We start from the raw sequence: 144,179 nt of genomic DNA, 5'->3' as shown, positions 1-144,179 counted from the left end.
TTAAACTCAAAAGTATGATTATGGAAATTAATTGATGGTAATTAGAATCGCGATTTCTCGGAAATGGTGCTTCGTAGAGAAAAAATTATTATAATGATTTTTGTAGACAATGACATTTTGAACTACGACGGCTCTTTTTTTTCACCCTCCGATCGCACAGTATGCAAATAATATAGTAAAACTAGGAGGCATGCTGAATTCTGGAATTTTGCCCAACAAGACACTCGTTTAACCCAACGACCCCTCCAGCACTTTCAGTGGGATATTTTCGAACACCCACCATACCATCCCGACCTACCACCGAGTGTTTTTCATCTTTTGCTTAAACTAAAACAATGATTTTGAGGGCGGCGATTCCGACGACGTCGTACTCAAAGAAACCGCCACAACTCCCAACTATTGGCGGTTAATTTTTCTAAAGGCGGTATTTCAAAGCTTGTTCTTAATCACCAAAGTGGTTATGTAGAAAAATAAGCTGTATATTGTACAGGAAACAAAAACGACTTTTTCACCTCCCCCGGTATTAAATTATTCGATAATCACGCGTAAGCTAAACGAATGGACTATGAAAAGTTTTACTTACCAATAAACGTTATAAATAATATAAAAAAATAACCGATTATCACCCACAGAATTAAAAAAAAAGAAAAAAACTTTTGGAAACGTCGAACGTGTTAATAATGGCGACTCGCTTTTGTCTTTTTATTATCTTTAATTGTTGCGGTATAACTGATTGTTTATAAAAAGCAGTATTGTTAAAATAACAGTTTCCTGTATACGTAAAAGTTTTTAGTAAACTAGGTTATGTCGATAAGCTAAAACATTTACATAATTAACAAAACGTATCATAAACTTTTAAGATTTTGTACACCGAATATATTTATAAAAGTTTACAATTTAGAATTAAATGTAAAGTACAAAAAAATTAATAAATTTTTAGAGATTTACGAGAAAATATTCTGAAAGAAAATTTGTATTCAAGATGCTTTTTAAAAATGGTTCAAAAAGGATTATATTTAATATTTTACTCGTCCCGATCTCACGAAGACCTTAACACTGTTAGTTTTTCACTATTGTTGGGGTCCTGGCAACCTGGGGGCGTCTTGGAGACTCTACGAGGGTTGCTAACAAAGTTTTGGAATTCAAAAATGAAAACGAATATTAAACACGCTTTTTTATGCTTTTGTCGAATCAAGTATAGAACCTCGGTAATCACTAGGCGCCAAACCCGGATTATACGGTGGACGTTACATCAATTCGACGTTTTAACTGTTCAAAAACGTTTTTGTTTGAACTGATGTACGAAAGCTCGAATTGTCGTGGTGGAGAATGAGTAGTTCAAATAAACATCATTAAAAATGTCAAACTTTATGATAGAAATGTCAGATTTGACATATTTCCATCAATTGTCACATAACAACGTGATTTATTCTTCTTCTTTTCGACGAAGCGGAGTTTTCAAATAACAAAAGTAGTTTCACTTAAATGACATGAAATTTGACATATAGGGTACTGTAAAGTGAGGTTATTTCATTATATTTATTTAGGTTAGAGAAATGTCAAAATATATTTCATTTTTACGTACAAATTGGTAATCAAAATCCGTTTGGAATAAACTAAACCCACACAATTGTAAACTCGAAGCAATTGTCGTTGTTTTGATCTAATTTTTGATAAATTTTTCATTATCGCTACAAAATATGTGAAACGATAATGAAATAAACATATTTATTATGTAGAAATGTGAATAAAAACAGTCTTTAAAGATAAACTTGAACTTACTTTTGTTAAATGAATTTTCGTGGGCGCTAACAACAAAAATTTGTTGGTTAGTTTTTGTTGTTCGACACCGGTCGGTAAAACAGGGCGCTGAATGCACGTCTGACGACCTAACCTAACCGAAAAAACAATCGATATTCGCGAATCGTGTACTGTAATGTTCGAAAACAATTTTTTTCAGTGTAATCGGGAATTCGGGCGACACTGATGCATGGAGAATATTTAAATCAGGATTGCAGCTCACTATTACTGGGCTCCTTAGATATTTTAGACGTATTTATTTCTCATTGTTTTTGTCGGTCTTTGTGGTCGGCGGAAATTCTCTATTCCGAACGGTTTCGTTTGTTTTCATTTCGCATTAATTGCAACTAACATGCGTCGCTCTTTTGTGATTCTAGTTGGTAAAAATCGAGTAAAAGACGCCGATGTACCATATAAAGTATTGCATTTGTTTTATCGGTATCACAATTCGCAAATTTTTCGATATTTACCAAAATCTACCGTATTCGCCAGATTTGATTCCCTATGATTTATTCCTCTTTTCGAAACTCAAAAAATATCAAAATTTTGATATACTGAAGACGTAGACTCATAATAAGTTTATGGAAAATTGAAATTATTATATTTGAGGTTAAATTTGATCGCTCGGTATAATATTTTTAATTTGCTGATTAACTTTGTTATTTTTATTGCTGTACCGAAAGCAGCGGCGTGTATTTGTTAATTTTAACGTAATTTAATAATGAAAAATTGATTATTTGACGTTTAGGGTGAGGTTAGATCGACAACAACAAAATGGCTGCTGAAATAATTGAAAAAAAATTACTACCGTTTGGTTTTGTGTTGAAGGCGTGAAAATAATCGATTTTTTGTTTGTTTATTATATAATAATACAGAAAAAGCCGTAAAATTCTATGGATTCAACCCAATGGTCAAGAAATTCTTGGTGAAACCATTCTTTGAGGTTAGGTGCCAAAAATTGTTAGAATTTCGTCTTGATCTGCACTCATATGAAGTTTAAATTGTGCGCAAACTCTCCATGAACCAAATTTTCTTATTAATGTAGTTTCGAACGCGGCAACCTTAAAATTAGTCAAAAATTCATTTTTTTTTTCAATACATAACCTCAATTTCTCAGTTTGCTCAACGTAAACGCAAAAAATCACTTTTAAGTGAAACTGGGCGTTTGCGAAAATTCACTTCAAAAACGTCGTCCATATTTTAGACATAGCCTCAAAATTTGCTAAAAATCCAATTTTTTCAATAAATAACCTCAATATTCAAATTATATCACGTGATCAAGTGACATTCGGTGTTTTCCGCGAAAAATCACGTGAAAAACGACGTCCATCTATAATACTTAACCTCCAAATTTGATAAAACTTGAATTTCTATCAATATATTACCACAATAATTCAAATTATATCATGTGATCGAGCAATATTTGGTTGGTATTTAGATTAACCTCCAAATTTACCAAAAATTCGGTTTTTTCAATAAATAACCTCAATTATTCAAATTATATCACGTGATCAAGTGACACTCGGTGTTTTACGCGAAAAATCACCTGAAAAACGACGTCCATTTTTAATACTTAACCTCCAAATTTGATAAAAACTCAATTTTTCAATGCATAACCTCAATAATTCAAATTATATCACGTGATCAAGTGACACTCGGTTTTTTACTCGAAAAATCACGTGAAAAACGACGTCCATCTTTTATACTTAACCTCCAAATTTGGTAAAACTTAAATTTTCATCAATAAATTACCTCAATATTTTAGATATAACCTCAAAATTTGTTAAAAACTCAATTTTTTCCATAAATAACCTCAATAATTCAAATTATATCACTTGATCAAGTGACACTCGGTTTTTTACGCGAAAAATCACGTGAAAAACGACGTCCATCTTTTATACTTAACCTCCAAATTTGGTAAAACTTAAATTTTCATCAATAAATTACCTCAATATTTTAGATATAACCTCAAAATTTGTTAAAAACTCAATTTTTTCCATAAATAACCTCAATTATTGAAATTATATCACGTGATCAAGTGATAGTCGGCTTTAAGCATAAATTGACTTCAAAAACGACGTCATCTTTTATACTTAACCTCCAAATTTGGTAAAACTTAAATTTTCATCAATAAATTACCTCAATATTTTAGATATAACCTCAAAATTTGTTAAAAACTCAATTTTTTCCATAAATAACCTCAATTATTGAAATTATATCACGTGATCAAGTGATAGTCGGCTTTAAGCATAAATTGACTTCAAAAACGACGTCATCTTTTATACTTAACCTCCAAATTTGGTAAAACTTAAATTTTCATCAATAAATTACCTCAATATTTTAGACATAACCTCAAAATTTGTTAAAAACTCAATTTTTTCAATAAATAACCTCAATTATTGAAATTATATCACGTGATCAAGTGATAGTCGGCTTTAAGCATAAATTGACTTCAAAAACGACGTCATCTTTTATACTTAACCTCCAAATTTGGTAAAACTTAAATTTTCATCAATAAATTACCTCAATATTTTAGATATAACCTCAAAATTTGTTAAAAACTCAATTTTTTCCATAAATAACCTCAATTATTGAAATTATATCACGTGATCAAGTGATAGTCGGCTTTAAGCATAAATTGACTTCAAAAACGACGTCATCTTTTATACTTAACCTCCAAATTTGGTAAAACTTAAATTTTCATCAATAAATTACCTCAATATTTTAGATATAACCTCAAAATTTGTTAAAAACTCAATTTTTTCCATAAATAACCTCAATTATTGAAATTATATCACGTGATCAAGTGATAGTCGGCTTTAAGCATAAATTGACTTCAAAAACGACGTCATCTTTTATACTTAACCTCCAAATTTGGTAAAACTTAAATTTTCATCAATAAATTACCTCAATATTTTAGATATAACCTCAAAATTTGTTAAAAACTCAATTTTTTCCATAAATAACCTCAATTATTGAAATTATATCACGTGATCAAGTGATAGTCGGCTTTAAGCATAAATTGACTTCAAAAACGACGTCATCTTTTATACTTAACCTCCAAATTTGGTAAAACTTAAATTTTCATCAATAAATTACCTCAATATTTTAGATATAACCTCAAAATTTGTTAAAAACTCAATTTTTTCAATAAATAACCTCAATTATTGAAATTATATCACGTGATCAAGTGATAGTCGGCTTTAAGCATAAATTGACTTCAAAAACGACGTCATCTTTTATACTTAACCTCCAAATTTGGTAAAACTTAAATTTTCATCAATAAATTACCTCAATATTTTAGACATAACCTCAAAATTTGTTAAAAACTCAATTTTTTCAATAAATAACCTCAATTATTGAAATTATATCACGTGATCAAGTGATAGTCGGCTTTAAGCATAAATTGACTTCAAAAACGACGTCATCTTTTATACTTAACCTCCAAATTTGGTAAAACTTAAATTTTCATCAATAAATTACCTCAATATTTTAGATATAACCTCAAAATTTGTTAAAAACTCAATTTTTTCCATAAATAACCTCAATTATTGAAATTATATCACGTGATCAAGTGATAGTCGGCTTTAAGCATAAATTGACTTCAAAAACGACGTCATCTTTTATACTTAACCTCCAAATTTGGTAAAACTTAAATTTTCATCAATAAATTACCTCAATATTTTAGATATAACCACAAAATTTGTTAAAAACTCAATTTTTTCCATAAATAACCTCAATTATTGAAATTATATCACGTGATCAAGTGATAGTCGGCTTTAAGCATAAATTGACTTCAAAAACGACGTCATCTTTTATACTTAACCTCCAAATTTGGTAAAACTTAAATTTTCATCAATAAATTACCTCAATATTTTAGATATAACCTCAAAATTTGTTAAAAACTCAATTTTTTCAATAAATAACCTCAATTATTGAAATTATATCACGTGATCAAGTGATAGTCGGCTTTAAGCATAAATTGACTTCAAAAACGACGTCATCTTTTATACTTAACCTCCAAATTTGGTAAAACTTAAATTTTCATCAATAAATTACCTCAATATTTTAGACATAACCTCAAAATTTGTTAAAAACTCAATTTTTTCAATAAATAACCTCAATTATTGAAATTATATCACGTGATCAAGTGATAGTCGGCTTTAAGCATAAATTGACTTCAAAAACGACGTCATCTTTTATACTTAACCTCCAAATTTGGTAAAACTTAAATTTTCATCAATAAATTACCTCAATATTTTAGATATAACCTCAAAATTTGTTAAAAACTCAATTTTTTCCATAAATAACCTCAATTATTGAAATTATATCACGTGATCAAGTGATAGTCGGCTTTAAGCATAAATTGACTTCAAAAACGACGTCATCTTTTATACTTAACCTCCAAATTTGGTAAAACTTAAATTTTCATCAATAAATTACCTCAATATTTTAGATATAACCTCAAAATTTGTTAAAAACTCAATTTTTTCCATAAATAACCTCAATTATTGAAATTATATCACGTGATCAAGTGATAGTCGGCTTTAAGCATAAATTGACTTCAAAAACGTCGTCCATATTTTATACATAACCTCAAAATTTGTTAAAAATTCAATTTTTTCAATGCATAACCTCAATTATTCAAATTATATCACGTGATCAAGTGATACTAAAAAACGACGTCCGTCTTACATACATAACCTCAAAATTAGACGAAAATTCAGTTTGTTTAATACATAACTTTAATTATTCAAATTATATCGCACGAAAAAACACAACAAGCTCCCTCAAAAAATTAATATTTTGAGAAAGATATATACTGATCCTTATTTCTTTCACGGGAATTTAACAGTTGATTGATATTTGGAAAGTCTTCGTATAGAAATGCTTCCGGACCCAATTACGATGAATATATGTATATACGAGGGAGGTTCCAGAAGTACCAGAAGGAAATACCACGAACTATAAGAAAGTACATAATCTATACAGCATATTGCCAGATTTAACCCCTTCGGACTATTTTCTGTTACCAGATTTGAAAAAATCTCGGCTGCTCGGTCAATGATTTTCCGATTCTTATTACAAAAATGTCATCGAACTTATTGAACGTCGCTGGTAAAAGCGTATGGAGCTAAAAAGACGAAACGTCGAAGAATTTTTGCGTTTTCTTTGTTGGTCCGTCCTCGTACTACAATCAGTGAATTAATAAAAATGTACAAAGTCAAAAATATTGTTTACAAAAATAAGAAATGGTGGATTATGTTCGTTGAAGGGGTGTAACGGCCGTCCGAGTTGATGTCATACCATCGGCCACGGACATGTGAGGAACAGGTGCCGAAGGACACCTGTCTCTTAAGGCACCCCAAGAAACTACCAGAGATTCGAAGGAGCTGTTAGTATATAGTTCGGTGGTGGGACACAGAACCGTCTTTAACATAATTAAAAATTTGTCATTAATAATCAAAGTATGTGGCACTCGATGAGTAGAATTTTTTTACGGTTCCGACACCAAAAATTGCCGAAGTGCATCTTCATTCATACCTCCCACTATCTAGACGTTTCCAACAGTAATTTAATCACCAAAAGCTGCTGCAACCGCTCAAGACTTTGCTGTCCACTAAAACCTATTTTGAGAACCTAAATAGAGCAAATTTGAAACACTTTGCAATGCCGGTTAGACCCCCCGTCAGGTGAAAAGTCCGTAGGTGTTGAATCGGGACTGCTTGGAGGCCAACTAATCTCCTGGAAATCAATTTTCTCTCTCATACGGATAATTTAGACCATTCTAGGGATTTCTGATGTTTTGGTTATATTCCAGTAGCAGTAATTTTGATTGTTGACGTGTCCATTGAGATGAAAATGTTAATAAACGTTGGAAGTCGCTAAATCATCTGATTTACGAACGTTTAATGTTCATTTATCGTGACAATTGACATTGACAGTAACGACACATTCTTATTACGCTAGCGCCACGATTGATGAGTGGAAGAACTAAGAAAAATGTTCAGTTATCGTGACAATTGACATTGACAGTAATGACACATTCTTATTACGCTAGCGCCACGAATGGCGAGTGAAAAAACTAAGAAAAATGTTCAGTTATCGTGACAATTGACATTGACAGTAACGACACATTCTTATTACGCTAGCGCCACGATTGATGAGTGGAAGAACTACGAAAAATGTTCATTTATCGTGACAATTGACATTGACAGTAATAACACATTCTTATTACGCTAGCGCCACGATTGGCGAGTGAAAAAACTAAGAAAAATGTTCATTTGTCGTGACAATTGACATTGACAGTAACGACACATTCTTATTACGCTAGCGCCACGATTGATGAGTGGAAGAACTAAGAAAAATGTTCAGTTATCGTGACAATTGACATTGACAGTAACGACACATTCTTATTACGCTAGCGCCACGATTGGTGAGTGGAAGAACTAAGAAAAATGTTCATTTATCGTGACCATTGACATTGACAGTAATGACACATTCTTATTACGCTAGCGCCACGATTGATGAGTGGAAGAACTAAGAAAAATGTTCAGTTATCGTGACAATTGACATTGACAGTAATGACACATTCTTATTACGCTAGCGCCACGAATGGCGAGTGAAAAAACTAAGAAAAATGTTCAGTTATCGTGACAATTGACATTGACAGTAACGACACATTCTTATTACGCTAGCGCCACGATTGATGAGTGGAAGAACTAAGAAAAATGTTCATTTATCGTGACCATTGACATTGACAGTAATGACACATTCTTATTACGCTAGCGCCACGATTGGTGAGTGGAAGAACTAAGAAAAATGTTGATTTATCGTGACAATTGACAATTTTGAGTGAGTCAAAAACCTTCCGACTGATCAATAATCGCATCATCCAACCGAAACAACATTTCGAACATCCCTCGTAACTGCTGGTATCCTGACGAATCTGCGGTTGCCTAACTAACACGAAGACTGTCAAAAATAGCTTGCAGCAGTGTAGCAAGAATTAGTTAAATCACAAAACAATAACATTCTATTTTTTTTTAAATCGGACAATCGTTGTTAGGAAATTATTTTTGGGTCCGGTCCTGTGTTTAAGAAAGCGCGGGTTTACGATAGATCATTTCACCTGCAAGCTACTTTCGGTTAATGCATTTTTAAGGTCATTCCAACGTTTTTTTTAGAACATTTTTCGTACCTACCCAGGTAGAGACCGTATGGAAATTAAAAGTCCCTTCGATTAAGATTAATCGACTGAACAAACCACCACTCGCCACAATTTTCTAAATAGTAATATATAATTATAATATTAAAAAATATTTGAAAAATATATGAAATCTGACAAAGCCCTCGGCAATTGCTTCTTCATTTTACCTCGAATTTCTTACCGGCCACCATTTTTTTATGATCAGTGAATAGCCAGTAGTCACTGAGGGCCAGATCTGGAGTATACGGTGGGTGCGAAATCAATTCGAAGTATATTTGGTCATCGTTGCCATCGACTTGCGATTAGGTGCTTTGTCTTGGTGACCTAGTGGTTAATTTTGAAAAGTTATTTACAAAAATCGCATTTCCAGGTATAGAAATCTGCGTCTGCGCAACACCATGGGCCCACCGCCATCCTGAATCAAGATCTATGACATGACACAATGAAAACAAATCTTCTTCGAGCAGTTTACGAAATTATTATATTGAAGTTCATTAGCTCTAACTTGTAGTCGGTCAAACACCATCAAACTCATAGCTCCCATACTATTTTTATGTTTGCGGCGTTGCCAATTATTACCAAGGGTATTTCTCTGTCTATATGACACATTTTCCCGTCTATATTCGATTTATATTTTTCTCAGTGTATAAATAATGTCTAGAACTGACATAAAACAATAAAAAGAAGCCGTTCGCGAATACGTATTCTGAATGTAGTGTACATTATATTCAAATGTTCGACCACCGTCTGGTTGACGTCACGTATCGATCAAACGCGAAACTAAATAAAAAAGAAGAAAAAGAAGACGATTATTTCGATTGAACAGAAGTGAATGAAAATCTAATCAGATGCGTATCGAACAGAATCTAGACTGGATGATAAATAAACAGGTACAGAGTGTGGTGAGCCGATGGGACGAACGAAAATTAATAAAAAAACGATAGTTCAGTTTTGGAGACATTGGAGACGATGTAATTCGTCTATATAACGGTTAATTGTATACGTTTACTAGTTTTTATACAAGTTTTGATTGAAAAAGCGCGTTTTTATCATTACTAAACGTCAAAAAAAGACATATGTCATTAAACTTCATGTTATTTACCGATAATACATAAAAATGTTAAGTATATTTCCATTTTAGCGCTTTAACTGTTGAAAATTACATAGATATTTATGTTTTTTGTATATAATACGTAATTTTGGAGCTTTGATTGATAATCTACCTTGTAGGAAATAGCAGTAGCTATTTCACAGAACGCTACATCAAATCACGACTATGTTTGACAGTTTGACGTTTGACGTCTATTGATTCTATTCATAAACTTGACGTTGTTTAGATATTTTCGACGATATTATCAATAAATACAGGATTAAAAACAAAATTTACAAGAATATTACGAAAACAAAAAGCAGATAGTGGATAAAAATCTTGTCAGCTATCATTCTGACTGTCAATCTACAGTATTTAAGAGCACAGAATTCGTTCAAAATGCAAAGCGCGTTTTTATCATAACTAAACGTCAAAAAATGACATATGTCATTAAACGTCATGTTATTTACCGATAAAACATAAAAATTTTAAGCATATTTCCATTTTAGTGCCTTAACTGTTAAAAATTACATTGGGACAACCTTTTGCACGTATATTTTTATGTTTTTCTTATATAATACGTAATTTTGGAGTTTTGGATTATAATCTACCCCGTAGGAAATAACAGTAGCTATTTCACAGAACCCTACATCACATCACGACTATGTTTGACAGTAGTTCATATGACGTTTGACGTATAATTGATCCTATTCATAAATTTTGTTATTTTCGACGATATCATCAATAAATACAGGATTAAAAACAAAATTTACATAAATTACGAACGTTTTTTCACTTCTTCTCGGCCGTAACTTCCACCAAGCACTCCCAATTACACCCAGAGCGCTCTGAGTGGAACTGAACGTGAATGGGATACGCTACAGAACGAACCTCGTATTGCAACTTGATCCGCCTCACTACCAAGGAATTTTCAAGTTTTTTGTGCTTTATTTTTTCCCCTGTACATAACCAAAATTCCTGCAACGAAGTTTGACTAATTATGAACTGTCTGGGTAATTTTTTCTTCGACAAAAAACGAGATCAAGATCATAGATCTACGAACATCCTCGATAACTCATTTTTTGATGAACACTGTATATCAAATAATCTATTAACATTAACAACGTAATATGAGACTTAAAAACCCCAATCATCTACGTATCATTGTTAATAAATGAATAACGATACGAAAAAATAATTTTCGATGTTTATATTTAAGTAAATAATATTTCTCGTATTAAAACGAGTGGCGGAAACGGCAACACTGGAAAGTTATTGTAACAACGTGGACAATCAATAATGTTCAGGTATTACCACTAGATCGATTCATCAAACAGTTGAACTATCTCGAAATAAGACATAAGAACAGTACGTATAATGAAACACCGAGCGGGGATCTGGTTTATTTCCAAATGTCACTAGATAGCTATTTTATGACACTGTCCGACTCATAATCTCCACTTCAGTTCTCAGGAGCTGTCAATTCACAGCCGCCTGTTATAAATACGCCTTGAAAATAGAGAAAATAAAGATGGATATTTAATATTCATATTGAGATCGAACGCAGCTGCTTACTGAAATGTATATATTTGAATTTGTAAATTCAATTTAATACATATCGATATATGGAAAGGGAATTAGTTTGAAATGTTGATCGAATGTGGAATACCGCCATTTTCCGGAAACAAATACTCTTGTCAGTTGTCAATCGGGCGATAATTATGGGCGTGGTTGTGTTTATTTAAAACGTGTTACGATTAGTTTGAAATTACCAAAATATAATCAGGATTTTGGTTTTAAAATGGCGTCTTCAAGTTTAAAAGGAGTGGAATTGAATACAGATCGCATGAAAGAAGCTATTTTTTTAAAAGCGGCGAAACATTTCGATTTACCAATGTTTCAACTCGAGTAGAATTTATTTTAACAAGTTTAACGACGAATTATGTTCGTGGAAGCAAAAACTTTGGTCGAAAAGACTTACTAGCACGTTCAGTTTCTTTTTTTGAACGTTTTTTTTTATCTATTTGAATGAATCTTCACTATATTCCGAATCTCACGTATAAAGTTGATGAATCGGGGCCGAGAGTGATTCAAAGCAAGACGACTGTACGTCGTACTCACCCGGTATGTAATGACATAGAATGTCATTGATAAACCATCAATTTTGGTCAATAATTATTATTCATTGATACGATAATAGAAAAAATGTGGTTATGGACACAAGTCATTACTTATCCGTAATAATTAATAGGATTTCTTGACGTAGTGGTCAGAAACGAGATAACCATACCTAGAACTAACTACTACTGTGTGCGTATGCCATTCAAGTCGAAGAGAGTAATAAAAAAAAACAACATTTAAACTAGTTCGGTACCGGTAGCAGCCTTGCTCTCTTTCTAGAAATCGTTAGTACGGTGGATAGTTGCCGGTTATCGTAATTTAGGGGGACAAACCGTGAAATAAGTGGAAGAAGAAGACGTTCTTAACCAAAAAGTGTTGTGTAACTACCAGGAGATCAGCAGACAGACCTCCAAAGGGATAGATCGAACCATGGACATCGATATCCCAAGATCAAGTAAAAATAAACTGGAAAATACTGGAAAAACCGTGAAATAAGTGGAAGAAGAAGACGTTGTTAACCAAAAAGTGTTGTGTAACTACCAGGAGATCAGCAGACAGACCTCCAAAGGGATAGATCGAACCATGGACATCGATATTCCAAGATCAAGTAAAAATAAACTGGAAAATACTGGAAAAACCGTGAAATAAGTGGAAGAAGAAGACGTCGTTAACCAAAAAGTGTTGTGTAACTACCAGGAGATCAGCAGACAGACCCCCAAAGGGATAAATCGAACCATGGACATCGACATCCCAAGATCAAGACAGAATAAACTGGAAAATACTGGAAAAACCGTGAAATAAGTGGAAGAAGAAGACGTTCTTAACCAAAAAGTGTTGTGTAACTACCAGGAGATCAGCAGACAGACCCCCAAAGGGATAAATCGAACCATGGAAATCGACATCCCAAGATCAAGACAGAATAAACTGGAAAATACTGGAAAAACCGTGAAATAAGTGGAAGAAGAAGACGTTGTTAACCAAAAAGTGTTGTGTAACTACCAGGAGATCAGCAGACAGACCCCCAAAGGGATAAATCGAACCATGGACATCGATATCCCAAGATCAAGACAGAATTAACTGGAAAATACTGGAAAAACCGTGAAATAAGTGGAAGAAGAAGACGTTGTTAACCAAAAAGTGTTGTGTAACTACCAGGAGATCAGCAGACAGACCCCCAAAGGGATAGATCGAACCATGGACATCGATATCCCAAGATCAAGTAAAAATAAACTGGAAAATACTGGAAAAACCGTGAAATAAGTGGAAGAAGAAGACGTCGTTAACCAAAAAGTGTTGTGTAACTACCAGGAGATCAGCAGACAGACCCCCAAAGGGATAAATCGAACCATGGACATCGACATCCCAAGATCAAGACAGAATAAACTGGAAAATACTGGAAAAACCGTGAAATAAGTGGAAGAAGAAGACGTTGTTAACCAAAAAGTGTTGTGTAACTACCAGGAGATCAGCAGACAGACCCCCAAAGGGATAGATCGAACCATGGACATCGATATCCCAAGATCAAGTAAAAATAAACTGGAAAATACTGGAAAAACCGTGAAATAAGTGGAAGAAGAAGACGTTCTTAACCAAAAAGTGTTGTGTAACTACCAGGAGATCAGCAGACAGACCCCCAAAGGGATAAATCGAACCATGGAAATCGACATCCCAAGATCAAGACAGAATAAACTGGAAAATACTGGAAAAACCGTGAAATAAGTGGAAGAAGAAGACGTTGTTAACCAAAAAGTGTTGTGTTACTACCAGGAGATCAGCAGACAGACCCCCAAAGGGATAAATCGAACCATGGAAATCGACATCCCAAGATCAAGACAGAATAAACTGGAAAATACTGGAAAAACCGTGAAATAAGTGGAAGAAGAAGACGTTGTTAACCAAAAAGTGTTGTGTAACTACCAGGAGATCAGCAGACAGACCCCCAAAGGGATAAATCGAACCATGGAAATCGACATCCCAAGATCAAGACAGAATAAACTGGAAAATACTGGAAAAACCGTGAAATAAGTGGAAGAAGAAGACGTTGTTAACCAAAAAGTGTTGTGTTACTACCAGGAGATCAGCAGACAGACCCCCAAAGGGATAAATCGAACCATGGAAATCGACATCCCAAGATCAAGACAGAATAAACTGGAAAATACTGGAAAAACCGTGAAATAAGTGGAAGAAGAAGACGTTGTTAACCAAAAAGTGTTGTGTTACTACCAGGAGATCAGCAGACAGACCCCCAAAGGGATAAATCGAACCATGGAAATCGACATCCCAAGATCAAGACAGAATAAACTGGAAAATACTGGAAAAACCGTGAAATAAGTGGAAGAAGAAGACGTTGTTAACCAAAAAGTGTTGTGTTACTACCAGGAGATCAGCAGACAGACCCCCAAAGGGATAAATCGAACCATGGAAATCGACATCCCAAGATCAAGACAGAATAAACTGGAAAATACTGGAAAAACCGTGAAATAAGTGGAAGAAGAAGACGTTGTTAACCAAAAAGTGTTGTGTTACTACCAGGAGATCAGCAGACAGACCCCCAAAGGGATAAATCGAACCATGGAAATCGACATCCCAAGATCAAGACAGAATAAACTGGAAAATACTGGAAAAACCGTGAAATAAGTGGAAGAAGAAGACGTTGTTAACCAAAAAGTGTTGTGTAACTACCAGGAGATCAGCAGACAGACCCCCAAAGGGATAAATCGAACCATGGAAATAGACATCCCAAGATCAAGACAGAATAAACTGGAAAATACTGGAAAAACCGTGAAATAAGTGGAAGAAGAAGACGTTGTTAACCAAAAAGTGTTGTGTAACTACCAGGAGATCAGCAGACAGACCCCCAAAGGGATAAATCGAACCATGGACATCGATATCCCAAGATCAAGTAAAAATAAACTGGAAAAACCGTGAAACGGTGGTTATTTCTTCGACATATCGGATATTTTGAGCACGAAGGGCCTATCTGAAGGCATATGTGCTCAATTGCCTCAACAACCGCCCGCATTTATGAGTTACTGCATCGTTTTTTGTTGATTTTTGCACTCAATATTCCCGTGCGCTTCGAACCTGTTTCACCGACCGCAGTCCATTCAGATGATGATCCTTTCGATTTCGATTGATGTCATAAACGTTTTGACAATGACGGCGCCATCTGTATATCAATCGCACGACTTATTTTAATGACTTGTCGTCAGATACCGGGATTTTTCGATCGAAACATTTGACACCGTACTATATATCGTGTAGGTATTTTTCTACCTGATTGTTTGAGAGGTAATCATCTCGCGTATCTCGCAGCTATATTTTACATCTCTTATCTATTTATTGCTTCGATAGTAGACCATATGTATTAGCGGTAGTTCTTGTTTATATTCTATAAGTTCGGTACGTTTGAACTACCACATTCTTATTATATAGAACTAATAAAGGTACTGGATTCGATCTGCAGCAATTAGTGGGTTTATTACAACAGATTATCGTATAGTTCGATCTCGAGTAATTTTAATGTTAATTGATTTTAAGAAAGCTTTTTTTTATTGAAAATAGAGGGTTTATTATATTTTTTTCTTGTATGAGGATTGTGGGAGATCTAATTTTGGTTTAGATCGACGCCGTAGCCCCAAAACGGCCCGAATATACGCCTAAATGAAAAATATAAAAAATTAGAACGCCACTGAGTTAATCGGGATAATTTCGAGAGAAAAAAAAAAACGAAAAAATACCTCTACGATATATCCGAATTCAATGTCTTGTTTTTGATTGCTTGTTATGTTCTATGGGAGCGCTATGGGTCTTATCTTAACAACTTTATAATTGGGCTGGGTGGTTAGGTAGACCGGTGGTTGTAGACCTTTCATTTTGTTACATTCTTTTTATTCTGATGGCGATTAGTACGAGGGGGACGCCAAATCTTATCTCGCCGTCATAAATTTCGAAAACTTTGTTTAAAAAACGCTCGTTTTTGTAAACAAATCGGTTTAACCGTATGTTTCATAGTGAAAAGTCATCGATTGATTGGAGATATACAGTTTGTCCACGTAAATTGGCGGTATATGGGAAACTTTTTTATTATTAATTTTACGAAAAAAAGTTATTCTTCATAAAATATTCCGAATGGTCCAAAACCTAAAATTCAATCATCAGATGTTGAATTTTTCCAGTCGTATACGAGGTATGTCAAAAGCAAAAATCACATTTTTTGACATACCTCGTATACGACTGAAAAAATTTAACATCTGATGATTGAATTTTAGGTTTTGGACCACGCAGAATATTTTATGAAGAATAACTTTTTTTCGTAAAATTAATAATAAAAAAGTTTTCCATATGGTGCAAATTTACGTGGACACACTGTATAGTAGAAAGTATCGAGGTCTTTCGTCACGTGATTAATACGTTGAGTAACAATATTGATATGAATCAAATCGAAATATTTTTGTTAATTTAGTAAAAATAATCGTTATGACTAATATTCCGAAATTAGGCTTTGGTACGACGTATATTTTGTAGTTGATCTTATTTTTTGTGTAAAGTAAATTTTTGAAAGGTTTCCACTCTGTATATACCGAGATGTGCGTGCAGAGCTACACAGAATTCACTGAAAGACTATCTTGAGTGTGGATGAGTCCCGGACTCACGATGGACAGACATTATTTCTTCTCGATAACACGCAAAAGATGTTAATTAAGAAATGATGCTACCGGGGGCTTAATGAGACAAATTAAGAATAAAAATCGACGAGACATTGGCGTGGAAACGTCCTGTTTTTAATAAATCAAAATAATCTGTTTAATTTGTTCGAAAATTAGCTATAACTTTCTAAATACCCTGTATAACATATTATAATCTTAATTATTGTAGTAAGAAAGTGAAGAAGATTTGAAATTTGAAATAAAATCCAAGGTATTACTTATTAAAACTATAAAAAGTTGTATCTGAGTTTTGTCTCGCCCTGTTTTAGATTAAACAAATTTTTTTTTCGTAAATTAGAGCAATCGTTGATAAACAATCGATACAATCGAGTATTATTATTTTATAAGTCATTTCAATTATACAGAATGTTATGGTTTACGTCGAAAATTGGCTATAACATTCTAAATACCCTGTATATCATATTATAATCGACATTCTTGTAATAAGAAAGTGAAGACGATGTCGAATCGAATTTTCTCTAAACTCGATCATTTCAACGATCATTCGCGGACCAGTTGTACCACGCTTTCAAAAGATCATCGATATATACCGGTGTCACTTACACCATTTTTTTTGCTTAGCAAATAATAATACCCGTGAACGATACACTTCTCAGGGTCCTCAACATTTTAGACTGCGGTCAAGTTAGTCACGATCAAGTGATAGGTGGTTTGAAACGCGATATCGTACATCTCTAGAGTAACATCTGATATTATATAGTTGACAGATGATACTTTTCGCGAATGTTACAAATAAAATAAAGAATAAGTATTGTGTTTGAGGTTAGGAATTAGTCGAGTATGAACAATATCAGTTGAAATTAAACGTATATGTGAATAAATTCGATTATGATATTAATTATAAATACATTTTATACGATAATAATTATACAATAAACTAACTTATAATTGTAAAATTAAATATATTAATGAGTTATTATTGTTTGACGAAGGATTTCTTAAGTGACGACGTAAAGTAATAAACACCGTAATTTAATTATACAAAATGGAGGATTCTTCAGTAGCGCACTTTGGTTGCAGCTACTCGTTATTCATTTGAAGAATATTTTATATCGGTGTGGGTTGATCTAAAATGTCTATATCGTAAAATATATTTTATAAATGATTTGGTAGAGTTGTTTCAACTGGTTCTGGTTTAAATTTAGTTTATTAAAACTTAAGGATCACTAATATATATATACAGGGCGTCGATTTTAAAACGTAACAACCTTTATACGTTGAAATCCAGTTTACAAAGAGTTGAGAGTGAAAAAAATATATACAGGATGTTGATTTATAAAAATATCATCAACTACAGATCTAAATTCTGTTCAATAGAATCTAAGAGTCGAGAAAACTCAATAAAACATATACAGGGTGTCGATTTTAAAACGTATCATCCTTTATACGTTGAAATCCAGTTTACAAAGAGTCAAGAGTGAAAAAAATATATACAGGATGTTGATTTATAAAAATATCATCAACTACAGATCTAAATTCTGTTCAATAGAATCCAAGAGTCGAGGAAACTCAATAAAACATATACAGGGCGTCGATTTTAAAACGTAACATCCTTTATACGTTGAAATCTAGTTTACAAAGAGTTAAGAGTGAAAAAAATATATACAGGATGTTGATTTATAAAAATATCATCAACTACAGATCTAAATTCTGTTCAATAGAATCTAAGAGTCGAGAAAACTCAATAAAACATATACAGGGTGTCGATTTTAAAACGTAACATCCTTTATACGTTGAAATCCAGTTTACAAAGAGTTGAGAGTGAAAAAAATATATACAGGATGTTGATTTATAAAAATATCATCAACTACAGATCTAAAATCTGTTCAATAGAATCTAAGAGTCGAGGAAACTCAATAAAACATATACAGGGTGTAGATTAATCACGTTACATCTTCTAAAGGTACGAAGTTTGTTCATTAAGAGTTAATAGTAGAGAATATTCAATAATATACGAGGTTAGTCGCAAAAGTATTTGACCCAACAAAAATGTTGATAAAAAATATATTTACATTTTAACGCAATCTCCTTTTAGCTTATTGTTGGAAAATTTTCGACCATCGAGGTATTTTTTTCGAGTCTAATAACAAAAAATAATCCGAAGGGGCTAAATCTGGCTAATAGGGCGCATGATGTAGCAATTCAAACTTTAATTGATTAATTTTGAAACAACACTTTTTTCTTAACCAAAAACGAACGTTTTTGCTTGATTTTTCTCTCTCAAATGTTGCATTAAGTTTGCATAATACTCGTCGTCGATGATTTTTTCTATTTCAAGATAGTTAATGAGAATTATCCCACTCGTATCTCAAAAAATCGACACCCGCTCATGAAACGATCATTGTAATACTTTTCGGATAACCCCCGTAGTAGTAACTATTCCGAGTTGTTAAATTATCGAGATAAGTATCGAATTTTAAATCGAAATGAAGTGCAAGTAGCAGACACGTTTATTAAATTCTTAATGTTTTGTTTTTTCTTTCCATTAACTTATAATTGCCCACTGTCTCAATCGCAATTATTATCTATCGGTAGATTCTTTATTAAAACGCTCTCTACGTAGCGATATAGCGATTTACGGCTCATTTGTCGTGTGAATCAACAATGCAAATCATTAGCAAACATTTATCAATAAAAAAATCCACGTGTTTTTAGTAAATATCATTTCAAGTATAATTAAACATATTTTGAAACATTGAAACATACAAAAAACTTCAAATTTCGTTTCAAATCTTTAACACTGAGTTTTGTTGGACGGTGTATACCAATTTGTGCTCGTAAACACGTAACATCGATATGTGATTTGTAGTGCTGATGTACTTGATTCATTTTTATCACCAAAATACCTAAAAATCGTCAGCCATCTTTGAAATATGGAAGTTTTTGTATTTTTTCTTGAAGAAATTTAGAAATTTGTCATATATATACCTTGAAACATCTGGAAAATTCGTCCTTCATCATTTATGTTAAGTTTTCCTCGTACACACGACTCATTCTTCAATGGATTCGCGAATCGCGTGGCTGTAGCACAACGCCGACTGACGCCTGAACGTCAAAAATGTCGGAGCGTGTAGTGCGAGAGCTGCGCAGTCGCCTACGACGCGTGTACGCGTTCTTTTGTCCGTGTAGGGTCTACACGGAGCGATCGGAGGTTGAATAAAAAACGGCCCTCGCAGAATCAACGTTCCTTTCAATATTTTGCGGTGTGACAACGTCGGGAGGTATTGAGATGTAGGATGACGGTCACTTTCAGTCACACGTTTTCTAAATTGACGTCGAACAAAAAGTTTTTCCGAAACGAATGTGTGCAGTGATGTTTTTAGATGATTTGTGTTCGCGTGTAGGTCGAGCTAACGCATGTACCTCAAAAGAGATTAATTCACCTTCCGAAGACGAGACAGATGATGAGATCCAGATCAGAGATAATAAGAGTATGGGAATGGAGCTTCTCATTAATGCAGAGCTTCGGCCACCGCGGCGACCGATTCTTCTAGTAGACGTTTCGATTTTACGATAACTAAGTTTCGTATTGAAACAATAATTTTATTCTATTCATATCGAGTTATGTATTCGTTGTTTAACTACTTTTAATAGTATTTAACGAACGACGCGTGTTACGGGGGGCGTATGAGAAGTTTTAGCGATGTTTCGATCAATATCTACGAAAGAAAGAAGAAAAAAATCGATTTCTCAATGGTCGGTTTGAGAAATGATTATTTCCACCGCAATGACTGTTTATTACACTCAGTCGATTGTGAAAAAATCTTTCAATGTCATGTAAGTTACTTCATATTTAGAAAAAAAAACGGAAATAATTGATATTATGATGTAAAAAGGAATGTAACTTTTAAATACAGTGAATAAATTGATTGATTTGTGTATCAAGGTGTTTGGAATCGATATTGGAATGAGATTTTTTTAAAATAAATCATTTACTGTACATACAGGGCGCGGTAAAACTATTTATCTCAAAACCTTATATCAGAATGGTCTGGCGCAAAAAAGGAAAAACTTTTGGAAAAAAGTGTTTTAAAGTTGTATCCTTCTGGATCCTTATACTTTTACCAGCGATGTTCAATAAGTTCGATACGTTTTTTTTTAATAAAAATCGTTGAGATACTCAAAATAGTCATTAACAATCGACATCATCTCTCAATTGTTGGAAAATCTTTGATCACCCAGCTATTTCACATAAAATGATCCAAAGAGGTTAAATCTGGCGAATAAGGTGCATAAAGTAGCAATTTAAACTTTAATTCGTTAATTTTAGTCATTGCGATAACCCGTGGATGACCTGGTGCCAAATGCGGCCGTTTTTACTCGATGTTTTCGCTCAAAAGTTGCAATAACTTTGCATTAGCTCCCATTTGATAGTTTTTTTCATCAATAATGTTAAATCTGGCGAATAAGGTGCATAAAGTAGCAATTTAAACTTTAATTCGTTAGTTTTAGTCATTGCGATAACCCGTGGATGACCTGGTGCCAAATGCGGCCGTTTTTACTCGATGTTTTCGCTCAAACGTTGCAATAACTTTGCATAAACTCCCCATTGATAGTTTTTTTCATCAATAATGTTAAATCTGGCGAATAAGGTGCATAAAGTAGCAATTTAAACTTTAATTCGTTAGTTTTAGTCATTGCGAAAACCCGTGGATGACCTGGTGCCAAATGCGGCCGTTTTTACTCGATGTTTTCGCTCAAAAGTTGCAATAACTTTGCATTAGCTCCCATTTGATAGTTTTTTTCATCAATAATGTTAAATCTGGCGAATAAGGTGCATAAAGTAGCAATTTAAACTTTAATTCGTTAGTTTTAGTCATTGCGATAACCCGTGGATGACCTGGTGCCAAATGCGGCCGTTTTTACTCGATGTTTTCGCTCAAACGTTGCAATAACTTTGCATTAGCTCCCATTTGATAGTTTTTTTCATCAATAATGTTAAATCTGGCGAATAAGGTGCATAAAGTAGCAATTTAAACTTTAATTCGTTAGTTTTAGTCATTGCGATAACCCGTGGATGACCTGGTGCCAAATGCGGCCGTTTTTACTCGATGTTTTCGCTCAAACGTTGCAATCACTTTGCATTAGCTCCCATTTGATAGTTTTTTTCATCAATAATGTTAAATCTGGCGAATAAGGTGCATAAAGTAGCAATTTAAACTTTAATTCGTTAGTTTTAGTCATTGCGATAACCCGTGGATGACCTGGTGCCAAATGCGGCCGTTTTTACTCGATGTTTTCGCTCAAACGTTGCAATAACTTTCCATTAGCTCCCATTTGATAGTTTTTTTCATCAATAACGTTAAATCTGGCGAATAAGGTGCATAAAGTAGCAATTTAAACTTTAATTCGTTAATTTTAGTCATTGCGATAACCCGTGGATGACCTGGTGCCAAATGCGGCCGTTTTTACTCGATGTTTTCGCTCAAAAGTTGCAATAACTTTGCATTAGCTCCCATTTGATAGTTTTTTTCATCAATAATGTTAAATCTGGCGAATAAGGTGCATAAAGTAGCAATTTAAACTTTAATTCGTTAGTTTTAGTCATTGCGATAACCCGTGGATGACCTGGTGCCAAATGCGGCCGTTTTTACTCGATGTTTTCGCTCAAACGTTGCAATAACTTTGCATAAACTCCCCATTGATAGTTTTTTTCATCAATAATGTTAAATCTGGCGAATAAGGTGCATAAAGTAGCAATTTAAACTTTAATTCGTTAGTTTTAGTCATTGCGATAACCCGTGGATGACCTGGTGCCAAATGCGGCCGTTTTTACTCGATGTTTTCGCTCAAACGTTGCAATAACTTTCCATTAGCTCCCATTTGATAGTTTTTTTCATCAATAACGTTAAATCTGGCGAATAAGGTGCATAAAGTAGCAATTTAAACTTTAATTCGTTAGTTTTAGTCATTGCGATAACCCGTGGATGACCTGGTGCCAAATGCGGCCGTTTTTACTCGATGTTTTCGCTCAAAAGTTGCAATAACTTTGCATTAGCTCCCATTTGATAGTTTTTTTCATCAATAATGTTAAATCTGGCGAATAAGGTGCATAAAGTAGCAATTTAAACTTTAATTCGTTAGTTTTAGTCATTGCGATAACCCGTGGATGACCTGGTGCCAAATGCGGCCGTTTTTACTCGATGTTTTCGCTCAAACGTTGCAATCACTTTGCATTAGCTCCCATTTGATAGTTTTTTTCATCAATAATGTTAAATCTGGCGAATAAGGTGCATAAAGTAGCAATTTAAACTTTAATTCGTTAGTTTTAGTCATTGCGATAACCCGTGGATGACCTGGTGCCAAATGCGGCCGTTTTTACTCGATGTTTTCGCTCAAACGTTGCAATAACTTTGCATAAACTCCCCATTGATAGTTTTTTTCATCAATAATGTTAAATCTGGCGAATAAGGTGCATAAAGTAGCAATTTAAACTTTAATTCGTTAGTTTTAGTCATTGCGATAACCCGTGGATGACCTGGTGCCAAATGCGGCCGTTTTTACTCGATGTTTTCGCTCAAACGTTGCAATAACTTTGCATTAGCTCCCATTTGATAGTTTTTTTCATCAATAATGTTAAATCTGGCGAATAAGGTGCATAAAGTAGCAATTTAAACTTTAATTCGTTAGTTTTAGTCATTGCGATAACCCGTGGATGACCTGGTGCCAAATGCGGCCGTTTTTACTCGATGTTTTCGCTCAAACGTTGCAATCACTTTGCATTAGCTCCCATTTGATAGTTTTTTTCATCAATAATGTTAAATCTGGCGAATAAGGTGCATAAAGTAGCAATTTAAACTTTAATTCGTTAGTTTTAGTCATTGCGATAACCCGTGGATGACCTGGTGCCAAATGCGGCCGTTTTTACTCGATGTTTTCGCTCAAACGTTGCAATAACTTTGCATAAACTCCCCATTGATAGTTTTTTTCATCAATAATGTTAAATCTGGCGAATAAGGTGCATAAAGTAGCAATTTAAACTTTAATTCGTTAGTTTTAGTCATTGCGATAACCCGTGGATGACCTGGTGCCAAATGCGGCCGTTTTTACTCGATGTTTTCGCTCAAACGTTGCAATAACTTTGCATAAACTCCCCATTGATAGTTTTTTTCATCAATAATGTTAAATCTGGCGAATAAGGTGCATAAAGTAGCAATTTAAACTTTAATTCGTTAGTTTTAGTCATTGCGATAACCCGTGGATGACCTGGTGCCAAATGCGGCCGTTTTTACTCGATGTTTTCGCTCAAACGTTGCAATAACTTTGCATAAACTCCCCATTGATAGTTTTTTTCATCAATAATGTTAAATCTGGCGAATAAGGTGCATAAAGTAGCAATTTAAACTTTAATTCGTTAGTTTTAGTCATTGCGATAACCCGTGGATGACCTGGTGCCAAATGCGGCCGTTTTTACTCGATGTTTTCGCTCAAACGTTGCAATCACTTTGCATTAGCTCCCATTTGATAGTTTTTTTCATCAATAATGTTAAATCTGGCGAATAAGGTGCATAAAGTAGCAATTTAAACTTTAATTCGTTAGTTTTAGTCATTGCGATAACCCGTGGATGACCTGGTGCCAAATGCGGCCGTTTTTACTCGATGTTTTCGCTCAAACGTTGCAATAACTTTGCATAAACTCCCCATTGATAGTTTTTTTCATCAATAATGTTAAATCTGGCGAATAAGGTGCATAAAGTAGCAATTTAAACTTTAATTCGTTAGTTTTAGTCATTGCGATAACCCGTGGATGACCTGGTGCCAAATGCGGCCGTTTTTACTCGATGTTTTCGCTCAAACGTTGCAATAACTTTGCATTAGCTCCCATTTGATAGTTTTTTTCATCAATAATGTTAAATCTGGCGAATAAGGTGCATAAAGTAGCAATTTAAACTTTAATTCGTTAGTTTTAGTCATTGCGATAACCCGTGGATGACCTGGTGCCAAATGCGGCCGTTTTTACTCGATGTTTTCGCTCAAACGTTGCAATAACTTTGCATTAGCTCCCATTTGATAGTTTTTTTCATCAATAATGTTAAATCTGGCGAATAAGGTGCATAAAGTAGCAATTTAAACTTTAATTCGTTAGTTTTAGTCATTGCGATAACCCGTGGATGACCTGGTGCCAAATGCGGCCGTTTTTACTCGATGTTTTCGCTCAAACGTTGCAATAACTTTCCATTAGCTCCCATTTGATAGTTTTTTTCATCAATAACGTTAAATCTGGCGAATAAGGTGCATAAAGTAGCAATTTAAACTTTAATTCGTTAATTTTAGTCATTGCGATAACCCGTGGATGACCTGGTGCCAAATGCGGCCGTTTTTACTCGATGTTTTCGCTCAAAAGTTGCAATAACTTTGCATTAGCTCCCATTTGATAGTTTTTTTCATCAATAATGTTAAATCTGGCGAATAAGGTGCATAAAGTAGCAATTTAAACTTTAATTCGTTAGTTTTAGTCATTGCGATAACCCGTGGATGACCTGGTGCCAAATGCGGCCGTTTTTACTCGATGTTTTCGCTCAAACGTTGCAATAACTTTGCATTAGCTCCCATTTGATAGTTTTTTTCATCAATAATGTTAAATCTGGCGAATAAGGTGCATAAAGTAGCAATTTAAACTTTAATTCGTTAGTTTTAGTCATTGCGATAACCCGTGGATGACCTGGTGCCAAATGCGGCCGTTTTTACTCGATGTTTTCGCTCAAACGTTGCAATAACTTTGCATAAACTCCCCATTGATAGTTTTTTTCATCAATAATGTTAAATCTGGCGAATAAGGTGCATAAAGTAGCAATTTAAACTTTAATTCGTTAGTTTTAGTCATTGCGATAACCCGTGGATGACCTGGTGCCAAATGCGGCCGTTTTTACTCGATGTTTTCGCTCAAACGTTGCAATAACTTTGCATTAGCTCCCATTTGATAGTTTTTTTCATCAATAATGTTAAATCTGGCGAATAAGGTGCATAAAGTAGCAATTTAAACTTTAATTCGTTAGTTTTAGTCATTGCGATAACCCGTGGATGACCTGGTGCCAAATGCGGCCGTTTTTACTCGATGTTTTCGCTCAAACGTTGCAATAACTTTGCATAAACTCCCCATTGATAGTTTTTTTCATCAATAATGTTAAATCTGGCGAATAAGGTGCATAAAGTAGCAATTTAAACTTTAATTCGTTAGTTTTAGTCATTGCGATAACCCGTGGATGACCTGGTGCCAAATGCGGCCGTTTTTACTCGATGTTTTCGCTCAAACGTTGCAATAACTTTGCATTAGCTCCCATTTGATAGTTTTTTTCATCAATAATGTTAAATCTGGCGAATAAGGTGCATAAAGTAGCAATTTAAACTTTAATTCGTTAGTTTTAGTCATTGCGATAACCCGTGGATGACCTGGTGCCAAATGCGGCCGTTTTTACTCGATGTTTTCGCTCAAACGTTGCAATAACTTTGCTTAATACTCCCCATTGATAGTTATTTTCATCAAGAAGGTTAAATCTGGAGAATAAGGTGTATAAAGTAGCAATTTAAACTTTAATTCGTTAGTTTTAGTCATTGCGATAACCCGTGGATGACCTGGTGCCAAATGCGGCCGTTTTTACTCGATGTTTTCGCTCAAACGTTGCAATAACTTTGCTTAATACTCCCCATTGATAGTTTTTTTCATCAATAATGTTAAATCTGGCGAATAAGGTGCATAAAGTAGCAATTTAAACTTTAATTCGTTAGTTTTAGTCATTGCGATAACCCGTGGATGACCTGGTGCCAAATGCGGCCGTTTTTACTCGATGTTTTCTCTCAAACGTTGCAATAACTTTGCATTAGCTCCCATTTGATAGTTTTTTTCATCAATAATGTTAAATCTGGCGAATAAGGTGCATAAAGTAGCAATTTAAACTTTAATTCGTTAGTTTTAGTCATTGCGATAACCCGTGGATGACCTGGTGCCAAATGCGGCCGTTTTTACTCGATGTTTTCGCTCAAACGTTGCAATAACTTTGCTTAATACTCCCCATTGATAGTTATTTTCATCAAGAAGGTTAAATCTGGAGAATAAGGTGTATAAAGTAGCAATTTAAACTTTAATTCGTTAGTTTTAGTCATTGCGATAACCCGTGGATGACCTGGTGCCAAATGCGGCCGTTTTTACTCGATGTTTTCGCTCAAACGTTGCAATAACTTTGCTTAATACTCCCCATTGATAGTTTTTTTCATCAATAATGTTAAATCTGGCGAATAAGGTGCATAAAGTAGCAATTTAAACTTTAATTCGTTAGTTTTAGTCATTGCGATAACCCGTGGATGACCTGGTGCCAAATGCGGCCGTTTTTACTCGATGTTTTCTCTCAAACGTTGCAATAACTTTGCATTAGCTCCCATTTGATAGTTTTTTTCATCAATAATGTTAAATCTGGCGAATAAGGTGCATAAAGTAGCAATTTAAACTTTAATTCGTTAGTTTTAGTCATTGCGATAACCCGTGGATGACCTGGTGCCAAATGCGGCCGTTTTTACTCGATGTTTTCGCTCAAACGTTGCAATAACTTTGCATTAGCTCCTATTTGATAGTTTTTTTCATCAATAATGTTAAATCTGGCGAATAAGGTGCATAAAGTAGCAATTTAAACTTCAATTCGTTAATTTCAGTCATTGCGATAACCCGTGGATGACCTGGTGCCAAATGCGGCCGTTTTTACTCGATGTTTTCGCTCAAACGTTGCAATAACTTCGCTTAATATTCCCCATTGATAGTTTTTCCTTTTTCAAGATATTTAAAGCATATTATCCCACGCGCATGCCAAAAAAAACCAACACCTGCAGATAGAACCGATTTTTGACTTCTTTCGGGCAGGTTTTCTCTTTGTAATCCATTGGTGCGGAGTGATGGACTCAATTTTCATCCATTTATATCAAAACACTTTATATATGTGAAAAATTACCAGACATCATGTTCGTTTTTAAGTTTTTACAAGCTTTTGATTGATACGAATATACTTAGTTTGTTATATCGGGACATTCTGTATATATATATATACATATATTTACGATGAAATCCATTTTAATATTTAGTAATTATGCAGGAGCAATATACTTTAACACATCTCATCTCGGCAGCTCTTTACAAACTACTAGTTAAAATTATGCACGAATATGAAATATGAATCGACTTTTAGATAGTACGCGGTATATAACAGATCCCTTGATTCAATTTAAGATAATATTTCATTTATAAACAAGCTTCCAATCCGACAGGTACATTTAATGCGTCTTGTATTTGCCTTTTTTTTATTTAGTTCTTCGCCGATGCACTTTTTTCAAAAACTAATAATTAAAAGGCGTATTTCCATTTTTCGAACGTCCAACTAAAGCTTCTAATCCACTATTACGTGACACTTTTCCAAATTGCCTCAAAACTAACCGTCTCTAAACATACGCCTCTAAATAACCGTGTCTAAGCAACCGTCTCTAAGCAACCGTGTCTAAGCAACCGCCTCTTAACTGCACCAACTCTCGCATGGTTTAATCTATCTGGAGTGCCTCAAGGCTCAGTACTAGGCACTCTAACAGTTTATTGAGCTCTTGGTGAGTCGCATCTCTGATATGCTATTTCTTTTTGGAGTACGAGTTGCGCGACTCAATTTGAGCGGATGGTTTAACTATAAAATAGAGCTGTTGGATATTTACTCACATTAAACATCTTTGTTGAACCGTAATCGTGCAAAATAGCCTTGGAAAGGGAAGCGGGGTGGACTGGATCATTGCCATGAAGTTAGAGTACATCTTGAGCTGATTTTGCAACTCTTCTTTTCTATACATCTTTGGCGCAATTGTCTTGGTGAGTTAGAGTAATCGAATGCTCTAAGAATCTCTCTTAGACATTGAGCTATCAATACCGAGGTATATAGTGGACCGCTGATGGGAATGTGTTGGTGAAATATCCTGGGTTTGTTAACTGGAAGCGGGATCTGCTAGAACAAAGCACTGTTGGACCAAATACTGTAAAAGTTACGCTGAATAAGTTCGAAGAACTTGGTGGTATGGAATTCCTACTACATCTAGTATTTGATCCGGATCTAGCACCTTCAGATTACAATTAATGCAGATTTAGAGGTAAACTGAAGTTTTTCTCAAGTTTTCATCATCTTACTTGTGGTTCCAATTGTATCCAAGTCGCTTCTATATCATCTACAAGTCGAAAAAATTGCTTGTGGTCAAAGATTTGCAAGCAATGAAGAGATTTTGATGACTAGGTACTTCTGGAACCATCCACGTAGCTTCTATATCATCTACAAGTCGAAAAAATGGTTTGTGGTCAAAGATTTGCAAGCGATGAAGAGATTTTGATGACTAGGTACTTCTGGAACCATCCACGTAGCTTCTATATCATCTACAAGTCGAAAAAATTGTTTGTGGTCAAATATTTGCAAGCAATGAAGAGATTTTAATGACAGCAAACAAGCTCATGCATTAATAGAAAAGAAAAATTAGAGAAAGTGTTTATACGAGGTAGATTAAAAAGTAATAAAAGGAAAGTTGCCAATTTTCTAGAACTAGCGCTTTCTATTTATCACAATAATTTTCGTAAAAAACTGGCCTCCACCACTGATCACACCAATGAGCGCCACTAAATCAAAAAGTCGATCGTAAAAATATAAATCTACACATCGAGACTCGTTAGCAACTTCTTTTGGTAGCTAATAAAGAACAGCTTCTTAATTTTGCAATGTCGTTTAAACCACCGATTCCAATGAGAAACGATCGATATAAATTACGAAAAAATACACACAAGATTATTACACATATTTCAACACCGATGTCTTTTATTGTACTCCATCGCATCAGAAACTACTCCGGATAAACGATAGCCGTTCGAATAAGATCGAGAAAGCCGCTGTAGATGGCGCGCCTGTAGATTTTGAGGATCGCGGCCTTATTATGAATTATCCTGGTCCATTACTAACAATATGGCGGCGTCGACCGCCAACCAGAAGTACGCCAGACCCCGAATATCTCGTGCGCGTGTCTTTGAGTAGTTTAAACCCTTTAGTGACCACAATCAACCAAATTGTGCGTGCAGATCCGTCGAATTAGCAAATTTTACACGAGGTATAACACATTGGACCCTGACCAAAAGTTTTTGCATCAACGGGTCTGTGTCGCTAAGTTTATTGCGGCGTTTTCGTAAACTGTCTCGTTATTTAATAGCCAGACCTCGTATATATTGTTTCTCGCAATTCTTGGATAATATGGAAATATGGCAACGTGCATTTAATACATTCTATTCTTTCTTAGAGAATAATTAAAATGTCGTTGAGGACTCGGTAGGCATATTTCACCATGACAAAGAATAATGTTTCGAAATTCTTTGTAGAATTCGAAACATGCTACTGCATTAAATATAATACAGAGCGTTTAATTTGAAAAAAAAGTTTTTCGAATTTTTAATCAGTTGGTATTTTAACTTGTTTCAATCACGCCGAGAATTTTATCAGTGAAAAATTAGCGAATCATCCCTAAAATATTTTACGCATTACTTGGAAACTCACGATAATGATGAAATTTCATTAAATTTTTCACATAAATCGTTAGACGGTGATTATATACCGACGATTCTTCTTCTTACTTGAGTTATAACCCATTTTACCATGAAATATTGTAGCGTTTAGCTGCTCGCTTATAATTATGCTCAAGACTCCCGACGAGACCTCACGAGCGAGTGCTAGATTATGGACAGTGAGCTCTTGTTGCCTCGCCTTTCCTCTCCTCGACTCTTCGCTTCGAATGGGTTTTTCCAGCGCGAATTAAAGGATGGGGATATAGGCGTAGCCAATAATTGATTAAATCGAGAGTGTGGATGGCTAATTAGGGAAATAAGTGCAATTGGCAGCTGTTTAAATCAAAATTTGAGAGAAAAACAAACAGATACTGACCGCGAACAAAGGAAATGTTGAAAAAAGGTCGGAAGACAACTCAAGATTGTCAAAAATTGACTTCGTCGAGTGCTCTGAATGGAAGTACACTTTTTATTATTTTTATTTGCCCCTGTATACAACGACGAACTAAGTAATTCAAGTTGATATTTAAACAGTTATATTCTTCAGGAATTGAGCTATAATTGAAGGAAAAAATTACGAAAATCTACCGAAGGATTCAAGAGAAAATTGACTACAAAGTTCGTTAAGATTTTGTTTTGATTGTTAGATTGCAAGTACGCACACTTTGTATTAACCTTTGTATATAAGAAAACATGCAGTAACTGGATACGATATTGGTACGTATATGTTCTTTAGGAAATGACCTACAATTTAAGAGAAAAATTACGAAAATCTACCGAAAGATTCAAGAGAAAATTGACTGTAAAGTTTGTTGAGATTTTGCTTAGACTTTTAGACTTCAAGTACATACACTTTTTATTAACCCTTGTATATAATAAAACATGAAGTAACTGAATACGATATTAGTACAGATATGTTCTTTAAGAATTGACCTACAATTTAAGAGAAAAATTACGAAAATCTACCGAAAGATTCAAGAGAAAATTGACTGTAAAATTCGTTAAGATTTTGTTTTGATTGTTAGATTGCAAGTACGCACACTTTGTATTAACCTTTGTATATAAGAAAACATGCAGTAACTGGATACGATATTGGTACGTATATGTTCTTTAGGAAATGACCTACAATTTAAGAGAAAAATTACGAAAATCTACCGAAGGATTCAAGAGAAAATTAACTACAAAGGTCGTTGAAATTTTGCTTAGATTATAATGTTTTTATTATTTATTCATACTATTTTTATAGATTTAAAAAACCTGACTCTTACTTATATTATTCAATTTATTTAAACATTAACACTAGATTCAACTTTCATAATAATTAAATATTCATTAATACTAAACTAATATAATTTATTCAAATTGACCGGTTAGTTTTCTATTTCATCCCGTTCACTATGACTATTTATTATAAACTAACTAACTCCGCTAAACAAACTCGTTTATATACCCAAAACGAATTTCTCAAAAATTCTAGAAAATAATTAACAAACAAAACAAATAAATAAAGAAGTCAGCACTAGAAAAAACAATGTACACAAATCGTTGCTGTGATAAGAAATAACGTCAAAGGTGTCGCGAATTTGTTAAATTTTAGAATTCCATTATAATCAAACAGGACCGGTTTCACTGCCTTTGTCGTGGACGAGCTCGTAATGTTCTGTAGGTATTAAGCCATAATTAAAAAACTCAAATAACTAACATCAGCGAAAAAAATCAAGAGGAAATTAACTATAAAGTTTTTTATATTATTCACGTCCAGATTTCATCTTTATTTACATTATAATTGAGACACCATGAACCAGCAATGGTTATCCATACTGTTCGGTGCCCAATTTAAATTTGGTTTATTGTTTCATTATCGACTATGACGTTGCAGAACCCGTATAACTCGAACTGATCAAAGAACGTACGTTTTTTTCTTGTACAAAAATTTCTTCATAAGTTACATTTTAATTAAAAACGAGTCGCGAGGTGGGACAGAAACTTTATAACGGTTGCACTCGTTTCTATGTTCGATAACACAGCCCAAGACAAACATACGACGTCATATGTTTGATAAAAACATTGAGAAGTTGTCTGCTTGAGGATCACGAGGTTATCGTTCACGGCAACGTAGCGCGCGCTGTTATAATACAGTTTTTCAAGTGAATGTACCTTTTATAGGTTAAGTTATCACATAATCACGTTAAAAATTAAAACCATAATGAACTTCCAATACTTTCAAACCGATTTTTTCGTAAATTCGAATTTCTTTGTATCAAAAAAAAACTTTATCGGGTGTTTTAGTCGTAGTATTCATTCATCCTGACACGAAACACAATTTTAGATATAAATCATATGTTCAGTGTTTATTTTATACGTAAGACGTCACGCATTATGGCGGCCTTGATGAAATGTTGAAACTACCTACGAAATTTTTCAATTTCCAGTATTGATCGAAGAATTAAAGAAAATCACAATAAAGATTGCGAAAGGACGAAGGAAAAACTGCGGAATTTTTTAAATATTTGTTGTCTGCTTGAGGATCACGAGGTTATCGTTCACGGCGACGTAGCGCGCGCTGTTATAATGCAGTTTTTCAAGTGAATGTTCCTTTTATAGGTCAAGTTATCACATAATCACGTTAAAAATTAAAACAATAATGAACTTCCAATACTTTTAAACCGATTTGTTCGTAAATTCGAGGTTATCGTTCACGGCGATGTAGCGCGCGCTGTTATAATACAGTTTTTCAAGTGAATGTACCTTTTATAGGTCAAGTTATCACATAATCACGTTAAAAATTAAAACCATAATGAACTTCCAATACTTTCAAACCGATTTTTTCGTAAATTCGAATTTCTTTGTATCAAAAAAAAACTTTATCGGGTGTTTTAGTCGTAGTATTCATTCATCCTGACACGAAACACAATTTTAGATATGAATCATATGTTCAGTGTTTATTTTATACGTAAGACGTCACGCATTATGGCGGCCTTGCTGAAATGTTGAAACTACCTACGAAATTTTTCCATTTCCAGTATTGATCGAAGAATTAAAGAAAATCACAATAAAGATTGCGAAAGGACGAAGGAAAAACTGCGGAATTTTTTAAATATTTGTTGTCTGCTTGAGGATCACGAGGTTATCGTTCACGGCAACGTAGCGCGCGCTGTTATAATACAGTTTTTCAAGTGAATGTACCTTTTATAGGTCAAGTTATCACATAATCACGTTAAAAATTAAAACCATAATGAACTTCCAATATTTTCAATCCGATTTTTTCGTAAATTCGAATTTCTTGGTACCAAAAAAAAACTTTATCGGGTGTTTTAGTCGTAGTATTCATTCATCCTGACACGAAACACAATTTTAGATATGAATCATATGTTCAGTGCTTATTTTATATGTAAGACGTCACGCATTATGGCGGCCTTGCTGAAATGTTGAAACTACCTACGAAATTTTTCCATTTCCAGTATTGATCGAAGAATTAAAGAAAATCACAATAAAGATTGCGAAAGGACGAAGGAAAAACTGCGGAATTTTTTAAATATTTGTTGTCTGCTTGAGGATCACGAGGTTATCGTTCACGGCAACGTAGCGCGCGCTGTTATAATACAGTTTTTCAAGTGAATGTACCTTTTATAGGTCAAGTTATCACATAATCACGTTAAAAATTAAAACCATAATGAACTTCCAATATTTTCAATCCGATTTTTTCGTAAATTCGAATTTCTTGGTACCAAAAAAAAACTTTATCGGGTGTTTTAGTCGTAGTATTCATTCATCCTGACACGAAACACAATTTTAGATATGAATCATATGTTCAGTGTTTATTTTATACGTAAGACGTCACGCATTATGGCGGCCTTGCTGAAATGTTGAAACTACCTACGAAATTTTTCCATTTCCAGTATTGATCGAAGAATTAAAGAAAATCACAATAAAGATTGCGAAAGGACGAAGGAAAAACTGCGGAATTTTTTAAATATTTGTTTTCTGCTTGAGGATCACGAGGTTATCGTTCACGGCGACGTAGCGCGCGCTGTTATAATACAGTTTTTCAAGTGAATGTACCTTTTATAGGTCAAGTTATCACATAATCACGTTAAAAATTAAAACAATAATGAACTTCCAATACTTTTAAACCGATTTTTTCGTAAATTCGAGGTTATCACGAGGTTATCGTTCACGGCGACGTAGCGCGCGCTGTTATAATACAGTTTTTCAAGTGAATGTACCTTTTATAGGTCAAGTTATCACATAATCACGTTAAATATTAAAACAATAATGAACTTCCAATACTTTTAAACCGATTTTTTCGTAAATTCGAGGTTATCACGAGGTTATCGTTCACGGCGACGTAGCGCGCGCTGTTATAATACAGTTTTTCAAGTGAATGTACCTTTTATAGGTCAAGTTATCACATAATCACGTTAAAAATTAAAACCATAATGAACTTCCAATATTTTCAATCCGATTTTTTCGTAAATTCGAATTTCTTGGTACCAAAAAAAAACTTTATCGGGTGTTTTAGTCGTAGTATTCATTCATCCTGACACGAAACACAATTTTAGATATGAATCATATGTTCAGTGTTTATTTTATACGTAAGACGTCACGCATTATGGCGGCCTTGCTGAAATGTTGAAACTACCTACGAAATTTTTCCATTTCCAGTATTGATCGAAGAATTAAAGAAAATCACAATAAAGATTGCGAAAGGACGAAGGAAAAACTGCGGAATTTTTTAAATATTTGTTGTCTGCTTGAGGATCACGAGGTTATCGTTCACGGCAACGTAGCGCGCGCTGTTATAATACAGTTTTTCAAGTGAATGTACCTTTTATAGGTCAAGTTATCACATAATCACGTTAAAAATTAAAACAATAATGAACTTCCAATACTTTTAAACCGATTTTTTCGTAAATTCGAGGTTATCACGAGGTTATCGTTCACGGCGACGTAGCGCGCGCTGTTATAATACAGTTTTTCAAGTGAATGTACCTTTTATAGGTCAAGTTATCACATAATCACGTTAAATATTAAAACAATAATGAACTTCCAATACTTTTAAACCGATTTTTTCGTAAATTCGAGGTTATCACGAGGTTATCGTTCACGGCGACGTAGCGCGCGCTGTTATAATACAGTTTTTCAAGTGAATGTACCTTTTATAGGTCAAGTTATCACATAATCACGTTAAAAATTAAAACCATAATGAACTTCCAATATTTTCAATCCGATTTTTTCGTAAATTCGAATTTCTTGGTACCAAAAAAAAACTTTATCGGGTGTTTTAGTCGTAGTATTCATTCATCCTGACACGAAACACAATTTTAGATATAAATCATATGTTCAGTGTTTATTTTATATGTAAGACGTCACGCATTATGGCGGCCTTGCTGAAATGTTGAAACTACCTACGAAATTTTTCAATTTCCAGTATTTTTATGAAATAATCGAAGGTATATACATGACATTGTACATAACTATAATATATAGAGCGTTGCATTTAAATTGAGAGAATCGTTGCTATTTTTAATAACGAATTTACTCCATTTGGATGTACCACACCGTATATATACAATTCGACTTCGCTTTCAGCACCCAGCGGGTCGCGTATTATATCCCGATAGACAAAAAAAGACATTCGTCAACTTGGACGAACGGTAACGATTCGCTTCGGGTCATTGATTGATTGTCCGCCGGAGTTTACCTACTTAACATGCCGTTCTACACATTATTAGAGACTATCTCTAGGCATCGATGCTCGACTAGGTGGTCCGATCTTTCTTACATTTGTCGGTATATGATTCAACTTCTAATTACTTCAACTACAACGTTTGTATGTAAATTTTTACTTATTGCAACCGAAAAACTTTTGTTCAGTTGTCTTTAAACATAAAACACTTTTTTTAGACGACGTGATTTGAGAGTTGTTCGTCCTGTATTCGTTTACATATCGAAAGTTACGTTTTGAGTGTTCCGTGTAGCGAAATTGACAGTTCCGTGCTGCAAAACACTTTCGGGACGCTCCGGTGTACACAACTTCAATGTTGACAGTTGACAGTTGACAGTTGATAGTAAATTTTATTTAAATCTAATAATGTAAAATGTAATAAATATTGATAATTATTTATTTTCGTTCCTCAGTGTAATTTTTGGATGTTATGCGTCGTCTATTGGTATGATCAAGGTCTTGTTATTCAAGGAAAAAGACATTCATTTCGTGTCCTTACCAGGTAATTCGACACAACTCACTCAGACCTTCGACGTTGCCTTTTTTAGTTCCCATATAGGATGGACCCAATCTAGGCCCAGACTTGGGCCAAGTATGTACACTTCTGGTCCTAGCTTGAAAGCCTTTATTGATCCAGACTCTGGGCGGGACTCTGGGATAACAACTGGGAAGTCCCTCGCTTCGTTCGCTAGCCTGGACCAGGCCTGGTTGTCTAGATGAACCAAAAACTGGTTCTGCAGCCCCAGGTTGCTTGTAAAATTTGATTCCAAGTATATTACTGATAAAATTATGGTTCTATTGGTTTAATAATTGAACATATCAAAAATTGAACCATAAAAATTTCTTACTTTTGATGATATTAGAAGGAAACTTTAGGATAGTCGAGGTCTGGCTACCCAGACTTCAGGGCGGCTTGGGAGACCATAGAATGGCCGTGGTCTGGTTACCCAGAGCTCAGGGCGGCTTGGGCGACCATAGAATGGCCGTGGTCGGGTACTAAGAGCTCAGGGCGGCTTAGGCAACCATAAAATAGCCGTGGTCGGGTTACCTAGACTTCAGGGCGGCTTGGGAGACCATAGAATGGCCGAGGTCTGATTACCCAGAGCTCAGGGCGTCTTGGGCGACCATAGAATGGCCGTGGTCGGGTACTAAGAGCTCAGGGCGGCTTAGGCAACCATAAAATAGCCGTGGTCGGGTTACCTAGACTTCAGGGCGGCTTGGGAGACCATAGAATGGCCGTGGTCTGGTTACCCAGAGCTCAGGGCGGCTTGGGCGACCATAGAATGGCCGTGGTCGGGTACTAAGAGCTCAGGGCGGCTTAGGCAACCATAAAATAGCCGTGGTCGGGTTACCTAGACTTCAGGGCGGCTTGGGAGACCATAGAATGGCCGTGGTCTGGTTACCCAGAGCTCAGGGCGGCTTGGGCGACCATAGAATGGCCGTAGTCGGGTACTAAGAGCTCAGGGCGGCTTAGGCAACCATAAAATAGCCGTGGTCGGGTTACCTAGACTTCAGGGCGGCTTGGGAGACCATAGAATGGCCGAGGTCTGGTTACCCAGAGCTCAGGGCGTCTTGGGCGACCATAGAATGGCCGTGGTCGGGTACTAAGAGCTCAGGGCGGCTTAGGCAACCATAAAATAGCCGTGGTCGGGTTACCTAGACTTCAGGGCGGCTTGGGAGACCATAGAATGGCCGAGGTCTGATTACCCAGAGCTCAGGGCGGCTTGGGCGACCATAGAATGGCCGTGGTCGGGTACTAAGAGCTCAGGGCGGCTTAGGCAACCATAAAATAGCCGTGGTCGGGTTACCTAGACTTCAGGGCGGCTTGGGAGACCATAGAATGGCCGTGGTCTGGATACCCAGACTTCAGGGCGGCTTGGGCGACCATAGAAAGGTCATGGTCGGGTTATGCAGGGTTCAGGGCGACTGTAGGATGGATTTTCCAGCCTCGGGCCAAGCTTAGCCCCGTCGTTCAAGTCCGGGGGCTCCTACATGGGTTGCGAGGAAATATTCTGAAGAAGGCACTGGTTCCAAGACGCCTTGGCGATACCTCGAAGAAAGAAAATGTGATATTTGATCAATAATTCGTAGCTAAAGTCAAAATTTGACAGCCGGTCGATTTCTAATCGCGCAAATCTATTTAAATATAAAATCCATTTCGAATTTCCCGTTATCGGCGGCTCCGATCGTATCCGTCATTATCCGACGAGTCCGCCGGCCCTCGGCACCGCTCCTTCATTTGCCATAACATCAAAATGGTCAGAACTTGTTAAAAAAAATCGCATATAATGCGAAGATTATTTATAACTCGACTAAATTACGAACAACAAGCTGCCGGTTTTTACCGCGATTAAGTACGGCGATTGCGATACGCTCTTGGCTAGTATCTACTCTTTATGTAATTCTCATTTGAGATCCGTATCGGATATTGTTTTTATTTGGATTCGTTCATAACCGTAACCCGCAGGACGTAAAACACTACGTGGTACATCGATGTAAGTCTTTCCGTTGAAAATTGACTAAAAATTCCACGAAATACGATTCCCGAGGTGGTGTAGACACTAGGAACTGACTTATCCGCCTCCTTAATAGTTTATTATGTCCTTGTTGAGTCGCGTCATCGATATATTCCCGCCTGGAGTACGTGTGGCGCTACTAGATTTGAGCAAATTTTCAAATAGTACAGTCAATCAAGCTTAAAATCGACCGGAGCCTCGCAATTTTAAAAACCTTTATCGATGTTCTTGAAAATTTGGAATTTAGTTCATTCTAACCTCCTCTTCAAACGTGACTTTGTCGCGAAGTTTTAAATTTATTTTTAAGGGGTGAAAATCACCCCTTACTCCAATAAATTGAAAACTAATGAATTAAAGCGGTAATGGGGTATAGTTATGTTCAAATATAATAAATTTTGATTGTTTTGTATCGTGACTTTGATATTTCGATATTTCACACCTCACCTACCCTTAAAAACAACCCCTCATACCGAAATTATTTGAAAAATGTGGTAAAAACATGATTTTTTCTAAATTTTCGATCGTAATGGGAGAATTTTTTTTCTTCAAGTATAAGAAAATTCACCCTCAATATTTTTAATAATGCAAACACGAAAAACCACCCCTCAGAATGGAAGAAATTGCAAATTACTGAATGGATGCAGTTGTAGGGCTCAGTATGTTCAAACATGTGAAATTATTGTTATTTTTTTACAATGTAAGTGATATTTCTATTTTTTTCTATGTAACTACCCTTAGAAACTACCCTAATATTTGATATTTATTTAAAAAACGGCTGAAAGTATGAAATCATTTTATTTTCGATTTTGAGTAGAAATTTAATATAATTTAAATATAACAAACTCGATACATAAGTTTTTAATTTAATTCAACCCCTAAAAACTACCCCTTATCACAAAAATTAGGGAAAAATTTTTTGAAAGCCCATAGTAATGGATTTCGTTAATAAAATGTTGCTTCTGATATAATGAAATATTTCTACAATTTTTTACCCCCTATAAATATTAATTAACATGATTTTTTAAAGTATACATCAATAATTTAACTTTAACTTTCTAATTTGTCTATTTCTTCTTCATCAACTTCCTTTTCTTCTTGGTCAACAGGAGGACAATTATACAAAATAGTCCAAAAAATGTATTTGGTTTTTTTAATCATAACTCTGCTTCCATTTAATATTTTTGCATTCATATATACATCATTTTGTAGGGAATTTCATAAGCTACAAAATAATGAGAGTTGGAACCCTTTTAGGCACTTTGTTTCAGAGAATTTTGATGTTAAAGGGTAACTCTCCCTTAGCATTGAAATCGATACTTCAAACGCTTATATCTCGTTTAAATTTCAAGCTACGTAAGTTTAAAAAAAAGCAAAATGTTCAGTAAAATAAAAGCTAAATTTAAGTTTTGAAAAATTTTTTCGTTGATTCAATAGTTTTTGAGATATTTTGAAAAAATAACGTTTTTGTTTTAAAATCGAAAAAAAAATTTCACATTAAACAACTTTTTTCAAAATATACGTGTTCCAAACCATTCAAACTTTTGGAACGTGTTATTAGGGCTTAAACAAAGATAATTTTAGATGGGTTACGATTAATTTTTATTTTGCCGCACGTGGTGTCAGATTTATCAACAATTTTTTTTTGGAAATTCGAGTTACTTAACTTATTTTCGTCATAACTCGCTTAATTTTCAAGCTAGACGGTTTTGTAAAAGCTCATTTTAAAGGTCTGAAAAAGTACTTTAAAAATGTTTATTACAATTTTTTATGAAAAATTGATCGTTTTTCCGTTATTTGAGCTCAAACCTCTGCACCAATTTACAAAAAAGAAAAAATTGACTTTCAGTGACTCGTAAGTTGATGAATATTATTAAAAAAATTCCATTGAAACTGACTAATTTCTTTGTTTTTTTATAAGCTTCAATTTTGATAGGAATAATTTTTTCCATAAAATGCGTAATTTTCGAGTTTTTCGTGAAAATATGTTGAAAAACGTGTTTTTTATTTAAAATTTTTAATCGCGAATAACTCAGAAATTATTGAGTTAAATAAAAAACTTCATTCCACATTTTTTCCTTAAAATTCAATTCTCTATCGATTCCCGGTATTATTTTGAAATTTTAAATTTCCACCCCCGAATAAGGGTGACATTCACCCCTGTGGTAGAAGCACACATTGGCACCAAATCAGGTTATTCGCATCATTTTTGAGCTCCTGTAAAAATTTCAAACTAATCCATGAAGGTCTTTAAAATAGCGACGAGATTCACTGTACTAAAAGACGTTTTTCCAATTTCAGAAAGATAGTTGCACGGCTATACACTTAGGAACGCGGAGCTACCTACTCCACGTTCAGAATTAGTCAATGGCTCAATATTTTACAGTGCGAAAAAATGCACAATCATAAGTCTTAAGACCCAAACTGTAGTTTAACTGTTTTAATCGCCTCCTGTAGTAACCTTCTGTTTTTTTTTGCAACTTCTAAGGAACCAAGTCAATCTTCAATGTCATATTTACACTCATACAACATTTCCAATTCGTTTTTTTATTTAATTTTGTCACTAACTGCATTAATTACTTCTGTATGACTCAAGAACTTAGATCTAATTCAATTGCTAGGTATCCAATTGAAATACGTTTCGTTTTAAAGAAATCTAGTGAGTTTAGGACTTCATTTCGGTCACTAGATCACTAAATCGATGTGTAAGTAGAAAGTAGTTCAGTTTTTAGACCTGGATCTGTGAGTCTAAAGCCCCAAACTGTAGTTTAACTGTTTTAATCACCTCCTGTAGTCACCTTCTGTTTTTTTTGCAACTTCTAAGGAACCAAGTCAATCTTCAATGTCATATTTACACTCATACAACATTTCCAATTCGTTTTTTTCTTTAATTTTGTCACTAACTGCATTAATTACTTCTGTATGACTCAAGAACTTAGATCTGATTCAATTGCTAGGTATCCAATGGAAATACGTTTCGTTTTAAAGAAATCTAGTGAGTTTAGGACTTCATTTTGATCACTAGATCACTAAATCGATGTGTAGGTAGAAAGTAGTTCAGTTTTTAGTCCCGGATCTGTGAGTCTAAAGCCCCAAACTGTAGTTTAACTGTTTTAATCACTTCCTGTAGTCACCTTCTGTTTTTATTGAAACTTCTAAGGAACCAAGTCAATCTTCAATGTCATATTTACACTCATACAACATTTCCAATTCGTTTTTTTCTTTAATTTTGTCACTAACTGCATTAATTACTTCTGTATGACTCAAGAACTTAGATCTGATTCAATTGCTAGGTATCCAATTGAAATACGTTTCGTTTTAAAGAAATCTAGTGAGTTTAGGACTTCATTTCGGTCACTAGATCACTAAATCGATGTGTAAGTAGAAAGTAGTTCAGTTTTTAGACCTGGATCTGTGAGTCTAAAGCCCCAAACTGTAGTTTAACTGTTTTAATCACCTCCTGTAGTCACCTTCTGTTTTTTTTGCAACTTCTAAGGAACCAAGTCAATCTTCAATGTCATATTTACACTCATACAACATTTCCAATTCGTTTTTTTCTTTAATTTTGTCACTAACTGCATTAATTACTTCTGTATGACTCAAGAACTTAGATCTGATTCAATTGCTAGGTATCCAATTGAAATACGTTTCGTAATAAAGAAATCTAGTGAGTTTAGGACTTCATTTTGGTCACTAGATCACTAAATCGATGTGTAGGTAGAAAGTAGTTCAGTTTTTAGTCCCGGATCTGTGAGTCTAAAGCCCCAAACTGTAGTTTAACTGTTTTAATCACTTCCTGTAGTCACCTTCTGTTTTTATTGAAACTTCTAAGGAACCAAGTCAATCTTCAATGTCATATTTACACTCATACAACATTTCCAATTCGTTTTTTTCTTTAATTTTGTCACTAACTGCATTAATTACTTCTGTATGACTCAAGAACTTAGATCTGATTCAATTGCTAGGTATCCAATTGAAATACGTTTCGTTTTAAAGAAATCTAGTGAGTTTAGGACTTCATTTCGGTCACTAGATCACTAAATCGATGTGTAAGTAGAAAGTAGTTCAGTTTTTAGACCTGGATCTGTGAGTCTAAAGCCCCAAACTGTAGTTTAACTGTTTTAATCACCTCCTGTAGTCACCTTCTGTTTTTTTTGCAACTTCTAAGGAACCAAGTCAATCTTCAATGTCATATTTACACTCATACAACATTTCCAATTCGTTTTTTTCTTTAATTTTGTCACTAACTGCATTAATTACTTCTGTATGACTCAAGAGCTTAGATCTGATTCAATTGCTAGGTATCCAATGGAAGTACGTTTCGTTTTAAAGAAATCTAGTGAGTTTAGGACTTCATTTTGGTCACTAGATCACTAAATCGATGTGTAGGTAGAAAGTAGTTCAGTTTTTAGTCCCGGATCTGTGAGTCTAAAGCCCCAAACTGTAGTTTAACTGTTTTAATCACCTCCTGTAGTCACCTTCTGTTTTTTTTTTGCAACTGCTAATGAACCAAGTCAATCTTCAACGTCATATTTACACTCATACAACATTTCCAATTCGTTTTTTTCTTTAATTGTGTCACTAATTACATTAATTACTTCTGTATGACTCAAGAACTTAGATCTGATTCAATTGCTAGGTATCCAGTGGAAATACGTTTCGTTTTAAAGAAATCTAGTGAGTTTAGGACTTCATTTTGATCACTAGATCACTAAATCGATGTGTAGGTAGAAAGTAGTTCAGTTTTTAGTCCCGGATCTGTGAGTCTAAAGCCCCAAACTGTAGTTTAACTGTTTTAATCACTTCCTGTAGTCACCTTCTGTTTTTATTGAAACTTCTAAGGAACCAAGTCAATCTTCAATGTCATATTTACACTCATACAACATTTCCAATTCGTTTTTTTCTTTAATTGTGTCACTAACTGCATTAATTACTTCTGTATGACTCAAGAACTTAGATCTGATTCAATTGCTAGGTATCCAGTGGAAATACGTTTCGTAATAAAGAAATCTAGTGAGTTTAGGACTTCATTTTGGTCACTAGATCACTAAATCGATGTGTAAGTAGAAAGTAGTTCAGTTTTTAGACCTGGATCTGTGAGTCTAAAGCCCCAAACTGTAGTTTAACTGTTTTAATCACCTCCTGTAGTCACCTTCTGTTTTTTTTGCAACTTCTAAGGAACCAAGTCAATCTTCAATAGCGATGCTTGTTTTTTGTAATATTCTTGATACTTAGCAACGCCATTTGCATTCCAGAGTGCTGAGTCATGATTAAATTAGTTATTTGTTTGAGTTAGACTTCGATTTCAGTTTGCGTTTGGTTTATACCTTGTTGTTGTTGAGTCGAAGCGAATAGGTAGTTTTATGATGATGAAAAATTGTTCAAATATAGATTGTACAAGAAAATGGAATTCCTCTGGTTAAATACCCACCTACTTCGAGTTAACAAAGCATGTCGGAAAAAGAAGAAGCGTTATAATAAAAGAAGTAACATCTACCACTATAGTGTTGTATTAATGATATGTTTATGGTTTATGGTCAAATGGTTATGAAGCCAATACCAGCATTGGAGTGTATCAGTATTCGTTATGCTCCATTAGTGACCCACCACAGAATTCCGAAACCCATAAAAAATTCACCTTAAAATATATGGAAAAATAATGATGGGTTAAGCAAGGACGATGATCCCATTGTTTTTATTACTAAATATATATTTGTTTATGGTAAATTTGTCCTGAATTTATTTCGAACGAACTACGAAGTTAATCAAATTAGATAATATACAGTATGGTTCGATAATATGATGTTAACCATATACAAAAATTTTAATTAACCCTGGATACATGCATTGCTTATATCGATAAATAAAAACCTAAAATGTGAAGCGATTTGCATGAAATTTTGGAATTAGGTTCCTCTTACCCTTAACTTCAAAAGTGGAAACTATCTGAGCTCCGCCTATTATTTTTAAGGGGTGTAAACAACCCCTTAATCGAAAAACTAACTTTATCCATTTTATCAGTAGAAAACGTGTTTAATATTGAGGGGTGAAACTGTAAAGTATTTTCTAATACAATTACTACATAATAAAATCATTTACAACCCCTTAAAAAACGTTACAACCCTTGCAAACAACCCCTAAATTGAAAAAATCACTTTAATATGACGTAAAAAGATTTTAGTACAGAGTGAATCATATTTTATGTTATCTATCTTAATTATCGAATGTTTAACCCCCTTTCGACCCTTAAAAACGACCCCTTGATGAAAAATTGTTTTCAGTTTTAGTAGAAAAAAATACGATTAGTTTTTGTACCGTAACTGTGATGGCGTTACCGCGCGCTCTTTAGATAATCATATCTCCGTCAATTTTTGTGTGACAGAAAAAAGAAAGAAACCAAATTTTTTGTCAAAAAAAGATCTACATTTTTGATTCTAATACTTTTATACGTAACTTTCATCGTTTTTGAGATATTATGAAAAAAAGGTGTTTTTTTTTGAAAATTCGAATTTTTTTTTGTTAAAATCGTGATTTTTTGGAAAAATATTTGTCCTAAAGCAGCCAAACTGCTAGATTCCAGCAAATTCTTTATCTTGAAGTTAATTTTAGACGGAATACGATTAATTTTAATTTTGGTGGAAACGGTACTTATGAAACCCATTGATTTAAAAGAAAAACCCTTTTAACAGGGCTTTGATCTTTAATATCTCGCTTAGTATTGCACTTAGAACACTTTATAAAAATTCGATTTGTTCAGTTTTTAACCTTCTACAATTTTTTTATCATAAAATTCTCGTTAAAACGCATATTTTTGAAGATATTTGCAAAAAACCGATGAAAAACGTGAAAAAATTCCGAATTTTCAATTGCCTATTACTTGAAAAGTATTGGGTTTTTTGAAAAACTTTATAAAACATTTTTTTCTTAAAATTAGTCCTTTTATCGATATCCGAGGTTATTTTGAAAAAAAATTACACCACCGAAAAGGGTTGGCAACCACCCCCAGGGTGAGTGCAGAGCTCAAATCATTTTTACTTTTGAAGTTAAGGGTAAGAGGAGCCTATTTCCAAAATTTCATGCAAATTGGTTCACAGTTAAAGAATTCAAAGCAAAAACGCTTCAACGACTACACTATATAAAATAAATTTAAAACAAATAATTTTTTCTATTAAAACGTATATAAAAAATGTGTATGAAGTATATGAAGCTTTATTATTATTTTTTATTAATTAGACATGATGTTAATTTACAAAACAGAGTTTGAAACACGCTGGATAAGCTGCCCTTTAAGTCTGTGATCTACATACAGTTAGTTGTCAAATGTCAAATATCATAGTTGCGTTCTGAAATTTGATTTGTAACAAAACTTACGATTCATCAATCTACATAATATAGTTGGTTGTCAAATGTCAAATATCATAGTTGCGTTCTGAAATTTGATTTGTAACAAAACTTACGATTCATCAATCTACATAATATAGTTGGTTGTCAAATGTCAAATATTATAGTTACGTCCGGAAATTTAATTGGTGACGAAGCATCAAGGAAAAAATGCCTTATTTGACAATGTTCGCATTGTCGAAATCCCTCGCAAATCTAGGAAGCTCGCTTATGAAATATGTTATTAAGAAGGATTTTTTTCTTCGAAAAAAATCCTGCAATTACAATTAAAGCTGCTACTGTAATGAATGTAAAAATCGCCGGATGTACAAATTGAGTTTCATACATACAAAAATGGTAATTGCCACTAAATGGTTGTGTACGGCTACTGGAAACTTGAAACGTATTAAGTAAAATCATGCGCGTGCTTCACAAATCACGCTATCCGCTCTCCATCGATTGACAGCTGTCATTTTTCGTAATAAACTCCGCAATTACTTTTTTTGAATACGTTAACACAAACATTCCTATGTAATTTTAAAAAAAAATCATATTTTTCGCAATAAAAAATAGTAATTTATAATTTGAGTAAATTTTGTGGGTAAAACAATTGGAAAAAAGAGCCGAATGAGTAGATTGACTTCGCGAAAAATAACAAAATGGACGCCTACGTGAGAAGTAAAAAACGTATAAGCGAATTATGACAAATCTAGATCGGTATTCGAGTCAAATAAAAAGAAATAGATATATTTATGAAAGTTATCAACTGAACATCTTAAACCACCAAGTTATCTAAACTACGCGACTCAAATATAAAGCAAAATGATAATAATTAGAGTATAACACTATAAGAAACCCGAGACGCTCCAAAATTGATGATACATCAAAAAGAACGACTACTACTATGTAAAATACCTTTTCATAATCTTCGTATAGCCGCGAGACACAACTTTCGATGCAGTGGCCGATGAATAATGAGTTTTATACCTGGTGAATCAAAAATAAATACTTTATACCACGTAAAGTTATAAAATATAATCAAAAATGAAGTTTGTTCACGTTGGGTAGCCCAAATTCTTACTGAACGACATCCCAGAAACTAAACGGCCACCAATTGAACATCGTACATCGTTTTTTGGCTGGGACTTGTTCCCTCGTCATCTGGAACTTGTTGTTTGGGGTCCTTTTTGACCCAGGGTTAACTGTCAACTGTCTCAAGTCTTCTTCTGACCGTCCAGCCACTCCTCAAGTTTCTCTGGTGGTAAATATGTGGTAAACTACATAACCTATTATAAAGGTTAGTTTGGCAAGGATCAAAATGGTGGATAACATATTTTTGGGCTGTCAGAACGAGAAAAATACAATTTAGAAAGGATAAAAAATGATTAAGTAGTAGTTAATACTAGGAAACACTTAAAAAAGAATTTAACAACACCGTACGTACAATTAAATTTGATTATTTTTCTCACTGTGTACAAAGTACTTCTTGTAGTTCTGATACTACAGATCCTACGCGAAGTTTGTCTTTAATGATATATGTACGGTAAAAGCAGAGGCGGTTGAAATGATGGCGGACAGCCCCTGGCTACCTGACTTGTATATAATATACTGTGGAACTTTATAAAGAATATCTAATTTAACTACATTCATTAGAGAAATATCACGAGTTACTTATTACGCTCCTAACCTCAAATGTTTCCATTAAAAATCGATTTATTTTTCGAAATATCACGTCGTTCAATAAATCGTGTAACTGACACATGTCAAATGTCAAATCTATATGACGTTTACGAAGTACCAACCAATTTTATGACATTTCGATTAGTCTGGAAAAAATGACAGCCATTTATAATCGTAAATACTAGAAGGCAATGTGTTTACGCTTTTTTCAAAATGGCTGCGTCGATATATGACGTTGGATGAAATATGAATCAATCACTTTGCTCCGGAATCAAAACGATCATCATCTGAGTGAACTGCAGTCGGCGAACCACGTCCGAAGACTTAACAGTAATCTGGAAAGGTTATGAATCCAGTATTTTTGGTGGAAAAACGGATGTCGAAGTGTTTAAATAAAAAACAGATTCCATCGTATCAATAAGATTATTTCGCAGCGGCTGAGGCGGTTGGGTGTGGACCGTGGTTTGTAGATGGCGCCACGCAACAATGCGCGGAACGTAAATATTAAGTACTGAGCAAAATATGGCCGCGGTTTGTTGTACACGTAAAGTATTCGTGTAACTTTTGCTAGTTTTTCCAATTATAACCTCTTGTTTCGATATAATAACCTCAGGTTATTATTAAAACTGTAAAAAAAATCTTCGTGATGGAAATAACGGGCCTATTAATGTGAAAGTGCAGTGTACAGTGCTAGAAAATGGCGTATTCCAAGGATTTGTCCTTGACGAAGAAAAATATGTTGCAACTATGGTTAATACATCCATTATATAATCCAGATCTGGCCTTCAGTGACTATTGGTGGCACACTCGACGGTAAGACTTCCACGAAGTGTATTTTTATCAAATTTATCAATTCGAATCCAATTATTTAATATTTATTGTGTTAATTTCTGTATCAAAATCGTTAATTTTATACCGTTCCTTTATTTGGAACGATTTGAGAATCGGGTGCGTGAATTTCGAACAGGTAGCTCGCCCGTTGGCAAGGTACGCAGCACGACTGTAAGGAAAAACGTCTTTTGAAAGCTACAGCCGACAAAACAGACACCCACCGTGACTTCTTCATTGTTAAGTCGATGAATTGAATCATTTAGTTTTCGATAACGATTTTTATGTTCAAGTTTGCTATTATTTCCATATATTTCATCAATATAATTGATCTGAATCGATACGGGTCTCAGTTCGACTTTGAATTGCGCTAAACGGATTTCACAGTAAATACGAGGGTTATCCCAGAAGTGTATGTGGTATCGAATACGAGCTGGTGGATTGTCTTGATGTAACAACACAGTTTTCTTAACCAAATGCGGTCGTTTTTGACGGAAAGGTGCCAAACTTCGATGGAAAGTTTAAGAGAAGAATTTGTACCTCACTTTACCTTGAATTTAAGCTTTATAAGTGGAAATTTAAGCCAGTACGGACTAATGGTATTCAAATATGAAGATACACCAAAGCAGGCGACTTAGCAATCGTCCAAAGGTTCCAAAACAAACCACTGAGGAAAATCGTGGATACCTTTTGCTAAATTCGCCATTAGGATATGGAAAATGGAAATTAGAAAGCTCCATCATCATGTAAATGTCGAGGTTCTCGATAATACTGGTTTGAGTTAAATTTTGGATCTCCAGAACCTGAGGAACTGAACTGAATTGCTCGTTGGTCAGTTTTGACCCTTTTGCGGACATGGTATTTTTGTTAACCGACGAATCAGAGATTTGTTCTCGATTTATCGTTAAAATCTACGACTCTGATGGTAATAATTTGCAATACTACGCTTTTTAATTATATCCATTACATAATTGACAGTATTTGTGATATTTCCATCCAATTTATATAAAATATCATTAAATAAGAAAAAAAACAAGCTTAATAATCATTAACAATTATTAAATATATTGCTGGCGTGAAAAAAAACAACTTATTACAATTAAATTTGTTATTGTTCGATATCCATTACTAATAAATTAATTTCCTTCGAATAATGTAGTCATTTGACCGGTTTTGGTTTATTCGAACCTCTTCAGTATGTTTTATAGAATCGTTCGCTCTAATTTGTATAGAAAAACAACTAATTTTGTGAAAACTATTGATTTTTCTTAAACTACCCATCGTAAGAGCTTTAGAAAATCGTTTATCATTTATCCGATTAAATAAATGCGAACCGGTTTTGGTTTACTTGATCCTCATCAGAACGTAGCTACTTTTTTTAACTAAAAATTGATTTTATTCAATTCCTTCAAGACTAATACGATAATTTCAATGATTCTCTATAATTTCGATGCCGTGCTTGTAGAAGAAGACCAAATCTGGACTATACGGTGGATGAGGGAGTGTAATTTAACCATAGTTGCAACCGATTGCAGTTTGAGTACAATATTTTCCTCATATATAGACAAATAACATAATTTTTGTCCTTATGGGTAATTCTTCTTCTTCACAAGCGTGGATGGAGCAAAATTTTTTGCTCATTTTCGGTCCGAAAGACTGTAGGATGCACCACTACGCTCCTGAGACGAAGAAACGGTCAAAACAAGGCGAATCAGCTGCGCAAAACTTCTTTAACTGTAAATCATGTTTATGATTGTAGTTTAGTCCCAATTTGATTGCAAGAACGTGCTATTTAGACCCAGATATCTTTTTGTGGATTCAGAGTTTTAAAATGACGGATTTTAATGCTTCAGTACGACATTGATTTGTATCGAGTACTGAGAGTGAAGATTCAGCCTTCGAAGTCGCCCGACCTCGACCCGTTTGAGTTGTTTTGGGAAACGGAATGTATGGTAAACGTGGAATAAAACACGACATATATATTAAACTTTTTTTTCCATAGTTATATACAACAATATACATTGATACGTAAATTTATACGTAGTACAAAAAAAAATATATATATCTATATAAATAGAATAATTAATAACAATTTTATAAATAACTCTTAACTAAAATCACTTACAAACTTTCAAATTCATTGAAAATAAGGAAACGGGAGAAAGATTTTTCATCATTTGCGCGTTCCGTTCGGTTTTCCTGTAACAAAGAAATGAAATCTTCAAATGTCGAATTTTTCTATATTTTAAATACTGATTTAAATTCGAAAAAATAAAAAAACTACCGGAAATATGTTTCTAACCTAACAATTAAATGTATACTAAACGCATGAGTCGGGTAATATCGAAAAGTTAGGTTAGGTGAACGAAAATCCCCAGCGGGAGACTATAAAGTTTATAAACACCAGTTTTGATTGAAATAAAAGTGAAAAGAAATAAGAAGAATGTGAAAAAATTATAAATACTTGATCATTTTTATTTTGCACTGATGTTTAATTCATCTTGCCTTAGAAAACTGTATCTTGGATTAATCCAGCTTTATTAAACCATATTTTTCATTTAGTTTTCTTATTAATTTTGATTCAGATTGTGAGATTTTGGGTAGATTTCATCTTAATTAGTTAGATTTTAGGATAATCTTGCCTTAGAAAGCTATATCTTGAATCAAATCAGCTTCAATTGACTGTATTTCTCATTTTTCTTTGGGTAACTGTATTTTCCATCAATTTTGCTTTAGCTGACCATAATTTAGACCCATATCATCTCAATTAGTTAAATTTCGAATTAATCTTGCCTTAGAAAGCTATATCTTGAATTAATTCAGCTTCAATTGACTGTATTTCTCATTTTTCTTTGGGTGGCTGTATTTTCCATCAATTTTGCTTTAGCTGACCATAATTTAGACCCATATCATCTCAATTAGTTAAATTTCGAATTAATCTTGCCTTAGAAAGCTATATCTTAAATCAATTCAGCTTCAATTGACTGTATTTCTCATTTTTCTTTGGGTAACTGTATTTTCCATCAATTTTGCTTTAGCTGACCGTAATTTAGATCAACATCATCTAAATTAGCTAGTTTTTCAATTAATCTTGCCTTAGAAAGCTAAATCTTGAATCAGTTCAGCTTCAATTGACTGTATTTCTCATTTTTCTTTGAGTAACTGTATTTTCCATTAATTTTGCTTTAGCTGACCGTAATTTAGATCAACATCATCTAAATTAGCTAGTTTTTCAATTAATCTTGCCTTAGAAAGCTAAATCTTGAATCAGTTCAGCTTCAATTGACTGTATTTCTTATTTTTCTTTGAGTAACTGTATTTTCCATCAATTTTGCTTTAGCTGACCGTAATTTAGATCAACATCATCTAAATTAGCTAGTTTTTCAATTAATCTTGCCTTAGAAAGCTAAATCTTGAATCAGTTCAGCTTCAATTGACTGTATTTCTTATTTTTCTTTGAGTAACTGTATTTTCCATCAATTTTGCTTTAGCTGACCGTAATTTAGATCAATATCATCTAAATTAGCTAGTTTTTCAATTAATCTTGCCTTAGAAAGCTAAATCTTGAATCAGTTCAGCTTCAATTGACTGTATTTCTTATTTTTCTTTGAGTAACTGTATTTTCCATCAATTTTGCTTTAGCTGACCGTAATTTAGATCAACATCATCTAAATTAGCTAGTTTTTCAATTAATCTTGCCTTAGAAAGCTAAATCTTGAATCAGTTCAGCTTCAATTGACTGTATTTCTCATTTTTCTTTGAGTAACTGTATTTTCCATTAATTTTGCTTTAGCTGACCGTAATTTAGATCAACATCATCTAAATTAGCTAGTTTTTCAATTAATCTTGCCTTAGAAAGCTAAATCTTGAATCAGTTCAGCTTCAATTGACTGTATTTCTTATTTTTCTTTGAGTAACTGTATTTTCCATCAATTTTGCTTTAGCTGACCGTAATTTAGATCAACATCATCTAAATTAGCTAGTTTTTCAATTAATCTTGCCTTAGAAAGCTAAATCTTGAATCAGTTCAGCTTCAATTGACTGTATTTCTTATTTTTCTTTGAGTAACTGTATTTTCCATCAATTTTGCTTTAGCTGACCGTAATTTAGATCAATATCATCTAAATTAGCTAGTTTTTCAATTAATCTTGCCTTAGAAAGCTAAATCTTGAATCAGTTCAGCTTCAATTGACTGTATTTCTTATTTTTCTTTGAGTAACTGTATTTTCCATCAATTTTGCTTTAGCTGACCGTAATTTAGATCAACATCATCTAAATTAGCTAGTTTTTCAATTAATCTTGCCTTAGAAAGCTAAATCTTGAATCAGTTCAGCTTCAATTGACTGTATTTCTTATTTTTCTTTGAGTAACTGTATTTTCCATCAATTTTGCTTTAGCTGACCGTAATTTAGATCAACATCATCTAAATTAGCTAGTTTTTCAATTAATCTTGCCTTAGAAAGCTAAATCTTGAATCAGTTCAGTTTCAATTGACTGTATTTCTTATTTTTCTTTGAGTAACTGTATTTTCCATCAATTTTGCTTTAGCTGACCATAATTTAGACCCATATCATCTCAATTAGTTAAATTTCGAATTAATCTTGCCTTAGAAAGCTATATCTTGAATTAATTCAGCTTCAATTGACTGTATTTCTCATTTTTCTTTGGGTGGCTGTATTTTCCATCAATTTTGCTTTAGCTGACCATAATTTAGACCCATATCATCTCAATTAGTTAAATTTCGAATTAATCTTGCCTTAGAAAGCTATATCTTAAATCAATTCAGCTTCAATTGACTGTATTTCTCATTTTTCTTTGGGTAACTGTATTTTCCATCAATTTTGCTTTAGCTGACCGTAATTTAGATCAACATCATCTAAATTAGCTAGTTTTTCAATTAATCTTGCCTTAGAAAGCTAAATCTTGAATCAGTTCAGCTTCAATTGACTGTATTTCTCATTTTTCTTTGAGTAACTGTATTTTCCATTAATTTTGCTTTAGCTGACCGTAATTTAGATCAACATCATCTAAATTAGCTAGTTTTTCAATTAATCTTGCCTTAGAAAGCTAAATCTTGAATCAGTTCAGCTTCAATTGACTAGCATCGTCTCCATTAACCTCAACCATATCAAATCGATTCGACGTCGCGTCGATTCCAATGACAACAAGAAAAAAACAAATTTAATGATGTATATAATGATCGAGTTAACTACGATCTCACTTACCAAGATAGGAAAATTACAAATGAACAAAAAGTGAGATACAATAATTAGAATGTAGCGGCGGTCTCGTCCCTTGGGGTAAGTCTAATCGTACGCCCGTGATATGTAATTTGCTGGACGAATTAAAATTCTGAAGTAGCCAAAATACGATATATATATATATAAGAAAAAAAAGAAGAAAGAAAAAATAGACGATCGGGGGCTGTGTAAGATTGGATGCTGTCCGGGTGCTGTGTAATTACAATCAGTAGTTCGATTGCCGGGCGGGTAATCATATAATCACGGTATTCTAGATCGGCCCGAGGACGTGCTCTCCTCTGCTACCGTTCGTCTTATGTATGCATGAGACCAATTAATAGGTATTTGCGATGTTGTCGGCTCTAGACAAATGAGACACATTTAAAACGTATCCGTAACCGCCGCCGTATATTATTTTATCACAAAAGAGATGTAAAATCGTAATTTCAATTCGATCATTTGCACTCAATCGGCTCAAACTGTTTGCGTCTTCCTAAACCCACTCCCGAATTCATTTCCTCGCCTTTCTGACAAAAATAAAGGCCTAAACACACTAGCAACACGCTACGCCACGCCTCTCCACGCCACATCACGCCCCGATTCTCCAGTTCGACTATTTGGGTCTTCTTAAAGCCACTTTCGAACTTATTCCTTCGTCTTTCTGACAAAAATAAAGGCCTAAACACACTAGCAACACGCCACGCCTCTCCACGCCACGCCACGATTCTCCAGTTCGACTATTTGGGTATTTTTAAAGCCACTTTCGAACTTATTCCTTCGTCTTTCTGACAAAAATAAAGGCCTAAACACACTAGCAACACGCTACGCCACGCCTCTCCACGCCACATCACGCCCCGATTCTCCAGTTCGACTATTTGGGACTTCTTAAACCCACTCCCGAATTCATTTCCTCGCCTTTCTGACAAAAATAAAGGCCTAAACACACTAGCAACACGCTACGCCACGCCTCTCCACGCCACGCCACGATTCTCCAGTTCGACTATTTGGATCTTCTTAAAGCCACTTTCGAACTTATTCCTTCGTCTTTCTGACAAAAATAAAGGCCTAAACACACTAGCAACACGCCACGCCTCTCCACGCCACGCCACTATTCTCCAGTTCGACTATTTGGATCTTCTTAAAGCCACTTTCGAATTTATTCCCTCGTCTTTCTGACAAAAATAAAGGCCTAAACACACTAGCAACACGCCACGCCACGATTCTCCAGTTCGACTATTTGGGTCTTTTTAAAGCCACTTTCGAATTTATTCCCTCGTCTTTCTGACAAAAATAAAGGCCTAAGCACACTAGCAACACGCCACGCCTCTCCACGCCACGCCACTATTCTCCAGTTCGACTATTTGGGTCTTTTTAAAGCCACTTTCGAATTTATTCCCTCGTCTTTCTGACAAAAATAAAGGCCTAAGCACACTAGCAACACGCCACGCCTCTCCACGCCACGCCACGATTCTCCAGTTCGACTATTTGGGTCTTTTTAAAGCCACTTTCGAATTTATTCCCTCGTCTTTCTGACAAAAATAAAGGCCTAAGCACACTAGCAACACGCCACGCCACGCCTCTCCACGCCACGATTCTCCAGTTCGACTATTTGGGTCTTCTTTCTTAAAGCCACTCCCGAATTCATTTCCTCGCCTTTCTGACAAAAATAAAGGCCTAAACACACTAGCAACACGCCACGCCTCTCCACGCCACGCAGAAATACTGAAAATAAAACGCCCGTTATAAAAAAAAGTTCTAAAAGGACACATCAAAGCCGCTTCCGCTGTAAAAAATGTTAAAAACGCAGCGCGAATTCGCAGAATTTTAAAATTCCATTGTAGCTGGACAGGACCGGCTCGAGGACGAATTTCGCGACCTAGTTCGTAACAGGACTTTCTATCCCCACACCCTTGGACATAAAATCCCGTCCACGAAACGTTGTAAGGAACTTAGGAGATCAAAAAATTAAAAAAAAAACACAATATAAACGGGAGGGTGGGGGGTTGTTAAGTAATTTATCACGAATTAAGGGTTTTATTCATCGAAATAAATAATAGTCGCTTAGCGCTAAATCGGGAATATAAGGAGGTTGTTCCAGTGGTTCCCAACCCAAATCGTTCAACGTTTCCATCGAATTGTTTTGAGGTTACTATACAGGATGTCCCAAAAGCAAGTAAACATGTTAAACACAAGATTTTTTCAAAACGGAATCGCTTTTTATTTAATTCTACATGGATCCAATTCTATTTAGATTTCTAGGTTAAAAAGTGGAATAAGAAGAAGAGAATTTCTTCTTTATAAGACCTTGGGACCTTTGAGACCTTGGCGAAACCAATTCTTCGAGGTTAAATCCAAAAAAATTGTAGCAAATGTTTATATTAATTATGAGATACACTGTATATTAATACCAAGGGATTATATTTGGCAACATGGCCGTTATAAACTTGCTACCGGTATATTTTCTACATAAAATTAATAGCCTTTCATTTGGCTTGCTGCAACATGAAAAAAATTATATATAATAAGCCTGGATTATCGATATACGAATACCAGACATAATTCAGGTAGACATAAGATCTATAGATTCAGATATGGACTAATAATTTCGAAAAATAGAGTGAAATAAACACGTTGACTGCCGCGCTGCATCCACTCAAACAATCCAATTGAAACTTGTCGAGTTTCGTAAAATAAACTTCCCAACGGATTTTCATAATTAAAAATACGTTTATTGGTATCGAATGATACATGTTTGGAAAGCTCAAACTTTCCTCTATCTTTCGATATAACCGTTGTTTGAATCAATATATTTTCGCAAGCGGTAAATCATTTTTTTTACGCGCGAGTCGTAGCTGTGTAGAATTCCCATTAATTTGTTCAAACTTTTATTCTGTGATCCGTATTTTTGTTGTATCCTGTATGAAATATACACCTGTTGAGGCGTTTTACCTTTTTGTGTAAGCGTCTATTCATCTAAATCATTCCAACGACACGTAATCTCGAAAAATATGTTTTTTTTTTTCAATTGATGACGATGACGGTTTTTTTTTTTTAAATTTTTATTATAAAAAGGTTTTTAAAGCCTTTTTTATACACACGATTAATTCTATTCAGTTCGAAATAAATTGAGGGTGGAAAAAATTTATTCAAAATTTCTATTTATACAGGGTGGTATTGTAAAATACAAGAATTTTTTAAATAATTTATTTTTTTGTTTTTTCAAAGTGGAAAACGTGGAAAAAATTGATTTAAAAATTTGTATAGGGAAATAATAATTAACAAAGAACTCAAATATTGTTTAAAATTGATACAGGGAAACCAAAAACTTGACGCTTGACTCAACAAAACATGAGTTTAAATATTGGGGTAACCTACAGCTGATTGGTTAAAACATGTTGCTAGTCATAGTTCATAACTCCTAAATATGGAAACCATTAAAAATCCATTATTTTCGATGGTGAATTAAGAAAATTTTCGGCAAAATGTGAAAAAAAAACAGTAAAAAACCGTTTAATTACACCCAGTCGTACACTTAATGTTGGAGGGATAATTTTGTCATAGTTTTGGTCTGACGCAAACGGTTTCTGTTTAAAAACCCGGGCGAGGCGTTTGGAATCGAGGAGAAATCTGGTTCGAGCTAGATCAGATCTTGAACGACGAAATTTCAGCGAAATTGGGATCGTTCCGAGACTTCTGACTTTAACTTTTGAATTTTATCCGAAAGAACCTCAAAATAGTTTTAATTTTGGTCTGTAGCAAACGGTTTACGTTTAGAAACTCGGGCGAGGCGTTTGGAATCGAGGAGAAATCTGTTTCAAGCTAGATCAGATCTTGAACGACGAAATTTCATCGAAATTGGCATCGTTCCGAGACTTCTGAGTTTAACTTTTGAATTTTATCCGAAAGAACCTCAAAATAGTTTTAATTTTGGTCTGTAGCAAACGGTTTACGTTTAGAAACTCGGGCGAGGCGTTTGGAATCGAGGAGAAATCTGTTTCAAGCTAGATCAGATCTTGAACGACGAAATTTCATCGAAATTGGCATCGTTCCGAGACTTCTGACTTTAACTTTTGAATTTTATCCGAAAGAACCTCAAAATAGTTTTAATTTTGGTCTGTAGCAAACGGTTTACGTTTAGAAACTCGGGCGAGGCGTTTGGAATCGAGGAGAAATCTGGTTCGAGCTAGATCAGATCTTGAACGACGAAATTTCAGCGAAATTGGCATCGTTCCGAGACTTCTGACTTTAACTTTTGAATTTTATCCGAAAGAACCTCAAAATAGTTTTAATTTTGGTCTGTAGCAAACGGTTTACGTTTAGAAACTCGGGCGAGGCGTTTGGAATCGAGGAGAAATCTGTTTCAAGCTAGATGAGATCTTGAACGACGAAATTTCATCGAAATTGGCATCGTTCCGAGACTTCTGACTTTAACTTTTGAATTTTATCCGAAAGAACCTCAAAATAGTTTTAATTTTGGTCTGTAGCAAACGGTTTACGTTTAGAAACTCGGGCGAGGCGTTTGGAATCGAGGAGAAATCTGTTTCAAGCTAGATCAGATCTTGAACGACGAAATTTCATCGAAATTGGCATCGTTCCGAGACTTCTGAGTTTAACTTTTGAATTTATCCGAAAGAACCTCAAAATAGTGATAATTTTGGTCTGACGCAAACGGTTTCTGTTTAAAAACCCGGGCGAGGCGTTTGGAATCGAGGAGAAATCTGGTTCGAGCTAGATCAGATCTTGAACGACGAAATTTCATCGAAATTGGGATCGTTCCGAGACTTCTGACTTTAACTTTTGAATTTTATCCGAAAGAACCTCAAAATAGTGAAAATTTTGCGGATATTGTTGCGGATACCGTTCGTCGACAACAGAGCCCGTTTTAACAATTTCCCGTACGTCTTCCAGTTCGGTATACATAGACGCAAATGTCTTAAACACGTAAATTCTTTGTGGATTGTTTGAATATGTTAATTTACTAAATTTATGAATTAATGTACACGCTCAAATGCTAAAAATTCAAAAAAAACATAGTATCTCGTGCTGTTGAGCGTAGGTTTGACTATAACAAGTCAAAAGTAAACATTCTCACGTTCGCGTTGGCGCACACGCTCGAGTTGTCGTTCGCGCTGGCGCTCACGCTCGAGTTGACGTTCGCGTTGTCGTTTGCGCTCGCGTTGGAGTTAGCGCTGACTCGAGTCGAAATAAGACTTTTATGGTTAATCGTACGTTTTTTTTTTAAAAACTGCCCGTACGTTTTGAATTGCTACCCATAAACTACTATGTTTAATAAGAATAATTAATAAAACACCACCGATGATTATATACCCTATATTCGAACCACGTTTTTGTTATTATAGTTAATTTAGGGTTACGCGACGTAAAATCAAGACGACTTCTTGATTCTACTACCATATAATTTGTATGATTAAAATTCAAATTTTTTTTTTTTTTTTTGAAACTGCTTCTCTCTCCTTCGAAATCAAATCCTTCTTATATGTAAGCGTGTTAATAGGATTTACTTTTTATTTGATCTGTTTTTTTAGTTTAATTATTTACAGATTGTCCCACGAAAATCCTGTATATATACAGGGTGATTCATCGATGCCTCCTTTATCGTTCGAAATATCAAAATTTTCACATTTCAAAATTATTCTCAATCACGCAGTATATTCCAAAATGTTATGATATATCATCTTTTTAAATGAAACACCCTATATATAATCACGTATTTGGATACAGCTACAATAATACAGGGTTGTACGGGGTATTTAAAAAGTAATAATCAAAATTTCCAGCTCGAAATTAATTATTAAATGATAAATTCATTATTTTGTACAAAAAAATCAAAATATCTCGAAAACTGTTAATTTTGGGTACAGGGATTGCTTGATTATTCACAGATTGTCCCACGAAAATCGACTTTAAATACAGTGGAACATTACACACGTTCCTGTATATATACAGGGTGATTCATCGATGCCTACTTTATCGTTCGAAATATCAAAATTTTCACGTTTCAAAATTATTCTCAATCACGCAGTATATTCCAAAATGTTATGATATATCATCTTTTTAAATGAAACACCCTATATATAATCACGTATTTGGATACAGCTACAATAATACAGGGTTGTACGGGGTATTTAAAAAGTAATAATCAAAATTTCCAGCTCGAAATTAATTATTAAATGATAAATTCATTATTTTGTACAAAAAAATCAAAATATCTCGAAAACTGTTAATTTTGGGTACAGGGATTGCTTGATTATTCACAGATTGTCCCACGAAAATCGACTTTAAATACAGTGGAACATTACACACGTTCCTGTATATATACAGGGTGATTCATCGATGCCTACTTTATCGTTCGAAATATCAAAATTTTCACGTTTCAAAATTATTCTCAATCACGCAGTATATTCCAAAATGTTATGATATATCATCTTTTTAAATGAAACACCCTATATATAATCACGTATTTGGATACAGCTACAATAATACAGGGTTGTACGGGGTATTTAAAAAGTAATAATCAAAATTTCCAGCTCGAAATTAATTATTAAATGATAAATTCATTATTTTGTACAAAAAAATCAAAATATCTCGAAAACTGTTAATTTTGGGTACAGGGATTGCTTGATTATTCACAGATTGTCCCACGAAAATCGACTTTAAATACAGTGGAACATTACACACGTTCCTGTATATATACAGGGTGATTCATCGATGCCTACTTTATCGTTCGAAATATCAAAATTTTCACGTTTCAAAATTATTCTCAATCACGCAGTATATTCCAAAATGTTATGATATATCATCTTTTTAAATGAAACACCCTATATATAATCACGTATTTGGATACAGCTACAATAATACAGGGTTGTACGGGGTATTTAAAAAGTAATAATCAAAATTTCCAGCTCGAAATTAATTATTAAATGATAAATTCATTATTTTGTACAAAAAAATCAAAATATCTCGAAAACTGTTAATTTTGGGTACAGGGATTGCTTGATTATTCACAGATTGTCCCACGAAAATCGACTTTAAATACAGTGGAACATTACACACGTTCCTGTATATATACAGGGTGATTCATCGATGCCTACTTTATCGTTCGAAATATCAAAATTTTCACGTTTCAAAATTATTCTCAATCACGCAGTATATTCCAAAATGTTATGATATATCATCTTTTTAAATGAAACACCCTATATATAATCACGTATTTGGATACAGCTACAATAATACAGGGTTGTACGGGGTATTTAAAAAGTAATAATCAAAATTTCCAGCTCGAAATTAATTATTAAATGATAAATTCATTATTTTGTACAAAAAAATCAAAATATCTCGAAAACTGTTAATTTTGGGTACAGGGATTGCTTGATTATTCACAGATTGTCCCACGAAAATCGACTTTAAATACAGTGGAACATTACACACGTTCCTGTATATATACAGGGTGATTCATCGATGCCTACTTTATCGTTCGAAATATCAAAATTTTCACATTTCAAAATTATTCACAATCACGCAGTATATTCCAAAATGTTATGATATATCATCTTTTTAAATGAAACACCCTATATATAATCACGTATTTGGATACAGATACAATAATACAGGGTTGTACGGGGTATTTAAAAAGTAATAATCAAAATTTCCAGCTCGAAATTAATTGTTAAATGATAAAATCATTATTTTGTACAAAAAAATCAAAATATCTCGAAAAATAACGATTTTAGGTAAAGAAAATCTTGATTAAAAAATGATGGTGATAGTATTTTTTGTTACTCACAAAAACTACAGGGTGATTCGTGTGAAAAAAACCGAGAAAATAATGTATCAGTATTTTGATTCACCCTGTATCAGATACAATAAATATTAACGAAATAAATAATTTTCCAGTATTTTTACTACTATTCGAATGTTTTAGCCGTAACAGATTTTCATTATTGGATTTCTTTTACATTGTACAGGGTGTTAAACTTTTTACGTAAAACTGGATATAACTTTTTAAATACCCTGTAGAATACATCACAACCTTATATTAATGTAATCAGGAAGACGAATGGGTTCCAAATATGCAATTAAATATAAGATTTGAATAATTTTGAAATGTGGAGATTAATTATGACTATAAATTCCCAAATACAGGTGACTGTAGAAAATTTTCCATTTTTACCACTTGCTTAGGGGTGTGGGGTGAAAATATAAACAGTTTTTGTTATAAAAATGAGAAATTACTAGTGAGGAACCTCAAAGTACCCGTCAGTTCTATAAATTTAAATTTCAGTGAAAGTTCTAGCGGTTCCGGCGGTTTTACCGGACCGTGTATGCTACGCCTAAGTTTATTATGTTGTTTTAACTCACCTGTGTGTAAAAATAGATGATTTTTCAAATTCGTATGTTTGGAAAATCCTCTGGAACAGATGTGGCATTTGAAAGGCCAGCTCCCCGAATGGACGTACATGTGAGATCGCAGATCTCCTGGCGTGGGGAAGGACTTGCTGCACAAGTTGCATTTGTGGGGCTTATCCTGAAACAAAATACGATATCGGGTACGATATTGTTTATTATTTGGTACAAGGTTGATGTTTTTATTGACCAATCGTTGGATATCTATGGAAAATACAAGATGGGGCACTTTTCGCCCCTTTGGAGGAGAACGCTCCTTTGGGAACAAACAATTTCACGACTTTTTGTCGAATAGGAAAGGCACGAAACAAAATTTTAGATTCCGTAGTAGGGCAAATCCTTTGAACATCAAAAACCTATCCATTGGTATATAAAAACACTAAATTTCCTCCTGGACGTTTTTTTTCTCACGAATTGCATTAATCTAGATCTAACGTACTTTTTTTCACATAATTTGGCGGTTGCGGGAGTCCCAAAAGGACGAATGTATCCTGAACAACACATAACAAAACTTTCGAGTCAAAATTTTTGAAATTTACTTACTTACTCGCCTTTCTGATTATAATAAAGACCGAAATACGCTAACGACACGCCACGCCACACACACTCAACCTACCACACGCCACGCCACGCCTCGTCATCCCAATTCAAACGCCATCTCACTTTGAACGATTCCAAATTCTCGGATCTAAATGATAAATGAAAAAACACAAGTACGCATATTCGACGCGTGGCGTGGCGTGTAGGGACTTGTCCCGGAGTGGCGTGGCGTGTCGGGGCTTGTCTTGGAGTGGCGTGGCGTGTCGGGGCTTGTCGCGGAGCGACGTGGCGTGTCTGTTAGCGGTATAAACGTCGTCTAGAGTAATTTCCAGACCGGACGAAAACTTTTTGCCAATTTGACTTCGATTTTGGTTCGTTTGTTGTATATTCAGACTATTTGGGTGTCGTTTTTCGAACTACATCGAAACAAAAGCGTGACGCTTCCCATTAATTCGCGATAATTACGTGGAATCGCCACGTTTTGATGTACAGCGTAAAATCGTGACTCGCATTCTTCGAGTAAGCAAAAAAATTAAGTTAAATAGAATAATTTCTACAAGACGAAACGTGTTTTCAAAGGGAATTTCACGTCTTGCGTAACACAGTCAATCAAACATCAGATAAAATGTGAATTACGAAGCAGCTCGACGGGCATTTAGTGAGTGTGACGCGTCCATTTGGAAGGAAACGTCAACGATCAATCAAATCCCGTTAGGACGCCGAGAAGATTGACCAGTGACGTACATCGAAAGGGGATATCCGAAATCGTTAATCGTAACGCACATACTAGACTTTAAGTCGTTTACGCCGCGTGACAAGCGTTTCGATAACCGATTTATCGTCTTCAGAGATACGCACTTCAATTTCAATCGTTTGCCCGCGCAGTTCGTCCCAAGGGGGGATTATTCCAAGCACGTGTACCCCCTAAATAATAAATTAACGTCGAAACTTAGTTCGTGAGTTTTTTTTCTATTTTTTTTTTTAAATACAAAGTACGTGTCAATCAGAAATAACACCCGTCAAAAGTTACGCCTCGGATTCGATCTGATGATGCCAGAATTAAATTCATATTGTAATTAGGGTGAAGATTATTTAATTGAATCATTAAGCGGCTCGAACTAGAAGATAATATCTATGAATATATTTGTAATTCAGACGTTTAGCCATGGTCATTTACTTAATAAAAGTTTACGAATATTTAAAGTGGTTTTTACAATTGAATGAAATGTTTTTTTCGATATTTCGTAGTTTTTAATTCGTTTTTATTCTGTTTTATCGTTTCGATGAACATTTAGTCTATTTTCCAATTACTCGGATGTTTGTCCTACGTAGACGGCGCGATCTAATACGCGAAAAAGCGAATTTAAAAAACGAAAAAGTTAAAAATGATTAAAAAGACATTATTTTACTCTATAATTTCATAATTATGCTTCACAGAAGTTTATTATAACCTATAAAATAAGGGTGTATTTGCAAAATGAAAGTTTACGAATATTTATAGTGGTTTTTACAATTAAATGAAATGTTTTTTTCGATATTACGTAGTTTTTAATTCGTTTTTATTCCGTTTTATCGTATCGATGAACATTTAGTCTATTTTCTAATTACTCGGATGTTTGTCCTACGTAGACGGCGCGATCTAATACGCGAAAAAGAGAATTTAAAAAACGAAAAAGTTAAAAATGATTAAAAACACACGATTTAACTTTATAATTTCATAATTATGCTTCACAGACGTTTATTATAACCTGTAAAATAAGGGTGTATTTGCAAAATAAAAATTTACGAATATTTAAAGTGGTTTTTACAATTGAATGAAATGTTTTTTTCGATATTTCGTAGTTTTTAATTCGTTTTTATTCCGTTTTATCGTATCGATGAACATTTAGTCTATTTTCTAATTACTCGGATGTTTGTCCTACGTACACGGCGCGATCTAATACGCGAAAAAGCGAATTTAAAAAACGAAAAAGTTAAAAATGATTAAAAAGACACGATTTTACTCTATAATTTCATAATTATGCTTCACAGAAGTTTATTATAACCTATAAAATAAGGGTGTATTTGCAAAATGAAAGTTCACGAATATTTATAGTGGTTTTTACAATTGAATGAAATGTTTTTTTCGATATTACGTAGTTTTTAATTCGTTTTTATTCCGTTTTATCGTATCGATGAACATTTAGTCTATTTTCTAATTACTCGGATGTTTGTCCTACGTACACGGCGCGATCTAATACGCGAAAAAGAGAATTTAAAAAACGAAAAAGTTAAAAATGATTAAAAAGACACGATTTTACTCTATAATTTCATAATTATGCTTCACAGAAGTTTATTATAACCTATAAAATAAGGGTGTATTTGCAAAATGAAAGTTTACGAATATTTATAGTGGTTTTTACAATTAAATGAAATGTTTTTTTCGATATTACGTAGTTTTTAATTCGTTTTTATTCCGTTTTATCGTATCGATGAACATTTAGTCTATTTTCTAATTACTCGTATGTTTGTCCTACGTACACGGCGCGATCTAATACGCGAAAAAGAGAATTTAAAAAACGAAAAAGTTAAAAATGATTAAAAAGACACGATTTTACTCTATAATTTCATAATTATGCTTCACAGAAGTTTATTATAACCTGTAAAATAAGGGTGTATGGGAACTAGTTCCACCCGATTTTTCCGTTACGGACACGCAAGAATAAGACATCCGGTTCCTATCTCTTATTCCATCGATATAATTTGCGACTGTTTCCGAACTGAAACTCATCCATATCGTCTATTTTAAACGCTCGATAATCTATTAAATAAATTACGCGAAGAATTATATTTCTTTTTGCTTAAAGATCGTTTACTAGTTGGAAACGTCCGACGTATTGGATATATACGAGAAACATCGGTACCGCCACCTCGTTTAGTCTCGCCTTTTAAGTCCATGTCTCCCAATCAAAGAAAAGAAGAAGTATTTGTCGTGTTTTAACTGTTTCTAAAGAGTGACAAGTGACAGAATGAGTGACGTTAGCAAGAAAAGCCGCTCACTTCTTTCGAACGGATTACATACAAAAAGAATGACGGACGAGAGATAAAAAAAACTATGTCAAACTAGTGTTTAAGTTCGGTTTACAGAAATAAGGAAATCGTAGCGAAAAATCGATTTAGCTCGATGACAAACTGTGTCAAATAGAGAATATCTACACTGAGAAAAGTTATAAATTAATCAACACGAGTTTTGTTCACAAATTCGTCGAAAATGTTCACTATTTATAGCTACCTAACAAATAATAAACCACGTCTTCAAATTTCGAACATATACTGTATAAATTGTGTACTTTCTCTAGGTCAGGTTAATTACTTTTGGAACCATCATGGTACATTATAACCGAAATTTCGAAAACACCTGGTATAACAGCGTTACATCTTCCCCCCCCCCAATAGAACTAATATGTTAAATTTAATTGCATATTATATTATTTTATAAACTCCTTATCATCGCTTAGTACGACTCTGTACAAGTAACTTCGTCTTACAGATCACGTGAACTACACATGAGCACTTGGATAGCCCTCGTAGTATATAAAATGAAATCATTTCGCCTCACATGGACAAGATTTAATATACCCACAAATATTTTGACCGCTGTAACTAAAATCCCACAAAAATCGTATCGTTTTTGTGAATTTTGTGAAACCATTTAATTATTTTTTTTGAAATTTGAATATCAAGCTGAGCCGTAACTGATATCGTTTAGATTCAGAACGAGAAAGGCGTAAAGGAATGCAACGACACTATATTTTTTGTGAAATAACCGTGCATAAAAACAGATTATTTAAAATAATATTTATTGTTTTATATCTGATCTATCAAAATATATTGAACGTATATAATACATTATAGGTTATACATATTTGGCATTTAATCACGTGATCGAAGTATGTGCGTTCCATTTTCAAGAGATATACTTAGACAACGATATAATTTGTATCGAACAAGAAGTTATTCGAGAAAATTCTTCGATGATGAATGTATTATAAAATATTTTGTTTATTTCCAGTTTACTTCCAACTGGATATTTCGTGAAAAAACTTTTTGTAGTTATATAAAAAAAATTCGCGTCGTGGAACTTCGCATCATGGAACTGTCAATTTAATTTACTCTAAACAGGTCCGTATTAAGAATCGATTGTAACAAAAATGAAATAATTTAGAAAAAAAAATTTTTTTCTATTATCTATTGATATTATTAATAGATAATATACAATAAAGTATACAGGATGTCCTTATTTAAAAATATGACGTCATTATTTATGACTATTAATTATAAAGAGTGTAAAATTGTACATTGTCGTCAATTATACGATTCGATAATTTCTCTCGCACAAAAAAGGAGTCCAATGGATTGAGATCTGGTAATATCGGTGGCTAATAGATATTTGAATATTAATAAAATATAAAAAGTATTAAAAATGAAACTTTTTATTGAGTTCAAGATTAAAATAAGGTCTATAAAGTTGTTTGGTATTTTTACGTGCTAAAAAACATTAGGATATACTATTATTTGAAACTTTTAACAATGTACCAAATAAATCTTCGGTAATACAACATCTGAACGTCTGAAAACGATGTCAGTTTTAGTTTCTATCACTCTTAACGGCGCTGATATACATTTTAAACGCTCCAATCGCTTGCTTACGTCACTAGCGCCGATCGAGCTTCGCCCAAGATCCACACCAAGTTTTGTTGTGGCGTTTTCAAGCAACTACTGCCATTTTTAGGTTAGGTGGTATCATCGTCGTATACATCCTTGGCAATTAAAGTTATTTAGTGATTATATGGGGCAGTGGTGATCGTCTTAACGCTCGTTGACATCCGTGTGAAAAAACCAAATATTTCCACTCGGGTACACACGAGACCTTGCGATACCCCTTTTTACCTTTGACTTTAGTTGTTTACTTCGTTACACGTGAATTACCACAATGTTTTTCATTAGATTTTTTCCTTTCTTTAATGTCGAAACGGTTAATACGAAAGATCGCGTCATTATACAATTACGTAATTCAGTAATACGAGTGAGTTTCACTATTTATTTATTTTTGACTAACGAAATATTTCCGAAAGAGTTGGTCGTAGGTAATTTTCGAATATTCGAAACCCCGATTCGATCCTTTCTCGACTGAACCGCAGCAGGTGCTTCCTTATGACCGCGCTTAACATATATACCATGTGCTAAGTCATAATTACTGTAATATAAGTTTTTTTTACCAGCCCACGGGAACATATGGGAGAGCCGAGACATATTTCATAAGAAAAAAGTCATTGTTAGTCGGTGAAAAGGTTAAATTAGTCCCGATTCTTGTGGAATTAACGCAAATCAGATTTGTCGGATGAGGAGCAGGTAGACATTTTGACGAGACGGCGGATATAGTTGTCAAATTTAGAACGAAAAGAACCTAATCGAGTTTTTCGGTAGAGATTAATATCAAGTGTTGATGATTGTGTTGAGATTATTGGGATTTTGGACCCTACGTCAAATTTGAGGTTGAATAAATACAGATGGAACGTTGAATAATTATTATATATACGATAATCTCATATGACGGTGACTGTAGAGATTTTAGTAACAAGACCAAATAAAAAAGAAGAAATTATTAATCAACTATTAGGAAATAAACAGCTGATTTATATCAAAATGACGGCCGTGGGGTAAACAATAGATTTTATGGTACGTGTTTGTTTTTTCGATAATGAGAATTGTTTTGTTTTTGTTTTAACGACTCCGTAGATACTTTTTGATTTGTTTTAGTGAAATTAACACATCAAAAATTGAGTATTTTTGTAGTTTTTTGAAGATATAGTCAAAAACCTTTTAATTTTTTACAAATTTCAAATATTCTTGATATTCAAAACATATTTACTGTTTATCTACATTAACCACGACACTTTATAGTCTAAAAAAACCAACAAAACCTCGTTTTCGAAAGGAAATTTCGCTCTTATTTAAACAATAACTATTCAAGAAAAAATTTCATGATAGAATTTTATACAATAAGGTCTAAAATCCAATAAATAACCTCACAAATCATAAAGAAACTTGACAGAAACGATGACTGTCAAAATATCAGTAACAAGACCAAATAAAAAAGAAGAAATTATGGTTTAACTATTGGGAAATCTACAGGTGATTTATATCAAAATGACGGCCGTGGGGTAAACAATAGATTTTATGGTACGTGTTTGTTTTTTCGATAATGAGAATTGTTTTGTTTTTGTTTTAACGACTCCGTAGATACTTTTTGATCTGTTTTAGTGAAATTAACACATCAAAAATTGAGTATTTTTGAAGTTTTTTAAAGATTTGGTCAAAATCCTTTTAATTTTTTACAAGTTTCAAATATTCTTGATATTCAAAACATATTTACTGTTTACCTACATTAACCACGACACTTTATAGTCTAAAAAAACCAACAACACCTCGTTTTCGAAAGAAAATTTCGCTCTTATTTAAACAATAACTATTCAAGAAAAAATTTCATGATAGAATTTTGTACAATAAGGTCTAAAATCCAATACATAACCTCAAAAATCATACAGAAACTTGACAGAAACGATGACTGTCAAAATATCAGTAACAAGACGCGATAAAAAAGAAGAAATTATGGTTTAACTATTGGGAAATCTACAGGTGATTTATATCAAAATGACGGCCGTGGGGTAAACAAACATTTTGTCGTATGTTTTAGCTTTTTTTTGTGTGTTTTTCCAATAATGAGAGTTGTTTTGTTTTGTTTTTGTTTTAACGACTCCAACTTTGCTCTTATTCAAACAAATCTTCAAAAAGAAATTTCGTAATAGAACTGGGTATAATAAGGTCTAAAATCCAACAAATAACTTCATAAATCATGCAGAAGCGATGACTGTCAAGATTTCAGTAACAAGACGCGATAAAAAAGAAGAAATTATGGTTTAACTATTGGAAAATCTACAGCTGATTTACATCAAAATGGCGTCCGTGGGGTAAACGATCAATTTTTTCGTATATATGTCGTGTTAATTTATCTTGATTGCTTTTCTAGTTATTTGAGTTGTTTTTTTTTTGGTTTTATCGACTCCAACTTTGCTCTTATTCATACAACAACTCTCCAAGAAGAAATTTTTTTATAGAACTGGGTGTAATAAGGTCTAAAATCCAATAAATCGCTTCATAAATCATAAAGAAACTCGCGCATAAACATTTGTTTACCCCACGGCGGCTATTCTTAAATAGATTATGTCAATTTGTCGAAAACAATGGCGGCCGTGGGGTAAACAATCAATTTTTTCGTATATATCCGTGTTAATTTATCTTGATTGCTTTTCTAGTTATTTGAGTTGTTTTTTTTTTGGTTTTATCGACTCCAACTTTGCTCTTATTCAAACAACTCTCCAAGAAGAAATTTTTTTATAGAACTGGGTGTAATAAGGTCTAAAATCCAATAAATCGCTTCACAAATCATAAAGAAACTCGCGGATAAACATTTGTTTACCCCACGGCGGCCATTCTTAAATAGATTATGTCAATTTGTCGAAAACAATAGCGGCCGTGGGGTAAACAATCAATTTTTTCGTATATATCCGTGTTAATTTATCTTTATTGCTTTTCTAGTTATTTGAGTTGTTTTTTTTTTGGTTTTATCGACTCCAACTTTGCTCTTATTCAAACAACAACTCTCCAAGAAGAAATTTTTTTATAGAACTGGGTGTAATAAGGTCTAAAATCCAATAAATCGCTTCACAAATCATACAGAAACTCGCGGATAAACATTTGTTTACCCCACGGCGGCCATTCTTAAATAGATTATGTCAATTTGTCGAAAACAATAGCGGCCGTGGGGTAAACAATCAATTTTTTCGTATATATCCGTGTTAATTTATCTTTATTGCTTTTCTAGTTATTTGAGTTGTTTTTTTTTTTTGGTTTTATCGACTCCAACTTTGCTCTTATTCAAACAACAACTCTCCAAGAAGAAATTTTTTTATAGAACTGGGTGTAATAAGGTCTAAAATCCAATAAATCGCTTCACAAATCATACAGAAACTCGCGGATAAACATTTGTTTACCCCACGGCCGCCATTCCTAAATAGATTATGTCAATTTGTCGAAAACAATGGCGGCCGTGGGGTAAACAATCAATTTTTTCGTATATATCCGTGTTAATTTATCTTGATTGCTTTTCTAGTTATTTGAGTTGTTTTTTTTTTTGGTTTTATCGACTCCAACTTTGCTCTTATTCAAACAACAACTCTCCAAGAAGAAATTTTTTTATAGAACTGGGTGTAATAAGGTCTAAAATCCAATAAATCGCTTCACAAATCATACAGAAACTCGCGTATAAACATTTGTTTACCCCACGGCGGCCATTCCTAAATAGATTATGTCAATTTGTCAAAAGCTTTCCGGAATGGCGCCGATGTAGATGAAGAGTATGGTATTAATGTAGAAATTGTAATATGAAGTATAGAAAAATCAAAAATTTCATTTTCTGTTCAACAGAAGCAATTTAATATTGAAAATTTCAATGATCCGAATTTAGTACATTTCGACAAACAATTTGGACATACAGAAATCCTCTTCCTTTTCTTTTCCCCCTCGTAGATTTATCGCAATTTACATATGACAATAATATTTTATTTATGTTTCTAAATGTTCTGATTTTAGGTATTTTAAGTATTTTCCGAGTTAAAATTAGTTTTTTCAAACAATTTTTCTATATACAGATGAAAATTTGGTTAAAGTTTGTCAGGCCAAATACTTTTGGAACCATCCTCGTAAACTTACAAGAATATCAAGTTGACACTCGTATTCATATCTCGATTTAACCGGTAACAAAACAGGACCGGCTTTCATCAGGCCAAATACTTTCGGAACCATCCTCGTAAACCTCGTAAACAGGACCGGCTTTCAAATTCGTTTTTAAAAATATCCCGATTTATCTGTGGGAAATAATCATCGGGGAATCACCGATACAACCTAAAGATCCGAAGACGTTTCTAATATACATGACAAAGCGAAAAATAAAAATTCCAAGCCGAGCGGATCGAAGCGTGCAATATATTGTTTCTGATTTACAAAAATGTTAATCGTGTGAAAAAAACGTCTAGCCCACCTTGATACGTGTCGCGCGATGCCGGCGGAGGTTACAGGAGGCCGTGAACCGTTGCGTAACAACAAAGAACTCGAGGAGAAACTTCTCATGGAACTTTACGAGCCGGAAAACAAAATGGCGCCAACGATCAATGCGAAAATGTCACGATTTAAACGGAAAATTCATTTGTACTCACTTTGATGTGCGTCATTCGGTGGTAGTATAAGTTAGAGGAGGCGGTGAACCTTTTGAGACACACCGGACACTGATGGGGCTTCTCCCCGCTGTGTATCCTCCGATGCGTGTTCAAAGAGGAAGACGTGCTGAATCCTTTACCGCACACCATGCACACGTGGGGTTTTTCGCCTATAATCGAATTTGTAAGCGTAAGAGGAAAGTGCGGCGGAAATATTTTTGTTACTGACCTGTATGGGTCCTCATGTGTCTTTTGAGTAGTGACGGTCTGTCGAAAGCTTTGTTGCAAACGCCGCACGGTAGGAGCGTTCGTTCTCTAGGTCGCGTTCTGGGTGTTGGTACCGCGGTTTCGGGTAGATCGCCTTGGGAACTGGCCGCCGAACTATCTCCGGATACGGATTTTCTTTCGTCTTCGGCGGACGGCGGCGAACTTATCAACGCCCGTGATAGTAAAGACATCGAGAGATCGAGAGGCGAATCTGCAACAAGTAATTCGAAATAATCAAATATGCGATATTTGAGTTGATTTTGGCAACACTGACGCTAATATGTCAAATGTCATTATAGAGTTTGACGTTTTTAATGGTGAACGTATTCAGAACGTGTTGTCTTCGTCGTGCGATGATTTTCGACGTGTATATCAAAATTGAAAGCATTTAAAGTGATTTTTTTTGGAAAATCTTGTTGAAAACCGAAAAAACACCAACCATAGAAACTGGACATAGCGTGATTGTAATTGTTCTAATAGAAGAAGAAGTAGTGACATTTGGCTGTCAAAAAGTTCGTGTCGAAAACTTCTAAGCTCCATTTTGCACTTTTGAGGGTCGAATTTACCAAAATATTTCTCAAAAATCGCTTAAATCAAACTAAGAACGTTTCTTTTTGGACAATTTTGTGGCAATTCCGTTTTGAAAACAAACGATATCGAAAAAATACAAAAATTCGCCCACGAGTTTGAAATTTCTTCACGTTTCGAGATTGGGCCGAAAAGTCTCGCGTGTTATCTTTAAGAAGCCACCGACTTGTAAGGAAAAAAATAGAATCCCGACTATGTGGTAGAATATGTCTCTATCATCTGTTCTTAATTGCATTAATTACAAGTTTTGGAGTAAGGTTAAATACCTTTTGTTCCGAGAGAAATTTCGAATTTTTTTCAATGCTCGCCGTTTGTATACACTGAGAAACAAAGTTTTGCACACAGATCGGATCGAATCGGTGAAATTCAAAACCGTAAATTTTGAAAATGAATGGAATGTCTACGACTCTTTTGAATCGTGACAAACCAGTATAGCCGTTGTCTTCTTTTGTATGGAAGCTGAAAAACCTTATTCAATCGGGAAATGTCATTTTTTGACAGATACGGATTTGACAGTGTCATTTTCTTAGTCAACTTGATCAGAAAATGTCATTTTTGACAGATATATACTCGAAAAAGCCGTAATTTTATCTGATTTAATCTTTAAATGTCATTTTTGACAAATATGAACATAGAAGACGTCAGATTTTGACAAATATTAACTTAATAAAGACAATTTTGATCTAATCTTATAAGAAAATGTCTTTTTTTGACAATTATGACTTTAAACGGGCCATTTTTCATTCAATTTCATCAGAAAATGGCAATTTTGAAAAATATAAAGTTGAAGGAGCCATCGTTCGATCAAATTTATTCACGAAATGTAATTGTTGACAAATATTAACTTGAGAAAGACAATTTTGAGCTAATCTGTCATCTAATGTCATTTTTGACAGATATATACTCGAAAAAGCCATAGTTTGATCTGATTTAATCTTTAAATGTCATTTTTGACAAATATAAACTTAAAAGAACCATTTCTTGATTCAATTTGTTCGAGAAATGTCATTTTTGACAGGTATGTATATGAAAAAGCCGTAGTTTGATCTGATTTAATCTTTAAATGTCATTTTTGACAAATATGAACATAGAAGACGTCAGATTTTGACAAATATTAACTTAATAAAGACAATTTTGATCTAATCTTATAAGAAAATGTCATTTTTTGACAATTATGACTTTAAACGGGCCATTTTTCATTCAATTTCATCAGAAAATGGCAATTTTGAAAAATATAAAGTTGAAGGAGCCATCGTTCGATCAAATTTATTCACGAAATGTAATTGTTGACAAATATTAACTTGAGAAAGACAATTTTGAGCTAATCTGTCATCTAATGTCATTTTTGACAGATATATACTCGAAAAAGCCATAGTTTGATCTAATTTGATCTTGAAATGTCATTTTTGACAAATATAAACTTAAAAGAACCATTTCTTGATTCAATTTGTTCGAGAAATGTCATTTTTGACAGATATATACTCGAAAAAGCCGTAGTTTGATCTGATTTGATCTTGAAATGTCATTTTTGACAAATATGAACATAGAAGACGTCGGATTTTGACAAATATTAACTTAATAAAGACAATTTTGATCTAATCTTATAAGAAAATGTCTTTTTTTGACAATTATGACTTTAAACGGGCCATTTTTCATTTAATTTCATCAGAAAATGGCAATTTTGAAAAATATAAAGTTGAAGGAGCCATCGTTCGATCAAATTTATTCACGAAATGTAATTGTTGACAAATATTAACTTGAGAAAGACAATTTTGAGCTAATCTGTCATCTAATGTCATTTTTGACAGATATATACTCGAAAAAGCCATAGTTTGATCTAATTTGATCTTGAAATGTCATTTTTGACAAATATAAACTTAAAAGAACCATTTCTTGATTCAATTTGTTCGAGAAATGTCATTTTTGACAGGTATGAACATAGAAGACGTCGGATTTTGACAAATATTAACTTAATAAAGACAATTTTGATCTAATCTTATAAGAAAATGTCATTTTTTGACAATTATGACTTTAAACGGGCCATTTTTCATTCAATTTCATCAGAAAATGGCAATTTTGAAAAATATAAAGTTGAAGGAGCCATCGTTCGATCAAATTTATTCACGAAATGTCATTTTTGACAAATATTAACTTAATAAAGGCATCAATCAGATAAAAAAAAAACATTTTTTGATCTGAATGCAATAGACTATCAGCAATAACATAAAAGCGGAAAAATGAAAACAAAAAATGTTCTCGCCAAGTTAATAAAACTTCGAAGCAACAAATTCCTCATTTTTATATTTAATTTTACTAAAATTATATTCGCTTTTTTTATTAAATACGACCCTGTACTATTCTCAATAGTTTCACTGTTTGTTGACCGCCATTTTCAATCATTTTCTGCCAATTCTGAAATCATACGAATATTCATTCTTCGCCCATTGTTTATAACGAAAAAATTGACGTCGTCCAATGTAGATTTTACTCGAATCGCCGGAGCAATTATTTATTTCAATAATATATTATTTTTAGTGTTGGTATCGAGCCCTTTTTCTCGTACGTATTAAAGACAATAAAAATGTTAACTTGTGCAAAGCAGACCCGTAAATCTGTCAGTCTCGGTGTGCGTTGCAAGCCAAACTGGCTATTGTTTCATAGCGAGCGAGTTTCAAGATGGACCCCGTCTCGAAATTTTTTTCTAGAATCGTCAAATTAAATAATTAATTTTATTTATTACCTCAAAATCACAATGGGGATCGTCTTCGAGGACTGGAACCGTTCGGGCAAATATTTACGTACGTGTTAGTGAAAAAAAAAATTTTTCAGTTTGATTCATAGAAATATTTATTTGAAAAAATGTTTGTTTCGAACGAAATTAATAAAATTTGTGAAATTCTCGTCAATTCGAGCGACGGATTTGACGTTTCTGTAAACGTACAACGAAATGATTTAAAATATTCCACCAAAAATTAAAAGTACCGTATAATGTCGCGTCAACCGTCATTTTAGTTCGTTTATGGGGTTTTTTGATAGTTCTAGAAAGAGTGAATCATTAAAATCGTCAGTTGTTCGTTGTTTAGCATACTAAATCATGAAATAGTGTTATAGCAACCGCTTTAAGCTCTGTTCTTTCTATATGTAATTTTTTGGACAAATGTTAGGTTAGAAAAACAATTTTTTGACTTGTTTCACCTAATAAATGTCATTTTTGACATATATTAACTTGATCTAACCACGAAATCTGACTTTTGACTTATATATACTCGAAATAATCATTCTCCTAGCGGATTTAACTGAAAAATGTCATTTTCGACAGATATTAAACCAAAATATTACCGGTTTTCGATTAGATTAGATTAGAAAACATAATTTTTGACAGATATAAACTTAATCGAACCGATTTTTGATTTGATTTAACAAGAAAATGTATATTTTGACAACAATGAAAATGAATACGCCATTTTTGATCTGATTTAAGTGAAAATGTCATTTTTTTCACAAATACAAACTTTTTAGACTGAATTCAGCTTAATAACTTCATTTTTTGACAGATATTAACTTGAAAAAGACATAATTCAATCTTATTTTATCTTGAAATGTCATTTTTGACAAATTTGAACTTAAAAAGATAAATTTGATCTAATCTGATTGGAAAATGTAATTTTTTGAAAAATATGGACTAAAAAGGGCCATTTCTTAACTAATTTGATGAGAAAATGTCATTTTTTGACAAATATGAAAAATATCAACTCAAAAAAGACAATTTTCATCTAATCTGATCGGAAAATGTCATTTTTTGACAAATATAAACTTAAAAGGACCATTTCTTGATTCCATTTGTTCGAGAAATGTCATTTTTGACAGATATATACTCAAAAAAGCCGTAGTTTGATCTGATTTAATCTTGAAATATCATTTTTGACAAATATGAACTCAGCAAACGTCGGATTTTGACAAATATTAACTTAATAAAGACAAACTTGATCTAATTTGATGAGAAAATGTCATTTTTTGACAAATATCAACTTGAAAAAGTCAATTTTGCCTAGATTTGTTAGAAAAATATCATTTTCTGACAAATATGAAAGATATAAACTCAAAAAAAACATTGTTTGATCTGATTTAATCGTGAAATGTGATTTTTGACAACTATTAGCTCAAAAAAGACGTTTTTTGATAAATACGGACTTGAAAGGGACATTTCTTAATTCAATTTGTACGAGAAATGTCATTTTTGACAGAATTATACTCGAAAAACCCATAGTTTGATCTGATTTAATCTTTAAATGTCATTTTTGACAAATATGAACTTAGCAAACATCGGATTTTGACAAATATTAACTTAATAAAGACAATCTGGATTTAATTTGATGAGAAAATGTCATTTTTTGACAAAATTTAAGCTTAAACGGTCCATTTTTTATTCAATTTCATCAGAAAATGTCATTTTTGACAAATATGAAATATATCAACTCAAAAAAGACAATTTTGATCTAATCTGATCGGAAAATGTCATTTTTTGACAAGTATAGACTTAAAAGGACCATTTCTTAATTCAATTTGTACGAGAAATGTCATTTTTGACAGAATTATACTCTAAAAAGCCGTATTTTGATCTGATTTAATCTTTAAATGTCATTTTTGACAAATATGAACTTAATAAAGTTCATAATAAAGCAATCAGATGAAAAAAACCATTTTTTGATCGTGAATTGTCATTTTTGACAATTATAAATTTGAAAAATGTCATTTTCTGACACATATGAACTTTAAAGAGTTAATTACGCTCAGATTTAATCAATAAATGTTATTTTTTGACAAATATGGATTTAAAACGGCCATTTTCTTATTCAACCTAATCAGAAAATGTCATTTTTGACATATATGAACGAAAAAAGCCAGTTTTTGTCGTAATTTAACTAAGAAATATCATTTTCGAGTAATATAAACTGAAGAAAGCTTGATTTAAACAAGAATTGTTAGTTTTTGACGAATTCAGATATGAATAAGCCATTTTTGACCTGATTTAATCAAGAAACTTAATTTTTTGACATAACCTCAAAAACCATCGATGTTTCTACAAAACTAAGATCAGACAAATCCCGATATCATTTCTCAAGCTTCACCCTACGTAAATATAAACAAAACTCACCCTCTAATATGGAATCCATGGTCTGTCTATACAAAGACGCCCTCATTCTGACAAAAAACAATTCTTCAGGTCGTTCAGGTAAATAGTAAACCAACAATTCCGTATCTGGTGCTATCGGCTTAACAGCTTCATATACGGGTTCTCCTCTAACTTTAGTAGCTACGAAATTAACTCCCGGATTAAAAGCATTAGCCACCCTAACGAATCGTACCCAGTTACAATGCCGAACCTTTCGTGACCCAGTCACAGATATTTCATCGTAACAACCGAATCGATGCCTAATCTGAAACAAAAATAATTCATTATAATAATAATAATAAATTTTCATCTTGAATAAAACGTTACTAAAAGTTTTGGATCCTACCCTGTACTATTACCAGTAAACCTTCATCGACCATAGAACTAATTATAACTTTCATTCGAAATAGTGTACAAACTGTCAATACAAATTGTAATAAGAGTTGTAAGTGTCACTTAATGACATTTAAATGTTACGGAACGTATCTGTCAAGTATGTTTCTTCATATAGTATGAGTCATGAGGAACTTTTTACCACATGTAATCTGTCAAGTCTTCTTCTTTATTAATTTACAGGGTCATTTATGAAATTGGCCAGCCAAGAATTCGACTAAACTTAAAAATTTCAGGGCCTTTTTGATTCTTTTACCACATGTAAACTGTCAAGTCTTCTTCTTTATTAATTTACACGGCTCATTTGATTTTTCAAATTCCAGGACAGGCTTTAGAAAAATTAATTTAAATTTTAATTGTTTAGTGAACGGTCAAATCTTATCAAACATCAAACAGCCGTAGTTACGTATAATTACTAGTTTTCTAGTGCGTCTCTGTATCCATATACGTGAACGTTTGTTTCTGTGGGCGTTAATTTTTTTTTTAACGGTCACTCAAAAACTGATACACGAAGTGACTTTGAATTTATTAAGCAGTTGATGAATCTGGGAAGCTTAAATACGTGAGAAAATTATGTAAAACATAAGTAGTAGGATTAAGTCGTCATTACGGATAGGTTTATAGAACAAATGTATACCAGGTGTGTCAATAGTTTGCGAATTTTATATTCTAAAGTATTACATGGGCCTGTCAATGAAATAATACGTATTTTATGATAAATATATGGAATAAATCGTATAATATATGGAAAAGACTTGTTTCATGATGAAATATCTTCGAGTTTTCATAAATTTGTTATTACTTTTTGATATGTATAGGTGCTATTCTTCTTTCAGCTTTCACCCCGTATAATTGTGACAAATAAGAAATTGAGAAAAACAAATGTGGTCAAATATCTAAATTAATTTTTCCTCTTTCGATTAGCTTAAAAAATATATTCACATTTTCCGTAGTTTAGTAGTTATTTCAATTTATACAGGAGCATGTCAAATTTTGTTTATCAATTTTGGAATGAAAAGTCAAAATTAACAGATAATTTATTTGAAAAATCATTAATAAATAGGTTTTTTGTGATAAAATAAGTTTTATTTTCAACGAGATAATATACTGATACTTCTTTAAACGAAATCAAAGCAATTTCATGAATTTCAGTTGAAAATTTTGAAACTTCAACTTTGATGCCTTATATATCAATTTGTATTACCCCTGTAGATTCCGTTTAATTTTTTTATAATAGTTTGAATATTAATCTTTGGATTTCTATATATTTCGTAATTTCTTTTACATAAACTTAAACGTTACAATTTTTTTATAAAAACTTGCCACAAAAATTATACTTTCTGTTTTCACCCCGTATAAATAGGATAAATAGGTAATTCATATAACTGAATATGATCAAAAATCAATATTCGTTCTTACTCTTTTAATTAATGTATGAAAAAAATTCATACTTTCTTTAGTTTAGAAGTTATTTCAATTTATACAGGAGCATGTCAAATTTTATTTATCAATTTTGGAATGAAAAGTCAAAATTAATAGATAATTTATTTGAAAAATCGTTAATAAATAGATTTTTTGTAATAAAATAAGTTTTATTTTCAACGAGATAATATACTGATACTTCTTTAAACGAAATCAAAGCAATTTCATGAATTTCAGTTGAAAATTTTGAAACTTCAACTTTGATGCCTTATATATCAATTTGTATTACCCCTGTAGATTCCGTTTAATTTTTTTATAATATTTTGAATATTAATCTTTCGATTTCTGTATATTTAATAATTTGTTTTACATAAACTTAAACGTTACAATTTTTTTATAAAAACTTGCCACAAAAATTATACTTTTTGTTTTCACCCCGTATAAATAGGATAAATAGGTAATTCATAAAATTGAATATGATCAAAAATCAATATTCATTCTTACTCTTTTAATTAATGTATGAAAAAAATTCATACTTTCTTTAGTTTAGAAGTTATTTCAATTTATACAGGAGCATGTCAAATTTTATTTATCAATTTTGGAATGAAAAGTCAAAATTAATAGATAATTTATTTGAAAAATCGTTAATAAATAGATTTTTTGTAATAAAATAAGTTTTATTTTCAACGACATAATATACTGATACTTCTTTAAACGAAATCAAAGCAATTTCATGAATTTCGGTTGAAAATTTTGAAACTTCAACTTTGATGCCTTATATATCAATTTGTATTGCCCCTGAAGATTCCGTTTAATTTTTTTATAATAGTTTGAATATTAATCTTTCGATTTCTGTATATTTAATAATTTGTTTTACATAAACTTAAACGTTACAATTTTTTTATAAAAACTTGCCACAAAAATTATACTTTCTGTTTTCACCCCGTATAAATAGGATAAATAGGTAATTCATAACACTGAATATGATCAAAAATCAATATTCGTTCGTACTCTTTTAATTAGTGTATGAAAAAAATTCATACTTTCCGTAGTTTAGAAGTTATTTAAATTTATATAGGGGCATGTCAAAAGGTTTTGGAAAATTATGTAGTTTTTAACTGAAAAATCAAAATTATCAGTAAATTTATTGAAAAAATTATGCTTAAAAACGTTTTTTGCGTTGGATAGATAGCAGTTTTCAGTTATACAATATTTTTAAATCTCATTAAATTGAATTAAAACCAATATTTATTAATTTATATTGAAAAAATTCAAAATTTCAACTTTAGAGCCTTATACTTCGCTTTGTATTACCTGTAAACAGTTCGTTGAATTTTTTTAAACTGGTAAGGACATTAATTTTTCGATTCGTGCTTATTTTCTATTTTTTTCCCCCATAAATTCAGATGATTAAATTTTTTTATAAAAATATGTCACAAAAATGATTCTTTCCACTTTCACCCTGTAGAATTTTGACAAAAAAAAAGTGAAAAAGCCAATCATAGTGATTAATCTCGATTTATCCATCCTTTTTCAAATAGCATTGGATTCAAGTCTTCATCTTCTATAGTTTCAGTATATAGGGGCATGTCAAAAAGTTAATTTGAAAAAATTGTAATTTTCATTGGAAAAATAATTTTTTGTTATGGAGAAACGAAAAAAATGTTATTTTTTTTCAATTTTATTATATAGTTATCTCAAAAATCTCGATTTTTTTTAAAATTATTTAAATATATGGAAACCTGTCAAAATATTTGCAAATAATTCAATCATTTGACTTAGGGAGGCTCTATAATGAGTGTTTTTTTTTATTATACATAAAATTTATGCTTTATCATTGTTTTAAACCTTATTTTAGTTAATAAATATACAAATATACTTTTTAATCACCTTTAAACCGCATAAATTTAAAGAAGAATGCTAAATGAACTTTATTAATAGTAAGATATTTCATTTTAGATAACAATCGTAAACAAGATGGGTAAAGAAAGAAATTGAACGCAATGAAATCTTAATTAGAGCCATAATTCCACATATAAACAGCATTGCAGAATTTATTAGTTCATAATATGAAGAAAAACACGTTCCCTCGTTGTCGTTAACAATAATTAAATTCTGGTTTATATACTTCAGAGTTAATGAGATATTTATTGGATAGATAATTAGCGAAAATGTCAAACAAACGAATTTTTCGAGAAAATCAAATTTTCAAACAGAAAATCAAGCGAAAAAAAGACTTACCTACACAAGACGAGCTCTGCTATATAAACTCGCCATCTAGAGGATTAAAATGATCTCTTTTTGTCATTAGAAACACTTTATTCACGTTATTAATCAAATTTAGATCAAAGCTATACGTAATATAATGTAGATAATTTTGGTCCACCCTGTACGTACCCAAATGACAATAGATGAAAAAATGTAACACATCATAACATAATATCCTGCTTTTGAACGAAAAAAAACTCGTTTTTCACGACGTGACAAAGAAATAATTATCGAAAGACAGGAAATTATACCTGTTGTACGAGAAAAAACCGTCTGGAATCTAATCACTGCATCTTTTTCTATCTAACTGGTAGTCAGTATTTCGTATCTACACCTGCATGGCGCCTTTTTCTTACGATACCACCTATAATTGACCTTAGAGAGTCTTCATTAAAAACTGTTACACGTGATTTACTTCTTTGCTACACCTGGGAATTCTAAGGAAGTCACTGCCATTGTATTTCTTAATTGGTGTAACAGATGAATGAATGGAGAGATTCGTGTTCGGATGTATTCGGTTTTTACGTTCGAGAGAAAAATAAAACTTCAAATATTATGAAAAATGTTTTCCGATTATCACACTTTATATAAAGATAAAATAAAACTAAAATAGGTTAGGCATAATGGCGGACAAGATTGGTATGTATCACGTCAGAAGTTGGTATTTAAAAATTTATTATAACAATAGCGAAATAACGATAGGATATAATACAAAAACATATGAACCAATCTCAAAAATAAAAAAAATACACCTAATAAACACACGAATTAAAGAATATTGTATATTTTTTATTTAATTACGTTATATAATAATTGAGAAGTATCGTTCAAATCAAACGGACGGAACACTGAACGTACAAAATTGAAAGTGAAACATATTTAATATAAAATGTTAAATTAATTAATTATCTCTAATTAACTTGTGAATTAGTATATTCTATAATTGATTAACTAGTGTTTTCAACAGTACTAAGTATGCAAAATATCAATCCGATATATCAAACATGAAATTAGCGTTTTATTGATTAGTACCGTACAAACAGACAGAGGGAGTGAGTATAGTTTTGTTTACATTTAATTTTTGCAAATCCCACACATTTCACCTGGCGTCCAATCAATTCTAGCAAAACGTTTTTTACGGAGATGTAAGAATGAGATAAAAGTAAAAAAAAAAGTCCATCGGATGCTTATAAACAGTAGCAATTGTAGATAAGCGAAAGCGGCAAGTTGAAAGGCAGCGGGTCCTGTATACCCGCACGCAACTATGTATACAATGGTCGGCATAAACGCCCGCGGATTTTTTTTTATATTCGAATAATCTCATTGAAACTAAGAAATTTATTAAAATAAGTTAAATTAGATTAAAGGATCGATGTTGGTGCTTACATCTATTAAATAATAATCAACATACAGGGTGTACCAGTTTTACTAAATGATATTTTAACAAAAATGACTGTATATATTTTTGTATATATGTATACAGGGTGTGGCAAGTTTTCATTAAAAGTAATGGCGGAGCTCGAATAGAACGTTGACGTGAATGTGGCACTTCCGGTTATACCGGAAGTAGACGCCAACTTTGCTATTTTGAATGGGACTTAATATTTTTTATTCTATTTTCGAATTCTTCATAAAATTTGTGTACAATGTACCAAAAATGACGTATTTTCTAGAAAATTAAAAAAGAAAATTTCGATTTTCTCAAAATTTTGTCCACATTAAAATCCACTATTAATAACGAAGCCAATGACGTAAAATTGTAACCAATAAACAACGAACGCTTCACCATTAACTCCATAAATCTAATTCATTGATATATCATACAGGGTGCTTCAAAATTGGCCGCCAATATGCACGATTTAATTAATTTATAAATTGCTCACTTTAAATAGAACACTCTGTATTTTATTACATTTTTTTTAAACTAACCAAATGATTATATAATAATTCTTTCATAATTCAATTCTTATTGTTATAATGTTATAATTGAAAATAAGTACGGCCCTGTATTATTATAAAAACATTTAGTCAATGAGTGATTGAATATAAGTAATGCCACCCAAGTTATAGGAATTTAGTAATCTCACTAAAATGGTTACCACAACAAACTATCGATGATTCGGTTGGGTTTTTGTTAACAACCAAGATAATTGTATTTATTCAATGACAACTATATCAATAAAAAAAATTTAATCGTGTTGGTTTCTTTATATTACAAATATTGTAAGTTAAGTTTTTCATATAAATGTAGAAAAAATATGCAACACTCATTTCACTTTATCTGAAAAACATAAAAAGAAAGTAAACTAACTAGTATATTTAATTATTGTTATGAATATTAATAGAGAAAGTAATTATCAAGTTTTTTAAATAAACTAGTCGTCTGAAGAAAACAGTATTAGATTTCTATTAGAAGTGTAAGAATTTTAATTACTTTCCCGCGAGGTAGGCAACTCAAACAACAAGCCAGTATTCGTGGTTGCCTGTATTCTGACGTTTATAATATTAAACAAACTGATTATTTTGTCATATTGAACTAAATTTGGAATACTTATTAAGTTAGTTCGTCAATAAATATTTGCAAAATTTGTTGTTGGACTTATTAAGTAGTGAATATTTGCAAAATTTGTTGTTGATTTGACGTTGGCTCAATAAAAAATCTCAATAAATTTTTGTTGTTTTTGCTACAGTAGAGAATTACTTTTTTTCAAACAGGGCTGGACTCTGAGAAATTTAAATCGAGAATAATTTATTTTCAACCTATTCGGTGGGAGACTGTATAATAATAATTATAATTGTATTAACAAATATTGTGAAATAATCAACAACACCTGTTCGATTAATCTGATTATTTCACCTGTTTGACATTAATCTAATAATTAATAATTTCAACCTTGAAAATGGTCGATGATGGTACTTTTTCAAAGTTTCACTAGCCCATATTTTAAAATTCTTGTCAATCTTTTATTAAATTGTAACAGAAGATTTAAACGTTGGTGTCTGTTCGACATCTGTTGTTTTAAAAATAATGCGGGTTAGTTTTTTCGAAAACTGAAATTTCGAAAAAATATCGAACCAATCAGTGACTGACCTTGATTAGTATTACTGCGTTTTAATTAAATACCAGTTGTTGAACGAAACTTGTTACCCAAGAAAAAAATAATGGAACAAACGCAAGACAAACTGGGTTTGTATGATTGATTGACAATCAAAATGGTTCGATTTCGAAAAATTACTATCCTAGGACCGAATTCAATGTATAAAAGATATAATAGCAATTTAAGCAGCCCTCGTATAGTGTTGATCGTGTGGTTGATACATAGATGGCGCTGCAATTGTCAAATTCGTATGACGTTTATGAAGTACCAACTTCTAAAAGATTATGTGTCAAATTTTATGACATTTGGATTAGTCTGAAGAAAATGACAGCCATTTAAATGAAGTTAGTTTTGTTATTATCCAAACAAAACAATTCAAAAAAAAAAGAAGAAGTAAATTGACGGATAGAATCGATGTTTTGGTAAAAAAATGTGTTTATTAATTAATAATTACTTATCGTTATATTCATGAGAAATGTTTAATTATTTCAGAATGAATTTTTATAAAATTTCAAACGATTTTCCTGGTGCTGCGCGTGTTATTTAAATCACGCCACAAATTGTATAAATTATAATTAATAATTGATAAATGGAATCAACAAATGATCGGATTGCAAAACAACTCGATTAAAATAACTTACAAAAAGTATACTAGACCAGTTATTTCGATTAAACTATTCATTTATTCAAGTATTTATTCATTATACATGAAACACATCATCTAACGATAACTTTTGAAAGATTATTTACATAATCGTGTATGTGACTGTATAATATCCATCTCGAATCAAGCTTTCGAAGTTCCACTGAAGCTACGACAGCTTGAGGTCCCCTGGATTGGGTAAAACATGAAGAAACTCTAAGAAGAATTGAAAAAAATGATGTAAATCATCTAGAACTCGCAAACTTGAGTACTAGATCAGACTTTCGACTGATTTAGAGCTTCTTTGGTGAGACCAGAGTGCACCACGTGCAGTTGAGGTCTTGGACCTTGATCGAAGATACGAGTGAACAATTCGGAAGCTTTCTAGATGCTTGAGATCCTCTGGATTGGGTAAAAAATGAAGAAACACTCAGAATAATCGAAAAAAATGATGATAATCATCAAGAACTCGCAAACTTGAGTACTAGATTGGATATTCGACTGATTTAGAGCTTCTTTGGTAAGACCAGAGTGCACCACGTGCAGATGAGGTCTTGGACCTTGATCGAAGATACGAGTGAACAATTCGGAAGCTTTCTAGATACTTGAGATCCTCTGGATTGGGTAAACAATGAAGAAACACTCAGAATAATTGAAAAAATGTTGATAATCATCAAGAACTCGCAAACTTGAGTACTAGATTGGATATTCGACTGATTTAGAGCTTCTTTGGTAAGACCAGAGTGCACCACGTGCAGATGAGTGTCTTGGACCTTGAACCAAGATACGAGTGAACAATTCGGAAGCTTTCTAGATGCTTGAGATCCTCTGGATTGGGTAAAAAATGAAGAAACACTCAGAATAATTGAAAAAATGTTGATAATCATCAAGAACTCGCAAACTTGAGTACTAGATCAGACATTCGACTGATTTAGAGCTTCTTTGGTGAGACCAGAGTGCACCACGTGCAGGTGAGGTCTTGGACCTTGATCGAAGATACGAGTGAACAATTCGGAAGCTTTCTAGATGCTTGAGATCCTCTGGATTGGGTAAAAAATGAAGAAACACTCAGAATAATTGAAAAAAATGATGATAATCATCAAGAACTCGCAAACTTGAGTACTAGATCAGACATTCGACTGATTTAGAGCTTCTTTGGTGAGACCAGAGTGCACCACGTGCAGGTGAGGTCTTGGACCTTGATCGAAGATACGAGTGAACAATTCGGAAGCTTTCTAGATGCTTGAGATCCTCTGGATTGGGTAAACAATGAAGAAACACTCAGAATAATTGAAAAAATGTTGATAATCGTAAAAATTTGCAAACTTGAGTACTAGAATGGATATTCGACTGATTTAGAGCTTCTTTGGTAAGACCAGAGTGCACCACGTGCAGGTGAGGTCTTGGACCTTGAACCAAGATACGAGTGAACAATTCGGAAACTTTCTAGATGCTTGAGGTCCTCTGGATTGGGTAAAAAATGAAGAAACACTCAGAATAATTGAAAAAATGTTGATAATCGTAAAAATTTGCAAACTTGAGTACTAGAATGGATATTCGACTGATTTAGAGCTTCTTTGGTGAGACCAGAGTGCACCACGTGCAGGTGAGTGTCTTGGACCTTGAACCAAGATACGAGTGAACAATTCGGAAGCTTTCTAGATGCTTGAGGTCCTCTGGATTGGGTAAAAAATGAAGAAACACTCAGAATAATTGAAAAAAATGATGATAATCGTAAAAATTTGCAAACTAGCTGCATAATGCGACACGAATCCTGATATAAATTGATCTAAAACATCCTGCAAGGCAAAACATTTGCAAATAGATGTCTAGGAAGTCGATGTACATCCTGGATTGAAAATTTGGTTCAATAAAACCGTCCTTGTTGATGGCCAGGATTTGTTACGTACAGGCGCGATATTTTATTTAAAAAAAAAAGAAGAAAATCAATCTGTCTAAGCTCCACAGAAGCTACAACAGTCTTCCAGATCTATAAAAATGTATAGATCAGATATTCGACTGGTATAATTGAATTGTCTTCGAATGTCACCGCAAATTGTCCAAAAAGTATCTGTCCTGATCTATTTCACGAAATTTTCGTGGTTTCTTTGTTGGGGGAGGTACTTTTAGTACCATCCCCGTATCCTATGCGTAATTATCCAATTTTTGTGATAAAAATCCCGCTTTCAAAACTAGAATAGACAAAATGCAGTTTTAGCATTCAGTTTCTTAAATATTTCATACGTATAATAATTAATGATGAATCACTAGATTGCTATAAATCAATCAAACGTCAATTATCAAGAATTCCACCATTAACTGATTACATAATGAGTTTCTAAAACCAATCGTTCAAATGATATTTGAATTTTTTTTGTACAAATCAAAACTGAGCAAATAAATAATCATTATATTAATCACTCAATCTCCACACTTTCTAATTGTAATTGATAATAATTTAATGGGGATCAAACCCCGTGAAAAACTGCCCAACAAACCATGACACCCCATATCACATCGTCCATCCATGTAAATGGTTAACAAGTGTAAATGCGATGTAACTAGCCAGACCATAGCGAAGATAAACAACATTTCGACGATTTAATACGAGGTACGACGATAAAAATCGACTAATTCATCTTCATTGGCGGAAAATCTTCGACCTCCGAGCTCAAACGCTACCACCGCGATCCCGGTCATCGTTCAAACTCTGCTACCCGATATTTTACTGTCGATAACGAAGAAACAGTCTCTCCAATCTAGTTCAGCTTTCAGACATCTGCCAAGTCCTCTGGGATTCACCTAGACCACCTTGGTGTATCCCTGATCTACTGGATGCAACAAAATGAACTGGATTACAACACCAGAAGACTCGAGAAGATCGGGAGTATCCTACGACAACTGGTTGAGCGAAAACAACAAGGAAAGAGATGGAAAAACAGGTGGTGGAGCCATTTTCGAGCTTCGGACAGCCCGGATCTAATTCCTAGCGATTTTCATCTCTTCTAACACCTTGGTGGTTATCATATGGTCAAAAAAGCAGACGGCAACCTTCTATGAACAACTACAGTTATTTTTTTGAGTTAAACCGCTTTATGAGGCTCATTCACGAAAGTTTTTGGGGCTAAATGATAATCAAACTCGACACCCAACGCGAAAACAGTTTAAACTTGGATAATTCTGCGACGGCCATGTTTGAAATCAATTGCCTAACCTTTCACTGTCATAAATGACGTTGACTTGACGTATTGCCCTTCAAAAAACTAAACATTTTATGACAGCTATAATTATTTTTTTATATAAACAATTAACGGTTAGTCTAACCTAATTTGGAGTTACAGTTTGTGACAAAAAAATGTCAGACCGTCCAATATTTGCGATATAACCGGATAGAAATCTGTTAAATCGGCATCAAAATGTATTTTTTTCCATGTGAGTCGGCTCGAGAGAAAGGCTTGGGAATAGAGGCCATTATGAGCTTCCCGCCGCCGAATGTAAAACACTCGGTATAGAGACAATGCTGGCCGAAATGGAATAAATCAGGTTCGCTAACAGGACGAGTCCGTGATGGGTCAGACAGCATAATGCCCTTCGGTATAATGAAATACCGGATTTAAATTGTATCGGACGGCGGCATACAAAGGTACACTTATAAACGCGTATGCAGGGTACGTCATTCATGGTGATTTTCGGTTGGTTTTTCAATCGATTGTCTGATGTTGATCACTGATTTTTAATCTTCTTTTTTATCGCATTAAACCATCGAACTCGTTTCTAATACACAACTCATAACCTCCAATTTACGTTAGTTAATTGAATCAATCGTAATGTGCATATGAATACGAGGTTCAATTAAAAAGAAATTCAGAAATTTGTAGCAGTAAAATGTGAAAATATAATTTGTTTTTAAAGTTGTTATGAAAACGAACGAAATGACGTGTTATATTTTAGTTTTGAAATTAATCAAATAACAGTTACGTTTTGACAGTTACAGTGTTGTATTTATACAGGGTATAAAGAAACGTTCTAAGGAAAAACATGACAAATTGTAATTATTTATTGAAAATACAGGGGATGTTGATTCATAGGATTTTCCGAGATTAGCTTCTTTACTCCTTTTACATCCAGGAAGTGCATGCCAAGGACGTGGAGGAGCGCCTGCATCAGTACCGGAATATCCTATATGCGGGAAATTCGAAATTCAAGTCGATCAAGTTGAAAATCATCAAAATGAGTTGAATTAATTTCAGGATAACATTTCTATGTAGTTTCTCACTTTTTTTAATAAAAATCTTTATTAAAACTCAAATTTCTTTTATTATTAACAGTTTTCTTTATATTCTATTGTCAGATTTACTTGAAATTTTGACAGATGACGTCTTGAAGTTGGAAATCATCGAAATGATTTGGAGCAATTTTAGGATAACATTTTTTGTAGTTTCTCGCTTTTTTTAATATTAATCTTTATTAATACTCAATTTTCTTTTAATATTAACAGTTTTCTTTATATTCTATTGTCAGATTCACGTGAAATTTTGACAGATGACATCTTGAAGTTGGAAATCATCGAAATGATTTGGAGCAATTTCAGGATAACATTTCTATGTAGTCTCTCGATTTTTCTTAACAAAAATCTTCATTAATACTCAATTTTCTTCTAATATTAACAGTTTTCATTATATTATATTATATTATCAGATCCGCGTAAAATTTTGACAGATGACATCAACAACATGGCGGAAATTGATAACATAATAATCGTGTTGTCAAATCGCCTTCGTATTTTATATTTTTGATTAATATAAAATAAATTTCAACATCAAACTATAAACGAAAAAAAGCCGCGCTACTTTTTTTCATCGATACAATGTAGGTAGTCCAGCCAACGCCTTTTGCTTTACATCTATATATAATGCACCTGCTTGGATTCTTTATGGTCCAACATATAAAAAAAAAACTATAATCATAGTATGGCGTGTTAGATTGAAACATTAATTTAATTTATTTAAGTGTAAGACGATATAAATCTAATAAAAATTACTTCTCGGCCTCGTTTCAATAATTCATTATCAATTTTTTTTTAGTACGACTTGGATAAAATAATGAAAATACGGATACCGTTCAACAATATTCGATGATAAAAAAATTTAAATTTAAATTAATTATTTGTAATTATATCTTCAAAAATACTAAATAAATAATAGCAGACACAAATCGGTTTACACCTTATGTCCAATAAACATAATTCAAGGTTAAGGTTAATCCCATCAACTCTCTGTTCGACTCGGAGCGCTCTGCGTGTAACCTGGCGTCACCATAGAGCTCTGTGTGATTGAGGAACAGCGCATTAACATCAAGTTTATTGCAAAACTAACCAAGAATGGCCGTGAGATTTTAAAGTGTTCAAAACGAGTTCTCTGAAGTAACCAATCGCGAAATAGTGGCTACAAACTTCACGGAAGACCGAGAAGAAGTGAAATGATAGTTCAAAAGTACCTGACCTGATTTAGAGACGGCGGTAGTCGCTTAAAAAAATACCCCGATCTATACAGCACATGTTTTAAGTTTAATCTACCAAATACTCTATAAATGTTGAAGAAAATCCACGAATAGGTACTCGAACTCACTCAGTAGTACTTCCAACAACAGTTTCCCCTTCCATTTTCTTAATTAGCTCGAAATTACTTATGATAAGATGGACGGTATTACCGATATTTTCTAATTTAAATAATAAAATCTCGTACGCCACTGATTCGAGCAGTAGCTGTTCCCTAAGGCGTCGAGAAGCTCCACACCCATATTTTTACTACAAAAAAACAACAACAAAGAAATCGGAGCAAAAACAAGTGAACGTACATATCGTGGTTCGATTGTTGTATCCCCGGGCATCTTCTAATCGCTATAAAATGGAAGTGCATGCTACTGACCATTAAGAAATTATACAAACACGTTATAATGTGAATGTAGTAGATTCTACACGTATATTTATATAAGGGAAATATGGCGTCGTTGTCAGATTGTGATATACGAGGACGGTTCCAGAAATACTTAACCTAACCTAGAGATGGCGGTAGTTATTTGAATAAACACTATATTAGAAAGTACACAATCTACACAGCATTTGAGAATATTTCGAAAAAACACTCAAAACTTCAATAACAATCCTTAGAAAATGTAGTCATTCGTTATAATTCACGATTCACCCTGTACAATGTACCACCCTGTAAATGATATAAAAAACATTTCTAATCACAATACGGCATCTAAACTACTTGATTCCATATATCCACGTGTTCAACAAGAAACTAGAACATCATCATAGTCTATCAAGAGAAAGACAATAAATAAAAAAATCGAATGGCAAGTGAAGCAAATCGTAGAGATCGCGAAGATCACGATTATTTAACAATCGTGGTTCGCGTGTTCTGAAATCTCACAAGGCACGTGCACAATAACACTTATACTGTTACTTTGTATTGTATTTTTGTTTAGCTACTAGAAAGCTGTAAGGACGAGATAAAAGGAAACGAAAAGATGAAGAATCTGGAGTATAGATAAAGAAATTGAATAGAGAGAAAAAGAAGAAGACTTGTGACAGCTTTGAGACTATATCTTGTGAAAATTCGAACGAATCCACTACTTTATTTTATTTACATATTATAAATACAGTAGACGTTCGTTACATTTTTAACGTGACTATTTTTAAATCCTAAGAAAGCTTCTTTTTTGGTCGTAAAAGATATAATTAGTGACATTTTATTAATGTCTTAAAATCAATTATAACTACCAACTGTCATTATAGCGAGATCGCCGTAAAAGGAAAACATCCATTCGATTTTAATCGATATTCGGACGCTATCGATGCTTCGGAATATTTTATGACGTGACCGGTTACTGTAGCTTTACCAATTTTAGCAAAATTAAAATAAAATCGTGTTCATGGGAACTTATAAGTTATTTATTTTTAATTGATACCGTCGTTTTAGTGAAATAGAAATATAAAAAAAAACAAGCGGATATGATAAACTGAAAAGTGAATATCTATTGAATAACTAATAATCGAAAAAAACAAGAAATCGAACGGTTGTTTATTTAGGCGAAAAGTGATACACGTGATGAACGATTTCGACATTTAAATCTTCGATGTAGATCTATACTAACTGTAATGATTAATAATGAACCAAAATTAAATAGACAGACGCTAATCATTGTAACCCAGCGTGTGTTCTACTAGAGTATATCGTTGGTAAACTAAAAAACCTCGTTAATGATAAGTATGAGCTTCTTATTTTAGGTTATCTAATCATCATTATTTATTTTCATTCTCGTACTGCGATTTTATAGACCGATCAAATTAGACGTTGTTGAATTTGACAAACTGTTTAATCTTTTACAAATTAACAGAAACTATTTTTGATTTGTTTATACAGGGTGTATCGCATTAGAATCAACTTATAGCGGAAGATCTGTCAAGAGGTTTCTAGTTTCTAGTTTGGCATCTTCTAAAGCAATATCTTTGAGATTTTAACACGTCGTTGGTTTCTGAAGTTTCTTAAGAACACAATAAACGCATTCATTCAGTTTTATAACAATTATTATCCAATTTATAACACTAAACACCAAGACAATACACCGGTTCATTCAGCGATGTATTCCAAGGGATTTTAATCAAGTTTGGCGTGTTCTAAGGCACTATATTAGAACTGTGAATACATTTTTGGTTTCTGAAGTTTCTTTGGAACACCTTTAACGTATTCACTCAGTATAAAATCGATACAATACAGAAGTATGCAAGAAATAATTACGTTGGAATTGAACGCGGTAAGTCAGTATTCGAGTTGATATAATATAATCTGTTGCACATATTTCTCTGGTACTAACCTATGATTATGTCTTTACACATGAACGAGTACTTCCCGGATACAGCATCTTTATTATTATCATTATTGGTTGCTTTTGAATTTCAGAAGAAGCGATTAGTATGCATCACAGCACGCTCGGATTTTGAATCATTATTTTTCAAAATGTGATCGAAAAATGAATTACGGGTGGAATCGAATAAATTGAATCTTTTAGGAAATAACGCAGATACGGCTTTGTGTATACGAGGATACTACGAATGTTTGAAATGGTTCTTTAATGATACAAAAAATACAGATCTCTGCTTCACGAAACTGCTTCAATTTACATCGAGGTTTTTACTTCACCTCATAAATCTAAATATCAGCGAATTTAAAGTAGAAAACGTCATATAAAGTTTTTACGTCATATCAATAGTTTTTGAGTTATTCGTAATTGAAAAGTACGTTTTTGAGTATAACTCTGTAATGATGCATTTTATCGAAAAAAGTGTATAAAACAAAAATGAAGCTTATAAAAAAACAAAGAAATTAAGTTATATTTTAAATCTTAATGTTTTACCTAAAACAAGTTATAGATACTTGAATAGTTTTTGTTTTACGTAATTGAGCATTTAACCTCAAATAACGGGAAAAGGGTTAATTTTACAACAAAAAGTCATGAAACACTTTTTAAAGAGCTTAAAAAGACCTTTCAAACGACTACTGATAAAAGTTGTTTCAACTGAAATTTCAGTGAGATATGATGTAAAATAGTTAAAGCTAAAAAAAATTGTACTGAAACTAATACCATTTCATTGAAAATCAAAATTAAACTTATTCCTTGTACTAAATACTTTATTTGGATGTTATTTACGACATCTGAAAGTTTGGTTGAATAGAAATGAATAATTTTGGAAAAAATTAGCATTAAATAATACTTTTTTTTTATTTTTAAAAAAAATTTTTTTTGCGAATTTTTTTCTCAATAACTATAAGAGATACAAAAACAAATAAACAGTCAAATTAAAGCATTTTTTATGACGATTATTTTGCTTTTTTTATTTTTTTTGTACCATAAAAATTGACGGAGCTATAACTAAATTAATCTGTCACTATAGTGCAAGGATTGCTTATCCACAGCCCTTTGACCCTTTATTAATAAAATTTGGAGGGTCTCAAACCCTTCTAACAAACATAGGCTTGTAGCCTTGAAAATTACCTTTAAAATGGTTTTTTGTAGAATGTGATAGCTTCAAAATTAATGGAATTACAAAAAAAATAAGAATTTGAATTTTTTTTTGAATTATAGGTTATGAAAAAGTTTCAAATTTTGGCGCACGGATTTTTCTGTTGATGCTAAGTTGTTTTTAGGTACATTTGAGAGTACCAAAAGATGATATACTCATAATCTTGATAAAGGGGTGGTTCTTAAGGGGGGTTATGGTGTAGAAAATAAAAAATCACTTCGTGTTTGGAAAATACACTTGAATACCGAAATAAATCAAAATCAAAACATTTAGTCATTAAAATTGTTTTTATTTTTCATCAAAGGGGTGGTTCTTAAGGGTAAAGACAATTGAAAATTACTTCGAGTAGAGACAAGAAACTTTAATACCAAAAAAAATGGAAAATCTAAAAGTTGACAGTCATTAGATTCATTTTTATTTCATCACCTGCAAAGGGGTAGGTTTTAAGGGTTGAATTAATTAATACCCAATTAAATTTTATTAAAATGCTATGAATTTTTCACAATAAAAATGAAATTGCAACGTTTTAAATCGTTAAAAGTTTTTTTCCCAGATTATTTTCATCGGAAGGGTAGTTTTTAAGGGTTGATACTTCAAAATATATAAATTTTCTATTATACAACACGTTAAGATATTTATGCTGCATAAAGGAAAAACTTTTGAACTAAAACAAAGTGGGAAAAACTAAAATATTGTTATTTTTCGATAAGGGGCGGTTTTCGTCCCTTAAAAACAATTAGCACACCTTGCCACCATGCAGATCTTGATATGGAGTTTAAAATTAACATAATTCTGAAATTGTACTTAATTAAATATATCGTGGAACCGAATTGTTGAGAAAAACATTAATTCGAATTTCGCGCTCTAGAAAGGGTAATTTGAGAGGTTAGGTTGGTAACACCGATCGAGACTTGCGTCAGACAGATGTAAACACAATAAAAATAAAGATCTTTTTGAAAAAGTTTTTTTTTTAAATCATTCTGGCCATTCAAAAAAGAAGTTTACAAATTTGCCAGTCTTTGGTTGGGTTTTTAATTTATGGTTATGACGCAATTCCATGGGATATCAGAACCGTCTATTTGAAGTTGAAGTATGAACCATAAACCCATTTGTATTTGGGCGATTAACCGACCGTGGACACGGTTCGACTACCCGCTACGATCTATACTAGAAGTCACGAAAATCTTTCTAATTAATTTTTCGTTGGCCAGGTGCATACCTCCTCCCAAGCAAGAAGTAACTGGCGATCAGAATTATTGCTTTGTTGGAATTGTGTACTGTCAAATTCTCTATCTATAGATCATACATAATATGGCGGACAGGGGTAGAAAATGGAATGGAAAGTTTGTATACAAAAAAATTATTTTTAGTACAGTGAATCACGTCGCAATTTTAAATACTTTAATGAATTAGATTGAAATTTCGAGGGAAGCTTAAAAATGACGCGAATAACAAATTTTATTTGATGGGAATGTATGATTCTACCTCAGGGGTGAATGCCACCCTTATTCGGGGGTGGAAATTTAAAATTTCGAAATAATACCGGGAATCGATAGAGAATTGAATTTTATGAAGAAAATGTGGAATGAAGTTTTTTATTTAACTCGATAGTTTCTGAGTTATTCGCGATTGAAAATTTAAATAAAAAACGTTTTTCAACATTTTTTTAAGAAAAACTCGAAAATTACGCATTTTATGGAAAAAATTATTCCTATCAAAATTGAAGCTTATAAAAAAACAAAGAAATTAGTCGGTTTAAATTGAATTTTTTAAATAATATTCAGCAAGTTATGAGTCAACGAAAGTAAATTTTTTCTTTTTCGTAAATTGATGCAGATGTTTGAGCTCAAATAACGGAAAAACTATCAATTTTTCGTAAAAATATGTGATAAACATTTTGAAAGTACTTTTTCAGACCTTTAAAATGAACTTTTATAAAACCGTCCATCTTAAAAATTAAGCGAGTTATGACGAGAATAAGTTAAGTAATTCGAATTCCAAAAAAAAAAGTCAGTAAATCTGACACCACGTGCAGCAAAATAAAAATTAATCGTAACCCATGTAAAATTAACTTTGTTTAAACCCTAACAACACGTTCCGAAAGTTTGAATGGTTTGGAACACGTATATTTTGAAAAAAAGTTGTTTAATGTGGAATTTAAAAAAAAAACTTATTTTTTCAAAATATCTCAAAAACCGGAAACCGACTACTCTAAATGTCATGAAATTTCACCTATTTTTTTTGAAAGTTGGTACTTCTTAAACGTCATATGAATTTGACAATGGCAACGCCATCTTTGTGTCAATCACACGACTTATAAAACAATTTTCTGGTTTCTCATTTCTTTTATAAGTAATTTTGTATCCATACTACAATATCGATTTTTTTATGGGCATGAATCAAGAATACAGTTTCCCCATTTTGTATCGGTAAGATAAAAAAAGTGGGAGCCAGAAACTGGCTGCTGCCTAATTTAATTCGAGCCCGTTCTTCTTTTTTTTAATCCGAATGCAAATGTAAATATTGGTTTACATATCTAATTAAATATACCAACAACTATTAAGAACGATATTTAATCTCAATCCCCATCTCACATTATGTATGAAAATGTATTCAAAATCAATTTACGTTGAATCTGAATCTTTTTTTTTTTTTGACAAATCGCCGTCATTTATCTAGTGTAGACGAGTGCAGAGCTTACATTCGACCCACTCGCAATTAGGAATAAATTAGAAATTTATTTAATTATTACTAAAGAACAGATAGTGAGGAAATTTAATATTTGGATATCGAGAATTTTAGATTTTTTTTAACAAATAAACAATAAATACAGTCCATCAAATTAATATTTCTCTTTATGTAATACATGAAAATGTAAGAAAAACAGAACGAAGGGATACAAATTGTAGCTTGGAATTTGATATAGAACATAATAAAATACTAATTTTCTCAATACAACTGAGGCTTCTAAAAGGATGTAATTAAAAAAATTCATCTTGTGACGTCAACGGAAGCATTTATTCGATCGAGTGCAGATTATCAAATTTGACAGTTTTGAACAAAATACGCTTTGTTTTTGAAAAGAACAGACTCTTATCGACAAATGACAATTGAAAAAAAAACTAATGATAAATGTTGGTTTGTTTTGAAAATATACAAACTCTAAAGGCAAATGACAGTTTATTTTTTATAACGACAGTCATTAAAAAGAAATGTTTTGTTATTTTCAAAAAATACAGTCCCTAACGACAAATGACAGTTTATTTTCGATACAGACAGTTATTAAAGACACAAGATGCTTTTTTCTTGAAAAAGTCAGTCTCTAATGACAATTGACAGCCTCTAATGACAATTGACACCTTAGTTTTCAATAAAACCAGTCATTAAAGGAAAATTATCGATTTGTTTTTCAAAAAAGTGTCTCTAAGAACAAATGATGGTTCTCTAAAGAAAAATGACAGTTTATTTTCGATACAAACTGTTATTAAAGATACAAGATGCTTTTTTCTTGAAAAAGTCAGTCTCTAATGACAATTGACAGCCTCTCATGACAATTGGCAGATTAGTTTTCAATAAAAACAGTCATTAAAGAAAAATTATCCATTTGTTTTTCAAAAAGGAGTCTCTAAGGACAAATAATAGTTTTCTAAAGACAAATGACAGTTTATTTTCGATACAGACAGTTATTGAAGACGCAAGATGCTTTTTTCTTGAAAAAGTCAGTCTCTAATGACAATTGACAGCCTCTCATGACAATTGGCAGATTAGTTTTCAATAAAAACAGTCATTAAAGAAATATTATCGATTTGTTTTTCAAAAAGGAGTCTCTAAGGACAAATAATAGTTTTCTAAAGACAAATGACAGTTTAGTTTCGATACAGACTGATATTAAAGACACAAGATGCTTTTTTCTTGAAAAAGGCAGTCTCTAATGACAATTGACAGCCTCTAATGACAATTGACAGCTTAGTTTTCAATAAAAACAATCATTAAAGAAAAATTATCGATTTGTTTTTCAAAAAAGAGTCTCTAAGAACAAATTTTGGTTCTCTAAAGACAAATGACTGTTTATTTTCAATACAGACTGTTATTAAAGACACAAGATGCTTTTTTCTTGAAAAAGACAGTCTCTAATGACAATTGACAGCCTCTAATGACAATTGACAGCTTAGTTTTCAATAAAAACAGTCATTAAAGAAAAATTATCAATTTGTTTTTCAAAAAAGAGTCTCTAAAGTCAAATGATGGTCCTCTAAAGACAAATGACAGTTTATTTTCGATACGTACTGTTATTAAAGACCAATACCGTTATTTTTTCGTTTGAAACGATCTGTAAATAAAAGTTCCGCTTCCTTTTTGATGATGACAATCTCTAATATAATAACAAAAACTGTGGTTTTAACTACATGAAAGTAATAAGAGTTTTTCAACCTAATTTTTTTATCGCTTCATAAATTCGAGCGTTCGCTTTTTCTTATAGATATATCAACATATACCAATTTCCTTTATTAGATTGAATTGAAGTCCACGGCCAACAACCTTGCTCCAATTCCTCGCCGTTTTCATCAATTATGCGCCTGGGGCAAATAGAACGAAGTGTGCTTATATATATTTTTTTCTGATATACGTCTCGATCTCGTTCCTAGAGATGGATACTTCCATTATCAATAACGGTTCTCGAATGTCATTATTCGTAAAATAATTACAACAAAAACACTTTTCAGAACGTCCGACTGAATTTTTTTGACGTAACTGTCTCAATATGTCAGATCAATACGATTGTGTCAAAATAATACAATCGCAGCCTACTTTTTAAAACAATTGACAGATGAAAAACTTCTGTGAAGTTTTGAAGTTGAGTCACCTAAAAGACAGTGTCGTACAGCGTGCCGAATTTGGTATTTCTAATTCAAAATATGGTAGAGAGATTAATTAAATTTGTGGCTCTACTTTGATTTACTGTTTTTACGTGGCACACCCCGTATATGAAATATCTTCAGCTTGTATCTAACACAAAATCACTCATGCGGTATAAATTCGAAAAATTTACCCGTTAGAAGGATATCGTGTTCATGATACAAGGTGTATTTTTATTTTTTTTTAGTTTTGAAATCTGATTCTTTTTTTCGTCATCTTCGAAACCGTCAATAAAATCATCGTGCTTCAAGAACTTGTTAATCGACTCGAGAAAATATTTTATTAATTTGATTATGTAAGCGTTGACAGATTTATACCTGCTTTATAGACCGACGATATTTTCGAATTGATGTTTATAAATGTAAAATTAATATTAAAAAATCTAAAATTACACATTTAGAACAATTTATTTGTTCCATATACTATACGAGGATTGCTCCAAAAGTATCTAAGTTGACCTAGAGATGGCGGTTATTTATACAACGTATATTTCAAGTTAGAAGACGCCATCTTGTTTAATATTCGTTTGACAGCCATTAATTTATACCTGCTTTATAGATCGATGATATTTTCGAATTGACGTTTATAAATATAAAATTAATATTAAAAAATCTAAAATTAAACATTTAGAACAATTTATATGTTCCATATACTATACGAGGATTGTTCCAAAAGTATCTAGTCTGACCTATAGATGGCGGTTATTTATACAACGTATATTTCAAGTTAGAAGACGCCATCTTGTTTAATATTCGTTTGACAGCCATTAATTTATACCTGCTTTATAGATCGATGATATTTTCGAATTGACGTTTATAAATGTAAAATTAATATTAAAAAATCTAAAATTACACATTTAGAACAATTTATATGTTCCATATACTATACGAGGATTGTTCCAAAAGTATCTAGTCTGACCTATAGATGGCGGTTATTTATACAACGTATATTTCAAGTTAGAAGACGCCATCTTGTTTAATATTCGTTTGACAGCCATTAATTTATACCTGCTTTATAGATCGATGATATTTTCGAATTGACGTTTATAAATGTAAAATTAATATTAAAAAATCTAAAATTACATATTTAATAGTACATTACGTAACAAGAATTGTAATTAACGAAGTGAAAAAAGCGTGTCCTGTTTTTAAAGAAATTGCATAATGTGTTGCCTACATTTAGGAGCATCACTGTTCGAATCCTAAATATATCTCGCTAATGCTAAAAGTTTTCATATTTTTCAAATAACTAAAATAAAAATTTAATTGTACTTTAAATAAACCAAGAAATTCAAGTTTTCTTATCAAAACGCACGTGTAGATTACGAGATCTCATTAAGTGCATGTTATTGTTAAATGTCATTGACAAGGAATGTTGACAGGGCGATTTTTGACGCCATCTTGTTTAGCATATGTTTGACAGCCAATAATAGTGAACGATTTCATTTAATTGGTTAGGTTATGTGAATACAATTCTAATTAAAAATCACGATTACAAACAATACGATTATAATTATTAACTTATTTCGACGGCGTCAAATGTCAAATATCTAAAAATACCGGAAATCATAGTTGCACTCCTGATTGCGGGTCGCATCTCTGCGGTAGTCCGTATATCCACACACCTCACGGTCTACATTTCACAGGTATAAATACCCACGTATTATTTTATGGCTACAACTTGTTTATTGCCCCACAAGATAAACGGTGTTTAGATGAAGAAATTTATGATTCCTCTAAGCGTACAGTTTCATTTTAAACGATTTGATTTCTTCCTGTGGTATTCGACAACGTTCGAACCGTCAGGATATTCGAATTTTATACCAGGACCGTCCCAAAAGTACTTGGCGCAACTTAATTTTTCAACGTAATCTTCTTTTACCAGCGACGCTCGATAAGTTCGAACACTTTTTATGACCATCGAACTAATTTTTTATGTTTGGGAATAGAAAATAATACGAGGGTGATGAATCTGGTCAATATGGTGGATAAGTTTTAACTTTAAACTAGTTTTTGGATGAAACAACAGTTTCTTCTTGTCCAAATGCGGGTGGTTTTGCTTGATTTCTTCGCTGAAACTCATTTTTACAGATAATCGATGAAAATTACCCCTCGCGAATCGAAAAAACGGCGCCATGACCTCGCCTGCAGTTGCAACGATCTATGTCTTCTTTGGAACCGGTTTTTACCTTTTCAACCCTTTATTTTGATTGTTCCTTTGTTGAGGATGTGAAATGATTATAAAACGTCGTAAAAATTCTGTGAAACAATGCCAAAACCTCGATGGAAACATCTTCACGACGCTGCATTTTCGCGCTGCTGGTATTCGCAGATCGTACAGTCTCGTCTAAACTTTGCTATCCAATATATTATAAAAATATGCGATATACGAGGGTACTTTACAGAGTAGTTACTACTCTTTCGGGCCCATCGCTTTTTACCTTTAAAAATGCACTTTTCCCATCGGGTTTCAATGAATTATGTACGTTAATCTTCTTTTTCTGTCGAGTTTCGTTTCAAAAGTGAAGGGAAGCGAGTGCGTGTCAAGAAGCTCTTAAACTTTTATATATTAAAACGAATGACATAAATTCCTTATGCAAAAACGGTCGATAGGTGTCAGATCGACTGCACGGGGCGTAGGCCTATTCCAGATGATAATTCTTTTCGCGATAAATCCCCTACTCAATAAGTTTAGATCGATAATTGCGATGTTGATGGCTTGTTTATCGCCCTTAGAACTGGTATACGCGATTTGAATAAGATGTCGTTTATCGTTCATTTTCATACCAGCAGACAGACGGAGATTGCTTTAAATAAATATATTCACGATAAAAAACAATCTTTCTATCGAAAACATCACGGTATTATCCTTATTTAAACGGAAGACGTCCGGAATCCATCACGTTAATCGTTTTTAAAATTCGTATTTTGATATATGGCAACACTGATGTGGATATGTCAAATCTGTCATAATAAAATTTGACTGCCATTTTGTAGTTTCGTGGTTTTCTCGTTTTTTGGTTCTAGGAAATCGAAAAATCGTCCGATTTCGATGAATTTTTTTTTAAAATGTTCGTTTTTATAGCGGATTTACGGAAAAAAACACGGGAAACATATCAACTGGAGATTTCATATAGTTTTGTGGCTTTAAACGCATTTTTTCGAATATAATCGTTCATAACTTTTTTGCAAAGCATTAAACGCGGTTTATATAATTTTTTTGTTAATCTACACAAAAAAACGAACATTTTGGAAAAAAAATAATCGAAAAATGTTTGTTTATTCATATTTTTATCTTTAACCTAACCTAACTTTAGTAAGATACCATTTTTTTAATGTCAATGGTCAATTTTTCAAAGTTAACCTTTAATATTTAACACTTGATTATAATAAGTGATTTTAAGAATGTTTTTTTTCATATAACTTCGATAATTAGTTAATAAAAAGGGTACAAACAAGTTAAAAAAAAATTGTTTCTATTTTTAATTGTAAAAACGTGATAAATCAACATTTTTGTATAATTTTTTTTTCAATTCGTTCGTTTTTTTGTGTAGATTACGAAAAAAAAAATACAACAACTCCATTTGATTATTTGGAAAAAAGTTATCGACAATTATACGTGAACGAGTGCATTTTCATACCAGCAGACAGAAGGAGATTTGTTTAAATAAATATATTCACGATAAAAAACAATCTTTCTATCAAAAACATCACGGTATTATCCTTATTTAACAATTCGTACGAACTATTTTGAGGTATGGCAACACTGATGGGGATATGTCAAATCTGTCATAATAAAATTTGACTGCCATTTTGTAGTTTCGTGGTTTTCTCGGTTTTTGGTTCTAGGAAATCGAAAAATCGTCCGATTTCGATGAATTTTTTTTTAAAATGTTCGTTTTTATAGCGGATTTACGGAAAAAAACACGGGAAATATATCAACTGGAGATTTCATATAGTTTTGTGGCTTTAAACGCATTTTTTCGAATATAATCGTTCATAACTTTTTTGCAAAGCATTAAACGCGGTTTATATAATTTTTTTGTTAATCTACACAAAAAAACGAACATTTTGGAAAAAAAATAATCGAAAAATGTTTGTTTATTCATATTTTTATCTTTAACCTAACCTAACTTTAGTAAGATACCATTTTTTTAATGTCAATTGTCAATTTTTCAAAGTTAACCTTTAATATTTAACACTTGATTATAATAAGTGATTTTAAGAATGTTTTTTTCCATATAACTTCGATAATTAGTTAATAAAAAGGGTACAAACAAGTTAAAAAAAAATTGTTTTTATTTTTAATTGTAAAAACGTGATAAATCAACATTTTTGTATAATTTTTTTTTCAATTCGTTCGTTTTTTTGTGTAGATTACGAAAAAAAATACAACAACTCCATTTGATTATTTAGAAAAAAGTTATCGACAATTATACGTGACCGAGTGCATTTCCATCAACATTTAAAGCCCTAAAACCAATATAAATTCTCATTTTTTTCCATTCCCATAATTTTTTTCATAAATCCGACTCAAAAACGAACATTTTAAAAAAAAATTCATCCAAATCGGACGATTTTTCGATTATCTATAACCAAACAACGAGGGGACCGCCAAAATATAAAATTACCACTCGTTGAATACATGATACGTTGTTATAAATACGAATCACGTGACACCGACATGTACATACACATTTTTTCAATGTATATTCTGATGCTAATGGTAATATAATTATATATTTATCACGATATGCCACTCCGATGGAATGTACCGTCGTAATATGATTTGCGTTCTTAGTATTTGCATTACTAGATCGATTTAATGAAAAAAAAAAAATGTAATTAGTGATTCTGATGCGAATGAATAATTTTTAGACGAGTATGACTCATTGTTGTACGATAGAATCGTCTGGGTTATTTATTATCAATCAATTTCGATAGCTAATCAAGTGTTTAGTGTCCCCCGGGTGGTCAAAATGTCGTCCATACATGAAATCAGTCGCTGACGGGTCGATAAGTCACTAGAGTTGATTTCTGCCATTGAAATACTTCATTTACATGATCAAATATGGAATAGATGAAGCGATTCACCAATTTTTTTTTGGAATCATTCAGATTCAAGCTTCGACGAGGTGTTTGGCTGTTTCCGTTGACTTCTTGCGTAGATGACAGAAACTTTTAGGAGTTTTCTCAACCGTCCTTCGAACGACAATCAAAAACCCACTGGAAACACGCCACGCCGCGCCACTTCATCCCACATGGGTCAAAATTTCTGAAATTTCATCGCATCAGGTTTATATTAATTTTTCCGAAAAGTCACTACATGAAATCCTAGAACTTTCGCATGACGTGGGGTGGCGTGGCGTGTAGGTGGGTTTAGATCTCAATTCCACCGATTTCGTCTTATTTTCCCACTTTTTTATGATTATAACTAAATATCTTTCTGGAAAACTTATAAAAAGTTGTGGTCCTATGAAAGGAATTCTTCTCCAGGTGATTAGCTCTTCATTGTCGTGCATTCTAGTATGGCTATTTGCTACCAGTGGGTTAAAAGACTGAGTGCAACCTCACACCAACACTAATAAAGACACAAGATGCTTTTTTCTTGAAAGAGACAGTCTATAAAGACAATTGACAGTTTATTTTCAATAAAAACAGTCTCTAAACAAAAATTATCGATTTGTTTTTTAAAAAGTGTCTCTAATGACTAATGATGGTTCTCTAAAGACAATTGACAGTTTATTTTCAATAAAAACAGTCTCTAATGACAATTGACAGCTTAGTTTTCTATAAAAACAGTCATTAAAGAAAAATTCTCGATTTGTTTTTTAAAAAAGAGTCTCTAAGGACAAATGATGGTTCTCTAAAGTCAAATGACAGTTTATTTTCGATACAGACTGATATTGAAGACACAAGATGCTTTTTTCTTGAAAAAGACAGTCTCTAATGACAATTGACACCTTAGTTTTCAATAAAAACAGTCATTAAAGAAAAATTATCGATTTGTTTTTCAAAAAAGAGTCTCTAAAGTCAAATGATGGTCCTCTAAAGACAAATGACAGTTTATTTTCGATACAGACTGTTATTAAAGACACAAGATGCTTTTTTCTGGAAAAAGACAGTCTCTAATGACAATTGACAGCCTCTAATGACAATTGACAGCTTAGTTTTCAATAAAAACAGTCATTAAAGAAAAATTATCGATTTGTTTTTCAAAAAAGAGTCTCTAAAGTCAAATGATGGTCCTCTAAAGACAAATGACAGTTTATTTTCAATACAGACTGTTATTAAAGACACAAGATGCTTTTTTCTTGAAAAAGACAGTCTCTAATGACAATTGACACCTTAGTTTTCAATAAAAACAGTCATTAAAGAAAAATTATCGATTTGTTTTTCAAAAAAGAGTCTCTAAAGTCAAATGATGGTCCTCTAAAGACAAATGACAGTTTATTTTCGATACAGACTGTTATTAAAGACACAAGATGCTTTTTTCTGGAAAAAGACAGTCTCTAATGACAATTGACAGCTTAGTTTTCAATAAAAACAGTCATTAAAGAAAAATTATCGATTTGTTTTTCAAAAAAGAGTCTCTAAAGTCAAATGATGGTCCTCTAAAGACAAATGACAGTTTATTTTCGATACAGACTGTTATTAAAGACACAAGATGCTTTTTTCTGGAAAAAGACAGTCTCTAATGACAATTGACAGCCTCTAATGACAATTGACAGCTTAGTTTTCAATAAAAACAGTCATTAAAGAAAAATTATCAATTTGTTTTTCAAAAAAGAGTCTCTAAAGTCAAATGATGGTCCTCTAAAGACAAATGACAGTTTATTTTCGATACAGACTGTTATTAAAGACACAAGATGCTTTTTTCTGGAAAAAGACAGTCTCTAATGACAATTGACAGCTTAGTTTTCAATAAAAACAGTCATTAAAGAAAAATTATCGATTTGTTTTTCAAAAAAGAGTCTCTAAAGTCAAATGATGGTCCTCTAAAGACAAATGACAGTTTATTTTCGATACAGACTGTTATTAAAGACACAAGATGCTTTTTTCTGGAAAAAGACAGTCTCTAATGACAATTGACAGCTTAGTTTTCAATAAAAACAGTCATTAAAGAAAAATTATCAATTTGTTTTTCAAAAAAGAGTCTCTAAAGTCAAATGATGGTCCTCTAAAGACAAATGACAGTTTATTTTCGATACAGACTGTTATTAAAGACACAAGATGCTTTTTTCTGGAAAAAGACAGTCTCTAATGACAATTGACAGCCTCTAATGACAATTGACAGCTTAGTTTTCAATAAAAACAGTCATTAAAGAAAAATTATCGATTTGTTTTTCAAAAAAGAGTCTCTAAGGAAAAATTTTGGTTCTCTAAAGACAAATGACGGTTTATTTTCAATACAGACTGTTATTAAAGACACAAGATGCTTTTTTCTTGAAAAAGACAGCCTCTAATGACAATTGACAGCTTAGTTTTCAATAAAATCAGTCATTAAAGAAAAATTATCGATTTGTTTTCTAAAAAAGTGTCTCTAAGGACAAATTTTGGTTCTCTAAAGACAAATGACGGTTTATTTTCGATACGTACTGTTATTAAAGACACAAGATGCTTTTTTCTTGAAAAAGACAGTCTCTAATGACAATTGACAGCCTCTAATGACAATTGACAGCTTAGTTTTCAATAAAAACAGTCATTAAAGAAAAATTATCGATTTGTTTTTCAAAAAAGAGTCTCTAAGGACAAATGATGGTTTTCTAAAGACAAATGAGGGCTGCTCTATCATCTGTTCAAATGAATATGCATCTAGATGTTATCTGCCTCGAAAATAGAAGGTTCCGAGACCATCGGGCTAGCGAGCTTAATTTTCGAATCATCTTTCCTCACCAATGAATCTATCGGTAACATAATTCAGTTGGCTTGGTGGTTACTTTTAACATACAAAATAAATTGAATCACAAAGTACATATCGTCATACTCGTATACGGTTATTTGTAACTTCGCATCTTCTGCTAATGACTCCGAGGCATTTATTTATATCAATTTAAATACCATCTCATCGAACGGTTCTTCTAAACGTTCAAAAATACTTTACAAGAATCTGTCTTCGAGTTACGATCAGGAACGAAATCGAAATTTATTTTTTTCCCGACAGTTAAGTCTAATAATAAACCGTCCTCAATTCATACAGGGTGTTTCGAAAACAAAAGTGATCGGAATCGGTAATTTGGTCTCGTAGAGGGCGCTAGTTACAGCGCTGTCGATCAACAACCATAAAAAAACTTACCCAACATTCACCGTTATCGTGAGTCCATCTCTGGTTATTTTCTTTATCAATAAATAATGAATTAGCCGCGTTTTCGTGAATGGATAGCAGAATTAGTATTTTAAAGTGTTGTAGAACGTTCTTTTATGAAATGGGAGCAGAAACCATCGCCTCCGGGCTTAGGAACGGCTTAATGATCAAAACACTCGAGGCGATTAATAAATGCACCAGTTCTTAGATAAACAAGTTCGATGGTGTGTTCTGTATTTTGAAGTTTCTAATCCAAAACGCTACGTATTTACAATCAACTCGTTTTACCGATCTACAACGTAACAACAGACCTGAAAGGCTGGATACCAACCGAATCTAGAGCGAGATCTCAATGATTAGAGGCAATAGTTGATACGTGGATTCCATTGAGCCAAAATTCAGCAGGAATCGAAGAAAAACCGATTGGGAAACATCCAATACAAATCTACAAGTAACTCGATGCGATTCCAGACCTGAAAGGCTGGATACCAACCGAATCTAGAGCGAGATCTCAATGATTAGAGGCAATAGTTGATACGTGGATTCCATTGAGCCAAAATTCAGCAGGAATCGAAGAAAAACCGATTGGGAAACATCCAATACAAATCTACAAGTAACTCGATGCGATTCCAGACCTGAAAGGCTGGATACCAACCGAATCTAGAGCGAGATCTCAATGATTAGAGGCAATAGTTGATACGTGGATTCCATTGAGCCAAAATTCAGCAGGAATCGAAGAAAAACCGATTGGGAAACATCCAATACAAATCTACAAGTAACTCGATGCGATTCCAGACCTGAAAGGCTGGATACCAACCGAATCTAGAGCGAGATCTCAATGATTAGAGGCAATAGTTGATGCGTAGATTCCATTGAGCTAAAACTCAGCAGGAATCGAAGAAAAACCGATTGGGAAACATCCAATACAAATCTACAAGTAACTTGACGCGATTCCAGACCTGAAAGGCTGGATACCAACCGAATCTAGAGCGAGATCTCAATGATTAGAGGCAATAGTTGATACGTGGATTCCATTGAGCCAAAATTCAGCAGGAATCGAAGAAAAACCGATTGGGAAACATCCAATACAAATCTACAAGTAACTCGATGCGATTCCAGACCTGAAAGGCTGGATACCAACCGAATCTAGAGCGAGATCTCAATGATTAGAGGCAATAGTTGATGCGTAGATTCCATTGAGCTAAAACTCAGCAGGAATCGAAGAAAAACCGATTGGGAAACATCCAATACAAATCTACAAGTAACTCGATGCGATTCCAGACCTGAAAGGCTGGATACCAACCGAATCTAGAGCGAGATCTCAATGATTAGAGGCAATAGTTGATACGTGGATTCCATTGAGCCAAAATTCAGCAGGAATCGAAGAAAAACCGATTGGGAAACATCCAATACAAATCTACAAGTAACTCGATGCGATTCCAGACCTGAAAGGCTGGATACCAACCGAATCTAGAGCGAGATCTCAATGATTAGAGGCAATAGTTGATGCGTAGATTCCATTGAGCTAAAACTCAGCAGGAATCGAAGAAAAACCGATTGGGAAACATCCAATACAAATCTACAAGTAACTCGATGCGATTCCAGACCTGAAAGGATGGATACCAACCGAATCTATATACCGACTCAACTATACATAGAGTCGGTGTCGATTGGAGGAGCCACCCAATTTCGTTCGGAAACTTAACCTCAACAAAGAGGAAATGTCTGGGACTCATACTAGACAGTAAACAAACGCGGAAAAACAGAAATTTCGCTCATGGAGGAATTGGGGTTGTATCCTTAAGATTGTAATTGTAATTGTGACCTAAATCATCGCATATGGGGCAGAGGCTAAGAGGCTACACGTCGCAGATAATGGCAACGGCTGGAAACTGAAGACGCGGATCTCTAGTGCCATCTAGAGTTTTTAAATGGAGTCGTGGATCAGCAGGATGGAAAACTAATTTGAAATTAGTGAAGTTTGTTTTTTCGGATTCGTTTATAGTCGTGATTATTAGGGAAAGATCGTTTAGGTGAGAATCCGTTGAGATGCCAATTAAAACGTAATTTAATCACTTTCCGGCATCCACTGTATAATTCATTTAACTGCGGATGCCGGTTAACTTTAATTAGCTTTTGTCGAAAAAAAAAATGAAATAGTGAAGTAATCATTTAAAGAGCACCTTTAAATGAATCGTTAAATGTTGTTTTTACTCAAATTTATTACTACGAATAAAACAAAACGAAAATAATCACGAAAGTTTTACAAGAATTTAAATAGTTAGAGTACAATTAATCTCTGAATATCTTAACCGTTAAAAAAGCGTTTGGTGCTGTCAAATTGGTTAAAATAAATCAAAAATCAAATTATAAACATTCGTAACAACCCTCGTACTGTGTGACGTAGTCGAATACGAGTCCAATTGTAGGAAATGTCCGGAAAGTTCAAAAAAAAACACAATTTTTTAAAATTTTGACAGGTACCTGTCTGGAACACTCCCGCTGTCGTCCATTTTGGTTCAGTAGCACCAACTACCTAATCTAAAAATACCTACTAACGATAACCGGTCAAAAATGATTGTCAAAGGGATTAATTGAGTTTAGACGGTTCTAATCGAGACTAAACGATTTATTCCAACCTTGTAGGGGTTTTTTAACCAAAATTCCGAAGTATACAATAAGAAATTTGTGAATATTGACGAACTTAATCGTGATCTAAACGAAACCGCGCGTGCCGTGTCTCTAGGAGCAGCGTAACTCCTCTGTTTTGAAACAGGACGAATTTCTACTCGATTAGGACAATAAGGACAAGGACAAACAGCCTGAAGTATGGTTAACTTATGGTTTAGGTATATCGGAACGTATTAACTTGAAAACGGTTTAGTGCAATAATAAATTTTCATTTAACATTTCGTAAAACATATTTTGATCAAGATATACGAAGGGAAGGGAATATATCGATTCAAAGTTGTACGGGGGAAGTACCAATTGATGGAATAGTTGTAATTGAGGACTGGGAGGAATATTTTGAAAAATTTTTGTCTCCCAGGAAAAATGGAGGAATTTTTAATAATTACTTACATCGTCGTCGTCCAATTGGCCGTACACGTCGAGTTTATCGATTCTAATAGTCCCTTGAAAAGGATAACAAACAGTCCCTTGAGATATCTCGGTATTAGACCAAACGGACACCTCGGGTTCCCTTCTATTCCCCAATCCGGCACTTCGAACGCACAAGCTAAACTCCTGAGGAATCAAAACGCACGTTTCCATATCGAAAAAAAAATCTAACACATAATAAAAGTCGCCGAAAACAATTTTTTTTTTTTTTTTTAATTTTTTGTCTCGTGATTTTTTTCGCGATTTATTTGATTATAATCGCGGCCGTAGCCTTGCATCAATGGCACTGAACTAGGCACTAAACTTGACCCTCAGATCTTGAGTCTAGCTGATCCCCCACCTTCTTATATATACACGTGGTTCTACAGGTACACTCTCCTTCTGATGGCAGGTGCTCGCAGAACCTCGCCGTGAACGCTACGATACATTACATTATTTTATATCGCCGGATATCATTAAAAAAAACGTTTCGTTTTAGTTATTTGTAATAAAGAATTAATTCTAATTAAATATAAATAAGTACAGCCCTGTAATATACGGAAATGTCAATACGTGGCTAGGAAAGTAACCCGAAGCGCAGCCGCCATATTTTTAAATATTTTCTCTTTCTATAACGTCAAAATGTGACGTTTAAATTTTTATCTGTCGTTGACCCCGCCTATAACAAATTTATTTAACATTACTAACAAATTAAATCAATGAAAATCTAACTACGCATTTCGATACGAAATCTCGTAGTAAGTAAACTGTTTTGCACCTGCCTATCCTCGGGCAACAAGTAGGCGGATCCGCTCGTAACCGAACCGCCTTCCGCCAATAAAAAACGTCGTACAAGTACGAGTCTACCAATAGATTAACGCGGTTCCGTTATCGGATGGGGAGGATATGTAAAACTATGTAGATTGCTATGCAGAATGTAAGTAAGCAAAATAAGAAAAAAAAATTGTTTTCAGTTAATATGGGTACTATTAATATGTAGTGGGCATTGAATTTTTTGTAAAGCTTGAATATTTAGTACCAGGTGTTGCGGTGGTAGATTAATATACAGGGTGGTTGGATTTATATGAAAAAAATATCGAGTTTCTTCATCACTAACAGCTAGACGCCAGCAGCAAGTTGATTTAGTGTATTTTCCCAAAACTTTGACTCATTCTATGTCTTCCACTTCTCTCTTTATCATTTAATCTCTCTCAGCTTCACTTCTCCTTGTTCTATCCACTTTTTCTGTCATCCATTCACTCAATACCTTCCAGAATCTCAATTTTTCTCTCCCCTATTTATTCTGCGTCTCCCACTCGTTTTTCTCTGTTCCTATAGCACTCAATTTCTCTTTATTTTTGTCTCCTACTCTTTTTATAGCTCCTACTTTGTCACTATTCCTTTCTCTTTCATTCCCACTCCTTTCACGACTCCCACTCACTCTCAATCACTCCCTCTCTACCAGTAGCTCCGCCTCTTTTCCACCTCCTCTCTCTGTCTCAATTTAGTTCTGTCCCCGAATCACTTCTTCTTTCTCTTTCTCTATCCTAATCACTATTCAAATCTATGTCCCATTCACTCTCTCCTATACAATATCTCTCTTTTTTTGACTCTCTGTGATACTCTCTCTTTGTCTTTGTTAAACACCTCTTCAATATCTCTCTCTCTCACTAGCTCCTCCTCTTCTCCGCCCACTTCGTGCTTCGTTCTGTCCCTGATTCACTATCTTAGTTCAACTCATTATATGTCTCTCTCTCCTTGTTGTGTGTGTTTCTCACTCTTTTTCAGTCTCCAAATCACTCCTTCTCTGTCCTATCCAATATCTCTTTCTCTAGTGTTCCATTTATTTTTCTCTTTGTCTGACGTTCTTTTCCTAGCACCTTCTCTCCTAATCTCTCTTTATCTCTATCTCCCATTTTCTATTTCTCTCCCTCTACCACTCAATTTTCCTCTCGCTGTACTTCCTATTCACTATCTCTCTCCTTTTTTCGCCACCTTTTCTTTCTAACAATCAATTTTCCCTCTCTCTCATACATTCACTTTCTCGATTCTTCTCTGTCTTTCTCGTGATATCTTTCTCCCTCTCTCTCTAACAGTCGATTTCTCACACTACTAAACATTCTTTCTGTCTCTCTCTGTGACTTTATACACTCTCTCCTTCTAAAAATCAATTTCCTTCTCTCCCAAACGTTTTCTTTCTCTATTTGTGCCTCTCCTCACTCTCTCTCACTAAAAATCAATTTCTCTCTCTCTCTCTCTGTGCCTCCCCTCACTCTCTTTCTCCTCTTCTCGACTCATTATCTCTCTCTACGTAACAATCAACTTCACTCTTTCTCTCTCTCTTTCTATTTTCTTCAAAGCACTATCTGTCTCCTGCTCTAACTAAATATGATGTATTATCCCCTTCTATCACTGACTTCCCTTCTCTCTCTGACCCATTATATTTCAGTTTTTCTCTCCCTCCCTCTCTCTTTGACACTGAATAAAACTCATTTATTGTAAAATATCATTTATTAAAAAATTTGTTGTACTTAATCAAAATCAGCACATAATATACAATTAAAATATTATTTTTTTTATAAAACGAAATTTATTACAAAAATCTATAATCACTTAAAAATATCTTTGGCTAAAATGACTTCTTTTTTTTTCTTGTTCTTCTTTGTTCACTTTACATATAACCTATAAATATATCTTTGACACTCATTAAAAAATATTAACGGTAATAATATCTTTGGTATTTGTAAAATCTATTACAAAAAAATGTTTCCATTGATTAATAATCGATTGTGAGGCGTTCCCATTGAGTTTTATTGAAAAATTAACCTCAAAAAAACACCTCACAATCGTCACAAATTATAATAAATAAAAAAATACATCACAAGTTGTTGATTATTTTCAATCACTTACTGAACTGTGATAATTAATCGTAGAATTATGTCTAGTTTTTCTACAACCCTCTTCTACCGTCATATTAGGGTTTATTGACTGTGATAAAGCCGTGGTTTTTTGAAAATCGATCGTTACGTATTTCTCCTTTATACTGGGACCTTCCGGAACTACCTGATAATTAAATAAACATAGGTAAACAAACAATATAACCACAATGTCAAATGTCAATAGTTTTGTTCGCGTGACGAGCTATCGATTCTTCATTACGTATAGATACAGGAGTATGTTATTTCTATGATCTTGAACAACCTAGTACTGTTAGAATATTATGTCGTTTATTGAATATTCTAAAATCGAATTTATAATCTACAAAAATTGTACAACCACCAGAAACGATGTGACTCGCCATCACGGAGCTGTAAATATTCATAGTCTCGAACACGTACGATGAGTTCCGAATTAGACTCACTAACAAAGCTAATATTTCAAGTTTCATCCAGTTGTTTGAATTTTTTTTAAAATGATGGACATTATTTATATCTTAAAAAATTTTTTTTGAAAAATAATATATCATTAGTGCCGAAAACGTTAATTGTAACTCAATAAATAGTGATATTGAATTTTTTTATTAAATAATGAAATGAATGGAAATGACTCGCCACCACGGAACTATGTACAAATTCATAACTGGAATAACAACAAACGTACACGATTAGTTCCGAATTAGACCCGCAAACAAATATAATGTTTCAAGTTTTATCCAGTTTATATTTGAAGTGATGGACATTCTTTATGGTGTAAAAAGTTTATTTTTTCAAAATAATGTATAATTAGTGCCGAAAACGTCAATTCTAATGAATTAAATTGTAAAATCGGATTTTTTTATTAAATAAAGTGAATATAACAACCTAATGTCAATAACCACAAATTCAAAATCGAGAAGGTACATTTTTTAATATATTTATATACATAGTGTCAAAAATATAAAAAGTAGCTATTTAATTCGTGTTGAAATAATTAAGAACCCAAGAATATATACGAATTTTAAAGTTTTTTTATTAAATAACAAATTAAATTGTTACCTAACCTCAATTATCACAATGACTGGAAGGAACTTTTAATATTTTCATTGTTTTTGTTGTTGATATTCATTTAAAAACTTTTTTAATAAAAAATAATAAAAATAACGATTTGTAATGCTCAATGCTCAATTTATATAAAAATTCATTAATTATTTATTTGTTTAAACTTGGAAATATAAATGTATGAAACATTCAAATAAATCATAAATTTCAAACATTAGAAGTTGAAAAACTATTTTGAATTGAAAATAAACACCCAATATATAAATAAATTTACAATTAAAAATATAAAAAAATATCATTGTATCATAAAAATAGTAAAAAAACTTACAGTTGGTACATTGGAGTTTCTATCTCCATCACCATTCAAATCTAACTCTGCATAATTCACTTCTACTACATTAGGATCAACACTAACATAAGGTATTAAAGTCGTATCTGGCAGTCTTGCAACTTCTAAATCTTCAGTATCAATATTAGCGTAACAATGACGTTCTTCTGGTTCTTCCGGCATATCAACGTTCATATACAAACGAGAAGGACCGCTGATAATACAAAAATAAATACAATTTGAACCAAAAATAACAAAAACATCATCATACCTCACTTCTGTAACTTCTGAGCTGCCCATATTTATATACTGTGGTAACATCAAACTACTATCTAATACTAGGCTATTTGTATACGTAGGCTCAGGTACTAAGCTGCCTCTTTTGTTATTATTATGTTCTGTAGGAGTTTCAACTTGCGGAGGAGGAGATAACGTAGGGCTTAAAGGACCGTTACTCCCCACAGAACCCGGCCGGCTATTACCGACGATCGGTCTCGAAACCGGAGGTACAGATATCGGATTCAAATAACCCTCAGTTTGAACTTGAAATATATTGTTCAAATTTGGTCTCCTCGTTACTAAAAGTTGACCGTTAGCGAGCGAATCGTTGGGGTTTGATTCATCCGCGAGATTTCCTTTAAACAACACATATTATTACAGTAAATTTTATTTTTTTTTTATTTTATTTTTTAATACCTGTTATATATTGTTGCACAATGTTAAATAACAGTTCCGCTTTTTTACATTTAAAAGCGTAAATACCGTGTCCTGTAGGACATCTTCTGCCGCATTCGAAACTGAAAATATCCGTATCACATCCATATTTCCTGAGAGCCCTTAACGGCCATTTCGTTGGTTTTTTTCCTCTTTGGTAAAAAATCAAATCTGTCTCGGTTACTTGTAATTTTCCGGGTTTTATCTTTTTACCTTGATCGTCAACGTTTGTTACTTGAAATATATTGGGGTGTCTGTCATTTATATCACTTTTACTACTCACACACCCCATTTTCATACTAACAACACAATAAAAATCATAATATTTACGAAAAAAAAACGAGTTCATAAAAAAATTACTTGAAGTTATTTGTTATCTATTTTTGTATCACTACTGTTCTGATTAAATGAAATTTTGTTTTCGTAAAACTAATTCACAGATAATAAATTAGCATTATCAATAACACTAATAATAATGTCATTAATACTTGACATGTTCTTGTTAAGGTATTTATTTGATAAATAAGTTGAACTGTATACAATTTAATGTTTTGTTTTATCGTTCGAATCACTAATTTAAAAATATTTCAACGTGAATAGTATTGTCACTATTTATTTTTATATAGACGCCCTTATTTATAAACAAAAGCTAAGGTTAATTCAATTGGAACTCACCTAACTAATGGGTTTTAATTAACCGATTCCAACAAAAAGCATTTAATCATCTTTGGTTTAGTGTTAACTGTTAAATTATTTAAATTCTTCTTGGAAAAATTATAAAAAAAATACATAATGACATGATTAGTTGACAACTTAATGTCAATACAAGAAACTGATCATAGATAAATTGAAAATTATTAGGAAGCGGTTAGTTAATGGGGGCGCTGTTTTGACCATCGAACTCGATAAATATTTATCTCTATCTCTATCTGCACTATTCTAATTTGATAGCCAAAACGATGAATTAGCGAGTAATAGGAACGGCAAATGTGGAGATTCTATCATAGAGATATTACAGGTAATATCTCTATGGATTCTATTGATGAGTAGAGGGAGATAGAGAGTAGTAAGCCGATGCTCTTTCTTCCAATAGTACAATTCCACTCACATGTTACTCTCTCAATCTTTAATATTGACTGTATGCTTTAGTTGCATCAGCGTTAACTCTTTTAACTATCTATGTACGGGAAGAAATTGTGTACTTGTCAGCTGTTCCTGTCACACGTCATTTCGAAATTCACTCAACAACAAACATATTTATATTTTGTAGTAAATTTTCTGATATTTTGTCGTTTGTTTAGATTCTTGAAGGAAAAGTTTCAATTTCATTTTTTGTATATATACGATATTATTTTCAATTTTTTAGAACTAACTAACTATATTTTGATGGTTCACGGCAATAGTTCTGAGTAAAAAAGCGTCATCTAGATGTGTGAATTCTAATTTGACAGCGTATTCTATTTTGGGAAATTTAATTTTGATATTGACAAGTAATTGGAATGTGTCACGCAGTATTGACGCAAATTTATTAGTTTTTACTTATTTTCTGTAAATTAGATTTCAATTTAGTGTTGCAGATCCATCTAGGGATCTATACGGGAAATAAAAAATTGACTTAACCTTGTGTCATATATATGAACCGTCTATGGAATAGGTTAGTTTGTGGTGGGAATTATGAATAGGAACGTTGTGCTGTGTATATTACATTTTTATAAATGAAACTTTTAATACTATTTATATTAGGAATAGGAGTCGTTTGCGATGAAAAGGAGGAAAATAACGAACCGTTTATACCTACAAAAGAATGGCAAACGGTAAAGAAAGGTAATTTTCAGCAGCACTAAAAAACTAGGTTAGAATTCGTTTAATACGAAACAAACCTTATAATTTAATATTGTAGATCAAAAAGTACCAAGCGGATTACATTACCGAATAAACGTGAATACAGGACTCGTAGAAGCCAAATTATTAGAAGAAAAAAACGAAAAAACCGATGTACTAGAAGTCCCATCACAACCAAAAGATGAAGATCTCAATTTAGAAGATTTAAAGAAAATGTTGAAGCAAATGAAACATGAAGAAACGGTATCGAAGCAACCAGTTTATCGCACGTACGACGAAATAAAAAAAGAACTAGGAAGTTTGAATCTAATTTCAAAAATAGACGCCGAGGTTTTGGAAGATCTTTTAAAACAACATAAAAATGAAATGGATAAAAAAGAACCTAATGTCGATAACATAATAACCATCCTGGACGATTTTGATTTCTTAGGTCACCAATTTGATAATGGATTAGAATTCGTCAGGCAAAATGGGTTTAGAGATGTTGTATATAAAAACTTAAACTCGTCTAATGATGTTATAAAACAAAAAACTTTGAAATTATTCGGTTCTCTTGTTCAAAACAACGCCAGGGTTCAAATACACGCACTGGAAACTGGAAGTATCCCCGTTCTATTAAGGATTTTAGACACAAATTCCTTGGAGGATATTTTGGGTCATACTGTATATGCTATTGGTTGCCTTTTAAGGAGGTTTCCTTTAGCACAGAAGAAGTTTGTAGAAAACGGCGGGGTTTTTATAATAACCCAAGTTTTCGAGAAATCTTCAATAAAAATCCAGTTGAAAATAGTTACTTTAATGACGGATTTGTTTATAGAAAAAAGAGAAGCTTTAGAAAACTCAAACGCTTTAGCTCTAAATCAGTATCACAACATTCCTTTAGAGAAGGAATTAATTAATCAAAATTGGTGTTATCACATTAACAAACTTTTGAATGGAATATTTAAAAATTATGAAGATGATCACGATTCGATTGAAAAGTGTTTGGTTTCCATGGATGTAGTGAGTGAACAGTGTAAGGATCATTTCAATAAAAGCGTTTTGTTGCTTCTACAAGAGAAATATAGAAGATTAGTAGAGAAGGATACGGGTGAAGATGAATTTTTCCATAACGTAGTAAAACTTTGCGGAAAGATTTTGAACCGCATTAAAGAAAAAACCGAATTATAATTTAAATTATTTTTGTAATATATTTAAAGTGAAATTTGTTGTTTTCAAGTTTTCACCAAAATAACTAATTGTTTAAACTTAATATCGACAAGAAAAATTTTGGAAAATTAGGGAGTATAGAGGAAAAAAAGAAGTCTGGGGATCTTATATGCAATCGAAAATTCAAAGTAATAATCAAAAAAGGTACAGAAATAATAGAGAATAAAGGTGGAATTATTACCGAGACTAAATATAACACCAGAAGAGGAAAGAAGATAAAAGAAATAAGATATAATGTATAAGAAGTACAGACCAAGAAAGACCTGGACAGTGATATAAGAGTACTGGATATTGTAGAATACCAAAATATGATACAGGAATGTAAAAATATTTTCAAAATTTATCTATCTCGATAGAAAAGCCTACAAACCATCAATTAGAAACTGACTATAGTCAAGAAGAAAGTGTAGACTGAGAAAGATCTGGAGGAACGATATTGAAGATGTTATTGGAAGTATTGATGATAGTAGAAGCAAAAAATGAGATGCCAGGATATGGAAATATATTCAAGGAAGACCTGGAGATATGATATTTGGAGTACTAAGGATTGTAGAAGCAAAATCTAGATGACGGAATGTAAAAATGTTCTTAGATTTGATTAATCCCAAAAGAGAACCCTTAAAATGATTAACAGAAACAAGGTATAGACAGAGGAAGACTTGGAAGAACATTATTGAAGGAAGACCTGAAGGAATGATGTGGAAGTACCAGGAAATGTGGAAGCAAAAACCAGATGCCCAAATGTTCTTAGATTTTACAAAAGAAAATCCCAAAAATTCTCAAACCTATTACAAATAAACTATAGTGATTAATGAAGACATGGAGGAACAAGATTGGGAACAGTGGGAATACTAGGAATTATAGGAGAGATAATAAGATACCAGAATGTTGTAATGTAGTAGAAAGAAGGATAAACTGAATAAAATAAATGAAATAAAGTTTGATCCATTCTAAATTAACAGTTTAATGAAGTTAATATCCAGTTGTTGGTATCTAATTTGGTTTTTTCTTCTGGAAGCAACTCTTATTTTATAGGAATTTTGGAAAAATAAATATCACACTTTCAGTAAATTAAAGTTTTGTATATTAAATTGATAAACGACAACATTAGATTATAATTCTACATTCAATATTATTTCCTTGCTGTAATCATTTTTGTTATCTTTTCATAAGATTTTTCAACTGCTGCGACCTGAAATTTCAAATTTTTTTGCACTATTTATTAAATTATTTGAAATTAAATATTTCAATTTTTAACTTACCTCTGAATCATAATCTTTCATTTTAGATAAAATATTGTCTCTACTTTTCTTATTAGTCGCTTCTATTTTCAAACAGTTACTTAACACTTTTTGTGACCACAATTTCCACCTTTCACTATCCCTCTACAAGTATTTTTATTAAAAAAAAATAACAATACAATTTATTATTATTAAATCATAAACGATAAAAAGAAAAATGAAGATATCGAACTTACCTGACTATTTGACTGTATTTCTTTTATCAAAGTTGTATAACTCGCATCTTTCTGTTGAATAAGTTGTTTAAATTCGTTATTTTGACCCTGGAATTGTCTCAATTGCTTAATCAAATCTTGATTACCTTCTTCGTACTCTTTAATTTTTTGAGTACATTCTCTCAACACCATCGCTAAATGTTCCCTGAATTTATTTTCTTGTATTCTTAATTTCTCTTCTTGTTCTTTACGAACGTCTTTACTAGATCTGTATAATTTTTGGTATTTTTCTTCGACATCTTTCAGCCTTTTGAAATACTCTTCTTGAATTTCTTCTCGTAGTTTTATTTCTATTGATAAAATATCGGCTTCTACAAAGGGTTAACGATGACAATTTTGGAAGTTCTGTTCCAAATCGTACGAAACGACAAAGTGATTTCATCATTATATGCCGAATAAGAGAGGATGTATGAATATTGTAGAAATTGGAAATGTAAACAAAACCGAACCGGCAACGTTTTATAAACGTATACAAAATAGCAGAGTATTAAATCTGTCAAATGTCAATCAATTGTCATAGAATTTTAATCAGAACTATGGACATAGTGATAATTATTGTTTTATCTATGATCCAAATAAAAGAAATTAATATTGAATAAAAAATAATTGAAAAGAACAAACTATTTATATCTTGGAATAAAGAAAACGAACAGATGATGGTAATGTTGTAGCTATTTTTCTACGTAAAAGTTATTGTAATGTTCAAAATAGTACAAAACGACAAGTGATTTTATAATTATTTTAAGATTTTACCCCGAATTTAGAGAATATGCTAGAAGAAATTGGAAATATGAACAAAAACGCACTGACAAACATAAAATGTAAGAGTACTAAATCTGTCAAATGTCAAATAATTATCATAGATTTTTAATTGGAACCATAGATATAATAATTATTACGAGATCGGAGTAAACTAAATGCAGAATATGAAAATTGACTTACACTTTATATAACTAAACGAGCAAACAATTCAGATCTATTTCGGGGTATGTGAAACGAACAGATGATAGTGGTATTGTACCAACGATGCCAGTTCGGAAAAGTTATTTTCTAAAAATATTTTCATTAAATTAAATTAAATACGACCTGTAGAATCGTTTAAAATGAAAAAAATAGATCTGTAAATATTTTTTTCACTATAAATTTCATTTTTTCGTGATTTCAAGTCTTTTATATAGAAAATCAGTTTAAAATAACAGGTAAAAACAAAAATTTTTATACAAACCTTTATGTTTTTCCAATTCTTCTTCCTCTATCGCTTTCAATTCTGCTGCAAAATCTGTTTTAACTGCATTTTCGTTATCAACTGTATCTACTTCGTCCCCTAGATTTTCTTCAATTTTGTCTTCCCTTGAATTTTTCAATTTTTCTTCTAAACTTTCTACCACTTCATTCAAACGTTCTATAATTTGTTCTTTGGTTTTAATTTCTTCGCTCATATGTTTTAATTGAATTTTCATCTTTCTACCAACATCGATTTCTTCTTTCAACTCCTTAACCGTTTCTTGTAAATTTTTTATCGAATCTTCTTTCGCCTTCAATTTCATCACAACGTCTTCCAATTCCGTTTCGAGTCGTTCTACATAATTCTGACAATTTTCCAACTGCTGTTTATAACTTTTATTTTCAAATTCGAAAGTGCACCGTTCGCCTTCGGCGATAGTTTTCAAATTGGTCAATTCGTCGACGGTTTCCTGCAACAACCTCAACTGTTCTTGGGCGTTTTGAAGGGCTTCCACTGATTGCAGATAGTGATCTTCGGATTTAACTGAAGATTTCAGTTGGACGTTTTCGTTAACCAATTCGTCTGCGTACCGTTTCAAATTCTTCAATTCCTCAGAAGATATTTCCAATTCTTGTTTCAATTTATTTATTTCGTTTTTGAGGTTCGTCCTCTCTTTATCGACGGTTTGTTTTAGTGTCTCGAGCTCATTTTTTAATTCACTTTCTTTGTTATCTTCGGCTTGTTTCAGTTTTTCTTCTAAATATGCAATTTTGTATTCGGAAGCTTTCAAATCTTCCGCCATTTTTTCCAATTGGGGTAAACTGTATTTGCTGGAGAAATTCTTGATGTCGTTTCGAGTTTGGGATAGAGTTTCTTCCATTTTAGCCAAAAGGTCTTTGTTGGTGCTGTTCAAATTGAGGATTTGTTGGTTTTTGTCTTCGATCATTCTTTTATAATTTCGTAGATCGTTTTGCATCAAAATCAAATTTTTCGTGTGATCTTCATTATCTATAAAAAGTGATATTCAAATATAATACAATGAAAATAAATGGAATATCATTTACCGCATTGTTTGAATTCTTTTTGGTAAGAATCCGATTTCAATTTTCTGTATTCCAATAATTCTTTCATATTTTCTTCGTAATTTCTAAAAATATAAACGAAAAAATTACCACAGAAATATGGAATAGTATTAAACTTTACTATTTACGAGATACGAGGCGCTAAAAATTTTGTTTTCCTAATTTGCACTATCACAACTTTCTTTACAGCCCCCTGTAGTAAAATTTAGATTTTTCTATCATATATCCATTATTTGAGAGTAAATAAAAATATATGAGCTACAAATTTTATGTATTTTGATGAAAGTGATTTTTTTCAGCCTAAAAAATCTATAGGGTTTCACAGAAATCCAAAATTGGAGTCTTAAATTGCATCCGAATGAGGAAAAAATTACCGAGAGCCATGAAAACTATATTTTCATGATATTGATACACAAATTTAACTATTGTCTTTTTGGCAATCATTTCATTCCCAAATATGCAATCTAACAACTTTCTTATCAACCCCTTTAGTAAAATATAGATTTTTCTGTCATATAACCATCTTTTGAGAGCAATTCCAAGTAAATGAGCTGCATATTTGAAAATTTTTGATATATATGAGATTTTTTAGTACAAAAATATATATAAGGTGTTCCAAAAATCTAAAATTGGAGCAACATTCAATTCCACGACTTTCTCATCGTTCCCTGTAGTGAAATATAGATTTTTCTATCATATATCCATTTTTTGAGTGAATAAAAATATATCGGCTACAAATCTGCCATATTTTGAAGAATGTTACATAAATCTATAGGGTTTCCCAGAAATCCAGAACAAAAACCTTAAATTCCCAAAAAAAAATTAAGAAAAAACACTAAGATCCTTAAAAACTCATTATTTTATATTTTCAGATGATTGAAAACTTTCGTACGTCGATAATTTCTGTAGCACGTAAAAAGATATTTTAACAAATTCAAAATTACCTCAATTTAGCATGCAAACTATTGATTTGAAACGACTTATCCACTAAAAGTTTCTTCAATTTATCTTTGTTTGGTGTTAAATTGTTATTGTCCTGAAAATAATGAACAAATTAATTCTTTCACATATTTTATTATATAAAAATAACTTACCAAAGGAAGTTTTTCATTACCAGATGTATTATAAATATTTGTTAATCTTTCTAAAAAAATAAACAAATATTTAACAAATTTCACATTTAAACAGGATATTTTGATAAAAAAAATTGGGAACTCACCCTCCAAATGTTTATTTTCATTACTTAAAGTTTCCACTACATCAATTAATTCCTCGCACTGCTGCTGAGCACTTTCAAAATTTTTCGTCAAAGCCTTCATTAAATTTGCGTCATTGTTTTTGGACGAAATCAATTTTGTTAATTCATCTTTGAGTGTAATATTTTCTTTTTCCTGTTAAATATTTGAAAAAAAAATTAATTTATTCAATACATCAGTAGTAATAACTCACCAATAGTTTGACTGTTTTTGTTTCTTCTTCTAATAAAGCTTCCAATTTCCCAACTTTTTCTTGAACGGCCGTTTTATATTCCTCGCTGTTAAATTGTTTATTTGCATTACTAAACGGATTCCTATCCCCTTGTAATTTCAAATGTAGGTCATTTATAGTCGACCTGTATGTAGAAATTTCTAAATTCATCTGTAAAAATATATATTTTAAGATATTATTGGTAAAATGATAATTGATACATACATTATCGATAAGTTTTTTGTATTCTTCAATTTGATTTTCCTTACTTTCTAATACTGATGTTAATTCTTTAAGAGCACCAGTTTTTTCAACTAAAATGACACAACACTGATATAATCATTATTTAAACACAATCACAATATTACCTAATAAACATTCACTATTTTTATACGAGATTTTAAGTTGATTTAATTCAGCTTCTGTGAGTATCAATTTCTTTTTCATAGCATCCATATTAATAGTCATATTTTCAACAGTTTCCTTATGTTCTTCCTTTAAAGCTTGCAATTCCCTGAGTCTTATATCATACAATAATTGTAATTGTTCTTGGTGATTATTGGCGTTTAAATATTTTTTTTGCGTCTCATCGTATGAAATCGTCGAAACTATTGAAGAATTTACTGTGCTTTCATCGTAACTGAAATCGTCTAATTTTGTCCTCACTAAATTTTGTAACTAAAATTTATTTCACCTTTATTTTTTTATGAAAATTTTGTTGAAAGTAGTACGAAACATATTTCGAATTACCTCTTCATTTCTTCGCTTCTGATCCTCCAAATCCTCTTCTTCCTCTTCATTTCTAGAGTTGTTCAAATTTATTTCCGTATTTTGAAATAAACTATTACCTGGATTATCCATTTTTACGGTTCACCTTTACAAACCATTAATAATCAATGTTAAAACGAAATTAATATCCACTTTTTCTTGTCCGTTAATATAAACATTAACTAAATTAAGGTTAAGTTTTTGTTTATATTTTTTGTTGGCTGTGACTATTCGCACGCTCTCGTGAAAACAAGGACACACAAATGGACCCACTTTAAGTTTCTTCTTTCATATCTCGAGAACTAATTAGAGATAAGTTGTTCGTTTTGGTCTAAAAACCGTCATTAAATCAAGTTTTTTCATTTCATATATAATATGAGTGAATTGGTTGAGTCTGAGGAGAGTTGAACGCGGACATCCAACATGATGGCTGATTTAACTGTACCCCGATACTTTTTGTATCCCTTTTACGACATAAGTATTGACTGATTTTATGACGAAGCTATAATTATCCACATAGTGGTCGCTACTAAAAAACACGGTCTCATTTATAATGAAAATACTATTCAAATCTGTAATCGAATTGTATAATTAAAATTGACTTGAATTTATAACATCAGTCATGTATACTATTGTGCATAACCTAATTTTTCAATTTAAATAGCATAAATTACAACGAGTTTTTGTAAATTAATATGGATTATTCTATCCGTGTTTTGTATTTACACGGGAACGTGCGAATAGTCACGGCCTTTTTGTTGACATATGGGTGCACACCACACTCAAAATATGACAGTTGTAGTCATTGATTTGCGAAGTCAACGTTACATATGACGTCATCACTTTTAATCAGAACGGTTCACCCAATAAGATATTGAAATAAAAGTTGAAAAATTTGATACAATTTTACAAAATTTCAGGTGACGCTGGAAAAAATTAATGGAATTATAAGAGAAAATCGGTAGTTGTAAATTATATGTTTATTCGATTACTCCCTTATTTTTAGGGGTAACTCACTGAAAACAGTGCAATGACGTAATAATTAGCCCAATTACTCAATAATAGATGGCAATAGTGTTTGTAGAAAAAAAATATCTCATTATCAAGGTTAACAACCAAAATAGTTACTTGACAAAATTTTATTGGAATTGTCTGTTGTAAACTTAGAGAAATATTCTTAACAATATGTCAAACGTTGTAGATACTTTAATGGAAATGGGTTTCAGTAAACAACGAGTGTAAGTATAAACCTGTATTTAAAACATAACCTACATTTTGAATTACAAAATTAGAGAACAAGCAGTAAAAGCAACTGGTTGTAATGATGTACAAAATGTTATGGAATGGTTACTGGCTAATGAGGAAGAAGTAACAGGATCTGAAGAACCTGTTAAAGAGGAACAAGTTAACCCAGAGGCTGCTGGTGAAAATAGTGCGAGTCCCCAAACCCAACCAGAATCGGGGAATATCGAAGAAACTCCGGCTGTAGCAAAATCAATTAAATGCGATGATTGTGGAAAATTGTTTGATACTAATGAAGCTGTAGAATTTCATGCTACAAAAACAGGTAAATTTCATATTTATCTGTACAATTTTCAGATCATACCATAAAACTGTTTGATACGATTTTCATTGAAAATTCGGGAAAATTCCGAGCAAATTTCCAAATTATAATGTAAAAATATGGTTACTAGAATATTTTAATAAAAAATTAACCAAACTACTTGTTTTGTGTGTTAAAAATAAGATGTTTAACCAGGATATGGAAAGAAATCAGTATTTCAATTAGTGGGTTAAACTTTGCGCGAATTAGTCTAAATTTAAGATATTCTGCGAGCGTTGAAAATTCGTTTGATGCAATATTTATAGGTCATCAGAGCTTTTCTGAATCAACAGAGGAAAAAAGACCTTTAACGGATGAAGAGAAAAGAGAACAATTAGCCAAAATAGAGGCTAAATTGAAGGCTCGCCGATTAGAAAGGGAAGCAAAAGAGAAAGAAGAAGCATTGCTCAGGGAAAAAAATAGGATCAAATCCGGGAAAGAATTACTGGAAGCTAAAAAGAAGCACGAAGAACTTGAAATGAAAAAAATTATTGATCAAAGAAAAAAAGAAAAAGAAGAAGAAAGGCTAGCTAGGCAAAGAATTAAAGAACAAATTGAACAGGTAACAATTAATTAGTCGACTGTAACCTCATTGTAAATATGAAATTTCTTGCTGTGTAGGATAAATTAGCTCGTAAAGCAAAATTCGGTAATCAATCTGAACCACCAACGCCTGCTCCAACACCGGCAGCTGCTCCAGTTGCTATTAGACCACAAACAAGTTATTCTGAAGTGAAATTACAGATCCGGTTGCCTGATGGTTCATCAGTTACTCAAAGTTTCGGTGCTAAAGAACCATTATCGGCTGTTCGTCTCTTTATAGAAATGAAAAGAAACAATACTCAAGAACCTTTCAATCTTATGACAAATTTTCCAAAAAAAGTGTTTCAATCTGATGATTACGACAAACCTTTGGAATCGCTGGGTAAGTTACTTGTAGTATATTATTTATATTTCTTCTTCTAATTGTGGTATTTTACTTTTCAGACTTGGCTCCAACCGCCGTTTTAATAGTTAAGAAAATTTGAAACTAGTCGTTGTTTAACTGAATTTTTAACTCAATTTATTACATAAAAAATTTTTTTTATATAACATTATTCGCTAATTATACAGACAAAAAATAAAACGCTACAATTCTAAGTTCATTTTGGTGTAATATTCGTTTTTACTTACCTCAAATGAACATTAGAGACTTTTTAGTACCATAACTTTTTGATACATAATCCTATTAGTATGGGAACTGGATTTTAACATAATTTTTTTTTTTCATCAATTACAGTAATTATCTTCAGTATATTGTCTACTACATGATAAACTGTTGAAAAATTCTCCAAATTACCTAAACATTCAGGAATTGGTGTATTTTGAAATATATCATCCAATACCAAAGATTCTCGATGGGGGACTGTTTTTAGAATGTTTCAAAGCAGAATTGTCCATTTCCTGCTACCATTATGCTTCAGATTCTATTATGTAGCAGTTTTTGATACAAATCCATCATCTGTTAGTTAAATTTCATTATTGAATGTTTGTAATTCATTTTGTACTTATCGGTATCAATAAAAGGGACACGCTTAACTTCTTGCGAAGATGTACGGTTCCAGATCACCACATATACCGGTTTTAAAGCCATTTTGTCCATAAAAATTTGTTTCTTTTACAAAAAGTTTGCAATGTTCAGATATTTTATAGGACTTATCGATGAAAAGAACCTTATACAGGCTTTTTTTCAATCCGAAACCAATTCTAGTGGAAAATCTGTATCTGAACAACTATTTCGGTAATTTTCTAAGCACCATCAAGCTGGATAATGAAACCTAGGGGCCTAAATTTGTAACGAGTAACTGCTAGTTTGAACAAATCCAAATTTCGACCACAAGAATAATTTTTATTTGATAAAAGTGTTAATGAAACCAATAATTATAACTTTTATTATATACCATTTATTATAAATAAAAAAAAATTACAGCGTATCATTAGCAATGTTACCGGATAAATATACAAATATAAAAGTATGCTGGAAGTTTTCTGTACAAATTTAATGTTACGAAGTTGGAATTTATGGAACTGTGACATACTGTACACTACACTAACACTAATTAACTGAACTAGATGTTTATGGAATCCTTGAAGGACTAGACAGTGTAGTAAATAGTGTTAAGTAGGATACAGAAATAGAACACAATGATTCTAATCTCGTTTCTAAGTATTTTCTACTTAATATAAAGTTTTTTTATGTTTAAATAGCTTCCAATTAATAAGGATGGAATTATTATGGCTTATTTATTAAAAAATATTATAACAATTAGTTCTGATACAATTCTAAGATTTTCTGAAAATAATAAATATATAAATATATAACAAATAATTGGTATAAATGTGCCCTAATGTACAGATAAACCAATTTTTCATAAATTTTAGTGAACTAATGTAAATTTCCCTTGATGTTCCCGATGCTTACATCCTTTCGAACACCAGAAGTTAAATATATCAATAAGAAATTATTTAATGATGTCTAGTTCTTCAATACAAGAACAAACTGGTTTCCTGGGTGAAATAATTGAAAATATATGAAAAATTGGGCCAAAAAATTGTTTTTTTTTTTAGATTTATCCAATTAAAAACTTGACCGAAATTTAAAAAATACTCTATGTAGAGTTAAAAGCAGTAATTTTGAGAAAATGTCTGAACTATAATGAAAAAATGTCATTTTTTTGTTAAAACTTTGATAAAATATATATTCTGAATTAAATAATGAGTACAAATGTTCCCTAATGAAGAATTAAACCATTGTTCTTTACTAGAACAACAAAATTTACTCTAAGTTTAAAATAAATGAAAAATTAGACAAAAAAAATAATTTTTTAAGAATTATCTACAACCTTATAACCCTGTAATACCCTTAAATTATTATAAAAACCTTTGCATTTATTCAACCTAATTTCAATCGGCTTTAAAGTGATTTCGAATGAAAAAACTTTAAGTCAAATTTCTGTAGAAAAAAAAATAATTTATAACTTCACCCTATACAAAAAATAATTTAAATAGTAATCCAAATAAGAAATTTCAATAATTCATAAAATTCCATGTAGAATGACGTTCTAATCATCTCCTCCTCCATATATTCATCAATATAATCCATCTGGTATGATACTAATTTATTAGGAACCTCAGCTAAATACATAACTGGTTTCTTTTCACCACAATTCGTTATCACCGATTTCAATTTATTATTAACAGGATTCGTCGGATCACAATCTATTAGTTCAAATGATTTATTAAGACATATCCTAATTTCGCTTATCATCGATAACTTAGTATGCGGATCTACAACACACTGGATCATCGGGTCGTACTTTGTAATTGATTTAATTGCACCGGCTACTTCTTCTACAGAATAACCGTTACTACTTGGAACTATGTTACTTTGTGCTAACATATTGGTAAGATTATATAATTTGTTCCATTCCAAACCTAAGAAAAAATATTAACCGGTAGTTCAAATGTACCCTAAAGCGAAACTTACATTAACCCCACAAATTATCAAATTAACGTGAAGATAATTTAATAATAGAAGTGGATGATCAAATAGAAGTAATATAAGTTTAACCATTAACTTCCGAAATACTACCAGGGTTAACGAAATTTAGTGTCAATGAACAAAATATGAAATTTCCACAAATAAATCAAAAGTTTATATTTTGAAATAAAATTATGAATGAATAATGACTAACCTTTCATAAAAAAATTTGGAATACTATCCAGCAGTGGTAATGTCACGGAACAAGTCCCATGTTTGTCCCATTCGTGTTTCCAAAACGAATAAGGTTTTGTATTCCCTTCTATATTAGTCCAATGTTCCTTGAGATCATCTAAAAGAGGATCCAGAAGATCGGGGTCGAAGTGTATAGCAGAAGGGCAAAATAAAGGACCTTCTGTCCCTATTTTCGTAGGCCATATTCCGTGGACCTCCCATTGGTCTTTATTTGACGGCATGGTACAATTATTGTCTGGTTTGGCTGCTTGCCATTCGGCACACGATGTTATAGCCCATCGTTGAGAGAACATCAAATAATCCCAATCGTGGTAAGGGGTTGGTGACGGTTTGGTTTTATGTTGTATTTGATAAGTACTATGAAAAGTGATAACATCATATTTTTTATTAAAAATATACAATTATCCTTATAAAAAGGGATAAATTCGACAGAATATAAGGTTAAAACCATTTAGAAGCATAAATTTAATATAAACGAAATTTTTTTTTAATTGATACGACGTATAAAACCCGCCCTGTTATAAAAATAATTATTTTTTTGTAAAACATAAATAGACAGTTTACAAATTTATTCAACAACCTTTTTTATCTTTCATAAACACGATAATTTTGTTATAACTAAATAAGTATTTACAAATCAGCTGAGTTACACAATGTAAATGTTCGTATAATAGGATAAAGAAAAATCATTTCTTTGCATTTATTGAGTCCAAAACAAACTTACCTGACATATTTAGAAATAAACGTGAAAAACAGTAGAACAAATGAAAACTCCGATTTCAAAATCATTTTAGAAATAATTAGAACGTTTTAATAAATTTTGCCATCGTATGTTTATCTATCATTTTATTACTATTTATGTGACCAACGATAGACTGGTTAGATTCTTATTTGCGTAATTACAATGTTGCCAATAATATAATATGTTAGGTTACTTCCGGAAAAAAATTATCACGTGGAAATTTCGTGAAAAAATTAAAATCAATATAAATAAAAGAAATACTATAAACAAACATTTTAATATAAAGAAAATGAATAAATTTAACAAATAGCTAATAGACAAATACTAAATTAAATAACTAGCTACTAGATTTTTTCTCGTGTAATAGGTTTTCTAAAAAACCGTTTAGGAATGCACCTCGAGATAAAGTGATATCATCAACTCGAAACATTTTATCAAAACCTATATTTGATATGTCCGGACTTACATCCTATCGAACATCTTTGGAATGAACTTATCCTGCACCTGCTACAAAATCTTGTCGAATGTTTTACACATAACTGAATATATCGAAAATTTTATTTTAATATAAAACAATTAGACGGTTACGTTTTGTTTGATTTGATTTCAAACTTGTGGACCGTAAATAAATGTATAGTTTGATAAATATACCCAACCGCATCCATTATTAAAATATTTTGATGATTCGGTAATCTCGAATGCAATTTACTGGCATATGTATATGGAGGGTGAAATGTAAATTTAATACAATAAAACCCTATCTAATTGCACAGTTGGATAAATTAAACAATTTTATGAATGTTTAAAAATGATATCAGAATATTTTATCTCTTTTTCAAGTTGAAAGTCTGATAGAAAGAATGATTTTTTTCACGATTTATTAATAACATCGAGTATGACTCATTACTTAAATAAGTAAAAATACGTTTGTAGAAATATAAATAAATAAATAGATATAGAAAAAGTACTTACCATAAAATTCTTACAAATTGTGATTTATTTCAGTATGATGAAATAATATTGAGTCACAAATAAGAAATAAGTGTGATTCCCTGAATTTCACAAAATTGCCAACTATCACAATAATTCAAAACATGACAGCATCTAATCTACGACAATTTTCGCGATTTCTAAAATGTTTTTAACCCTCCACACCCGATTCTTTTTTTGCTTTTTGTTGTACGTAATTAACGTATCGTAATTTATTTAGTTCTTTATAATCTTTCGGAAACTAAACCCAAAGATTATATACACTGAACTTAAACAAAATGCGAAGTAAGTAATTCCAGTAATTCTCTACCTTGGCAACAAAGTGCATGGTATGAATGTTTACTATTTTATCGATTGAACTTAGAGAACTGTAAACGTATCTTTAACGTTAGGTAATTCCGCGATAGATGTCGCCGTATATTTCGGAAATATTTTCAAATAAAAGATTAAAATTTGAAATTGCACTTTAGAACCATAAAACCGATGCGATTCATATAAATAAAACGAAGTTTAGAATTTATTATACTATTACGTATTATCAAAAGCATTCACGGCTACCATCTTCATTTATTTTACATTGGGTTGTTTAATTACGGTTATATTTTTTTCATATCGTTTTATTGATTTTCATTTTCTAGTACATTTTAGACCCACCCATAATCAAGCTAAGACGTAAAATTCATGAACCTAAATTATGTAAAATATATTTACATAGTTGTCAGATGTATCGAAATATACCACTTTTATGTATCAAATCCACCCTAAATGCTAATGCAACAATTATAAATTGTTTGTTATTGAGTCATATGAGATTGAAAGAATCATAATAATGTGTGAAGAAGTCAACAATAAACGTTCAATATATTTAATTAAATGGTAAAATCTATTGTGTAAAATAAAATTTTGACATTAGAAAATTCTTGTTTGTCAAAGTAATTTACATGGAAACCGTTGACATATGTCAAAATGTTGAATGCTTTTTAAAATATATCATAGAAATCCGAAAATATTGACAGATTTAATTATGTCAAAGTGAAATAATCGATTAGGGATTGTGTTATTGTTTTAAAGATTGTGCATTATAATGGCAAGTACTTTTAATATTATAATGAAATAAAAAAAAACTACTAAATTTTTTTTGTCCTATTAAATTTTATATTTAGAAAATAACTTTATAAAAACAATCTTTTTATATATTTCCATTGTGAAATATTCGTACATTTCGCTCTCGTAGCATTTTTGATATACGATTTTTGATATGACCTTCAATTCTACCAAGTCGTGAAAAAAAATGTATCCTTTATCTGTATGTCTCACATTTCATTCTTATAAATTTGTATTGATAAAATGTCTGATACTATGGTAGTATTACATTGATGTCAAATTTTTATTTATTCTGAAAATATTGGGAATTTTTTATTCTAAACAAATTACCTGCCCTGTACTTTTCTTATTAAAATAAAATAGTAAATTTAAATACGCAAGACCCTTTGAATTTCTGTATGCGCATGCTCATTCTTTGAGTTACTTCTTTCATAACTGTTAAGTTTAAATAATTTTGAAACGGATGGTTTCGCCAGGAAAACGAAAGATCTGACAACGATGTATTTGCGTCATAATAGATGTTATGATGATAACCAAAACTCTTATGAAAAAGTAGTTTTTAAAACAAAAATATTATAAAAATAATGATGGAAAGGAAAAATAAAATAAAGTGTTTATCCAAACATTTTCTCTTACTTGTTTTTTATAATAAAACAATTATATTTCAATCGAGTACCACGAAGTTAGCTGCGAAATAAATGATCAATTTTTAATATCGTCCTTGTTTGACAGATGGCGATATAAATAAGAATAATAAATAAGAATTCGTTTTTTGTAGACCTCTTAATAAAATTTTCTTTTCGGTGTAATTTCCGTAATTATTTTGTATTTTAGCCTAGAACGTATACCTGTTGCGTTCCATCTTGCGGTGTCAAATTGAAAATCGACGAATTTTTCTATTTTCCGACCAACCCAGATACACGTCGATCTTGGATAGCTGCTATACCAGATTTGTATACAGCTATAGGTCAGAAATCTGTAATTTGCAAGGTACATTTTGGTGTACAAGGGCAATTAGGATTTCACGGTAAGACGTTTTCAATATTTATAATAAAAATTAATAACAATATGGCCGCCATATTCTTTGACTCGCACATTAATAGAAATATTATCTACGTCGTAAAATGGACGAAACTTTTTACGAATAGAATCATTATTTTGATAAAACATTCTAACAATTTGTAAGCGTTGTTCTGATGTAAGTTAATCCACAAACAAACGTGAAATCAAAATAAAAAATAGCTATCAGCTGTTAAATGGGTTGTCAATTAAAGCAGTGTTGCCAACTCTATAAGTTGTAAACGTACAAACGCTTTCTACAAATTTCAAAAGAAGTTTACGTTTCCTGACCTAGTAATAAGAAAAAATTACTTTTCATTCGAATATTTCATTTAAAACTATGATGTACCAAAAATTATGGTTGTGATAATACCCAATATCAAGGTGGAAATAGGTTAAATACGTTTCGAAGTAAATATAAACAAAAAAATTATTGAATTGTAACTGGTGAACAATCAACAATGGCCGTCGGCCATTTTTCAGGAACGGCGTAGCCTAGAGGGCGTATTTGAAAATATATAATTAAAAAAGTGAAATTTTTTAAAATTTACCATATCAACTTGTACTTTATATACTAAAATCAAATTCTTCATCAAATAGAGATGGGGGAGAGTGGGAACCTGTAAATCCGATTCCGCAATCTTTATGTTGTTTTAGATATTGTGATTCCTCTGGATAAATTTGAATAGAAGCAAAAAAGTTTGAGCAGGTTTTTCAAGATTTGACTAAATTAACATCAAAAATGCGAAATTGAAGGCCGATATATTTTTTCTGACACGAGATATCTTAATGAATGTCTAATCGGATACGTAACAGGTGTATACTATTTAGTGACGTCATTCGCCGCTGATTGGTTCACCTTCTATTTCCGATCACGTGATTTTTTTATCACAATTATTGTTTCCAAGATAAAATGTTTGTTTTGGGAGTTTAAGGGACAAATAAAAATCAAAATAAATTTATTTTTAATCACTGTCAATCACACGATCAATGCATTTACAAAATTTAAATGAAAATATTGATACTACATAACCTAGAAGACATATCTTGAAACATTTATTGTTTATAGAGTTGAATCCACCTCATATATTCCCATCGCCGAAACCACGTGTCTATTTTCCGAAATATATGTTTATGTTACCATCCAGAGATGTTGTACCGGAAACTTTTGCGGATTGTGATGGAATTAATATTGCGGATTTTATTTTGGATTTTAGCTTGATAAGATTGAAATATAAACAAAAGCTGGGCGTTTTAGTGCGACAATGGCAGGTATAAATAACTAATTTTTGTAAAATAGTATTATAAAATTTTATTCAAATTATTCCTGGATCCGTCCCTGTCACAATTAACTTCGAGTACTACGCACTGGGTTCGAACGAAAACGATATTTTAAAATATTTTCGTATCAGTTCCCCGAATTTAAGTGCATCACTTCAAGATAACAATTAATTTGTTTTTAAAAATAATTTGAATAATAATTTTGTAGCGAACATATATTTTTTTTGCACTCTACTACATTATACGAGGGTATTTATATACATCACAAACATTTTTTAAATTGTTTTTTTATAAGAAAACTTTGTTTTGAGATACCTTGTATATGCACCGAAATCGATTACTGGTACTACAATCAACCGTTCCATCATAAAATATTTGTTCACCTCTATTAATAAGCTTTCTCTGTCTCTTTTCGTTTCGCGCATTTGCCAAGTGTCGAATTAAGGCGGTAAATTTGTAATTATTAAATCCAGCGGCGTGTAAAAACATGGTCGACTTCGAATATTGCAAGAAGCCGTAAACGGTTTACATTTTAGACGATATTAATGTCGAGGAATAAATTCCCAGAATATTTTTTTATATATCACAAACATTTTTCCAATAAACTCTTTTTATTGAATTGTTTTTTTCTAAGAGAACTTTCTTTAGAGATACCTTGTACTGGTACTGCAATCAACCGTTCCGTCATAAAATATTTGTCCACCTCTATTAACCTCTGTCTCTTCGTTTCGCGCATTTGCCAAGTGTCGAATTAAGGCGGTAAATTTGTAATTATCAAATCCAGCGGCGTGCAAAGGAATACGAAACAGGGCCGGCTTAGGATTTCAATAATTTAAAAATATTTTTAGGTTATAAATTCTCCGAATACAATTACTTTTTATAAAATGAAACAAGAAACGATAGCAAAAATAAAATGCAGTGTTCGAATTAACTCACAGTTGCAAGTAGAAGTCATACTCGGTGGTAAAAAAATGGATCCGTTGGATTTGACTTGGGTTCTTCCGCCGTATTCGAAAATTACCAGATGGTCCCAATTGAAATTGTTACTTTATGAATTTAGTACTAGCAATGAAACTATAGTGTATGAAGTTAATATTGTATAATATATTTATGAAATAAGACATTTGTTGATTTCTTTCTTCCGACAACCTCCATTTTTGTAGAATTACGTTACATAGTTGGTGCACTCCAACAGGTGTCGGGAAACTTAACATACCAGAGCACCTGATGAAGTACAATAGACATGTAACAAACGAAATCCTCTCTTAGTTAAACGGCGACATCTTATTTAGCAACAGGCGGTTACACTAGCCGTTGCGCGCGCTACTTCAGGTACCTGACTAGTAGATAATACAGCCTAGGCACCGAGGTAGCGCTCGCAAAAACCAGTAAATTATCCATTTCTTCTCATCGAACATCAAGGTCATCGTAATTGGTTTCTTCTATGTACAAAAACGCGGCGCGTCGACAACAGAGCCCCTTCAAGAATTTTTGGCACACTATCGTACGATTCGGTAGCGGCGAGTTCGGAAATTATCTACTCGTGTTATCGTGGCACAGACGCAACTGTCTGAAGCACTTTTTCGACGGTGTTGCCAGACTTATGCCGATTTTTATTAATCTCTGTAATTATTTATTCATAGCACCTCGTATACGTGAACAAAAAGTCAAGTAGTGAAGATCGGAATTTCGGGTTACAATTTTTTTTCAAAAGTATTTTGACCAATAAAGATACTCACCAACATAGTAACCAAAATATCCTGTTTTTTTTTTAAATAATTACGCAAATTTTTGGTAAAAAATGAGTATTGGAATGTATAAAAAAAAATACAAAACATCCAGACAAAGCTCGGTGGACCTAACCTGAAGAGAAACACTTTTTTTTAAACTTTGGTAACATGAAATAGTCACTAGGTACAAAATCAGGACTGTATACGAGGGTCGTAAGAAAATTTTTCTACTCAACGATGAATCAAGACATTTTTATAATCATAATCACCCTTATTAGCAACAGCACATTTTTTTTAATTTATAAATATATATAATCTTTCCAAATAATTCTCCAGATCTGTTGAATACGGTGGCAGGTCGACCAAAAATGCGATTCACATCAAATATTAATATAGTTTTAATTAAAATAAAAATGATTTAACTGAATTTCAAATGTACATACTTTTTTTTTCAATAAAAATACGATATATTACTAGTCGAAACCAATTTTTCACCATCTTGTAACTAAAATCATACCGAACCGTCAAAAAACTTTTACCACACACCCCGTACATTATGAAATGTAACGCCAAGTATTTTCTTCAATTGTTACGATTTTTAAATCGTTCGTATTATCCAATCAGATGTAGAAATTGTTTTTTCCAAAAAATTGAATCGATTTATACAATCAATATACGAGGGGTGTATCCAAATTCCAATAGACGTAACGGTCTAAATCAATGGATTGACTTAACTTTATAAGTATCAAATAATGACTAATTCAGACGGTTTTTTATATAAATTATTCTAATCCAATTTCAAAAAAAAACGAAATTGGATGAAATTTGAGTATAAAAATGTCAGCAACTATATCTAATAACACAATCCAGCATATCGTCATAATGGAAATTGATTTTAGACTTATAGCCTGTTCACACGATACGGTAAATTTACCGCAACGCAAATTTAATCGAGTAGGTACAATCCAAATGAATAATCACGATTATAATCATTGGATTTGGTTTTTTCAAAAAAAAAAAAAAAAAATCTTCAGACAGTTTCAATAACGTTTGTCTTTTACTCTTGTTTAGTACCATCTGTCACTGTCAATTGGTGACATTCGACGTTTCACTTTAGGATACTGTCACTAGATGTCTGTTACTGTCAGTTGATCTCTATTACTGTCATTTTATGCCCTACTTTCGGCTACTGTCGCCCGATGTGTACATTTCGGAACCGCTGAATGAACTGATTCATTTTTCTCAATAACTTTCATAAAAAATGATTGATTTGTATCATAAAACGATTATAACAGCGTCCAACAGTTTTTAAACAATCAAAAACTTTCGTATTAACCTCAAAATACTGATGAAGCAAGAATCTAATCATTATTCTTGTGTCGTTAAGGACAACTCCTCGGATATGTTTCTACAATAATACAAAAGGTTTTTTATTTCATTTAAATTTTTTCTCGAACTAATAGGAATTTAACACGTGGCATTTAGTCCTGTTACTTTTAAACGACTGTTCCCATCTCTATACCGACGACAAAAAGTGTTGTTTTACACAAATTGATACAGGACAGGACTCTAAGCAATTGTTTAGATATAAATTATGCTTTGTTTTTGAAAAACGCCATCTCTAAAGAGAAATGACGGTTTGTTTTTCGAAAATGACACTTTCCAACGACAAATGATGATCTATTTCTGTAAAACAACTTCGTAAAGCATAAAATAGTTTTGTTTTTGGATTCCCTTTCCATTCGCTCATAATCAGAGACTTTCCTAAATATTCTAGACTCAAGCATTAATGCAAACGACGTGGCTAGCGACATCTATCAAAAATTAGTTTAACACCCAATCAAACAGACGTTTTTAGTAGTTATATTGGGTTCGGATAGCCCCGATACAGAATCATTTTCCTCTGTAGAGCTTTCTAATGGTGGTCTACGGGTAATTTCAGTATTTAACTTGATAAAACCTGATGAATTATTTATCAGATTATAGTAAAATCGAAATTTTTCCATTCGCAGTTTGAAAAACATTATATATAGTTTCGGCGAAATTTCCACGTACTATTTTAGTTTATGCTAATTAATTTTCGCGTTGTATGAAGACGTAAACATATTTTTCGACGTATATAACCAAACAAAAGCTCGTATCAAACGAGATTTCGAATAGAAACCATCTTGTATTCCATAGAACACCATAATATACCCAACTCGTTAATCAAATCATACTGTATTCATATATTCGTTTGGCCACGCTATATAAACAGACGTTTCGTGATCAAAGGCAGCTGTCGATGTGAAATTAATAGACCCTTATGGGGGCGTTAAAGCAAAGAGGGAATTATATTTTGAAATAACAAATTGACTGTTAGCCAAGAACCCCAACGTAAAGAAGGTCACGATATTACGAGGTCGAAATGAAAACATGAAAAACTTTTAGCAATATATTTGTATACCTAAAAAAGAACTAAATCATTTGAATTTTGAATCTAGTTCATCGACTAAATTACACTAGATTGAAACCTAAACTTCCAAATATCATATTACAACAAACTATGTTCCGTTAATTCTCATTTGGAAAAATATTCGAAAAAAAAATTTAATTAATACCGGAAAATAAATAGTTTGTATAAAAAAAAATAGCTAATTGAAAATAGACGCAGAATCGTTGAATGTTACGTACCTAGGTTTGGAATCGAGTTGAAATACCACGCAATTTCGACTGTATATTGATTGTTGTATTCCAATAAGAAAATTAACAAACTAATATAACGCAATTATTTTTTTGGTGATATTTTTCCAAATTAGTGCTCGAAAACTTGAAAAAAAAAACTCATACGTTGCATAAATACTAAAAATAACCAAATTATACGACTTCGAACTAGATTATCAACAATCATCTTATCAATTCAACCATATTTTTGCTTTTTTTTTAGTATTAACCTTCTTACCTGCGTATAAAAACATAAACGAATAGTTTCACTTGATAATCCATATTTGACACTCAAAAAAAATGTGAAATATTTCACAATATTACTGATAATTTACAAAAAAATCGTAATCACGTAGCAAACACTACTAGACACCTGCCGATACAACTGAATACTTGAAAGAATGTCTCGAAGGACTGTATGATAGCCAAAAAAGAAAAAAAAAAGAGTCCAAGGTGACGTGACGTCATCACGAAATCCGAGTTTCTACCATTATTCACTTTATCTAACACAATATCAAATGCTTCTAACTTAATTTAAATAAGTACACAATAGCACTACAATTTGATTCAATTAAGAGATATATTGTAATATCACACCGATTTAAAGAAGATAAGGAGATACAATTCACATTTTATACCGCACTGAAAGCACATCCGCTTCTGCCGGCTTCTGATAGTTGTATGAGTTGATAACTGACCACGACGACACAACCAAAGTGAAGAATCTCGTAAGCTGACTGGAAATCCAACGACCTGTCCAATGAGAAAGCGACTAAGCACGGAAGTCACCGAGACATAACGAACGGAGATACCATAAACAGGTACGGCTTCAGAACTTAGTGAAAATTTATACGTTGATTGAAATATATAAAAATTTCATTTTTCTTAAAACGAATAGTTTTAAAAATTCCAAAATAATAGACGGTTCAATCTGTCAATATTTTTATAAAAGGACTGCTATTTAAATCGAAAAAATTTATCAAGAAATACATAAAAAAATAGGATTTTTAAAATTTGAATATTATTATCAATAAAGCTTTATAAAATGGGGTCCACCTAGTTTCATAAAAAACTTTCATATTTTTTTTCATTTTGCTTTATTCAAAATAAAAATGGTTTGAAAAACCAAATTTAAACATTTTTACGAAATTCAAAAACCGTAAATACCTTGAAAATTTGTCCGGCTTTGTTTATGACATAAAAAATGGAACAATTAATATTTTTAGTGCATAAAAATTTGTTAATAAAAATAATAATACCATTATAATTTCATTTCATTTAAACTTGAATTGGATTGATATGAAAAAAAATTTCGAAATTTAGAACAAACAATAAAAATTTTGACCTATTGAACATTTTGTTTTTATTGTCAAAAAAGTGTTGAAATTTTGGTTTTAAAACTTAGGTGTCGTTTTTATCTTAAATACACTGAAAAAAAAAACAAATTCTTGAAAATATTAATTTCTTATGACCCCTTCCAAACATTCACCATTTCAATTATTTATAGACGTAATGAAACGACTCAAAATTAAAATACATTGAAAATAAATAGTAATGTAGAAGTTGACATTTTAAAACAATTTTATTATACGATTATACGATGAAAAAACTAATTCATATCATATTTCGAATATTTATTATCAAATATATGTGTAATGCGAAGAAAATTGTCAAAATTTTTTAAAAAGTATCCATTTTAACAAATAATCATGTATGAATATCATAAAACTTAATTTAAGAATAAATTTTGAATTATAGGCGAATCCACCTCTGTTTTTATAGGTTGGTGTAAAGCGGGTTTATGTCTGGGTCCTTCACCCAACTTAACAGCGACTAGTCGTCCTTGTCGCTCATATTGGATCGTTATTGGATTTCTCTTTCTGTTCGTCTGCAAAATTTGTTGTAGAAGTGCATCGTGGAACGTCTGCATTCTCATTCTCCTCCTGTCTTGGCATTTGGGAACCGTCTCATCGGAAAGTTCGGCGCGGAGTTGCCAAAACGAACATTCTAATTAGATAAATATTTATCGCAAAAATTGATTTCGTGATAAAACTATCGGAAGTGAGACTTTTAGTATACAAGATGTTTTGGATATTGGTATAAAAACACAAATAAATTTGATAATTCGTAATCTTATCGAAGCAATTCACATTTTATAGAATTGCGATACGAAATCAAATATGAGTCATAAAAAAAAACGTGCAAGTCATTGGAAAGTGTACGAAAAATGTTATATACTGAATCACGTTAATAATAAGCTGACGACACACAAGTTATTCATAGGAAAACTTTCTATTCCACTATGAAATTTTGCTACGTTGCAACATTATTTGTCTTATTGTCAGACATTCTGTGACGCCAAGACTTTTGACATCATTGTAAAGGAAAAAACGAAATTTTGCGATGTAGTCAGACAGAAACATTCTAAATAACTTTCGTACTTACCCTGTAAAAATTATAACGAAAACAAAAAAAATAGTGAAATAGGATTAAAAAAAAATTGTACAAAATAACGGCGCCATTTAATCATGTGATTAATGTTATTCAAGCACACAACGGTATATTCTTCTTCTTCTTCTTTTTCTAACATACATAATTTAAAAATTTAGTCTTCTGTCAACTTAATTCGATTTAATTGTAAATTCGAGTGTCAACCATTCAAATAAGTTCATTGCGCATGTACAAATCAAATTCTCGCATAAAAACCGAGGTGAAAACCAACCTGAATATCCGAGTAGAGAGACAATATGAAACGAAACGCCAGCAGTGCCAATAGCAACAACCAAGTCCCCCAAGTAGCAACCGGTCGGTTAGACAGTCGCGAGTACGGCAAATGAGATCAAAATCCGTCGTGACGTCATTCCGCCCCCGTTCAACTGACAGTTGCTAAGCGAAGGAGGCCTGACCCGAATGGATGGAATGGGCATCGCAGTAAGCCAAGGTCGTATGAATGTCTTCGGTTCGACTGCCTGTTAGAGGTGGGCGATTTAAATAAATGAATTTGGGATATTTGTAATAAGAAATTTCATTGAAAATTTATCGAAATCTTTAGTATTTCACTTCAATTAAAATTATAAAAATTTCGATGTGTGAAAATTAAATATGGCGGATATATAAGAAGTCGGTAATGTAGTAATTCGCTGAATTATGGAGGGTAAAGCTAATAGAGATGGGAATTGGTATCTTATTTGAGAGTTTATTTTCGTGTTTAATAACCGTTCTATACTGAAAATAAAATTATAACCATATCGAATTAATTGATTTCAAATATAATAAATAAGTCATTTGTTTATAAGAGAATAATTAAAAACATATTTAACATATGTAGTAACGATTTTTTTTTACAAAATATCCAAGACGTTATTTCAGTTTGTATTGTATGAAGTACGACTAATTATTTTAAAAGAAAGTATACAACACTGTAAGATATAAGATCAGTATTCTAACATTTAGAAAGTATTCAAAACTTGTATGACTCATCCCGTTTACGATTATTAATTTCTTGAAAATATTACTCATACATTTGAAACAATTCGAGGAATGTTTGTAATCATCGTAACCGTTGAATATGCCATCGAAGTACAGAAAAATGCGATTAATTCCTAATTAGTCAACAGTCAAACCATAAACGAATAATTATGTCTCAAATAGAAA

The 144,179-nt window shown here is 32.4% G+C and overlaps 8 protein-coding genes across 9 annotated transcripts in view; 3 read left to right on the top strand and 5 right to left on the bottom strand.

The window, feature by feature from the left end:
- The window catches only part of LOC130892556 (anillin-like), a 9,780-nt gene extending 9,115 nt beyond the window's left edge, over positions 1-665 (bottom strand). The window contains exon 1 of the mRNA XM_057798019.1: positions 584-665. The gene's annotated coding sequence lies outside the window, so the exon portion shown is untranslated. The remainder of the gene's footprint in view (positions 1-583) is intronic.
- Positions 666-50,610: 49,945 nt separating this feature from the next.
- On the bottom strand, positions 50,611-111,773 carry LOC130893469 (zinc finger protein 250-like). Its single transcript, XM_057799641.1, has 6 exons — positions 111,393-111,773; positions 78,161-78,443; positions 72,380-72,628; positions 72,151-72,320; positions 62,252-62,417; positions 50,611-50,831 (listed from the first exon to the last, which is right to left on the bottom strand). Exons 1-6 carry the CDS (start codon positions 111,582-111,584, stop codon positions 50,806-50,808), a joined length of 1,086 nt encoding a protein of 361 aa, XP_057655624.1. The 5' UTR covers positions 111,585-111,773; the 3' UTR covers positions 50,611-50,805.
- Positions 111,774-113,902: 2,129 nt separating this feature from the next.
- On the bottom strand, positions 113,903-117,263 carry LOC130893471 (fibroblast growth factor receptor substrate 2). The gene is made up of 5 exons (XM_057799642.1): positions 117,105-117,263; positions 116,412-116,728; positions 115,987-116,350; positions 115,716-115,929; positions 113,903-114,473 (listed from the first exon to the last, which is right to left on the bottom strand). Exons 2-5 carry the CDS (start codon positions 116,725-116,727, stop codon positions 114,309-114,311), a joined length of 1,059 nt encoding a protein of 352 aa, XP_057655625.1. The 5' UTR covers position 116,728; positions 117,105-117,263; the 3' UTR covers positions 113,903-114,308.
- LOC130893472 (UBX domain-containing protein 1) lies at positions 115,022-128,267 on the top strand. Its single transcript, XM_057799643.1, has 6 exons — positions 115,022-115,245; positions 126,545-126,776; positions 126,831-127,105; positions 127,408-127,703; positions 127,763-128,066; positions 128,129-128,267. The coding sequence occupies exons 2-6, from the start codon at positions 126,724-126,726 to the stop codon at positions 128,167-128,169; spliced, it is 969 nt and encodes a 322-aa protein (XP_057655626.1). The 5' UTR covers positions 115,022-115,245; positions 126,545-126,723; the 3' UTR covers positions 128,170-128,267.
- LOC130893468 (nucleotide exchange factor SIL1) lies at positions 117,918-119,505 on the top strand. The gene is made up of 2 exons (XM_057799640.1): positions 117,918-118,253; positions 118,330-119,505. The coding sequence occupies exons 1-2, from the start codon at positions 118,145-118,147 to the stop codon at positions 119,439-119,441; spliced, it is 1,221 nt and encodes a 406-aa protein (XP_057655623.1). The 5' UTR covers positions 117,918-118,144; the 3' UTR covers positions 119,442-119,505.
- On the bottom strand, positions 120,542-125,773 carry LOC130893467 (putative leucine-rich repeat-containing protein DDB_G0290503). The gene is made up of 12 exons (XM_057799639.1): positions 125,521-125,773; positions 125,139-125,448; positions 124,996-125,084; positions 124,753-124,941; positions 124,523-124,694; positions 124,398-124,447; positions 124,248-124,339; positions 123,286-123,368; positions 122,222-123,229; positions 120,958-121,307; positions 120,743-120,865; positions 120,542-120,672 (listed from the first exon to the last, which is right to left on the bottom strand). The coding sequence occupies exons 1-12, from the start codon at positions 125,629-125,631 to the stop codon at positions 120,613-120,615; spliced, it is 2,637 nt and encodes an 878-aa protein (XP_057655622.1). The 5' UTR covers positions 125,632-125,773; the 3' UTR covers positions 120,542-120,612.
- Positions 128,268-129,061: 794 nt separating the features above from the next.
- LOC130893473 (ribonuclease Oy) lies at positions 129,062-132,974 on the bottom strand. Of its 2 annotated transcripts, none has more exons than XM_057799645.1 (3): positions 132,631-132,974; positions 130,876-131,273; positions 129,062-130,615 (listed from the first exon to the last, which is right to left on the bottom strand). In XM_057799645.1, the coding sequence occupies exons 2-3, from the start codon at positions 131,207-131,209 to the stop codon at positions 130,182-130,184; spliced, it is 768 nt and encodes a 255-aa protein (XP_057655628.1). In that variant the 5' UTR covers positions 131,210-131,273; positions 132,631-132,974; the 3' UTR covers positions 129,062-130,181. The 2 variants fall into 2 exon arrangements, with proteins under 2 accessions (XP_057655628.1, XP_057655627.1); XM_057799644.1 differs by lacking the exon at positions 132,631-132,974 and adding an exon at positions 131,641-131,839.
- Positions 132,975-133,995: 1,021 nt separating this feature from the next.
- On the top strand, positions 133,996-137,213 carry LOC130893049 (uncharacterized). The gene is made up of 4 exons (XM_057798816.1): positions 133,996-134,010; positions 134,587-134,779; positions 135,881-136,083; positions 136,941-137,213. The coding sequence occupies exons 1-4, from the start codon at positions 133,996-133,998 to the stop codon at positions 137,193-137,195; spliced, it is 666 nt and encodes a 221-aa protein (XP_057654799.1). The 3' UTR covers positions 137,196-137,213.
- Positions 137,214-144,179: the final 6,966 nt, after the last annotated feature.

This window comes from Diorhabda carinulata, chromosome 4 (assembly GCF_026250575.1).
Source record: "Diorhabda carinulata isolate Delta chromosome 4, icDioCari1.1, whole genome shotgun sequence".
NCBI classification, from domain to species: domain Eukaryota; kingdom Metazoa; phylum Arthropoda; class Insecta; order Coleoptera; family Chrysomelidae; genus Diorhabda; species Diorhabda carinulata.
The sequence above is the reverse complement of the archived record's forward strand: the minus strand, read 5'-3'. Positions and strand labels throughout refer to the sequence as shown.

Excerpts from the sequence above, each read along its gene's own strand:
- LOC130893472 (XM_057799643.1), top strand. The coding sequence starts at position 126,724 with ATGTCAAACGTTGTAGATACTTTAATGGAAATGGGTTTCAGTAAACAA. Across the intron at positions 127,704-127,762 it reads TTAAAGAACAAATTGAACAG|GATAAATTAGCTCGTAAAGC; the intron begins GTAACAATTAAT and ends CTTGCTGTGTAG. Across the intron at positions 128,067-128,128 it reads CAAACCTTTGGAATCGCTGG|ACTTGGCTCCAACCGCCGTT; the intron begins GTAAGTTACTTG and ends TTTACTTTTCAG.
- LOC130893468 (XM_057799640.1), top strand. The coding sequence starts at position 118,145 with ATGAAACTTTTAATACTATTTATATTAGGAATAGGAGTCGTTTGCGAT. Across the intron at positions 118,254-118,329 it reads ATGGCAAACGGTAAAGAAAG|ATCAAAAAGTACCAAGCGGA; the intron begins GTAATTTTCAGC and ends TTAATATTGTAG.
- LOC130893471 (XM_057799642.1), bottom strand. The coding sequence starts at position 116,727 with ATGAAAATGGGGTGTGTGAGTAGTAAAAGTGATATAAATGACAGACAC. Across the intron at positions 116,351-116,411 it reads TGTGCAACAATATATAACAG|GAAATCTCGCGGATGAATCA; the intron begins GTATTAAAAAAT and ends TGTTGTTTAAAG. Across the intron at positions 114,474-115,715 it reads GAAACTCCAATGTACCAACT|GTAGTTCCGGAAGGTCCCAG; the intron begins GTAAGTTTTTTT and ends TTTAATTATCAG.
- LOC130893467 (XM_057799639.1), bottom strand. The coding sequence starts at position 125,631 with ATGGATAATCCAGGTAATAGTTTATTTCAAAATACGGAAATAAATTTG. Across the intron at positions 123,369-124,247 it reads AGTTTGCATGCTAAATTGAG|AAATTACGAAGAAAATATGA; the intron begins GTAATTTTGAAT and ends TTATATTTTTAG. Across the intron at positions 120,673-120,742 it reads TGAAAGATTATGATTCAGAG|GTCGCAGCAGTTGAAAAATC; the intron begins GTAAGTTAAAAA and ends TTGAAATTTCAG.
- LOC130893473 (XM_057799644.1), bottom strand. The coding sequence starts at position 131,705 with ATGATTTTGAAATCGGAGTTTTCATTTGTTCTACTGTTTTTCACGTTT. Across the intron at positions 131,274-131,640 it reads TTTATTTCTAAATATGTCAG|TACTTATCAAATACAACATA; the intron begins GTAAGTTTGTTT and ends CACTTTTCATAG. Across the intron at positions 130,616-130,875 it reads TCCAAATTTTTTTATGAAAG|GTTTGGAATGGAACAAATTA; the intron begins GTTAGTCATTAT and ends ATTTTTTCTTAG.
- LOC130893469 (XM_057799641.1), bottom strand. The coding sequence starts at position 111,584 with ATGGAAACGTGCGTTTTGATTCCTCAGGAGTTTAGCTTGTGCGTTCGA. Across the intron at positions 78,444-111,392 it reads GCCAATTGGACGACGACGAT|ATTAGGCATCGATTCGGTTG; the intron begins GTAAGTAATTAT and ends TTTTTGTTTCAG. Across the intron at positions 50,832-62,251 it reads TCATCTATTTTTACACACAG|GAAAACCGAACGGAACGCGC; the intron begins GTGAGTTAAAAC and ends TCTTTGTTACAG.
- LOC130893049 (XM_057798816.1), top strand. Across the intron at positions 134,780-135,880 it reads AGGGCAATTAGGATTTCACG|AGTTGAATCCACCTCATATA; the intron begins GTAAGACGTTTT and ends TATTGTTTATAG. Across the intron at positions 136,084-136,940 it reads TTTTAGTGCGACAATGGCAG|GTTATAAATTCTCCGAATAC; the intron begins GTATAAATAACT and ends AAATATTTTTAG.